Below are 121,896 nucleotides of genomic sequence, written 5' to 3'. Positions count from 1 at the left end.
TGTTTTCTCGAAAAGAGGCGCTTGATATTTGATAAAATCAAAATGGCAGATTGAAACATAATTTATTGGTATTCATTATGCCCCCCATGTGGCTCCATCCTGCGATAGCGGAAGGATCTACTCATAAAAAAATTGCCAACCATGCAATACCATATTATAAACCAATCACAGACCAGTTATCTAACAATAGCGATTAGGGAAGCCTTCAGCAGCTCCAATGTTCTAAACTTCTAGAACTCAGCTATACACACAACTTCTCACTAAATCCCTCCCCCCATCCTCCGCAGAGTGGCACTTCCTACAGGTCACCGCCCCCTGCCGTTACTCACGCCCACACCAATAAACACTTTTCTGCTCAGACATATCAAGCCACGCCCACCGCAGCCTAAAGCCCGTCCCACATCAGCTCCAGTCGCTAGAGTTGTAGCTCAGTTAGTCACTTGTAGGCTTATTGGGAAGCTGCTCGGCGCTCCGGCTCCGGTATTAGCACTGCCGGGTGGGACGGGAGCGGGTTCGGAGCGGTGCCGGACTGGGGCAGATGGAGAACTTTATATAGAGCGCAGATATTTGGCAGAACTTTTTCGGCAGAAACGCTGCCTGTTTGGTAGTTGTGAGACTCAGCGAGCAGGTACTGTAACTCTCTATGGAATATGTTTGCCTACTGTGTTTTGGGAATTTTCAACTTGGAGCCCTTCATCTGTAATTGAACTACAATTCCCAGCATTCCTTTCGGAACACTGAGTGTTATCGTTCAGACGCGTGAGAATTGGGCACCTCTAGCTGTCACTCGCAGTGTCACTTTAACTTGCAGTTGTGTCTGCCTTCCTGGCCAGTAAATAGGAGTTCAGCAATGATCTAGTATTGCCTGTCCTGCTTTATATCTGTGTAATGTAGATCATGACATTCTTAGTGGTTTTTGAACCTTTTTAGCATTTTGTCCAGCTGCTCTTCAGTTTGGAATGTCAGCAGATATCTGGTTGCTAGGGTGCTATTTACATTAGCAACCAGGCAGCAGTCTGAATGATAGACTGCACGATGAATAGGAGGGGTCTCACTAGTAATAAAAAGTAATTCAAGTGGAGCAATTGTTCCTCGGATGCTGAGGTCGGCAACCCCCAACTACCAGATGGTGTTGCACATTGCAATCTGGGATCTATAACATACTCAACTTTAAGGTGAACTATCCCTTTAAATGAATTGGTGTAGGTCTAATGTACAGGTTAAACTGTACAAGAGGGTTATGCAGTTATTCCAGTAACCCACAGTTCCAGGTGCATCAGTTCTTCCTTTTATCCCTCCAGGTGTGAATACAAATGCTTCTTCCCAGCAGGAAGTACATAGAGTCATAAATGTATGCAAATCCCTTCTGTACCTCACACAAGATGGGTAATGCCCATCCCGGCTGGCAATATGTGGCTTCTGGAAAGTTTTAAGATATAAACAGTAGACATAGACAGTCAGTATTTGGTGGGCTGGTTGGGGGCTGTATGGGACTCTTTGTACTTGAAATGCCAGGGTATTATGACTCCCAGTTTGGGCCTGGTAATGCCACCTGTAAATAAGTAATGCTAGCTGTAAATAAGCCCTTTTTATATGATGTCACTATCTCTTCATCCATCCAGTTCTCAGGCCTCCATACCTATAACTCCTAGCAGCACTTTAGCTTCTGTCCGGCAGCCTGATTTTAAAAGTTATAGTTGCGCAATATTTAAAAAGGCCACTGGTTTCACTATCTCTAGTATAAATAACTCTAAAGCAACTGGACTTTAAATAATCATTGATCAGGAAGCGTGACAACCGATACAACCGATGATGGTTTCCCTATCATGTTCCAATACATGGCACTTTGTGAAACGTAATATTGCAGAGTTGAACTCATCTTGTTTTGCACCAGAATCTTAAAAATGAAAGAAAACCAATGTATTACAACAGTGATCCCCAACCAGTGGTTCGTGAGCAACAAGTTGCTCTCCAATCCCTTGGATTTGGCTCCCAGTGGCCTTAAACAGGTGCTTATTTTTGAATTATGGGCTTGGAGGCAAGTTTTGGTTGCATAAAAACCAGATGTATTGCCAAACAGAATATCCTGTAGGCTGCCAGTCCATATCGGGGCTACTAAATGGCCAATAACAGCCCTTATTTGGCACCCCCAGGAACATGTATTATGCTCGTGCTGCTCCCCAAGTCTTTTTGAATGTGGCTTACGGGTAAAAATGGTTTGGGACCCCTATATTACAGAACAGGCCTTGAGCAAGCTGTATAAATGTATAATGTATAAATCTTTTGATGCCACAGGAAGGCATCTTGTGGAACCTACAGCTGTTGGAATTCAGTGACTTGGCCCTTGTTGGTATGTCCTTGATTACGGGAAATCAGGTCAGGATTAGGGAGTCACATGGTAATTTTGGAAAGAGAAAGTAAAAGAATGATGTGAAAATTGCTGTTGTGTAGGTGTGACGATAGCGTGTCACATGCAGCCATAACATGTTGTGGGGATTTATTTATATCCATAAGTGCAGCCACAATGTTTTTCCCCAAACAATGCACGGTATTTTCCCAGAATTCTGGCGTTATTGTGGATGCAAGTGGGTGATTCTTTTCATGCAATTGTGCAGCGTCTACCGCAAATGCATTTTGCCAAAACGGACACAACCTCATGGGCACTTTGTCACAAATTGGGTGCAGTTGCACAGAATATTTTCTAAGTCTGCCATATTTCATGTTTGCCCTATAAATTTTGCACAACCGAACTGCGCAGATTGACACAGGGCGCTGAGGGAACCCTGGAGCTACCTCCTGGTCCAGAGGTGGTGGTAGCTGCAGGGTTCCTCTGCATAAATAGGCGCAGCAGAGCCCAATTGGAATGGAAGACAGGAAGGACTGAGCGATGCTGAGCGCTACTATTGCGAGATGCAAAAAGTAAATTTTGACACAAATACCTTTAATGGAAGCGGTTTTAAAAGCAACGCACAACAGACTTCTGTCAATAGAATCACGTGCTAATGCTGTTTTAATGGCACTCCAGAGAAATTACGCAATCTAAACTCAATTTATGAAGGTGGCCATACATGGGCAAATGTAAGATGCTGATTCGGGTTAACTCAGCAGCTTATCTGCCTGTGTATGGGGCCTTTCAACAGCCCTCCTGACCAGTATCTGGCCAGTTTATGATGTTGATCGGACAGGCTTGATTTTTCGTTGAATTGGGGACCACATCGGCTCATTGATGCGGTCCTCCCTCTAAATTTTCCTATCCCCTTCATTGCAATTGCAATGCATTAGCACAATATTGTCCACCTTAACATAAATGTGCGCCCAATTTGTAAAACCACACAACACCGATTACATTTATTTTAATGCATTGGTTGCTGGAGCAAATACTAAGGAATTATGGGGGGGGGGGGAATTCATTGTGGCTAAAACCATTTGCAGCACAAATGGGGCATGTTGTCTGTTTTGTAAGGAATAAGTTATGTTATTTAAAACGCACAGCGGTAGTGGAATCCATTATGGACCACAGTGGTGACAGTCAGTGGAAAGGTTGGCAGATATATAGCATTCACTATGGGACATGGCAAGAGAGTGAATTAGAATCCAGGGGCAGCTTATTTCATTTATGGTTCTGTTTGATACTTTATCCCTCTAGAACATCAATATGCACCTTTCTAACCATTTTATTTAAAACAGAAGTAAAATCACTTAACAGGGGCCAGTCTCCTAAGGCCTGAACTGATATTCAAAATAGGGCCGGGCATTTCAGGTACACAGTTCCCCACCAGCCCACATGCCATAGACATAGTGGTCTATGGCATCTTACAGCAGCCCCTCTGGCATTTGCTAGAACCCACAGATTGCCAGTCCAGGCTGACTCCAGCTATAACTACACCTGCTATAGATGGCTTCTCTATGTTGCCGTGCCTTCTCATACTGTGACTAGGCAGTGCTCCTGCTCTGTCTATCGAGCATTTCATCAGATTTCATTACATTCCCTGGTACGGGCTTAATCCATAAAGCAGGTGCACTGTAAAAGTGATTATAGCCCTAGCTGTTTTATTTGTCTTTCTGCCAGCAATTCTTTGTCAGTCTGCTTTTCAAATGCTATTAAATCATAGTATTATGTTTCATGGTAATCATTTTGCCATTGGTGAAACAGTGTTAAAATCCCAGTTGTAAAACATCAAAGCCGTATGAGTACTGATTTGAGGATGTGGTTTATTTTTTTGTTTTTGAAGTAACCACAGTGTCTGTCAGTGTATAAAGGAATGACCAAAGAGGGGGTTATTTATTATATTAGATAATACAATAATCAGAAATGAGGGGTTGTTTATGAAAACTTACACAATTCAGGTATGACAGGGGAGAGTTACTCACTTACTTTCATGCCTAGTGCTGCACTGCCATCTTTTCAGTAATTTGACGTCAAAAATGTTACCATTAGGCACTTGCACAAGTCTGGGAATTTGTAGCTGCAAGGCAGCCTTGGGAAATAAAGGAAAGATGGCAGAGCTAGGTAAGAAAGAGGCCGTGACTAGGGCAGTTTTTCTGAACCAGGGGGGTAAAACATTGATTGAGTACATGTGCCTAACCTATGGGCACCCCAGTGCATTACCCTTTCCTTGTTCTTTAAGACCTTAGATGGGTTAAACTTGGTGGGGTTTCTCCAATCCCTGTATTCCATGCGATCTTAACCCATTTGAAAAGTCAGATGACATCTTGGGAAAAAAAAACCTGAAATATTTGAATTTTTGAGAGTAGAAAAATGAAATATCCAAATCTCCAAACCAGAATATGCAACTTGAATTTTTAGAATATAATTAGCATATTATTCTTAAATCAAGGGGAATCTCCCTTTATCAAACACAAATCTCCAACCTTGACCTTTGACAAATCTGCCCATTAGGCTAATGCCACAAGGGGCTGATTTTTAGCCAGCATTTAAACACAGGGCCTGTGGTTGCCTAATCCTGTGACTGTACCTGGAGCCACTGCCTCAGGCTGGGTGATGGCACATGGAGCGAATTTCAGAACCAAAAGTATGCATTTTGGAACCAAAATGTGCTCTGTGTGCCTGCACCTAGGCTGATGCAGTGGCTCCAGATAAATGCAGGATGAAAACCAGCCATGTGTGGCATTTACCTTAGTCTAATAGCACAACGAGCGGTTTGAGAGACACATTTTTAAGTTGCCAAAGTGTCAGAATCTGCCTCCTGCTTGACTTTCATTGAAATCACCTTAAGAGCATGTGCCTGCCACTGTAGGGGGTACCATGTTTTGATGCCATGTTTTTTTGGCTGCCTATAACTGTGCTGCTTAATTCATCCCAAAGAGATACTGAGTTCCAGGATCCTTAATATGTGGGTGCAGAAGTAATGATACATAGGTATTTGACACTGTGTATGCCACATAGTTTTGGTTTACTCATTCATTTGTTAAATATTTTGAATTAGCACACAAGCTTTCAACTTTATGGACTATTGTCTTTTTTTCCAACCCAAATTAACACTGTGACTATGTATAGTGTCTCATTGTAAATAAGTGTACGAATTGTGACCTTTAATGACTTTGCATAGGCAAAACTGCAGTTATAGTGAACAAGTTTTTAGCTTTAGTAGTTACAACCTCAAACATTAATGTCAGCTGGCTTCTTGTTTCTTTCCTCCCAGCAGAATGGCGGCCATAAAAGCTCTCCAGCAGTGGTGCAAGCAGCAATGTGATGGCTATCGAGATGTCAGCATCACTAATATGACCACCTCGTTCCGTGATGGATTAGCATTTTGTGCCATATTACATAAGCACCGTCCAGATCTCATGTAAGGAACTCTCAGAGGCCCTCATTTCCTCTGGTTTCACTTTGTCTTCATGTTACTTGTTGTTTAATCCCTTATGCAATGCACCTTACCCATGTATGTAACAATAGTTTTCAACATTTTACTATTGGCTGCCTGACTAAAGTACATTGTTTTCTAACACATACATGCTTTTTTGCCTTCTCTTCTTGACCAGGGTGTCCTTATGGCACACATTACGTTTGTATGTTGCATCTGAAGATAAAGGTGATTTACCCCTTTAATAACCTTCTCAGCACAACTAATGTTACCTGATTCTGTGGGCAACTGCAAACAGAAAGCATTTTGTAACTGGGGCAATTTTTAGGTCTTTGGACAGGGAACAAAATGCTTATAATCCCTGCCACCCTCCCCTGTCGACTTGAAAGACAGTTGCCTCTGTGGGTGGGTGAACTTGCCTGTAAGGTGATTGTTGGTCAGGAAATGCTGAATGGTGTATTTTTTGAACGAGTGCCCCCTTGGCAGATGATTGCCATACAAATCAGTGAGTGGAGATTTTGAGCATTTTGTTCACTACCAATAGAGCTTCTGACAGCCAGAGCAACAAATTGTTTGATACTGATCTGTGTGCCAAATGCCTGTGTGTCCGGTACATAAAGATACATTATCATTTTTTTTCTATTGTTTTTTAATGAATCATATGTTGGAGAGTGCTAACAAGCTTTAACAACCAGTGAATAAAGGCAGCATTTCTTTTCCTACCCCCCACAATGGTCCCCTGTACAGTATGCAGAGAGAAAACAGACTGTCATTGAGTTGTTGGGATGAGTGGCCGCCCTGATTCATAGTTGGACAGCAGGGCCTGGTGGGTGGGTGGCAGATCATTAGGGTGTGTTCCTTAGGTTGTAACCTTAGATTTTTTGTATTAGGTCCTTTCATGTATTTTCATGTAATTTTTTCCACAAATTTAAGACAAGGCGCTGGTATTTCGAAATTCAAAATTCCCCTGATATTAAAGCTAAAACTATATGTGGGTGCACGCTCTAGGTAAATGAATACGTGTTTGAGCAATAATTTGTACAAAGAAAGCACATCTTGCTAGGGTTTACACTAGATTAACAAAGAATAGTTGTAGAATGAGACAGGAGGATTGTATGGACCTGCACACAAGAACTTACATTTTTAAAGGTCACCTATTCGAGTAGATGAGTGGGGAGAGGATAAGCTGTCCGTTCTACTAGTTTGGTAATGTCCCCCCCCCCCAATGCCAGGGATGGTAGTCTAGATGGCTGCTTTGCACTGGCTCTCTCTATCCAGGCAGCTCACACACACAGTCTGTAAGTTGTGAAACAAAGGCAAACTGAGCTGTTTATTTAGTAGGTGTACTGTTCAGAGAAGTAATTGCTCTGACCTGTTAAATCTGATTAATAACCTGGTTCTGCTCCACCCTTCCACAGACATTTATATACTGGTGTGTGTTAGTCATCATATGCATGTATTCATGCTTTATGTCAGCCTATCATTATTGGGCCCAATAAGTGCGGATCTTTCTGCATGTCTGTTTCCTGGACTATGTTAAAGGGGTTATTAACCTTTAATTAACTTTTAGTATTCTATTGAATTAGCGATTCTTAGCAGCTTTTCATTTAGTCTTAATTTTTTATAGTTTCTAGATTATTTGCCCTTTTTTCTTCTGACTTCTTCCTTCCTCCAGCTTTCAAATAGGAGTCAATGGCACTGCTCCCCCCCCCCCAAAGCCAAATAACTACTGCTCTGCAAACTATTTTATTATGCAGATTCCTATTCAGGCCCTCTCCTATTGAGGTTCCAGTCTTTTATTCACACCACTGTTTGGTTGCTAGGGATATTTGGACCATAGCAACCACAACACTGCTGAAATTTCAAACAGGAGAGCTGATGAACAAAAAGCATATAATAATTAATTTGGACCAATTTCAGATTGTTTTAGAAAACCGCTCTCCACATCATAGTAGAAGTTGATTTAAAGGTGAACAACTTTAAGAGGCAAAGGAAGAAGGATGTTCCTACCCAACAGAGCAATAGCTATCCAGCAGAGCAATAACAGTGCATAAATAAGATGGCTGCACATTGGCGTATGTACGGGACCTTTATGACAATCCTGCCCAACCAATTTTGTCCTAAAAATTGGGCAGGTATTTATCAGGCTTGTTAGTCATCCCCAGACCAATCTCATAGATCCACAGTATGATTTGATCATGGACCTTGGGCCAAACAGCCAGGTTGGCCTGATATGGCCCAGTGCAGCGGTTGTCAACTCGACAAAGAACCACCTATTTGGCAACCCCACCAAATAAGCATATTTTGACGAATAGGCATGTGTTGCCAAAGTTGTTGGACTTCGGCTTGTAAGTACAGCAGATATATATTTGGATATAGATTGAGTGTCAACTGAACTAGAGGACACATTTATGGAGAATTGTAACTTTGTATGCCTGTTTATTGTGTAGTTCTTTGTAGTTCAATTGCTGTGTATGCCAGTGCTTTTGTGTTAGTGTTTTGCTAGAAGGGCTAGGAACAAGGACGCTGCAGGAAGTCGGATGAACTCTTAATGAGTTCTATTTTGGATGGCAAGACTGAGAAGACTGAGAAGACTGAGAAGGCTTTTTCCTCCCACTTGGTATTTTTTCCTGTGTTTCTGACACAAAGCAAATCTGTTCTAGTTCCAGACTAAAGCAGAAATGATAAAGCTGTGTATGCTCTAGTAGATAAAGCAGTCAGATTAGGAGACATTCCCAGCTGCAAAGTGGCAGTAATTCCGCTTTCAGTGACTCATTTGGGCTTTAGTGGTTTAAGCACAGATTTTCTATTCTTAGATTTCTTGCCTAAAAATATTGACATTTTGAACAAAAAAATTTAGTTTTTGCTTTGCTTAAAGCAGGTATAGGGAAAACAGTGGCGTAATTAGAGGAAGCAAAAAAAAATTATTAAATGTACAAGCGGGTAGTGGGTCGGCGTGATGCCGGGTAACAGTGGCCTGGCACTAACTTGTTAAGCTGCTGAGGGAAATATATCCTTTAAATAAAAAAGTTAACTTATGTTTAAATAGAATTTTCAATCATCCAGTAAGTCATTGTCCTTGTTTGCTATCCGTTTAATTCTCACTGGCTTAAACCAGCGACGTGTATGAGCTTATGGACTCTTTTGGTAATAACCAAAAGAAAGCAAAAATACGATTTTGGAATGATATGGGGGCACATCCTGGCCAATCTGGAGAGAACTGCATTCACAGCTATGCTTGTAGTAGACTAATCAAAACTAACTTTTGATTGGTTACTTTTGGCACTTGTGCAATGTAATACGTTATTAGTCAGTCAGTACAGGTATGGGATCCCTTATCCGGAAACCCGTTATCCAGAAAGCTCCGAATTACGGAATGCCCATCTCCCATAGACTCCATTTTAATCAAATAATTCAGAATTTTAAAACTGATTTCCCTTTTCTCTGTAGTAATAAAACAGTACCTTGTAATTGATCCCAACTAAGATATAAATAATCCTTTTTGGATGCAAAACAATCCTATTGGATTTAATTGCAGTTTTATTGATTCTTTGGTAGACTTAAGGTATGGAGATCCAAATTACGGAAAGACCCCTTATCGGAATACCCTTGGTCCAGAGCATTCTGGATAACGGGTCCTATACCTGTACTATGTGCTACTTAAAATGAACTACTATGAATTGGATTACTTTTATAAAACCAGCATACTGTTCCCAGGCCTGGACTGGGATTCAAAATAGGCCCTGGCATTTTTTGCACACAGAGGCCCAAACAGCCTCCCCCCCCCCCCCATAGTGACTGTCTATGCGATTACAGCAGCACCTCTGGCAGTTGCCAGAATCTACAGATTGCCAGTCTGGGCCTGTGAGAGGAGCAGGTCATCCAGTTTGCCAGTCCTGACTGAATTAGCTGACCATCTGCATGGGTGTGTGTGTGACTGTGATCAAATGCTTTTGAAATGCCAAAACAGAAAAACAAACCATGAGTAAACCAAGTACTCATCATCATGAGATACAGTGACTTGCCAAATGTCATAAATAGTTTCCACTTGGGATTTGAACCTTGCTTCGTTGTTAGTGGCAGGTCACTTTTAAGCTATTCTTCTCCTTATACATGGACTCTTCTCTTTAAATGTTCTTTTTGGTGACATTTCCTTGCCTTCTTTTTTTGCTGTTAATTGTTCTGGGGAAACAAGTGAATATAAGGCTTATGGTATTATGGAAGCTGTTGTGCTGTTGGTACTGAACACTTTCAGGGTGAAAAGCACCAGAACTGTTTCTTGAGGTTTTTATGCTTCTGTGGAAGTCAACCACAAATTACCCTGTATGCAGGTCTGGACTGGGTCAAATAGGCCCAGGCATTTCAAGTACACAGAGGCCCAAACAGCCCCCCACCAGCCCAATAAATAATGACTGTCTATGGCATCTTACAGCAGCTGCTTTGGCATTTGCCAGAATCCACAGATTGCCAGGCTGGGCCTGACTGTGCAGCATCTCCCTAATGGATTAAACAAATATCCCAGGTTCCGTGGGTGACTATTAACTTGCTTTTATTTATTCAGGGCATTGTAATAACATCTTTTGATGTTGAATAACTTCTTTTGAAAGTGTGTTAGACAGCCCAAGGGATCTCATAACTGCCTTATTCTTCCAGTACTATGTACATAGACATGTAGCACGTTTTTTGTACCCTGGGGGAAGCCAGAATTATCCCATGTGATACAATTTACTGGATCTCTGAAGATGATTATCCACATCTGCTGAACAAAAAATCTTTGGCATGGTGGTCTTGTTCCTTTCATTTAACATTCAATAGACCTGGATGCGTTCCATACAAGTGACTGGTCGGGCCGCTCTGCTCGCTGGTGTGCTGCACTCTAAGGAAGTGGCTTCGTGGATGTTGGCTTGAGATGTGCCGGCTGTGTGCTGCTTCCAGGAGGGATGTGGCAACGATGAGCCTAAAAATAAAAAGGAGTGGAAAAAATTGGAGCTCTGGTTGCTTTGCCCCCAGCAAAGAAAGAAGTAAATCTTTATGGCAGAACAGAAAATAAAGGTTCTGTTGCATTTCGTTTTGCTTAATTCCCGATACTTCCTTTTCTCTATGGGGGCCGCACACAGGCAAACAAATTCATTTGAGGTGTGTTTTTTTCTGCTTTTTGAATATAAGTAAATTAAGCAGTATTACGAGTGTATTTATAGCTTTTGGAGGGACCTATAAGAAAGGGAACTTCAGAGTCTTCTGCATAAACATTTGAAACATACAAATTACTGTAGACTAATTTAAATGTAACACTATTTGTACAGTGCCCGTACGCTATACAAAGAATACTTTTATATTAGCTTGTTTCTGCCCTCACCATAGTCGTGTGACTGCCAGCTTTTGCCCTTGCTGGAATATTGGCGGAAGGGTAGTTATAGTTACACTATAACTCGAGGGTAGAATAAACTTATTTGGGTCCCAATGATTTTTAAGCAGTTACTAACTAAATACTGAGCAGAATAGAGTTATTCTTTAAAGTTCTTGTGCAGTTGATATGGAAATATAGGGGTGGGATACCCTGGGTGCTGTTCAATTTCTGGGGAATACTAACTCTACTACTTCTCCCAAGTTGGGGCACTGATCTGCCTGTCTCCCTTGTATTATGACAGGGTCTGTCAATAACTAATACTTGTTCATCCAGAAAATGAAGCCTACTTTTGCCTCTGGGCCCTCAGAATCCCCCCCTGCCTCTTAGGTGGAGCACCAAGGCAATCCCATCCCTAAACCACTGGGAGTATAAAAAATTGCAGCCGTGTTTTTCCTATATTGCCAGCTGCCCATTGCAAATTCTACACCAGTGCGAATGACAAAATGTTGGAAAATACCTTTGTATAATATTTTATATAAGTCTTTGTGAATCTTCAACACTAAAACACTTGAATCATGTTAAATGTTAAAATGTATGCTCCCGTTATTATGTGATTCACATTGATTTCTATACAACCATATTTTCTGACATTTCCTTGACTGTGCTATAGGAAATTTAGCGTGGGTGCCAAAATGTACTATCCCCCTACCTCCTCATGCCGATTCAGCCCTGAACGTAGATTTTGCTCAAAATCTTTTAACCTGGCCAATCGACGAGCCGATTGCGATATCGGTCGCCTTGTCGAACCGCCATACACGCACCGAATATTGTACGAAACAGAAGAGGGATTTTAACACCACCTTAGAGCTCAAAAAACGTGTAATGTAAATACAGTGTGTTACCTAGAGGTAAAAATACAATTTGCTCTATTTAAAATTTTCCACTATTGCTATTCCACTAGGGATCTTTAAAAGTGCAGCTTTTCAGGAAACTCCCCACCCGTGAGTACTAAATCCTAGATGAGTCACAGTAGATCCAGTTGTGCTAATGACATTCCCCAGTGCCAGATACATCAGACTCACAGCACGTGACTCTGGGTGTTGTAGTTCACAACAGCAGGAGGCAGTTTGACATCCATGACATCTGTTTGTATAGGGATCAAAGAGCCTATTGTCATGTGTGCACTGTGGTTGAATTCCCATACCTCAGCGTATCTTGACATTTGGTGCTGCTGACTGGGGCAGGACTTTCCCTATTCTGCATTTGTATGTGAAGTGAGAGTGTAAAATGTTTGGTGTAGTAGTTGAATAACCACATATCTATATATATATATATATATATATATATATATATATATATATATATATATATATAAACTATATAAACTATATATATATATATATATATATATATATATATATATATAGTATATATATATAAACTATATAAACTATATATATATATATATATATATATATATATATATATAGTATATATATATAAACTATATAAACTATATATATATATATATATATATATATATATATATATATATGTGTATATATATGTATGTGAGTGTATAGATTGGTAGGTGTGGGTTGTGTGTGCTGGGTTTACTTGGATGGGTTGAACTTGATGGACTCTGGTCTTTTTTTCAACCCTATGTAACTATATCATCTACTGAGATACAGTTTTGTCATACATTGTTAATATTTGTTTTAACATTTATGTCCCTTTACATTTTATCCATTAAAAAAATAAAAAAAATAATATAAAACTTATTTCTTTGGTTCTATGAAAGCAAACGTGAAGTTATCAGGGGCAGCACTGAGCAGCTCCTGGGGTCCAAACTTAATTGGGGTCGTGAAAGGCTGATTAGCATAGGTGCTAAACTGAACCAGTAAAGTTACACTTAGTAGCTATTCTACAATTAGTTTTATTAGCCTTATACAGGTATGGGATCCCTTATCCGGAAACCCGTTATCCAGAAAGCTCCGAATTACGGAATGCCCGTCTCCCATAGACTCCATTTTAATCAAATAATTCAGAATTTTAAAACTGATTTCCCTTTTCTCTGTAGTAATAAAACAGTACCTTGTAATTGATCCCAACTAAGATACAAATAATCCTTATTGGATGCAAAACAATCCTATTGGATTTAATTGCAGTTTTATTGATTCTTTGGTAGACTTAAGGTATGGAGATCCAAATTACGGAAAGACCCCTTATCCGGAATACCCTTGGTCCCGAGCATTCTGGATAACGGGTCCTATACCTGTACTATTAGTTTTAATCAGCCTAAAACTGGCCATACACAGACTGATTAAAGATACTGACTCTAGACCATCATCAGCTTATTGGCCTGTGTATGAGGCTCGTAGGAGGCCCTGCCTGATATCAATTGGACAGGTTTAAAAATTCCATCAGATGAAAACTGCATCGGGGGTGGGGCCATCTTCTCCCAACCAGTCTCCATAGGCCTCCAATATGGTCGTTTGTTGGCCTAGATCATCCTGATTTGGCCAACCACATTGTTTCAAATTGGGAAGGATCAGCTTGTTTGCAGACCTTACCAAACAAGCAGACCTCACTGTGTATTCCCATCTTTAATATTGGTTGCTACGGGTAACTGGATCTTATTGTGTATCCCTTGCTTTATTATTGTTTTTGTTGGTTGCTGTGGGTAACTGGACTAGTGCAGGGTATTACCTACACTAGTAAATGAGAACCATCAATTTTTAAATTTAACATTAAATACTGATTTATCAAATGTTGAACTTGGGAATTCCCACCTGCTTTATATTTTCCCCATTTATCAGCATTTTCCTGAACAAATTAACTAATGAATACATTATTTGTATTAATTAATACATTTATTCAAACTGTAACTTATGCCAGTTTGTCTTAATATGTTTGAGTGTTTAAACAGTCAGAAATCTAATTTCCCTTCTATAAGGTAGACGTTCTTATTACTGCTGAACACTGTTGCTTGTCGGATCCTTATCTGGAATGATTCATTCCACAACAGAAAATACATTCTTACTCACTAATACGGAAAGTGATAACCTCTTGATAAATCTACCCCTAAATGTGTTTTGTTTATGATTTGCAGTTCAGGAGCCCTAAGTGCACTGCATAATGTAGGCTGCATCAAATTGTCAGAAGCGGAGCAGCCTATGTATGGAGACGTAGGATTTATTAATGCAGTCGGCGCCATTGTAATGTGCTCCTTGCTAACTGTTTGTCGCAGATACTTAGGCATTGTCCATCTGGATATTGTTTGCCTGTCCTGTCTCATTAATGTTATGATCCTTATCAGTCTGGCCTACACATCACATAGCCTGTGTTGTCCCTCCAGCATTGTGACAATGGGATTGTCAACTGTCTAGCAGGAAACACCTGAATAGATGGAAATCAAGGAAAGTAAATTAAACACAGGATGTGACATTTATTCTCTGCCCCCCCCACCCCCAGTAGTTTGCAGATCCCAGCAGGACTGGAGAGATCTATTTATGGGGGAATTCAGTTTTCAGTGTATTTTTATATACAATGTATTCATACGCTTAATAAAATGTATTATAACTGTATAACTGGACAACTAAACACTTTAAAAAATACTAATTATGTTATAAACCAGAACACAAGTGCATTTCACTTTAATGGACAAGGCTAAGGGGCAGATCTATAAAAATGTGAGTTTAGAGCTTATTAGATAACAACTCACCTAAGGTTTATTCATTCCTATGGGATTTTAAGAAGCCTATTTATCAAATGTTCTAACTTCACCCATTGATAAACACCCTTCTAAAAATCCTATAGGAATGAATAGAGTGTGGGTCAGTTTTTATGTATTACGCTTTAAAGGGGTTGTTTACCTTTGAGTTAACTTTAAGTATGATGTAGAGAGTAATATTTTGAGACAATTTGCAATTGGTCATCATTTTTTATTATGTGTAGTTTTTAAATTATTTCTGTTTTTGTTCAGTGGCTTTGCTGTTTGGAGTTTCTGCAACTATCTGGTTGCTAGGGTCCAAGTTACCTTAGCAACCAGCGAGTGGTTTGAATAAGAGACTGGAATATATAAATAGGAGAGACCTGAAAGATAAGTTATATACAGTAACAATAACAATAAAACTGTAGCCTCACAGAGCAAAAGTTTGTTGGCTGCTGGGGTCAGTGACCCTCATTTGAAAGCTGCAAAGAGTAAGAAGAGGAAGGCAAATCATTCAGAAACTATAAAAAAGAAATGAAGACCAGTTGAAAAGTTGCTAAGAATTGGCCCTTTTAGGGTTCTGGCACACGGGGGAGATTAGTCGCCCGCGACAAAACTCCCTGTTCGCGGGCGACTAATCTCCCCGAGTTGCCATGACCCGCCATCCCGCCGGCGAACATGTAAGTCGCCGGCGGGATGGCACATGCGACAGCGCGATTTCCCGAAATCACCGAAAAAGACTCGCAAGTCTTTTTCGGCGGGTCATGGCAACTCGGAGAGATTAGTCGCCCGCGACAAAACTCCCTGTTCGCGGGCGACTAATCTCCCCCGTGTGCCAGAGCCCTTATAACATACTAAAAGTTAACCTAAAGGTGAACCATCCCTTAAGGGCTCTGGTACACGGGGAGATTAGTCGCCCGCGGCAAAACTCCCTGCTCGCGGGCGACTAATCTCCCCGAGTTGCCTTCCCTCTGCCATCCCACCGGCGAACATGTAAGTCGCCGGCGGGATGGCAGACGCGGCGGGGCGATTTCGGGAAATCGCCGAAAAAGCCTCACGAGTCTTTTTCGGCGATTTGCGCGAAATCGCGCCGCCGCGTCTGCCATCCCGCCGGCGACTTACATGTTCGCTGGTGGGATGGCAGAGGGAAGGCAACTCGGGGAGATTAGTCGCCCGCGAGCAGGGAGTTTTGCCGCGGGCGACTAATCTCCTCGTGTACCAGAGCCCTTAAACTCACATTTTGATAAGTCTGCACCTTAAAGTCCCCTATTTTCTTTATGTGGCTTGAAACTAATTCCATTTAATATTCATATTTTTCAGAAACTTTGATTTACTCAGCAAGGAGAATGTATACGACAATAACCACATGGTAAGTGTGATAATATTCTGCTAATGGGTGTGAGAGGTTTACATGCAAAACGTAGCCTAATGATACCATTCAATCTGATTGGGGGGTGGGGGGTATTGCTGTATGTTTAAGGCCGTTTGTGACTGCTACATCCTTACGTACTTACATTTGAATTGCATAAAAATATTGTATTAAAACACATGCATACAGGTTTTGCTGAAAAATAATCTTTATTGTACCTAATAAAATTTTCAGCTGTCAAGGCATTAAAAGCACATTTTTTCTTACCAACCCCAATACCAGAAATTGTATAAAACCATATCGGTTTTGCTTTGCAATGCCTTTCCTTGCTTACTAGCGGAATATACTGGCATATATATTTATTTAGCTGCATATTAATGACATTCCATTTAACCCAGTGAAAAACTTTTTCCAGTTAATATATCCCAGAGAGACTCTTATAGTTGCAAAGTTTGCATGTCTAAATGTCTTAAATACTCTATTATAGAGCCACTATTCCTTAAATGCTCACCCTTGAAAATGCTAAAGATTAATTTGGTATTAGTTATTACCAGATCCAAAAGTTTCTCTACTCTTGGAAGTATTTTATAATCCATTGTCAGCCCTTTTGCTTTTATTTAATGCCTATAGTGAAAACCCCTTCTAGACAAACCCTTTCAAAATAAACTGCTTGTGGCTGTGCCATGCTGGTTGTTGGAGTGGACTAATTGCTTCCTTATGTTCATGCAGCTGTTAAGTCATATTTAAACTAATAAAGTATGTTTATGAGCTAGAAACTGGTTACTTCAGTTTTTCCTATCTTGTGTTCTTGGTATTAGGGAAAGGTAATTTGTATATGGTAAATAAACACACTTCTGTGTGTTCTATAAGGAAGATTAGTAGTTGCTTATTATAATGGACTATAATTGCTTTCATTTTGTCTACTATGGTACTTTATTGCTATAAGAAAGTGGTGGTTGCCACCAGTGACACTAGCTGAAAAACTTTGCTGGCAGCTGAACAGTACTCACTAAACAACAGTGCCAAACAATGGCTACGCCCATGGCGGAACATGATTTTAATGGAGAAGGAAAGGCTAAATCACAACTGTGTGCCAAATGTTAGGCACCCCCCAATGATTGTAATCGCTTACTCGAAACCCTGGGCCGGTGCAGTTTAATCCTAACAGGAGCACTGGCCCGGGGTAAATGCAGGTGGGCAATCCTCTTCCTTCCTTCTCATTCCACAGCGATCCTGGGGCCCTCAAATAAACAGCTGAGCAAAAAAGCTTGCTTTTTTGTTAAAATTCAGCTTGTCACTCTATTACTCTATATCCCTGAACTGCCATTTAACAGCAGTGGCATAACAGGGACCATCTCTGTTGCCTGCCTTCCTTCAGTCCCCCAGCCTTAGTTCTTTTTATAGGACATTACAGAACAGACTCTCTCAATGAACAAATGGTGTTCATCTCCCAGTATATGCTGTACAGCTAGCATCAGAAAAACTCCATGGACCTTACCCCTGAAATAATTTTTTATATTGCCTTTATTTAGAATCTTATGGCATGATGCTCGACAAAATGACATTCAGATCAAACCTGAACCTAAAGTTGGCTGAAAAAACTGCTGACAGCAGTTTATTTGCCTTTGTATGGGGAACTCTGATGCGCCTACCCAACCAATATGTAGCTGAAAATCCACCAGAATTTGATTGGGCAGGTTTAAAAATTAGATGAGGAGCACGTTGGCATGTTGATGGGGACCTCATCCTGGTAGCCTGTATCCTGTAAAACATCAGATCAACCCTATATCTCCCACCTCAAGGCAGGCATCTCGCCAAACGAGCGGATGTTCACATTAAGCTTGAGACTGGGGATTCAAATACTAACAACTTTATTCCAGAATACTTTGGGTAAAATAACTCTGCCATAGGGACAGAAATACAGTCTCTTTTAGATAGATGGGGGAAAAATAGTCAGAATATATATTTACAGCAAAGCTTATGTTATATATGATATTACTTAGTATTTGTATAGCAGATTTATCTGGTGTTCCAAGCCAGGCTATTGTGTGCTTAAGTCAATATGCCCCTTCAGTCTTTTGTTTTTCCTTCTTGCTGCAGGCTTTCAGCGTTGCTGAGGAGAAGCTTGGAATTCCAGCCCTGCTGGATGCTGAAGATATGGTGAAACTGCGGGTCCCTGACAGGCTCAGCATCCTTACTTATGTATCGCAGTACTACAATTACTTTCACGGACGCTCTCCCAGTGAGTTTATGTTCCATGGTGTTTCTGGTGCCTGGTTCCTCTAAACGTAAATGAATATTTTGCTGCACTTGGACAGAGGTTTTATTTATTTTATAGAAAATGATTTTGCCTCTTCTTCTGCGATTAGGAAACATTTATAATTGTTTTGCTCTTATCACGTCCTTGATCACTTTGCTGATCTTAGAGCCTTGCCCAGCAATGCCAAACTCCCTGCCCTCCAGTTCCCAGCAAGCTGGCTCTGTGCCCTGGGAATTATAGTTTACAGCAAGTTGGGGTTTTGCTTGTGAATCAGAAGGTTTGAACATTAAGGGACTGTGTTTAGTGGAAAACGCTGCCTTTATATTGGTAAAACTGTTATGGTTATTAAAGAAGTCATATCATCCCATAAACTGTTACTCATAAGGAGACTTGTATACTCTGTTTTAACATATCTAGCAACCTTGCATTCTGTATCCTTTTGTTATATCCTTCTTGGTGATTGACAGTTATTCTTGTGGAGACACATTATTTGATGATTTTTGTTAGCATTTAAGATCCTAAACAATGTTTTTCTTGCCTTAAACTGCCCATATCCCTAAAGATCTGCTCATCTGGCGAAGTTGCCCAATGAGTGGATCTTTCCCCAATATAGCTACCTTAAGTGGGGTAATTGGACTGATCCAGTCGTTTGACCCTTGGCCCAACAATTAGATGATAACAAAGGTAAATGCAGGCTAAAATCAAACCTGCCCAGTTTGGCCTATTTCTGGACAGATGTTGCCGTTGGTGGGCTCCATACATGGGCCAACAAGCTGCTGACTAATTTAGTCCTCAGTTTATTTGACCCAAACCATAATATGATGTTAATTTGTACTAGGTTTAAGGGTGAAGACACACAGAGCTACTTGTCACGGCTACTAAACAACAGAAAATACCCTGCCATATACAATACTGAGAAATGCCTCTGCTAAAACACACGTAAAGACAATTTATCAGTAAATGGTTAGTATTGTCTACTTTAGTAGTCGTGAAAAGTAGCTGCTACTAGTAGTTCTGTTTGTTTTCACCCTTAGGGTGAAAACTGCTAATAAACTCCAGAAAATACACTTCCATAGAGAATACTGAGAATTGCCTCTGCAAAAACCCACATGGAGACAATTATCTGTAATTTATCAGCATTGTCTATTTTAGCAGCTGTGGCAAGTAGCTGCTACTAGTAGCTCTGTGTGTCTTCACCCTAAGGGTGAAGAGACACGGAGCAACTACTACCAGTAGGGCTCGTGGAACAAGGGCGGACATTCTACCAGGCTGTTGAGCCCAGGGACTCCGTTCATTTAAAATACGGGTTTTTGAAAAAGGAACTAAATTATAGATGTGTTGATTGAAGAGGAAATTGATTGGTGTATTTCGTGTCACTTTATCTTTTGACTAAATTTATTTGCTTTTGGGTACTACTTTTGTTTGATTGAGGAAACCGATAGTGCTTGGTGGCAGTGCCATAAAACCTATATGTAAAACACAGTGCTGCATTCCCTATCAGTTCTGAGAAATATTCCTCACTGCATGTCTGAATCTGCCTTCACTTGCTGGCACTGCTTGTTTTTTCCATAATATCAAATACTGCAAAACCTAGAAACATTCTTTCATTTTACTACTTGTAATTAGATTGACAGGCGCTCACAGACACACAAAGATAGACATTAAAATAGTATACCAAAAAATTAGTTTTAGTTGAAGACAGCTTGTAATGAACATACATGTTGCCTGTTTTTTTTTTTTTATTAAGAAATATCTTTTTTTATAGTTTTATGCACTAAACAGGGAAAAACTGAAAATAAGGTCACATTTTATTTCCCGATCTTATGAACAAACCATCCCACTGTGTAAACAAACCCCATCCCTTTTCCATAGCTGCAGCCTTTATTAGGCTTTGAGATAAGAACCAGTTTATTATACTGAGGGCTTATAGGTCTATAGTTTTAACCTGTTTTAATTATGTTCAGCTCATACCATTTTGATGTTGTAATGTTGACAATGGGGTGCTACTCTCTTTATCTTAATATGCAAGGCAAAGGGTGAAGTATTTGGGAGCAAACTGGTGTGGATTGGAAGTAGGAGGGGTGAAAGGCTGTTCATAGATATTACATTTTTATCTTAAGGTCCCCATACACAGGCCGATTCTAGCTGCCGATATGGGTCCCTTAGACCGATTCGGCAGCTAATCGGCCTGTGTATGGGCACTACCGACGGGCCTGCCCGACTGGCAGGTTAAAAAATCTAGTCGGATCGGGGACCGCATCAGTTCGTTGATGCGGTCCCCGGACCGACTTTGCCTATACCCGTCGTTATTATTCGATCGTTTGCCCCCAGAGCCTGGATTCTCCCGATATCTCCCACCCGTAAGTGAGCGGATCTGAAGGTGTATGGACCTTTAGTCTTTTATTCTTCTTTAATGCCTGCCCTAAGCAGTTGGTAAGTACAGTGTTCCTTAACAACTCCACCACCCCCATCATCCTGAACAACATACAAGCTAGTACCACCAATTCCCTGCAGATTTGCACAGGGAGCCACCTAACTCTTGTGCTGCATTCATAGCACAGACATTTGAGCCTGTGGGTGCTGTAAGCAAACTCTAGGGTGGGGGTGGGTGGGTTAAAGCTTTAACTGTTTTGGTTCAACACTTATACAAATATCAGCCCAGCAATCATTTAGCATTTCCACCATCTCTACCCATTTAACTGATGTTGGAAATTTCAAAGGTTTTACATCCCTTGCCCTGAAGTGAATATTTCATCAAAATTATAACCCACTGCTGGAAATGTTTGCTTTCTTGATTTCTGAGACTATCCATGTGCATGCCATATATCCTCCTGGCTTTGCTGTTGAAGCTGGACTTCTCCCTCCTCCTCTGTGGGAAATCCCTCTCAGCTGCAAGTGTATGAAAAGAATCCTCCACGGAGCCTTGTTCTCAGTGCTTTCAAACTGTAGTCATTAGACTGGGGGGTAACGCTTTCTCCGAAACCACAGTGCATAGAAGAATGTGACCTTTGCTGACAAGCGACCTTTCTCATTATGACCTCTTGTTCAGTTTCTGGTTAGAGAAGGATACCAAAAATCTTTTTTGCAGAAAAGAGATTATTCAGACTTGAAAAATGCTAATTTAACGGCTTTTAACTATACAAGTGCTGTACGTCTGAGTGTAGCTGACATACTAACATACTAACAAATACATACAACAAATACATGCTGTTTGTACTGCACCCTGTGTACTTTGCATGTGTTAGTAAGCCCCTTGGCTTCCCATAAGCCTCCTGTTTGTATAAGAACATGTGAAGGCTAGACTTCTCTAACTGTTCCTTAGCTACTATTCCATAGTTATGGTTTTCTTAAAAAACAAAAAAACCCCCAGTGCTTTCCAAGGTTTCAAACTGCCTTTCATGGCGCTCAGTATTCACAAGTTTTGCACGCCTAAATTAAAATACAATGTATACCATAATAAACCCAACCCGTGGCTGTTACACAGACTGATATTCCCCAGTAGTTTCCACACCTGCTCTTTTTGTAGGTGCACCCGCAAGGTTTCTTGGTTATTCCCATCCTTTTTTTGGTTCTGATCTCATTTATATGTTGCTGGGATTAGGGTGTGTGATGCACTTTCTCAGTCAGTCCTGTTTAAACATTTACTTTTTACACTGGCTGGACTTTTGGCAGGAGCCTTTGGCGGAGTTGGTTGTAACTTGTATAAGCCAAGCACAAACTGTAAATTAATTGGTATTTATATTCTTTAATGAGTGACTTATTATGGAGAGTATAAATAGTCAAGTTATATCCCAAGTCATAAAGAGGTGAAAAGTGAAATAAAGCGTGGCTGTACAGTTCATAGTACACAATGATAGTTGTTGCTATTTGATGAAAGGTGGTTTAACAGCACAATTATAAACAGTATATTATCCAGTAATTCACTATTATTATGGCTGACTAATTGCAGGTTACTTCTGTATTAAAGGGAGAGCATACAGAAACTCTTAACAGATGCACATTGCAGCTTTAAATTATCCAGTTTTAGGGCGAAGACGCACAGAGCTACATTAGTAGCAGCTACTTGTCATGGCTACTAAACAGCAGAAAATCCTCTGCCATAGACAGCACTGAGAATTGCCTCTGCTAAAACAAGTAGAGACAATTATTAGTAAATGATCTGCATTGTCTATTTTAATAGCCATGATAAGTAGCTGCTACTAGTAGCTCTGTGTGTCTTCACCCTTTTGGGTTTCTGTTATATTGAACTTACAAAGCTGCACACATCAGAGTATATCGGAGTATATCTGATATATCCTGTATGTAAGCTCACTTTTCTGTGGTCAAACTCTGGGTGTTTGACTTAACTTTTAATATGATGTAAATATTGTTAGTCAAAAACTATTTGCATTTGGTCTTCATTGTATAATTTATGGTTTTCAGTCTTCATTTTATATTTTATGGTTTTCAGTTATTTAGATTTTTGTTTAGCAGCTATCTGGTTGCTAGGGTCTTAGTTACCCTTACAGAGCAATAGTTTTTGGCTACTGGGATCAGTGACCCCCATTTGAAAGCTGGAAAGAGGCAGAAAGAAAGTAATTCAAAAACAATGAAAAAAATATAATGAAAACCAGTTGCAAAATTGCTAGGAATCGTACATTCTATAACATACTAAAAGGAAACGTAAAGGTGAACTACCCCTTTAATCAGCCTTTGTGAGCCTTTGTATTTTATGCAATGAGGGGTGAAGGTCTTCTCTTTGATGCCATCTCCAAGCACCTGTGTAGCTATCTACTAACTGACCCCAGTGTTAAAACTGGGTTTCCTCTCTGCTATAGAAATGTCAACTTCTGTAGAACCCATCATCACATTGCTTGAGCTAGTTACACAGGCTGCTCTGACTTCAACACTTGGCTTTTGTTCAGCTTGTTTCCTCCTATTGAACTCAAGTGCACCTGAACCTAGAGGTTCTTTGCATCATTTTGATGACTGTGGTCTGATCCTTTTGTGGATTTTGCTTGATTGAAATGACTTTCCATTTTGTTCTCCTAGTTGGAGGCTTGGCAGGTGTGAAGCGTCCTCCTCCAGATACGGTGGAAGAGCCAGCAGGGAAGAAGGTCACTAATGATGTCCTGCCAACACCTCAGGCCACGTCAAGAGCTCCTCAGCCAGTGCCAAGAACCAATATGCCTGTGCTAAAGTCAAACACTGTGATAGAAAACCCACCAGTGAGAGCTGTAAGTATTTATTGATATACTGTACTATAGTGTAATCCAGCATTTGGCCTTATAAACAATATTATAGATATATGAATAGTCACCCAACTATAGGAGTATTTATGATTGCAAATCAGCATGAACCCTTAGGCAGAGCCCCCATCCACTGCCTTGAGCCACCCTATAGGCTCCAGCCGCACAGTATGGAAACATACCGAAAGGAAAACTCCAGCTTCCTAACCAAAATTTGTTAAAGAGCCCCACAAAACACAGCAACCCCTAATATACTTATTTGTGAACTGTTTCTTCAACGTATGAACATATACCATTTCTATATGCTAAAATTCCAGCTGCAAAACAGTTCTTCTTCTGCATCATTTAAAGTCCAGGCAGAGGAGAAGGGACTAAAAAATTGATGTTACAAATTGTAACAGCTTCTCCACAGCTTACCAACAGCATGCAGGAACTACATAACCCACAATGCATTGCACTGTGATGTTCCTTTCCTTATTGACATCATATGTGCAGGGAATTGTGGGTTTTGAAGGATGCAGCCTAAAGGCTGACTGAGAACAGCTGACTACTGTCTCAAAGTAGTCAGCCAGAGCAGCAGGAGAACAGGGGCCAGGCATAGGGAACTGTTCCAAACCATATTACATTTAAAATCATAAAAAAGGCTGCATATTTTTTAATTGATTTATATAGCAAAGTTGCTTAAAATTACATTTTCTTGGAGTTCCCCCATAATGCCTCTCTTTTACCTTAGCCCATTTCTTTGCATATTGTGATTAGAGACAACTGAGCAAATGCAATTTTTCTATGGCTGTTTTTATTTAAACTCATTTGAATCTGTTTTCAGGGCATACGGGAAATAGACAGCAACAGTTCTGTAAGCAGCAATTGTATGATCTGTGGGAAGCATGTCCATTTGGTCCAGAGACACATGGCCGATGGGAAGCTCTATCACAGGAATTGCTTCAAGTGAGTGCTTTTGAAGTCTTCAGATGGGAACATTATGTGGCTGGCTCGGGAGGCCGACAGCTATTAATTCCATTTCAAATTGTCAGAACTGAGGAAGCACAGAAGATTATACTACTCCTTGTAAACTTTTAGCTATCATTTGCAGATTGATTATTCTGCTTTATGATGAAATATCTTTTAATCAAAACATAAATCAACCTTTTTTTTTCATTCTGTAATACACGGATGGCATCTGTTACATTGAAATCTTGGCACCTTTAAGGGTTATGGCACAGGGGGGCACTTTCCAGTGGCGTGTTTGCTTTTAAGTAGCCCAAAAAAACGCACAAAAAAGTCTGGCAAGCATTTGTTCCAGCAATTGTCAGGTAGTACTTGTCCGCCACATAAAGTTGCCCTAGTTTAATAGGACACTATGGGTAATCGTATTGCTGTATCCCGGAGCTTTTTGGATAAAAAGATTCTCAATAACAGATCCTACACCTGTATATTTGTGATGTTCAAGTGCATGAGGGGGGCAGATTATGGGTGCTCATATCAGTGCAGCGATAAGGGACTGTGACTTCACCAGAGAGTTGGCCAGTAGGAAAAGTTAGACCCACCACCCACTCATGGCTTTGTGGGCAAGAACCTGCCTGAACCTGAATTTTTTTTAAATTCATACCTGCCCAGTGTTATGTATTTCAATATATGCATACAGAAAGTCATATGAATTTGAAATTATTGCCCATGTTTAAATGCAGTTTCCTTATCATTTAAGAATTGCCATTGATTTTTAGTTTACAGACTCCTTTTGTGGCATAGTTTATCCCTACATTCTACTGTGGTTTTATGTACTCACCCCTTTTTTCAAGTAGCAGTTTATCTTTAAAACTATATTAGTCTTTTATTAACTACTGGTATGCTCCAGGCATGGGTATTCTATGGCAGCTTACAAGGTTTATACTTCTTATGTTTTTTTGGTCTTGAATTATTGAAATGTTTAAGTTTTTGCATATCTCCATTTTGGCATATAAACTGATAAATTGCTGCTATGTCCAATATTCTTAACAATTAAGTAGGTAACCAAAAAAAAAGTTTAGACTTTAGACAATCAGCTGACTGGATACTCTAACCTATTTGCTTTTGTAACCTCTGCAGGTGTAAGCAGTGTAGCCGAACATTACAACCAGGGCAGTATAAAGCTGGAGATGGACTTGGTAGTTTTATATGCACAAACCATCATATAGCTGTGCCAACCTCACCTGTGATGCGCACAATTATGCCTGCTGCCCCACATGGCGCCACAGTGGATGAGAAGAAGAGTAGTTGGGTGACCCCAAGGTCTGCAGTGCTGGATCAGAATAATAAAACTCCGGGCAACAGGTTTGACCATAGTGGACTAGGCACAGGTGCAGTGCAGGATCCAACCAACAGAACCGCTGTGGGCTTTGTCAGTAATAACCAGAAACTCCAGCATTCTACAGGTGCACCTGCTCAGGAAGACAAACCTTCACGCAACATTCTCAACTCTCCTTATAGTTCGAGTAGCACAAGCACAGCAGTGGGATTTGGAAATAGCATTAAAGACAACTCCAGTACCATTACCATTGGGTCTAACCAACAAAACAAAGTTGACAATAACTATTTAAACACCAGTCGTAGTGTTGCTCATGAGCAGCCTAAAAAGCCATCATCAGATTTACTTACCCACAAAGGAAAATCTGAGCCCCAAAAAGATCCTTTACCAAGCAACCAGCAAATAAAATCTCCAAACTTTACCATCAATTCCATCTCTGCTGGAAGGATGACTACCCTCATAACTAAGGATGAACCCAAGGAAACTTCTCCAAAACCTTGGGAATTGTCTGCTGCAAAAAACAAGGCTGCTCGGGAGAGGTTTTTCCAGACAAGTCCTGCAGTTGTGGAGCCAGCAAATAAAGTATCCTCAAGGGATGTAGTTTCTCCAAAAAGCTCTGATGGACCTGGAAAGTCTACTGCTTCCAGCTTGTCGCCTGGTATTACTGATTCAAGCACAGAAAAGGACAACGCTCGGAACTATCTCTTAAAAACCCTTGGCGGACCTACATCTCCTAAACCATCTGGGGAAGCAGAGAACCCTAGTCCAGTATACAGACCGCACAGGTAGGTGCAGTTCTGTGTTTATTCTTTTCATATTGAGTTTGCATGAATTAAATCATATGGGTCAGGAAACCCTTGTCAAACAGCATATTCCTTTAAATCTCTAAGCAAACAGAGCTTGATTATCTTCGGTTCTTTTCATTTTACAAGTTAAACACACTATGGTACTGGACAACTCTCTGCATACTTCAACATCTTATCTAGGGTTCAAAGGGTGCTGTAATTTGTTGTCCAAAAAAGCCATTTAGATTATAAAATAGGCATGTAAAGTCAATTAGAAAAGGAAAGTAAACTTGTACAGTGTTGTCTTCTGAGCACTTTTACACTTTAGTTATCTAGCACTGCTCGATAACACTTTCCCAAGCTCTGCAGGACCTGCAGCCCAGTAAATTCATGATGATCCTGCCATGGGAATTCTGCCTGCTCTGTGTAACCCGGTCCATCAGTGATAGGATCTGGAATTTAAATGTACTGTTACTACTGTTATTACTATTATTAATATGAATTATAGGTGCCTGGCACTTATGAACTTATAATTAATTGACAAACCACTGCAAATTACAACACTTATTGTCTGCCTGTGTCTGTAATTTATCTTCCAACTTTTAATGTAAGCTCTGTGGGACAGGGACCTCATCCCCTTGTCTCAACTCCTAGCACATAATATTTAGTGTAAATGTATTTCATTGTTGTATAAATATAAGCTATGCACTCTGTAATTTTTTCAACTAGTTAACATAGTACAAAAAACTTTAAAGACAGACTCTACAGCTAAATATAATAAATATAAAGCTTGCTGAGTAAATATGTGAAGAAAAGATATATGCTTAAGTCTATTAAATTTGCAAGTAGGGATTTTTAATGTTAGGGTACAGTTCCATTAAACCCATACCCACCTGTGGGCTTGGATAAGGCATACAACTCTTGAACAGCTATTGCAATGCCCAGGCCTAGAGAAATCACTGTGTTCTAGACAGTGCTGGTTTGGGCATTACCATGGATATGCTCAGAGTCAACTGGGGTATGCAAGGCCCACCGGGGCTGCTACCCCAGGGGTCCCCACACCCTTTCTAGGGCTCCTGCCTCCCACTTGTTCACCCACCGCCAACCCCTTTTTTTTCTGTGTGCGCCTTATTCTTACTTTTGTTGCGATCAGGGAGAAGGTAAATTTGGGGAGCGACAGGGGAGGGCAGAGGGGGATGGGGGCCCACCCACTGGATATGCTTTCAATTAATCATGTTATTGTTTGCAGATATGTAAAAAAGTGAGTGATTGTTATGGCCATATTTCTTGTTACACCGACATGGCTAAAATATGGGGATAAACATTATTTGTCCCTTGTTATAATACCAGAGATATCTGCCGATTAGTGTATTTAATGTCACAATCACAGGATAAATGTGCCAGTCAGTTGTGTCATATGTGTTACTACCAAAGATTTATTTACCCAGTAATCACAAACAGTATTGATATTTTGGTATATATCTTATGGCTTGTATAATTCCAACAGCAGCCACTTGTAACGGGCTTAGTCAGACCGGAGGGTTTATAGCAGTTTGTATAAGCCTAAAGGGGTTCTTTTTCCACTTTCAGAAGCTATAAAAGTATACAAGTACAGTTTAAGTGCCAAGTTACCAGTTGTTTATTCTATAACTGGGACAGACGTTCCCAGTTTTGGAGCAGGTTTTATGCAGTTTTTATATGTCTGATTTCAAACAAGGTCTGTTAAAGGCACAGATATATATCTTTGAAAGTTATCAGCAAACTCTTCATGTAAATTAATTACCATTTCTGTTTTATGGGTTCTTTGATTTATGAGGACACCTTTCATTTTTATGAGCACCATTTATATAAGAGAAGAGAATAGCAAAAGGTTAATGATTATATGTTAACCTTTTGGTTTTATAAAGACAAAGAAAGGGAAAATAAATGTAGGTGTATTTGCCATTTAAATCCGTCAGTGTATAAACTACTAAACATTTTTGGACTTCCTGTTTAGTTTACACGATCCATGCTCTTATTTAGTTTTGGTATATTTTATGTGTATTTTTCAATTATGTTCTTTTCTTCAGGCTATTGAATGAAAAAACTGCTGATCCCTCGAATTCCAGTACCAAAGTAGAACCTGCAAGACCGGTACCTAAGGAAAGAAAGAATAAAAATGACACTGCAAAGGCTGTTTTAAATCCTGAGCCCCTTCTTACCACCCCAACATACTCCAGTAAGGGAATCACTACACCAAGCACAGGAAATAGTTCCAGTACCACAAAAGGAATCACTACACCAAGCTCAGGAAATAGTTCCAGTACTACAAAAGGAATCAGTACACCAATCACAGGAAGTAGTTCCAGTACTACAAAAGGAATCACTACACCAAGCTCAGGAAATAGTTCCAGTACTACAAAAGGAATCAGTACACCAATCACAGGAAATGGTTCCAGTACCACAAAGTCTTATCTTTCTAAAAGTGGTCCTGGGCAGAGGGCTGAGGAAATATCCTCTAAAGGTGAGTGTTTTCTGTGCATTTATTTTACTAGGTGATAATAGAAAGTGTGGGCACAAGAAAAGATACAGGAGCTTTGTGTAGTGCATGCTTCAACCTGGGACTCATGGAATTTTGGGACTAAGTTGCCCTTTAAAATACATTTATTTCTTAATGAGCTCAACATGTCATTTCAGGGCCAGTTCCAAACTCTAATGTATCGAAACAAGAAACCCCTGAAAACTGGAGGCAGAACTTAAAACCAATAGCAAAAACTCCACAGACACCTGGGTTTGTATAAAATATAACTATCATAATTATGTATGTATGTATGTATGTACTGAAAGGTTTATCTGTACTGATGAACTGATCACCAACTTGTAGCTCCTAATGCATTGTCAATTAGTTTCTAGCTATATGGTTGTAATATGTTAGATAAATTGCCTATACACATTAAATGGGTTGTTCACTTGTAAATTAACTTTTAGTAGTATGTAGAGAGTGCTATTCTGAGACAATTTGTAGTTGGTCTTCATTTTTCATTATTTGTGGTTTTTGAATTATTTACCTTTTTGTTCAGAAGTTCTCCAGTTTCCAATTTCAGCCGCTGTCTGGTTGCTAGGGTCCAATTTAACGTAGCGACCAGGCAGTGGTTTGAATGAGAGACTAGAATATGAACAGAAGAGGACTTAAACAGAAAGATATGTAATAAAAAAGTAACAATAACAATCAAACTGTAGACGTAAAGAGTAATAGTTTTTTTGGTGCTGGGGTCAGTGACCTCCATTTAAAGGCTGGGAGGAAGGCAGAAGAGGAAGGCAAATAATTGAAAAACTATGAAAAATGAAGGCTGGTATAAAACTTGCTAAGAGGCCATTCTGTAACATACTAACAGTTAACCTGAAGGTGACCCACCCCTGTAAGGTTTAAATATACTAAAAGAGAGACACAATCCTAGCAGTGAAGATGTTAAGCTGTATCTTCCCTTCCTCTAGTTTCTCAGCTTCTGCCTCTAATTAACTCCACACTACCCCATTCCTACCAGTGCAGACTGAGGGAATTCAGTGTGAGTTAAGACAGATGTGTTTACAAAGTATGTCTGTGAAAGTCCTAAGATGTTGAAATTCTGACCCCCTCGGGCGCTAAATAGCTGTAAATATTCTGGGGCTGAGCAGATGCAGCTTGTCCTCTGTCATAGAGAATTACTAGTGTCTGACTAACAGCACTAAAATACTAGCCTGAAAGGCCAGATATGTATTTCTAATTCTCCCATTGGTTACTGATGATCATAGCTATTAATGGGAGCAGGGCCTAGGATGGCAGTTTTAGGGGTGTGGCCCTCGGGTGCCTATATAATCAATAAAATGTATTTAAAAAAAATAAATAAAATAAAATAAACTTTCTCAGCTGCCAGATTATACTTACGCAAATCCAGTGGTGGAGCTTGGGGGGCAGAGGGTGTAGAGGGGTGATGGGGGCGGAAGTGACATCACTTCCTCAACCTGGGGTGCATTTAGGTCACTAATACAGCCCTGAAAAGAAATGCAAACTTTAGTATAACTTTAGTAAGCATGCTTATAATGCAGTTTTTAAATATTCCATTAATCGTAGTGTCATAAGTGCATATGGTAATTTAATATGCCAGAGACTTGTCAGTTTAGAAGACTCTCCCCGTAGCCTATGTTTTCAGTTCCTGCCATATGTTTTTCTGAGTTGAATTTTGGACAAGCAGCCTCCCTGCAGCATAGCTACCTATACCAGCATGATCTGCTTTGGATCAGGTCATTATGGAGAACTGATACTGACTTGATATTTACAGTGAGGTGAAAGTGGTGATACAAAGGCTAATAAAAGCTGGCCCTCCAGACAGAGTTGGCATCTTATTGTGAGCCTCCACACAGCCAGATATCTGTCGACAGGTTCAGAAATCTAGTCGAGTGAGTGCCACATTGGAGTGCTGATGTGGGCCATAATAGGATTGGTCCTGGGGCCAAATGGTTGGATTAGCCTGATTGGCCAAGCAAGTGAATTCCTAAGTCAGGAACAGATCTGCTTGTTTGAAGACCTTCCACAAAGAAATGAAAAGTGGGGTACAAGTGGATAGTTTCGTACCTTCCTCCCAGTATCCAATGAACAACAATATACTATTTAATTCACTTGTAAGCAAAAAGTGAGTATTTATTCCATGAGTTTTAGCATGACACAATTCACAGTGATTGTTTCAGGCATAAATACTCACTTTTTGCTTACAAGTGGAATAAATAGTATGTTTTTGTTTGAAGACCTTGCCAAACGAGCATTACACTATAGACCAGTCTTCCATGAGTTTTAGCATGACACAATTCACAGTGATTGTGTCAGGCATAAATACTCACTTTTTGCTTACAAGTGGAATAAATAGTATGTTTTTTGTTTGAAGACCTTGCCAAACGAGCATTACACTATAGGCCAGTCTTACTCAGTATGTAATTGCTGTGAGCATTGGTTCAGTGGTGGGTCTAGGTAACTGGGCTACCTCCACAACCTGGCAAAGTTGATTATAAGCAGGGACTTTTAAAATATAAAGAAAAGTTAATTATCAATGAATCTTCCACCTATGAAATGAATCTATCATTTTGTTGCATTTATAGATTATAGGGCTCTATAGTATCAGAGACTAAGGGGGGCTGGATTACACACACTGCACACAATTGTACCAGTGCAGTTGCCCATAGCAACTAATCAGACATTTGCTTTCATTTTCCTGCTGTAATAGACTGATAAAAACTGATTATGAGAATCTGCACTGGTGCAGTTTAGCATCTATATTGGTAAATTGAACATTAAGATCTTCTCTGCAAAATGTAAATAGGGAAGCTGGACCTAGTAAGTGTGGGAAATTAGATTTCTATTCTCCACTGATTATACACTCTGCAGAGTTATTAATCAATATTTTCCCTTTTTTGTGTGTGTCCTCGTGCAGTTTAAGGGCAACTAAAGCCTGACAATCAGTTTGGTAAGAATGAGGATTGAAAAGTTGTTTGGTTTTAAAGGGACGAGGTTGTCGGATTATCCTACACCAATAAAACCTATGAAATCCGGTTACAGCGGGGCTGGTAATAATTAGTTTAATCTGCTTTATGCATCAGAGCTAATTTAATGAGCCACTGATGAAGCACACAGTCTTTATTTAGTTTTGGTAGATTATGTACAAACCAATAAAATTCTTCTTTTTAAACAACCTTCATGTATATTAGGAAATGTTTAATGAACAGTGCGTTCTAAGTTTGTCTGCCAAAAACTAGACAGATGCGGCTTCTCTTTACGTTCACTCCCTAAACCCGTATCCACGAATAGCAGCTCTGAGTCGCTGAGACTGTGTGTTCTCTGTGGTCATACAATAAGCACTGTTTATAAGGTCTGTTTTTATTAGCCCAGTCCTTTGCCAAGCTTTAGGCCTAGCCTAATATTAATGTTATTGTCTTAAAGGGGAACTCCACCCAAACACAACTTAAGCTTTTTGAAATGCAAACATAATTTTAAGTAACTTTGTAATAGCCATGAGTTTAAAAAATATGCAGCCTATTCATGATCTTTAATATAATAATATAATATGGATTGGAACAGTTCCTTAAGCCTGTCCCCCTGTTCTCCTGCTGATCTGGCTGACTACTTTGAGGCTCAAACAAAAAAATAACAGTAGTTGACTTTATTCAGCCCACAAATCCCACAATTCCCACGTAACTTCAGTAAGGAATGGAACATCACAGTGCAATGCATCGTGGATTATGTAGTTCCCACATGCTGTCTGTAAGCTGCGGAGAAGCTGTTACAATTTGTAACATCAATATTTTAGTCCCTCCTCCCCACCAGGATTTTAAATGATGCAGAAAGAAAAGAACTGCTTTGCAGCTGGACTTGTTGCCAAGCGAGCGGATCTTCTCCCGATAGGGTGGGTGGGTGATATCGGGAGAATCCAGGGTAATTCGATTGAATTATAATGACTGGCATAGGTAAAGTCGGTCCGGGGACCGCATCAACGTGGCGATGCGGTCCCCGATTCGACTAGATTTTCTAACCTTCCTGATTGAGATCTGGCCGATTTTAGGCCAGATATTGGTCGGGCAGGCCCGTCGGAAGTGTTAGCTGCCAAATCGGTCCAAGGGACCGATATCGACAGCTATCGGCCCGTGTATGGGGACCTTAAGTAAGGCTTTTGTTCTAGGATACCAGGAATAACAACCCAGAGCAAAGCTTAATATAGCTATCTCTTGTTACTGGATTATTGGTATCATTATAAATTTGGAGCACATATTGGTTTAATTTACAGATTAACTGTATTCTTGATTAGAAGAGGTTGTCTTTTTTGTCAGTTCTCTTATATAAGTCACTCTCTGCAGTGTGGTGCAACCCAAAGTCTATCCTCTTCCGAAAGATGTGGAAAATGCAGCCAAAACGACACCCTCTCCTCAGAAGACACCTACTATAATTAACTCCGTGAAGACCACTTTGAATTTCCCTGGAAAAGAGAACAAGCCATCTGAATGCCTCACCCCACCAGCGGCAAAGAGCAAGGAGGACAAAGGTAATGTAAGCTGAAAAGCTCAGTTCGATAACTGTGTATTTATTATTAGATGGGACCTGCCTTTTAAAAAAGAGTTTCAGAGTAGCAGAAACAAAAGTGATAACAAACAATATGTACTTAGTTAGCTTTACATTTTGATGCACTTTGAACATGCCTTTTCTTTATATGATGGATGGGGTTCAGGTGTGCAGGAAATGTAGAAGACCTACTGGAGCTCATTTATAAACACTGGGCAAATTTGCACTAGGGCAGTATCCTATAAGCAATTAGCTTTCCCCAGCCAGCTGCAGTAGGAACAGCCAAAGCAAATATCTGATTGCTGGTCATGAGTTAGTGCCCAGCTGCAAATTTGCTCCGTGGTTAGAAATGACCCCAACTGTATTTATGGAGAACACATTTGAAAAAAATGTCTGTGTCACAATGCATAAGGTGTGTGCTCAGTACTTTTAATGTGTCTCTCATGTATCTAACCTCGGTGGCCACCCCACAGCTCTCCTTCATGGTATACTTGCCTGCCTTGCATCTTGAACACAAATTAAAAGCACCGTGTATGCTATAAAGAGAATGGTCAGCCATAGTCTCTGTTTTTAGGATCCAAGACCAAACATACAGTATTAAAATAGTAAATATATTTGTTATTGTCTATAATATACAATCATCCTGTAAAATATATCCCCATAAACAGTGCTCAGTGATGTCATCGGTTATAAATGGGCCTTAGTGATGCTACTTATGCGAATTGGAACTTATTTCTTATATAAAACAATGTACACCCCATCTTTAAAATAAAAGGGTGTTAGGGGTCACCTTGGACTTCCACGACCTGTATAAAAGCAGTCGGCCTGTTGCTGTATGCTTATATACGGCCATGGAACTGGGTGTTTGCTAATATCTTTATATTTTACAACTGGGGTACAAGATGCGCTGTATAATACTGTAGGTTATTTATGAAGTGCCTGCGTGCTTGATTATAGGCAAACTGTTATCATTATATACTTTTATATGACTGAATAACCTCTTCCTTTCTCTATAATTATGGGATGACTATTTTATTATTGTCTTTTTTAAACCCTCATATTCCCACAATTGGTTCCTAAATACGATACAGAAAATGTGTAGTTATCTGTGATACAGCAGCCCTCCAGGTGATTGTGGTGAGCCTCCCATGTTGTTTTTATTCCCTTGGAGTTATTGTAGGTGTCCTGTGGCTGCAGTGTATGCAGTGTAGATGCATGGTTTGTCCCAGAATCTTTTCAGCCTGCACTGACATTTCATGGCAATGCTACATATATCAGGCACATTTTACTATTTTTCAAAATGTCTCTTCTCTGGGAGAAGGTGGGGCACACATTGAAAATGCGCTATATGTGTTTTTTCAGTTCACTTGAAAGCACTTTCATTTTCAAGTCAGTGCATGCTTTCCCACACTTCTGTTTATTCCATTATGTTTATCATACACAGGCGATGAGAGATTTATTGGTTGACTTGACTTTACCAAAGGGGAAGAGAAATCATTTCTGTCAAAGCACTCCAGTATCTGCATGCCTCTTGATTTTTGTTTGGAAGAATAAGTGTTTGCTACCCTTCTCTTTCCCCCAAGTGACTATTAAATTCTCATGTATTATATTCTGTGAATGCGAGTTTATTTTACACTTACAACAATGGTATGGCCTGGTTTCTGTATTGGGAGTGTATGCATGCCTAACATGCTCTCTGTTTTACTAAATAAAAACCCTCCCGTCTTGTATGAATTTTCAGCATCATCCTCACCAACGCCTCCAAGGAAAAAACTTCTGCCGGTCAACTTGGATTTGATCAACGATTGGCCAAAACCGGTGCAGAAGTGGCAAGATGTGTCACTAAAGGATGATACCAAGAGACCAGCTGGTGAGGAAATTATTTTTATTTAGCGTTTTATTGTTATGAGTGCACTCAGTACACATAGCCAGAGTTTTTCTGTGTGTTGATATATATTATTGATTTACTATCTACAAAACTCTGTTTAAAATCTGTTAAAAGTATAATTCAATGCAATTTATTGGTACAGTTAGTTTCCAGATATAGGAGGTGCAAAAATCTGTGCATGTTAATTAAATGTGCTAAATGAACTGAAAGGAGAACCATACCCTAAATATGAATATGGCTAGAAATGCCATATTTTATATACAGAACTTATGGAACCAGCCTAAAGTTTCAGCATTTCTAATAATTCAGTACTTTAAAGCTTTCACAGGGGGTGACCATACTGGAATCTGTTAAAAGTGTCAGTGACACTCGCATGCTCAGGCTCTGGGCAGCTGTTGAGAAGCTAAGCTTAGGGGGTCGTTGCAAATTATCATCTACTGGGCTGAGTATTAAATTCTGATGCTATTTGCACTGACTTCTGAGCTGCCATGTACTAATATCTATTATTTACTAATCAGCCTTATATTGTGACATTTATATTCTATGTATACAGTATGTTGTAAGTCAGACCCTAAGCTCAGGTAAGTGACAGTGACAGCAGCACAGAGCATGTGCAGGGAATCGGCAGAAAAGAAGATGGGTAAATACTGGAGGCAAATACTTTGGAGGCACAGATCTTCCCTGCTAAAGGACTTTAGTTGCTTTGGGCTGGTACAGAAGCCTAATGCATAATGTACAACTTTTTCTAGCTTACTTCTTTAAGTTTTAGTTCTCCTTTCGTGCTTGACCAAGGCAAGTGTTGGGTACAGGGCACTTTTATTCCTGGGCATATGCTGTAAGATCTGCTAGGGATGATCTGATCATTTGGCCCTCAAGCCAATGACAGGATTATAATTGGGGCCTGTCTGGAGAAAAGTTAGTGTGCTGATGTGATCCTTTTTCTAGTGAGATTTTCCAACTTGCCAAATAGATATCTCCCTGATTTTCAGCCTGATATTGGTTAATCAGAAAAGCCCTTTAAGCTGCTGACTTGGCCCTGGAACTGTCGATTCATCAACATTTATGAGCCTGGGTATGGCCTTGTTTAGAGTGCTTCAGCTAGTTTCATATTCTCAGAACAAGGTGCAACAGGCACTAATACAGCAAACACATCACATATTGTAGCTTAATTCTGAGCCCATTTTAGCACCTAAAATTGGACTTAAGTATATATTTTCCCTTAAAAACTTGATTAATGTACAAATAAATATCTGAAATAAAAAGTGTTGTCTTTTGATAACCATATGTCTTTAAGAAACTGGAATTCCTGTCCATGGTAATTATAGTTCTTTTTGTCTGTGCACGTACTGTTAGCCATTTACCCTGCATTATACAGTATATAAATAAGCTTAGTTGTGCGAGTGAAGCCGAGAGCTGTACAACACCTCCAGCCAGTGCGGAACAGCACCACAAACAGCCTCTCCCATCTGAATCATGAGCTAGTGAACTGGAAACTTCTTTCACATATTCACTGCAAATCCCTGCCCTGTTTCCAAGTTCAGGCTAAATATAGATACAAATAATGATTTACGGGCTGTTCTTAATATGTCATGATTGTTGCGCAGAGAAAAGTAATCATCTGTAAGTAGGCTGAAAGAATGATTATATGATTAATAAGCCAGGGTTCCATTTCTCTGATTTCAAGGGGTTCTGGGAAGGCAGTAATAAACAGCGAGAGTAATTCATTTGCACAATTAACAAATCTCTATGCAGAAGTTTTGTTTCACTAACAGAGTTTAGGTGATTACATTGGCTCGTTCTGTTTCCCAGTCTGGGAAATTTGCAGCATTTGCCTACCGCATTATTCCCATGGTTTAAACGTGGTGTCAGAATGCCACATACTGCTTGCCATATCTCCCATTCATATCAGTAGGAATCAGTGGGGTGATTTTATAGTGTTATACATGTATGGGACCCCTTATTCAGAAACCCTTTATTAATTATTTATTATTATTATTTTAAAAATGGTTTACTTTGTAATAATAAAACAGTACCTTATACTTGATCCCAACCAAGAGATAATGAATCCTTATTGGAGGCAAAGCAAAAATATTGGGTTTATTTAATGTTAAAATTATTTTTTAGTGAACTTAAGGTATGGAGATCCAAATTACGGAAAGACCCCTTATCTGGACAGGCGAAGGTGCTAAGCATTCATGATAACAGGTCCCTTACCTGTAAGTGGAAATGCCTTGAATTCAGGGATTATCAGTTGAAAAGTTGATAAGAATAAGACATCTATAAAATACAAGGATGAAGTTCCCCTTAAAATGTTCAGCTTTTGCTAATGGCAATAGTTTGACTTCATTATTCAAAGAAAAGAGTTGGTCAGTTATTATAATGTTTTAATATGCCAGGAATCTGATGTTTTTATATTGCATTAACTGGATCCCCCTGCCGTTATCTTACAGCTCATTCCAGTGTGAATGAAAGAAGTAAAAACTATGCATCGCGTAACAAGGTCAGTACATGTGTGTGCAAGCAGGGCCTGAACTTCTCATTGCTGTTGTAAGTGGAGTGCAACCCCCGGCATTTTAAACACCACTGCCAGGTCTGGACTGGGATTTGAACTAGGCTCTGGCTTTTCAAGTACACAGAGGCCTAAACCACCCCCATTCAGGCCAATAACTAATGTCTGTATATGGCATGTTACAGCAGCCAAAATCCACAGATTGGCAGTCCGGGCCTGACCACTGCTAGCCAAAAAGAATGGTTTCATTGTTTTCTGCTGAGAAAGGGGTCTAACAGGCTGCCACACAAAATACTGAAATCTATTTTTCTTCAGGGGCTAATAGTAGATATTAATCTCCTTGTGTGATATAAGCCTGGACTTATCTTATCAATAAACTGCCTCTAGTTTGTTCTAACAACCCTGGATTTATATAATACGTCTCGAGGTCTGATGGGAAGTGTGTGCTATGGGTAGTAGGGTTGTACCTTTTGATTTGCATTGCACTAATGAACAGCCTTGAATTAAACAGTAAGGAAATCCCTTACTTTCTGGGTATATATTTTAGAGGGGAATTGCTATTATGAAATAAAATGTCATTCTAATCAGCTTTCCCATATACATTGAAAGCACTCAATGCCTGTCCCTCTGCTTCTCTCTGTGCTCCTTGCCTGACTTCAGAAACCTTGTATTAGAAATCAACTTCCCACACACCCAAGACTACCATTTTCCATAATGCTCTGAGCACTTCTGTGATTCCTCTTCTCATGTCTGTTAACTACAGAACAACTCTGCCCCACCCTCTATTTCTGAATGTATTTCCAATTATTCACTGCTGTAAGGCTCTTCTAATAATCTGTTTCTTAACACCTCAATCATTACATCTTAAAGGAGTGGTTTAACTTTATGTTAACTTTTAGTTTGTTATAGAATATCCTATTCTTAGAAACTTTGCAACTGGTCTTTATTATTTTTTTTTTGCATTATTTGCCTTTCTCTACTACATTTTTCCAGCTTTTCAGCGGGGAGTCACTGACCCCGGCAGCCAAGAAAAAAAAAACTATTGCTCTGTGAGCTTACAATGTTGTTATTACTCTTACTTTGTATTACGTATCTTTCTACTCAGTCCCTCTTATTCATATTTCTGTCTCTTATTCAAACCTCCGCCTAGTTGCTAAGGTAAACAAGACCCTAGCAACCAGGCAACTGCTGATGTTCCAAACTGAAGGGCATCTGAAAAACCACAAAAAAAAGACCAATTGCAGATTATCACAGAATATCACTGTCTATATCATACTAAAAGTTATATATATAAATGTATGTATGTAACTGTGGTTGTTGCACTCAATTTTGGCACACACACTGCAAAAGTACTTGTTGTCTATGGAACAAAATCTTCTTCTCCAACAAATTGACTTACTGTTGTCTTTTTTTCAGGCCCGGCCTGAATATATCCCCGAGGAGGAGATCCAGAGGCAGCTGCAGATTATCGAGCAGGAGCTGGATGCCTTGGAACAGCAGGGAGTGGAAATGGAGAAGCAGCTGCGCAGCTGTGACGGAGGTGAGACCGCACACAAGCTGTTGCCTCCAGTGATGCTCGTAGGGCTGAAGTGTGTAATTATGGCAACCTTAATTTGAAAGGGCAAAAATTAATAACTCTACAGCGCCCAACCTTTTGTACTTTTTGTTGCTGTTTTTGTCAAATTCCAGCTTCCCCTGCTATTGCTAACTTACAGCTCCCAGCATCAAGAGCACTTCTTTATTATAGCAAGCTATTGTTATTTCCTAGTGAGTATTAACCTTTGATCCCTAAAACAGCAGATGGGAAGCTGAAGCTGCACACAGCACAAATGATAAGCCCTGGTCATTGTCCCTGTACACAGTGTTATTTGTTACTGGTGAATGCTGGGACTTGTAGTTCAATCAGAGCAACCACAGGATGATCATTATATATACACAGACTATTAAGATTAAACATGATTTTACTTTAGAGCAAAGGGATAACGATCTTATTGTGGCTTGTCCTCTGCATATTTGCTGCTGAATCATGGAAGAGACTAAATGGGCACAGGTAACAATATTCCATAGCAGGTAACGAGATTGTAGGTCAACCTTAAGGGGGCAGTGTACACCTAAAACACCTTTGCTAAAAATGTGCACAATGAATAGGACTTGTGTTGAAATTACATTTTGCCTATTGTTTTGATTAAGAAAAATACTCATTTTGCTTTTCTTTTTGCCATTATAGCCCACTGGTTATTTTTACTGAACATACCTCCCTTTCTTTATAAACAGGGCAATTTGTTCAGAGCCTTCTATGAACCTTTGAATAAACAAAACCCTCCCTTCTCTCCTTCTTTAAGGAGCATCATCTGAGCAGCACATTATCAGGGGCTTTTCAGTGGACAAATTAACAGTCCACAGAAGCCTTCTGTATAATGGGCTGCTCCTTATCTCACAGCCTAACAAAGACTGCAGCTTAGGGTTTGTTTATACAGAGCTCATATCTACAACCCATCATGTATTGAATTTACTCTTTCCTATAATATGCAAACTAACTCTGGAAATTCTCTGGTCATGTGCAGATGAGTCAGAAGACACACTCATGGTGGATTGGTTCAAGCTTATTCATGAAAAGCAGCTCCTCCTGAGACAAGAATCTGAACTGAACTACATGTGAGTCTTGGGCCACAGCTTATAGCCAGGCCGACATGAAGGCTCCACACGTAGATAGAATGACTTTGTCTGGTTAGAAATGGAAAGGCACAGTTTTTCCAAAGAAATCGGTTTAACCTTTTGTGTACTGTTGGGGAACTAAACTTTTTGCAACTGAAAAAAAAAAAACAGTGGCCTCGACACTTAAGAAGTAGTGCCTCTAGTGGCAAAATATTTCTGAAACATTACAGACTCTTAAGTTACTTTTAAAAAGTGATAACGTTATAGGGAAATAACTCCATGCACAGGGTTAAAAATTCCATTCACTACATTCCTCAGAAAACATGGTGTGTGGGAGTAAATTACATCCACCCCGTTAGGCAAACACACACCTTTTTGGAGTCACATAGCTGATTTTGGTGCCAGTCTAATTTTCAACCCCTTATTTTTTGTCTTGGTATTTACAGTTCTAAACAACAAGCTTTGGAGGACAAACAGTCTAATGTTGATACTGAACTTCGGAACTTAATGAACAAGCCCGGTGAGTGGAGTTATCTCGTCATATACCGCATCTGCTTAAGGGCAGGGAGGAAGGTCTGGGCACTTGCATAGATAACCTGTATTAAGGAAGAAGAAGGCAGGCCCTGGGGCCAAAGCAAGTGTCGGGAGTGCCTCAGATTAAGAGAAAAATGCAGAACCTGCCATTCAGGTTATTGTTACAGCGTAACACCTAGACTCCCTGGAAACGTAATCAAGCAATGGCTACCCCATATCTTTAGGCCGTTGAAAAGGGAAGCTATAGCTAGAAAACAAACTGCTCCTATGTGAAAGTAAATATATCTTCATTTATATATATATACCTGCATGTTGTTTGGTAGAAGAAAGCACTGCACCTAGGGCAGTGCTGTCCAACTGGCGGCCCGCGGGCCACATGCGGCCCGCGACCCCCCTCTGTGTGGCCCCCCACCTGTCTGGCTGCTTTGATGGCTTACTCTTGTGTAAGCTTTAAATGGTATCCGTACTGTGATTAACTGCCCCCCCTGCATGGTTCACACCTCAGATTAAGACTGTAATCAGCCTGTATTGTTTAAATATGTAATTCCCTGTGTTGTTCACACCTTGTAATCTCTGCATTGTTCACCCCCTGCAGTGTTCACACCTCAGGCTCAGACTGTAATCACCCATATTGTTCCCCTGTTCACACCTCAGGAGCAGTAGAAACCCACAAATAATCCCTGCACACTACAAAAAGAACATATACTGAGGTGGTACTGCAATTAAAAAGATTTTTAATATATTGTTATTGTGCAGACTGTAGGAGCAGTGCCAGCATTGTGTCACTGTAGGCTGCCTGTGTGTGCCATACACACAGGCATCATAGGGCAAGCAGAGTATGGCACACACAGGCAGGGTAGGGAAGGCAGAGTATGGCACACACAGGCAGAGTATGGTACACACAGGCCAAGTATGGCACAAACCAGCCAAGAATGACAAACACAGTGAGAGTATGGCACACGCAGGCAGGGTAGGGAAGGCAGAGTATGGCACACACAGGCCAAGTATGGCACAAACCAGCCAAGAATGGCACACACAGTGAAAGTATGGCACACACAGGCAGGGTAGGGAAGGCAGAGTATGGCACACACAGGCAGGGTAGGGAAGGCAGGGTATGGCACACACAGGCAGGGTAGGGAAGGCAGAGTATGGCACACACAGGCAGGGTAGGGAAGGCAGAGTATGGCACACACAGGCAGGGTAGGGAAGGCAGAGTATGGCACACAGACAGGGTAGGGCAGGCAGAGTATGGCAGGTTTTTTCTGTACTACAACCATTAATATGGGTATGGTCATGTGATAACATGGGTGTGGTTTCAAGTGGGTGCGGTTTCAAAAAGGGGAGTGGTCAAAACTGCCTTCCATTATCGGCCCTCCACCACGTAGGTCGGAAAAATTCCGGCCCTCGGAACAACAGAAGTTGGACAGGACTGACCTAGGGTAACAACACTATTTGTTATCATCTGATTCTGCTTCCCCACAGGCTTGTATACTAGTCTGCTGCAAAGCCTGTAGATACTTTTTACCTATGAGCCTTGCACCACCAGCATTTAAGTGTTTAGGGGGGAATGCACTTTATACTGAGGGAAAGCAAAATAGGGCCAATACAACTGCATTTGGACAGTTTCTGACCCTGTCCTTCTGCAGGGAACAGATAAATACCTTCCAGGGCACTGCATTTGCTATTCCAGATTTACTGCAAATTCTGTTCGACCCATTTGTGAATGTCACAATACTGAATGATAACACAATGTGTTTTAGATGATCTAAAAACCCCAGCCGATAGAGAAAGAGAGAAGCAATTACTGGACCAATTACTGGTAATTGTCAATGACAGAAGTGGAATTGTAGAATGCTTGGACGAAGACCGAATCCGGTAAGTTGATTATTTGCTTGACACACTATGCACTTGAAGGTTAAGGGCATTGGCAGATTATTTTTTTTGACGCTCCCAATCTCTGAACCAATAAATAGTTCAGGGGTACCAGTTAGGGTTGCCGTGCTGCCATACACGTACCAAAACTGTTTCATATGATTTTATCAGTGTCCCTATGACCAGTTTAGGCTATGGCCACACTGGGCTGTCTTTCAACCTGCTCTGCTGCCCTCACTAACAGGCACTGTGTTGGCCTGGTTGCAGATAAATAAAGCAAATTCGGTGTGAGAACGTGCAAGTATGCATTTTCACAGGCTTACTTTGCCCCAACATACAGCAGCCATTTGTTTTCCCGCTTTTATATGGAAAAGATCATTTTAAAGGAACCCCAGCACCCACAGACCGTTTTGCAGCATCTCCATTGTTGCTTCCTTGCATCACTCATTAGAGCTCTAATCAATAAAAGGAAAAAACATTGTGCGTAGGAGTTTATTAATTGTAAGTGACATTCTTTATTGCCCTATAATTAAAGTGATTTTTTCCTCCTTTCCTTAGTAAGCTGCTATGACATTTTAACTGCTAAAATTTTGGTTGTTGGCTCTGTTTAGCCTAAAGCCTTGACAGCAGTTCATGTTGTAGGATAATACACCTAGCTCTATTAATTCCATATTAATGCAAGGAGATCCAATTGATATATATTGGGATTATTTAGAATTTATACTACCCTTTTCCTTGAACGATTTTGCTCTGAATTTTTTTGCACAGATCATGTTTCTTGAACTAAATTTCTCCTCCCCTTAGAATGTTGATTAAAAAACCTAAGCTCTTTTTTTTCTTTCTTTCTTTTTTTCCAACAGAGAAAAGGAAGAGGATGAAATAATGGAAGCCATGATCCAAAGGCACTCAGGTAAGAAACAGGTAGAGGGCGGAGTTTATGTTTCAGGTCAGCTGTGTTGTTCTTGTATGTATGTATGTATGTATATGTATGTATAACTTTATTTATAAAGCGCCACAAGGGTACGCAGCGCTGTACAGTCTTACAGAATACAAAATTACACACAGGGAGGACGAGTGATATAATAAATAAATACAATAAATACATATATATATATATATATATATATACATATAAGTGCCATGTGGTATGAGATACAGTAGGAAGGAGGTCCCTGCCCCATAGAGCTTACAATCTGAGTGGTTGGGTAACATACAGGCACAAACTGGAAGGTAAGAGTGCACCATGTATGGGCATTTGTCCTTAAGCGCAGGACTGGGCAAAATAATGTCTTAGTGCTCCAATACACCACACTAAGTTAACAGGCAGTGCAGAAATGTGACAATTCCTATATAAAGCATATTATATATAAATGGAGCTATTTTTTTTACCTGTGTAAAGCCACATATAAATAACTGTGTATGGAGGGAGGCATAAATAGTATTAGCTCCTACATTATATGTGCTGTGTTTTTGCTGTGCGCAGGGGCATAAATAGACATTACTGGGCCCACAGCCCAAAGTTCAAGCACCCTAAACCCTTGGAATAAGATATTTCTCATTATAGATACATTTATTTTTCTTTGCATCTAGGGTTTCCGGGTAAATAAACCATTTTTGTCTAAACAGTAACAGCACAGTAACAGTGCTACGCTGGATCCCCTATACCTCCTGGGCAGCACAGAAGCCACAGGGTTTTCTTCCTCCTGGTGTCATGAGATATCAGTGCATTGTGCCCCAAGAAGTAACTTGTGTTGGCCCTGTGTCTTTTTGACCCACATAAAAGTGCTTAAGGGGCTTATAAAAAAAGTTTGCCCTTGTCTATAGTAACCAGTAAACCCTCAGCTTTCACTACTCAAGAGAAGAAGAAGACTGAAAGCAATATGCTGACCGGATGCCCTTGTTATTATATAACATTGCACAACTGGCTTGTTTAGCTTGAGGACTGATATGAGTAATATAAAACACACAATATAGATACTTTGCACTTCATGTTTTTTTGTTCTGTCTGTTCTAGAGAATCATCAAAAGGAGGCCAGTCCAGAGCCGAACCTCAAGAGACGATCCAGGTTTAGCTTTTCGGGCCTTTTTAAGCCAAAAGATAAAAGTAAAACTTAACATGTGGATGCCTTTAGCCTGATGAGCGATGAAAGACAATCAGCAAATATAATCTGGCATGCTGCTCCTTGCAGAATACTGGAATTCCCATGAGTTCCTATGTATAGAAACTCCAGAATGCCAAATGCTTGCAGCAGCCTTTGTATAATGTCTTTATGGGGAAGAGAGATTGTGTGTCTGGCAACACACTGGTTAACTCAATGCCTCAGGGCAAAAGATGCCCGCCTTTGCCTCCTGGCGTCATCTATCGGGCATGTACCTAATTCCACTTGTATACAACTTCGCATCCTGTAATATTGTAGTGCGTAAAATGCTTTCGATTTGGAGAGAGACTTCTGTTGCTTATACCCTTTCAAACACAAAAGAAGTCATTTTGCAGTTGGAGAGCGTCACTCTGAAGCTCAATTTCTATGAAGATGGCTCATAAGCTCAGGCTGATGATATGCTAAGCATAACTTGTTACAGAGACTCAAAGGAAAAGCCATACCAGGGACGCTACTTATTGATTCTGATCCATGCTTATGGCGTTCCTGGGGTCAGAGTGCCTGCGTGTATGGAAGTAAGCTGTTAAACAGCCATCAATAAAAAGCACTTTTTCTAGGTCCCTGCTTAGGACTGGATCCCACACAGTGTCAGGTTTGAGAGCATTAAGAAAATTACCCTTTATTTTTACTTTAGGTAGCTGCTTTTAATAAAGGTGTTATTGTCACAATGGTGTGGATGTTTATTGCATTAAATGTTAAATTGATACGCATGACCCAAATCCATGACTCTGTATCATTAGTTTGTATCATAAGCGTAACTAGGAAAAATGTTCTGCGGCCGCTGCTGGGATGTTTTCAGGCAATCTGGATCATGTCCCAATGTCTGTCAATGTGTAGACACAGAATGACTCAGTATGATGATCATATGTGACCACGTTAGCAGAGCAGATGCTGAAATATTTAGTTATTGCCTCTAATGGTCAGTTTGATCATCCACATGTGGCCAAACTGGCTACGAATCAGGCCATAAGATTGGGTCAGACTGGCCGTGTGTTGCTTGTATAACATGGTCTGTAAAGTTTGGGATTGAATATGTGCATATTGCTCCAGATACAGCAGTAATAGAATGCATTGCTTTTGAGCTGAGCATTAACATGGTGCCGAGAAGTTGGTGCATATTAACCCCCATAGCCCTTTATTGTAATGCAGAAAGCCAGAAAATCTAAACCCAGACTGACCATTAATGCAGAGCTAAGAAGCCTGTACATAATACTCCCAGATTCATCATTAAAACGGTAAAGTGGTCACTGTAACCCTAAAACAGGTATAGCTATAAATTCATTTTAGGCCCACACTGTGCTGCCTGCACTAATTGCACTAAGTTTGCCCAGGTGCAGTAACCATAGCAACCAATAAGATGTTTGTTTTAAAACAACAGTTAATGCTACCTGCTGATTGGCTGCTATGGGATCCTGCACCCGTAGAGAGTTTTATTATATAAACCCATTAGCCTTTTATGTAAACCTTGTTGCAGATTTGGGAATCCAGAATATCGGCTATGTCCTCCTGTAGTGGAATGGAATCTGGCCGTATATATGAAAGGCCAAGTAATAAATACTTTATCTTGATGGCAAAGTAATGTGATTCTAAAGCACAAAAGCCTTGATAGTACAAATACGTCTTAATGAATAATCCAGAATTCATAATACAGCAAGATGGAGCTTCCTTCAAGTGAGTCCATGAACCCGAATTACATGTGTACAGTTTTGTTTGCTTTGGCAAATTATAATCTTCGAAAGGGATGAACCATAAAGGGCAGTAGTGGTAGCCTGTGATATAGGCATTCAGCCAGCAGATGGCAGTATAATACTCTTCAATGCAGCACCTTGCGAGTCTTCTAAAGCAAAACCAGAGATGTTTTAAAACTTTGTCCTAGAAAATAGAGTTGGAATAATGTCTCCTAACGTAAACTTTTCCATTTATCATGCAGTAAGAATTTTATTTTTGTTATGCTCATTTTTATTTTTAAGTGCATCTTTTGCTATAACATGTGATTTATTGCACAGACTGCTGTCTCTACATAAGGTCCATCAAAGTGGAGGTTTTTAAAATGAAAAAGGCTTTTTTATAGTTAGGAAGCTGATGAAAGCACAATGTGCCCAAGTAGTGGCTGCACAATTCAGAATCTAGCCAGAATTTAGCCAGTTATAGAGCCATATTTATGGGCTGTGGTGCCCTCTACTGTTCATGTATGGAAAAACAGTGACATTGAAAACTGAGAAGCGCAGCTTTATCTTGAGGAAATATCCCATAAACTGGAATTCTTTCTGAAAACCTTACTGGATAAATAACCTTATACATATGGAACAGGGATGATATCCATGCCGGCATTAATAGCTCTTAGTCTCCAATGTACTGTACATACTTTATCTCAAATCCTCATGTAGACTGTAAGCTCTTCAGTAAAAGCTGTTAAAAAATAAATGGCTAGTTTTTCCGGGATAGGTACTAGTGTCTTTTACCTTTTAAACCTGATTCTTTTGCATGTTATTTTGCAAGAACCAAATAAAATCAATGTGTGAAGGCAAAACTTTAGAAAGTGAGCCATAATCAGGGTGCTTTGTGCTCTGCCCAAACCAGATTAAGAGATGGAGCTACAGCTCTAGTCTTTGCCAAATGGGCCCATTAGAGCTGGAGCCTTGTTTAACCCATTAGTGCCAGGCACACACAGCACAGGACTGAACCAGAACTTCCTTTCTACAGCTATGTTAACTTTACTGTTCTGTCGTCTGTATTTGTATGTGTATAAATACAAAATGTGTGAATGTAAATGCAGATTTATTATGCTTCCCTTAACTTGTGAGCTTGTTCTCTTGGCCAATTATTCTTAAAATACAGGGACACTGAGGGCCAACATTTTACCATTTTAATAATGGTGGTGGGGGCGGCAAGATACAGTGCGTTTTCTTTGCAGACCTCGGAATCTATTGACTTTGCCACTTTTTAAAAACTCCTCCAATTTATAGAGCTCCTACACTGGTTTTAGGTTGGTTTTAGAGTATTTATACAGTATATGCACAGAAGGGACCCCCTACATATTCAAAAGCACCTCACTGACCCCCATCATTTATAGATATAACATGAACACCCCCACACACAATTGATATACAGGCCGCAGCACTGCTATAAGCACAGCTTGGGCCATTTTTTTGTTTGTACAGACCCTGCAGGGATTCGGAATATATATATATAATCCTTTAAAAGTTAGCTTTTATTGAACTATATAAAACTTAATACATGGAGAAATAGGACCTATTTCTCCATGTATTAAGTTTTATATAGTTCAATAAAAGCGAACTTTTAAAGGATTCCCAGTGTGCACCGCTATACCTGTGGACTCTATTGAAATTGCTTGAATCGGTAGCACCTGGGTCAATTAGCCACTTGCTAAGGAGTGCTGAACCCTCTTGGTTTGTATATATATATATATATATATATATATATATATAAAAAATATATATATATATATATATAACAAAAAAATAAAATATATACATATATATATATATAGTCTTGCAAAGATTGATGACGATCCTGTGGTGATCGAAACGCATAGATGGTATGCTGAAATAAATCACTGACCTGATTGATGCTGTAGCTGTGAGTGCTTTCTACTGTTGAGTTTCATATATATATATATATATATATATATATATATATATATATATATATATATAGGTATCACAGTAACCCCCAGTAGTTATATAGACGTATTTATATAATCGCACCAAGGCCCCTAAACATATATACACAACAGTGCCCCATGATATTTTTTTATAAACATAATAGAGCTCACCAGATTTGCAGGGTAGTTATCATCACTATAATTTATATAGGTACAGCAGCCCACACCCCCAGTTTTGTTATCTCACAAAAGGGACTGATATTTTAAAGTTACAGCAGTACTTCCACTCCCCTAGGGCATGAATATAAATATATTCTAGATAACAAACCCCATTATGATTTCCAGCTTTATGCCTATGTAGCCCCACACTTTGTTGCATATTGGAATTTCCAAATTATAGTCCTATGGCTGCTGCTGACAGGTTCCCCTGTCCCCCCAACCAGTCCGATGTGGAAATGATAGTTCGGAAACTGATATCCAAATATCTTTTCAAGAAAACAAAAATTTTCATTTATGTTCCCTGAACCTAGAAAAAAATAAATAAACTGTGATTTAAATTCATCTGCACTAAATGGGATTATTTATGAGCGAGAGGCTAAATGTGGTGGAATGGAGAAGAGCAGGGAGCGCTGGCACGGCTGCAATAGCCGGCACATTGGCAGTCGCTGCACAAAGCCAGGTGTAATAGATCTGTTCAGCTTTCAGTCTATTTGATTCTCAGCTTTTCTAACCCAGCTCTAAGTGCCCGTATCAATGTGATGTTGTTAGTTTTAAATCACTGGATAAAAGCTACTTCCCAAGCAGCATACTTCCATTTCACAGAGGATGAACATATGATGAGGTCACTGATCGCTCAGGTCAATGGGATTGGAATCTCTCTCTTTGGTACACCAATAAGACAGAAGGCCAGCTGTACTATTAAAGGGCAATATTGTACATGATAATACCCAGAGCAATCTCACTTACTGCAAAGCTGAGGATTTCCGCTAAGCAATAGAAAGATTCTCTGCACCTTAAACACTGAATTCCTAAAAAATAATTGCACTCGGCCAAATATATCCGATGGGTCAGTGTCAAATAATGAATCCATTACTTCAGCGGTGAGAAAGCAGACGAAGAAAAGAAAACAGTATAAAATGGGCATAAGGCAATTCATATACGGGATACTTCTGTTATAACTTGGTATGAGTGGGGGGTGCAGGTGCTTGAGCCCTAAAATATGGTCCTAAACAATGTTTAAAATTGGAACTGATTTTGGCTCGAGTCTATGGGAGCAGGTGAATATATAAATTGTGGATTTTCTTCTGGTCTATAGGCCAGTTGTGCAAGTCAGGCCCAGAATGGCTGTGAATTCTGCAAATGCCAGAGGAGCTGCTGTAAGATGCCATAGACAGTCACTATTTATTGGGATGCTGGCAGGGGGCTGTTTGGGTCTCTGTGTACTTAAAATCCCAGAGCCTTTTTTAAATGTCAGTCCAGACCTGGCCAAAGTGCACTGAGCCAGGTAATAAGTGCTCTGCTTACACTCCCATACATAATGCTCAATTGGATCACAAGTTTCCAGTATGGTAGATAACTCCATAGAGGTAATTGTGGGGCTCATTAACCAAACGGATATCCTGTATGTGAGTGCACTCCGGATACAAAATTTTAAATGGCATTTTCTGGGGGTCCACACTGGGTGAAACAGTTTAGTCAGAAATGTGATGCCATCTTGAAGCCGAGATATAGGTGCAAATCTGCCTATTTGATCCAATGGCCAGGGCCAAACTGGCCCACTGGAATACCAAGAAAAAATCTCGGTGGGCCCTGACCCTAAAGGCCCTGCCATGTGCCTGCATGCCAGCCACCCCTAGCCACTACCGCTGCCCGTTCTGCTGTACTACTTACTTTGTGTTAAAAATGTAAGATGCCTGTGTGTTCCACAGTGGAACGCACAACCATGTTTAATTCTTAACAGTAAAGTAACTAGTGCAGCCAAGTGGGAACAACAGTGTATGGGGAGGTGGAGCAGGAGCAGGGAGTGGGAGTGGCTGGGTGTTGGGCCCCAGTCCGACTTTAATAATGACTCAACACACAACTCACTGGCCAGGTTGACTACTAACCATGTTGATGGGCCCCTATTTATTCAGGAAATATCATAAATATGTGCTGATAAGGATCATTGGCTACAGGAATTACCAACATCTCAGAAGCTATACAATTCTAAAAGCGGCTGGCAAAGTCTTCTCTGTTATATTGATATTGGTAGCTACTGGATGCTGGTATTGGCATGTTATATGCAGTGGATTAAACGGCTAGTTGAAATTGGTTACCGTTGGTGTCAGTGAGGGTCATATACCAAAGATGGTGGATGGTTCAGTTCTGGTACTTTGATGTAGTGGCCCATGTTTTTTTATGTGGCATGGTACCTTTATGGCATCTCAGTTGCACCTACCCTTTCATTAGTAGTTTGGGGCATTTGGGGCCTGACTGAAAGAGGCATTAACTGCAAGTAAAGAAGCAACGGAATGCGCATTCGGTCATGTGACCACTGATAGCCCACTTTCATCAGGAAGTTATACTGCAAAATAGTGCCAACTCTGCTCACCCATCCTTAGATAATGAGCCCTAGTATACAATCTCTGTGCCAATAGACACATGCATGTTATTGTTTATGTCTTCATGATTCTGTTATATCTGATGTTGGAATCTGAACACATGAAAGAAATCAGATTTTATTGTTTGATGGACTGCCCAGTGCTTTAGCAGCTACAGAACCCGGAGAGAATTCTCCATGTGTGACATAAACTTTCCATGAAAATGTTGTAGGTCCTGTTGCCGTGCCATGCTGCCGCGCTGTTGTCAGTGTATATTATTTAATGCCATGTTGTGATGACAACAGCGCGGGATGTGTAACATTTGCAATGATAGGTGTTAACTGGTGCAGTGGAGTAAAGATTCTCCGTGAAGCCAAATATAGATGGAGTCTGTCATTAATATTACATTTTAATTTGGGGAAATCGTTTCTTGGAAGGAATGTACAATACATACATTTATTGGGAGAGCTGTTCTGTAAATCCTAACTAAAAAGATATACTATACAGGCATGGAACCTGTTATCCAGAATGCTTTGGACGTAGGGTTTTCTGGATAAAGGGTCTTTCGGTAATTTGGATCTCCATACTTTAAGTCTGCCCTCTTCACCTCTTGTATCGGTTATTGATTGCTTTATATGTTACTCTGTATGTCCAATGTATGAAACCCACTTATTGTACAGCGCTGCGGAATATGTTTATAAATAAATGTTAATAATAAAATAATAATAATACTTAAAAATGATGCAAGCATTAAATAAACCCAATAGGATAGTTTTGCCTTCAATAAGGATTAATGATATCTTTGTTGGGATCAAGTACAAGGTACTGTTTTATTATTACAGAGAAAAAGGAAATCATTTTTTAAAAAGTGAATTATTTAAATAAAATGGACTCTATGGGAGATGGTCATCTCGTAATTCATAGCTTTCTGGTTAATGGGTTTCTGGATAGTGTATACCTGCATAACCAGATATGTACATGTACCTAACAACTTATTCTCAAACACCTGTGCTGCTCTGAAAGCCTCTACTCTCCTGGGAAGGCTTTGCACTAGATGATGGGACATTGTTGGGGGATTTGCTTCCACTCAGGTAAAAGATCACTTGATCACTGGTGTGTCTGCTCACCTATTGCTGAGCCAAAACATTTTTGTACCATATTCTTGGAGTTGTATTCTGTACAAGTTTACAAAGGACACTACTCTGGACCATAGAGTAGGTACTGAGTGGACTGAATACCAGGAGGACAGGGATACTCATGTATCTGCCTGGATTTACAGAACTTATTAAGCCTTGGTCTACCTTTCTACTGCCCAAACCCTTGACAGTTTAATATATGCAATATAAGGGTTATCCCAGAACTGAAATTAAGTTTTAGCTTGAAACACAATAGACTCTAGGACCCAATGACATATGATCTTGGTAAATAATCTGTAGTAACACATAGGGGCACATTCATCAAAGTACGACAGGTTAGAATACAAAAAATTAGTATTTTTTCTAAAGTTTACAACTTTTGCGTATTTTCTGCGATATTTTCGTATGTTTGCTCCACTTTTTCTTACTTTGCGCCAAAAAGCGCAACAATTTGTGCAACAAAATCGTATGTGTCGCGCTGAGTATGAAAGTTTTGGATTCATCCAAGCTTCGGTATCGTGACTTTCCTTGGGCCAGGTTGGAGCTGCAGAGTGCCATTGAGCCCTATGGGAGACTTTCCTTGGGCCGGGTTGGAGCTGCAGAGTGCCATTGAGCCCTATGGGAGACTTTCCTTGGGCCAGGTTGGAGCTGCAGAGTGCCATTGAGCCCTATGGGAGACTTTCCTTGGGCCGGGTTGGAGCTGCAGAGTGCCATTGAGCCCTATGGGAGACTTTCCTTGGGCCGGGTTGGAGCTGCAGAGTGCCATTGAGCCCTATGGGAGACTTTCCTTGGGCCGGGTTGGAGCTGCAGAGTGCCATTGAGCCCTATGGGAGACTTTCCTTGGGCCGGGTTGGAGCTGCAGAGTGCCATTGAGCCCTATGGGAGACTTTCCTTGGGCCGGGTTGGAGCTGCAGAGTGCCATTGAGCCCTATGGGAGACTTTCCTTGGGCCGGGTTGGAGCTGCAGCGTGCCATTGAGCCCTATGGGAGACTTTCCTTGGGCCGGGTTGGAGCTGCAGAGTGCCATTGAGCCCTATGGGAGACTTTCCTTGGGCCAGGTTGGAGCTGCAGAGTGCCATTGAGCCCTATGGGAGACTTTCCTTGGGCCAGGTTGGAGCTGCAGAGTGCCATTGAGCCCTATGGGAGACTTTCCTTGGGCCGGGTTGGAGCTGCAGAGTGCCATTGAGCCCTATGGGAGACTTTCCTTGGGCCAGGTTGGAGCTGCAGAGTGCCATTGAGCCCTATGGGAGACTTTCCTTGGGCCAGGTTGGAGCTGCAGAGTGCCATTGAGCCCTATGGGAGACTTTCCTTGGGCCAGGTTGGAGCTGCAGAGTGCCATTGAGCCCTATGGGAGACTTTCCTTGGGCCAGGTTGGAGCTGCAGAGTGCCATTGAGCCCTATGGGAGACTTTCCTTGGGCCGGGTTGGAGCTGCAGAGTGCCATTGAGTCCTATGGGAGACTTTCCTTGGGCCAGGTTGGAGCTGCAGAGTGCCATTGAGCCCTATGGGAGACTTTCCTTGGGCCGGGTTGGAGCTGCAGAGTGCCATTGAGCCCTATGGGAGACTTTCCTTGGGCCGGGTTGGAGCTGCAGAGTGCCATTGAGTCCTATGGGAGACTTTCCTTGGGCCAGGTTGGAGCTGCAGAGTGCCATTGAACCCTATGGGAGACTTCCCTTGGGCCAGGTTGGAGCTGCAGAGTGCCATTGAGCCCTATGGGAGACTTTCCTTGGGCCAGGTTGGAGCTGCAGAGTGCCATTGAGTCCTATGGGAGGCTTCCAGAATCCTGCACGGAAGGATCAAAGTCAGAAATCTTTTCCTGCCGTTTACGATCGTCAGATACAAATATTTCGTACTAGCATATACGATTTTTTCGTACTTTAAAAAGCACAATACAAAAATATCGTAGTTAAAGGTACGAAAATCATACTTTCAAAAGTATTTTGATACTATCAAAATCTGCCCCATAGGCTATGTTCAAAACTAATGCTGGCCATCACTATAAGATCTTTCCTCTGACATGCCCACCTAAGGAGGCCAATGTTTGGCTAATCCAAGCCCCATACAAGGGCAGACAAAAAGCAGAGTCAGTCTGAAGTGCCCAAATCAGCAGCTTAAATCTGACCGTCTATGGCCACCATTATACATATTGTAGAGTAGAGAGACGTGGTCTAATTTCTGATTTTTTCTGACCTTATTTGGGTCTTTGGTATGGGGTAAGTGAGAGATGAAATGAGAGGGCTTCCACAGCCTCACCTTGGACCCCTGGAACTTTGGATTGGACCATTAATTGTTCAGAAACCTAAAGGTCTTTATCTTTTGTTACAACATCAAATAAATGAATGCCTATCTGCACTGTATTAACTCCCAGTACATTTTCCAAAATCTCAATTGGTGGTTAAATGATTTCAAGTTTTTTAATCTCATTAATAATAATCATGTGTTTCTGTTTGAATGAATAATAACCCACAGATTATATGGCTTTAACCTATGTGAAAAATCCATGGCAGTAAGTCAATGTGACCAATGGCTCCTTATGGCGTCGACCATATTTTCAGCATCATTGTCCTTCCCCTGGCTCTTTAATTCATAGCTAAACTCTGATACAGAAGAAGTTGTATCATGTTATCTAGAAATCCCCATAGTGGTAAAATGTATTTTATATATATATATATATATACACACATACATACAAAAGACAACAGTGTGAAATCACAAACCCCTATTAGCATTTCTGAGGCTTTGCTTAACAGAAGAGTATATTTCCTTAAAAATGTCAGTCTAATTTTGCTTTAAACAAAGACTCATTAATACTGGTTGAGTATCGCCGTGCAGAAGTCAGACGTGTTAACGCTCTTCAGCCTGACGGGAAGACATAATGTCAGTAACAATTACTGCAGCTCTGTGAGTTTCCCAGACTCCTCCTCTCTGCCATCTACTCAAAAGTTCCTTAATTACATTCCCAATGGTAATTTCTGAAGGATCATTAAAGGTGCAAAATAAACAAGGGCCACGCTTCAAGCAATGTGCCATAGGCTTGGAGTAATTCTGGATGATGAAAGGTGTTTTTCCTTACAAGAGGCAACAGCTTGTGGAATGTCTTGTGATGCAATGTACAGCTCTAGCTCATTCCCTATCGGACCTTAAATCCTTTATAATAAATGTGCATTGTATATAAATATATAATAAAGCATGTTATAATATACTTATGAGAGCTTTTATGGGTAACGCTTGGCACCTTAGGTTTTCCAGATAATTATGTAATTTGAATCACAATACCACCAAGCAAGTCTACTGAGCTTTCAAGTTCCAGATACCTGTACTAATAAATATTAGGCCTTGCCAAGAAGGCCAGTAGAATGAATATGGAGTTTTATATCAATGTCTGCATCATAATAAAGTTAATTTTATAGAGAACAACCTATTTATTTTTCAGAGAAATCTGATGTGATACAGCCCCAGTAAGCCTAAGAGAATAATGGTGCTTTTGGGACCCAAGCTTGATTTGCCAAAGAGGCCCTTGAGTATCTAATTATTTTATATAACAAGGTAGCTGGTGGACCTGTAGGCTTGCCATCTAACTTACAACACAGAGCATCCCTAAACTGTTCCTGGAATACATCTCCAAGCAGCCTTCTGTATATAAAGTAGGGCCACCTGTTTTCCAAATTAGAACTCTATTAGATTAATGTGGTGATTGGTAAATCGCAAGTCTAACCCCACCCATGATGTCACATGCTCTACACCAACATTGCGCCCCCGCCCCTATCCAGAGTTGCTGAATCCAGAATGTGGCAACCCTAATATAAAGGGTTAAAAAAAGCTGCAATCAGGGCTCAATTCTTATAGAAAGTATACATCTGGATTGGGAAAAAGTATGGTTCATTTCTAAGAGTAATAATTTGTATCCTCACTTGAGCCCTACTTGAAGGTCTAACCTGCCAGGGCCTCCATCGAAGGTCTAATGTTTAGCCAGGGCCCCCCGCAGATCATTAAATGATTACAGATGCAGGAAAATAACAGTGTATCAGTTGTTCGGTCATAGTTTCAAGAATAGCTAGGACAGCATATACATATTCACCCCCAAATCCCACCCTAATTGGTCATTCAAGTGCATCTCGGAACACAAATGGTCATTCTCCATGAGCCCCGACATAAGCTTTCACCAAGCCCCCACTGGGGTCCAGCCCTACAGTTCTTGAACTGCTGTGTGCCCTCTTGTCAATAATCAGGTGAGCCTGCATAAAGTCTTCAAATTGATTAAGGTGTGCTACACAATGGACAAACCAGCTAATTGTAGCCCCAGGTGCAAGCTGAACCCTCAGCCAGGGTAAAACAATATCCAGGATAAAATGAAAAAACAGCAGCACTCCGGAAATGTTGTAGAAAAAAGTGACTTTACTCAAGTGCACACAGCAACGTTTCGGGCATAAACCAGCCCTTTATCAAGCCTCAGGCTTGATAAAGGGCTGGTTTATGCCCGAAACGTTGCTGTGTGCACTTGAGTAAAGTCACTTTTTTCTACAACATTTCCGGAGTGCTGCTGTTTTTTCATTTTATCCTGCATAAAGTCTTCCCACTATGACCTACATTTTTTGGTGATTTTAATGGGAATCGTTGTTCACATCATCCAGCAGTTTCTTATGATCAGTCCCTTTTACTGAGGCTCATTCACTAAATTTGGGACGTTATAAGTTCAATGCAGCAGGAATTCCATGTACCTAAAATCCTCCATATCTACTGGATTATAAAAGTAGCTCTCAGGGAGCATAACAATATTTTTATATATTCCAGGAATTATTAAACAACATTACTTACGTTAGCATGTCCCCTCCTATCTATATCACTATCCTAAATATCAGTAACTACAAGCTAGGCAACGCAATTACTACATATGAACTACTTTTAGGCAACATTTTGTTTTTCTCTGGTGTAGGCATAGAGGTAGATTTTTAATTAAATGAATTCAAATTAGGGATGCACCAAATGCATTATTTTAGGATCTGGCTAAACCCCAAATGCTTTGTAAAAGATTCGGCAAAATACAGCATCAAATCCTAATTTGGCTAATAGGCTCCTAGCAGAGAAGTTAGAAGATCTAAAATAAGAATGATTGAGATAAAATATAAAGCAGAAAGTAGATAAGTCTTTGAATCATGCTCAGCTGGTGTATGTGAATTGTGTATGATTGTACATGTTGTAGTTCATATACAGTACCCCCTACGGTAATATATAAGGATATTATATTAGAAGGCAATAAGGAAATTATGAGGTCATATAAATGCCAAAGCTATAAATAGCCATATAAATTATAGTTGATACATAATCTATGATACAGAAGTTACCAGTTTGGAAAATGCCAAATTGCAATATAAAGTGCAAACACACATCTGTCCATGTAATTGTGCTACTTTTTAAATGCCATTTATTTGATTGACATAGCATCGTTGTGCTACTGCATTGCCCCATGAAATAGCTGTGTTACATGATTGAAGTCTTCCGGCACATGCAAAAAAATCTGCCATTGCCATAACTGAGGATGAGCTCTTTGCCAACATAAGAGCCATTTTGCTTTTGGCATTTTGATATGCCCAAACTGCAATTTACAGGGGATGTATAGTCAAAAATCATAATCCTTATGTTTGTAATTTAGATCAAATAAAATAAATTTGCAATATAAACCCATTAAAAATTCTCAACTGTTTTTAATTGAGGCTTTTGTATTTCGCATTTTATGCTATTCCCCGAAAATGAGCTCTGATCACAGCTCTTGGAAACCTTCAGGACCAGTGGCAGAGGACTGCTCTGTACAAGACTTGAAAAAACAAAACAGGGACTGGCCCATACCTATAGGCTATATATATAAACATTGAGTTAAGATTTTGACTTTACACCACCTTTAAAGGAGATTTGAACCCTAAAATTGAATATGGCTAGAAATGTTTTATATACTGAACTTTTTGCACCTGCCTAAAGGTTCAGCATCTCTATACAAGTAATGATCCAGGCCTTCATCATTGTGCACAGGAGCTCCCCATCTTGGATTTTGTTAAAAGTGCTTAGATCGCTCTGGGCAGCTGTTTGAGAAGCTAAGCTAAGGATGATGGCAGACGAGGCGTAGGGCGGATATTTTCGGCAAGCAGAAAAGCGTAAAAGAGACTTTCCCTCCCGTTTTTACGCGTATTTCGGCTACATGTGCCTGCACCTGAGCGTATGTCGTTCATTTGGGTGCAGGCACATGTAGGAGGCGTAGGGCGGTATTTTCAGCAAGCGCTTTTCCGCTTGCTGAAAATATCCGCCCTACGCCTCGTCTGCCATCAGCCTTAGGGTTGTTGCAAATTATCAATCAGAAAATAAGTTTGGTCCGTCACTGAATGTGATCCTACAGGGCTGCTTATTAAATTTGCATGCTAATTGCACTGCTTTCTAAACTGCTATGTAATGAGAATCTGGATTAATTACTAATCAGCCTTGTATGGTGACATTTATATTTTATATATACAGTATGCTGTGTGTCAGTCCCTAAGCTCAGTAAGTGACAGCAGCACAGAGTACATGCAGGGAATCAGCAGAAAAGAAGATGGGGGGCTACTGGGGCATCTTTGGGGGCACAGATCTTCCTGCTAAAGGGTTGTGGGTGCCTTGGGCTGATTACTTAAATTCAAATTACTCAAAGTGACTTTTTGAGTACTTTTGCAGTTTACATTAATTCCTTTTTTCTTTTTGATTTCAAGATATCTGTAGTTCTGCCGACCAGCCCGACAGTCATAGAGAAGAAGAGATGAGTGTAATGTAGAGCTCTGCTTAGAACTAACCAGAAAAATGCCAAATGACCCTTTTCTACATCAGCAGACTTTCCTTTCCTTCTATTATTGGATTATGCTCAGATCCTGTTTAATGTTTAAAAATCTGGTAAATGTCTGAACATGTGATTTGCTTTAAAAAAAATCCAACAAAATACCTGATGCACGGGTAGAAACTGATCCCAGGGTTTAGCGAAACTTGCTGCAGGTTAAAAAAAACCCAGAAACTAATTGTTCTACGAACACAACAGATTGGTGTATCATAGCACAGCATCATAGATTGCTAATGAGGCACAATTAATTTCCAGTTCAAGAAAAGGTTTGCACGTCTCCGTGGCACAGGCCCCAGGGCATTGCCGTACGTCGGAGGCAACAGAGCAGCCAGGGTAACACACAGGGATGATGAAACTTTACAGTGAGGTTGCAGGCTGAGAGATGTTGGGAGATATTATGATGAGATTGCAAGCCTCTAGGGGTAACATTTCCCCATTAGTGTTGTTTTTGTGAAATGTATACGCTGATTTGAGCTTTATTTACCTGAAGTTTATATTACTTTGTTATCCATTATTCCGGCTGATTGCTTTTTTTTAAATGCAGTATTTACCTTCCATTTCCTGCAGCGGGGCTAGTTCAGCTAGCCGCTATAGAGCAGATAGGGAAGGCAGTGTATAAATGCTACAGAGAAATAAATCTAACAGAACAGGAAAACAAAGTGCACTCTGAGGAACGTGGAACACCTTGAAGATTAATAATTAATCTCTCATTAACATCTTTATGCAAATCTCAGCATTCAGTAATACTAGGCACATGGCTCGGGCTGTCTATTACCCCAAAGGCAGAGGGGTGTGGGCATGTAAGGCTAATGATTCTGAAGTTATGCTGATCCATTATCCCTGGCCATACAGGACATTGGTCCCTTTTGGCAGGAAGTGCCCACCCTAAGTTTACTACCAGCTTGGGCATTGGCACCCAGCTGCATAGGAAAATCAAAGTGAAATTTGTATTACACTATTAGTGGGAGATATTTTTAGTATTTTAGAAGAGCTGGAAGGGCTACAGGCCCTAAAAAGAGTCAAACTCCACCTTTCACACCTAGCTTTGTGCCGCTAAAGGCTATGACGCCAGCCCTGCGGGCTACCTGATAGAATGTTGCACTGATGCATTAAACCAATCCTATTTTCATATGGAAAAAACTGTGACTTCTTCAATGTATTCCAACTTGATGATTCTATTCCACTCCAGTGCCCAGGCCCCATCTGCATGTCTCTGCCCGATGACTGTGCTGTGTTCCATGCTTTAGTCAAATGCGTTGTACCCCCACACACACCACTCCATCTTCTCATTTCTCCACGCAGTTCTCATTTATTTGGGATGTTTTGATTTGTCAAGGGATACAGCTAATGCTATTATATGCTTTGTAATACAGGATCTCGCTGTAGAGAAGAAGGGAATAAAGGGCTTACAAGAGACTAGTTAACCCCTTAGGCCATGCTTTGAAGTTCACTACTGACAGAGTGGACTCATGGAGTTGTCTTGCAGTGGGAGTGGTAGAGGCAAATATAAATACATGGAATATTATAGGTCAATGCTATAATGCTAATAAAACTGATTTGGTATTGTACCAAGACAGGTTCCCAAACTGTGGGACTGACCCCCCGTGTGGGGGGCTTGGAGCAGCCGTGAAGGGGGTTAACGTGAAGAGCAGGTAAGGGTATGATAAGGGAAAATGTCTATTTTCTGTCCTATATACCTGAAAGCTCTTCTATGGGGACACTGGGGTTCAAGCTTAGAGCCATAACACCATAGGACATTTATTGGATCAATATGTGCACCGAGGGTTTCTAGATTAGTAGGTTTCTAGAGCACCTTGGTTAGGAGGGAAACATGAACCATCCTACACACTTGCAGCACCGAGCTTGGGTCTGTGTTGGGGGAACAGTTACGGCTGGGCTAGTGGCAGAGCTAATAGTTAAACGTGATTGGGAGGTTAGTTCCCCTTTAATTTACTGCTAGTTTACCTTATGCTGATGCTTAGAGTTTGTACTGGGAAGTGGGAAGGATTGGGTTACAGTGATGTGGAGAAATCAATCCAGAAGGTATAAATGAATTAGCATGTAAATGAGGACACTTGCCATACATCGTTTAATATAGCCTGCAGCTGTAAATAATTCCAGGGACGGGAGCAGAATAAATGCAAACAACGTTGTTTTTGTACACTACACTCATTTCCCTATGCTAGCGTTTGTTTCCTTGGGATGGAAAGTCCTCTGTGGAGTGAAAGCTTACAGAGCAACTCTGGGCTCCACTCTACTTAGTAATGCCTAACTATAAACAGATATGAGATCTATTATCTAGAAACATGATATTTAGAAAGATCCAAGTGAATTCGTAGAAACCGGCGTTCACTGTCACCAGATTTTATACATTTTTTTAACATGGTGAATTCTGTTGGAATATACTGGTACTTATTATCTGAATATTTCCCATTGACTTTAATGGTTTACATGAGGTCTGAGGTGGTGTAAAATAATAGGAATAAATTACAGATAAATAATAAATAAGCAGCTTTCTAAATACCCCCATTAATTTCTGGTGCAAAGCATATTTTGCACAGCTTGATAAATAGGCTCCCAGGAATGTGCTGGCTCAATACAGAAAGAAATGATAATGCTTATTAAAAGTCTGCAGCTTTCATGGGGGGAACAATCTGAAAGATCCCACAAGGGCAGCTTGAGGTGGAACCACTGTATAAGGAGCATGGTGAGTGGTTTCTTCTGCCTCGTAGCATTGGGTTCATTTCTGACATGGGCACAGCTTCCTAGAAAGATGCAAAAGGGCACATTCAAAATAGCAAGTAAGGGGTCACTGATCAGCCCAGAAGCACACGGACCACCAGTGGTCGACCACCTAGAAACAGATCAGCTCTATGTATGTGACCAAATTGTACACTATCTGGCCAATTAAACTGCTTAGGTAGCTCGTAAGCTGCCAACGTTATACACCAAACTGAGAACCCTTGACTCTCAAGCTCTACCTAAACTACAACTCCCAGTATCCTCAGTCAGGCAACATCTGTTAATTTGTAATTAGGCAAGAACTGAAGAGTCTCAGATCTACTGAGCCTACTTTATCACCATAGCATTTCCCTTGGGCATAACTAATGAGCATTATGAGAACACATCATAGCAGCTGTCAACAAATAGTAGAACTCTAATAGGCAACACCCCCGGGCATTAACAGAAGCAGGATTTTTAAATCTCTACTTTACCTCAGTGTATTTACACCGTCAGACATGTGAACGTAGTCAGGTATCTACCAATAACTGAAAGGCAAACTAGGAAAGTCTGTCCAAATATCGTATGACCCATCGTCAGATGGGTGTCTCTGACCAATAGAGTCGATCTGAGCAAAATAAATCATTTAGTTCCTCTTAATTGTCTGACAAAGCAATAAGAGCCAGTAGATTTTTCTTCCGGATCAAGCTTTTCTTTTTCTAAATAAATGTTTTTGTCCATTCAATTGATTCTTCATAGATCATTTGGATTCTTGGTACCACTTTTATCTTTAAGATGTATGTATTTGTAATTACTATCAGGGAATAGTTTATTTTACTGGACATTGAGTTTTATAGATATATGTAGGGTGGTCTGCAGGCAAATTCTCCCCCTCTTAGGTAGTATGGCCTGTGTAGTTAATGTGATTGTGCAGTCATTGCTGCTTCCATTTTTGGTCAGTTGTAGCAGTTCATGGTTTCCAAGTATCATTCATCTAAAAGTAGGAGTAGGAGTGTTCTACAAAATCACACACCTTAAGGCAGGCCTACCTACCAACACTGACATTCTGTAGTGTGATAATATAGTGAATACAGCAAGAGACTTCTATCTATTTCCCCCCTTTGAATTCTAGCATTTGCTTAGGTTCCCTTTAGTTCATAACATTTACATAAAGGGGGCCCTGGGGGCAAGCACAGACTGGCAATTTGTAGATTCTGGCAAATGCCAGGGGATGCTGTAAGATGCCATAGACAGTCACTATTTAAAGGGTTGGTGGGGGTAGTCTGGTCTTCTATGCAGGGCTGTAGTTAGGTCCGGTGCCACCCTAGACTCCCTGCCACCCTGGCTCTTCCTCTTTGTATTCCACATCAGGAGAGGTTGGATGTGCTGGGGAGCCTGGAGTATAAGGCCCCAGTTAGTAGCTTTGTGCCCTAAAGGAAAGAAGACTTTTAGTGGGAAAGGGACCCTTTGAATGAGGTGTAGATGGGGGATGGTATATCCTGTTATTGCACCCTGTCAGGAGCAGTAAGATTGACAGGTTAGCTAGAAAAAGGAGTCTTGTACTCCACCAAGGAGAAGACTGTAAGAGATGACTTAGTAAATACTGAATAGTTTAAGACTTACACGTAGATGGGGGTCCTAAACCCCAACTAAAGCATGCACGCCCCGATAATATTGTACAACGAGGCGACCAATATCACAAAAGGCTGCAGATATCAGTCGACTTGTCGACCGGCCAGGTCAAAAGATTTTAATGAGAAAAATCTACGTTCAGAGCTGAATCGGCAGAAGAAGGTAGAATTTCAATGGTTTTTTTACCTCCATATATGATGATTCAGCCCTGAACGTCAGTGGAGGGTGGGAACGATCTTTCGTGCGACCAATGGTTCACAAAAGATCAGAATTGCTACGTGTATGGCCACCTTAAGGGCTTTGCTGAGACAAATGTCCTGCCAGTATTTCAGGTAATAGTTCAAGAACTGGTTGAGGAATACAGTGAACTGTCCCTTTTGTACCTAAGTAAAGAGATTATACATGTTATATTAAAAACCATATACATAAGTAACAAATACTTATACCCATCCCATCTATGGCTAATATCACCTAGGCAAAGCAAAGCCAAATTTTAGATTTTATTATTCCAAACAAGGCAAAATGAAGCCTGGTTTGTAATGTGAAGTCCTTTAGAAGGCTAAGGGCAATGTTACAATTTTTCAAAAGTTTTTTTTTAGGTTGATCCGATTGTACCTGTTGTTTTAGATTAAAATTATTCTCTATTCAATTGAACACTGTTTGGCTAAAAGAACAGGGATATCCCTTCTAATGACTGGAATTGGCTAATTAAGTCACTCCATTTTTGGTGGCATAAGTGTCATGGCGCTTCCTACTTTGTGGCAGTAGTTTATGGAAAGCCCTTTCCTGTTTCTGCCCAACAATAATCCCCAACAAAGTACGGTCCATAAAGAAATAGTTTACAAAGATGGGAGTGGACGTTACTAAAGTGCCGCAACCTCAACCCAAATGAACACCTGTGGGAAAAATTGGAACTCCGAAGAGAACCAGACTTGATCCCCCAACATCATGAATTAAAGGAAATCTCACCAACAATGTTCCAATATCTAGTAGAAAGCCTTTTAAAAGAGTTGAGGCTGAAACTTCATTCGGGAATGAGATCCGAATTCTTCCGGCTATGGACTATATTATCAATCAGGGGCGGGCCAAGCCAACCGGGCGCCCTAGGCAACCCGGTCGGCCAACTCCGCCCACCTCCCCACCCCCCCCCCCACCCCGAATGGCGCCAAAGCACAGGAGGAGGTGCAGGGGGGCGGTGCGATTCGATCGGTCATTGCCTCCACCGCTAATGATAAGCGGCGGAGGCAATGACAAAGTAGCACTAGGGGTAGGCAGGAGAGGCTGCCTGGAGCCCCTCAATCGTTGCGCCCTAGGCAGCTGCCTCTTCTGCCTACCCCTATTTCCGGCCCTGTTATCAATGCCTAAAAACAGTGCGACTGCTCTTAAACAATTGTGGGTAGAATGAGGCAGAATGACATGGAATCAGACAACTAAACCTGCCTTTCGGATGCTCATTAAACAAAAGCCCTAACATAATGCTTCTACGGCATCAGTGTAAAGTGCAGAAGGATAGAAATCTTGTTCATTTAACTCATATTTGCAACTGATAAATCTCCTTCATTCTCCCATCAGGTCCATGTTTCAGGTGCTGCATTAACTTAATCTCCCAGGTGGCCGGGATTATTGATGAAGACAGATAGACTGAACACGAGTCCATTAAACTGTTAATAAAGAAAATTACACATATACCTTAATCTGCGGCGAGCCTGACACTTTATAAAGTACATTAGAACCTAATCCAATTGCATCCGCACAATCAGGAACATCTTATCTCTACCACAAATTGAAATTATATCATATTCCTCATTTCTTAAATTAAAAAGCTAAAACCTTTTAGTTTGCTCTCATATGCTTGCGTAGAACTTAATCAGCTGCTGTAACAACATTATTTTTCAATATGGGCCATTTCTCCCTTCATTTATTTACCAGAGAGAACTTCCTGGTAGCTGCTATGATTCAATTTGCAGGAGGATACATCAAGCACTTAAGGATTTTGCCAGGATTGATTGATTATTTATCGTGTTAGATTGCCTGAAGTGGTTTGATGTAGTCGCATGTACTTTTTTAGTTGGGATTCTGTCTCCATTTCCTTACTGAAAGGCTGATTCAATAAGGATGTGAAAAACAGCATCGTTTGATGGGAACATTTGTGTTTAAGAAATTAGATGCTGTTGTTTTTACCTTCTCCCTCTCTGACATTCCTGGATGCTTGTAGCTTTAAAGTAGAAATCAATATAATCATCTAATGATTTACTCAAGGAGAAGGCTAATTGCAGTGGTGAAAGTGCCCTGCACTGCCTGTCAGACTAATGTGAGGATAGGCCAAAGAGTCGTGGGAGTATTCAGCTACAAGATACATTCACTTAAAGAGGTCTTTCACCTTGGCATTAGCTTTCACTATTCTATAGGCAGTAGCAATCGGAGTGTATTGCAGTTGGTCTTTGGTTTCATTTTTTCATTTTGCTTCACAATTCTTTTACATGGTATTTAAATGCTAAAATGAAAAAAAAAAAAAAAATAATAATTTTGAAACCTGTCTCTTTCAGGCGGTTGGATAGAGGAAAAGATACCCTAAAGTCAATGTTTTCCTATATGTGGGGTTGGCCCCCCTGATGAGGCTTGAAGCAATGACAGATGGGCTCAACCTTAATACCAGTTAGGGCAGTGACACACGGGGAGATTAGAATGCGACTTTGGCAAATCGCAGCGCCGCGTATGCCATGCCACTGGCGATTTACATTCTAGCAGGTAGGATGGCATTGCGGGGCGATTAGTCGCCCACGACAACGGGGATTTGTCACAGCGCGATTAATCTCCCCATGTACCCCTGCCCTTAGGATAAGATTTCTTATTTGTTTTTTAAGATAAACCTGAAAACCCAGTTTGAGGTTCAGTTAGGGAAGGATTTGGTGTGAAGGTTTATTTGCTGTCCTAGATAATCTTGTAAATGTTTAAATGGTTGATACAGGTTATTTTTAGTTACTTCAAAATGTTGTGCAACGTCTAGAAATAAATGTGGCACTAACCGTACAACCAGAGTAGGGTAACCAGGGCCACTGGGTAACCAAGTCAAGGGCCCACCACCCAGCCACCATCACCCCCCTGCTCCATTCTCCAGATCCTCTATTTACTTTGCTGTCCATCAGGCCGCAATGCCAGGGGAAAAAAAATTAAATAAGGCTGTGCGATCCACTATGAAACACACGTCCATTGTCCGGCAGGTGGAGGGGCCCAACAGTATCGGTGCCCACCGGGATTTTTCCCAGTATAACTTGTCTTCCTCAATGTTTCATGCTGAAATATTCCTACAGGAAATCCGGATACTGTTGGGACTGGGTGCACCAGCAAAAATATATGGAAGTTTAGTACACTAAAAGGTGAGCCTATTCTGAGTTTCTACTGATGAATGATCGATGCACCATTCTTTTTCTATATCTCTTGCTAAGAACTAACCAAAGCCAACACCTGCTTAACACTACAGCACACAGAAAGGTTTCTGGGGCTTCCCTCCTTGGCCAAAACAATGTGCCAAAGATCCACAGACCCCACCCCATTTTATCTGGTCAGAAATAATACTTCAAAAATGTTCAAAACCTCTGCATATGACTGAGGCCTTATAGTAACTCCCTTCTATTATAGAAACTCATCCCTTTTTTTAACCAGAGTACATAACTGTACATAATTCTGCTATACTTATTAACATGTAATTTAGATGCATACAGCACAGTGTCCACAAAAGGCAGTAAAAATACTAACAAATTACATGTATATCTCTCTTGTATTCAATCTATGTTATATATACTACAGAAAAGAATACTGATCTGGCTAAAGTACATTAAAAGCAGTTTAAACAAAGAAGACTAAACTTTACCCATGCTGATAAAGCATCACTGGGTTTATTTATAATACAATATCTGTTTAAGGTTGATAGTCTTGAATGATGGCCCCCAACCAGAAAGGGCTTAGCAGGAGGGGTAGGGGTTTAAGTAAATTGTGGCGTCTCTAAACTTGTGAATGGGTTGGATTAGGATCATGCCCTTAACAAAAATATGATATGGTATGGTATGAAGCGTGTATATTTCATCAAAGCTATCAGCACCTATTTATAGTGCTTACAAACAGTTTTGGCGAAGTTGGAAGGACACAGCAACAGTAGCAGAAATTCCATCAAAAATAGTAAAATGTTAATGATATATATATTATTGACAGTGACCCCCAACCGGATTTATGCAAAGTAATTCATTACAGTTACATAATACACAAGAGCCATGAGTATCTTGTGAATTATATCCTTATAAACAGTGCTTAATGATGTCATCAGTAATAAATGGCGCTTAGTAATACATGTAATTTCTGTAATTCATGTAATGTAATTCATGTAATTTCTGTATAATAATAAATAATGTACCCACTGTAGTAAAATATGAGGATATGAGAAGTCACCTTTGAGTTCCATGACCTGTATGGAAGCACTCGGCCTTCAGTCTTGTCCCTCTATATAATCATGGAACTCCTCAGTGACTAACAATGTTTATCCTTATATTTTACATTAGAGGGTTACATTATTCCTTATATAATCTATAAATAGAAGAATATAGAGATAAAAGTCTTATAGGGAATATTGTACCCAGGATATAAGACATCCCCAAGAAGTCACCAAGACCGTGAATTGTAATATCCTCATATTTATACTTAAATACATAAGTTTCAGGTTAAGACAAATGACATCACTAAACACTAATTATAATAGATGACATCATAAAGTGCCAGTTTCAATATTATGATACAGGTATTGGACCCATTATCCAGAATGCTCGGGACCTGGGGTTTTCCGGATAAGCGGTCTTTCTGTAATTCGGATCTCCTACCTTAAGTCTGCTAATAAAATTATTTAAACAGTAATTTAACTCAATAGGATCATTTTGCCTCCAATAAGGAGTAATTATATCTTAGTTGGGATTACGTACAAGGTACTGTTTTATTATTACAGAGAAAAAGGAAATCATTTTTAAAAATGTGAATTATTTGATTAAAATGGAGTCTATGGGAGATGGGCTTTCCGTAATTCAGAACTTTCTGGATAATGGGTTTCCGGATAAGAGGTCTGATACCTATATCAACCAACTAGTAACAACTAGGCAGAGAAATGCTATTTAGAGTTAAGGAGCCATATTTTTGCTGTAGTTTTACTGCATTTCTTTTGGACGCCATTGGTTTTCCTGTCACTACATAAGGTTTGTTTCTAGTAGGAGGGTCATGTTGTACCTCACTTATTTAAAGGCGATGACTCAAGAGTTTACAATTAGCAACAGAATGCTTTTTTAAATGCTGTGCTAAACATCAAATAAGGGTTCCTGGGTGATTTCTCCAATTATATATATATAATATATGTAGTTACTGCATATTGTGTTACTTTGGCATAATTCCAGGCAATCTCAGGTAGAGTGGTTGGATTGGAAACCCAAGCCCATGGCTCACTTGCACAGTGCCGTACGCCTTGAGACTCCGCCGTCATGTGACCTGTCACCTGACAAAACAGGATGACTCAGCCAGCAGCTGTCGGCCTTCTAAAATAATGACAAAAACAATTAGCAATCCAAGCAGTAGCCTCTTCTTAATTATCTCCTCCGAGTTTAATTAACTAGCTAAATTATCAGCAGTAATGTAGGCATTAATTATGTCAAATTACAGTGTAAAAATCACAGAGTGTGGAAAATGTCAGTTCAGCTGTGTTCACCTGCCGGGCTGAAATGCCAGCGAGTGTGTACGCTGGTGCCTATATGACAGACACGGCTCTGCAATGGAGTTGCTGGTGGATAATAGAAAATGCTTTGCTTGCCACCGTACCAGTGACAGAGATAGAGAGGGGAAACAGATACTCAATCACAACAGTTGGGATCAGGCCCACATCATATTTCTGAGTTAAAGTCGCAAGGGAGAGGCTTCATCTGAGCAGAAATAGAGAGGGCTGATTTTTTTTTTCTTTTTTTTTGGCTTGGAGAATGCAACAGAAAGGTACGGTGATCCCTAAACCAGATGGCGCGAATGCTGAATTATTAAATTATGAATATTAATACAAATTGTACACGGAAGAGGTAATAATTTTGCTGCCCTGCAGAAATAATTAGCATAATTTTGATAAATTACGTGATAACAGGATCTCAAAATTAAGGTAGATTTATCTTAATTAATATCTTGGACTAAACTCATAAGGTTAGCTGTTGCATTCGCGGATTGGCAAACGGTTACATTTTTGGAGTCAGCAATGGCCAGTCAGATTTAGACTGAATTCATGCTCATTAAGCATTGTACAAATAAATCCAACACTGGAAAAACACAGATTCACATAAGATAATAACAATTGCCAAGGCAAGGAAAATACCAATAAACACTGACAAACTGAATATAATGATGTATAATAAAAGGCTCAAGCTTTTGTGTGTGTATTTTTAGATATATACAGTGGTGTGAAAAACTATTTGCCCCCTTCCTGATTTCTTATTCTTTTGCATGTTTGTCACACTTAAATGTTTCTGCTCATCAAAAACCGTTAACTATTAGTCAAAGATAACATAATTGAACACAAAATGCAGTTTTTAAATGAAGGTTTACGTTATTAAGGGAGAAAAAAAACTCCAAATCTACATGGCCCTGTGTGAAAAAGTGATTGCCCCCCTTGTTAAAAAATAACTTAACCGTGGTTTATCAATATCAATTTTCAATTTCAATATCAATTTCTGTAGTCACCCCCAGGCCTGATTACTGCCACACCTGTTTCAATCAAGAAATCACTTAAATAGGAGCTACCTGACACAGAGAAGTAGACCAAAAGCACCTCAAAAGCTAGACATCATGCCAAGATCCAAAGAAATTGAGGAACAAATGAGAACAAAAGTAATTGAGATCTATCAGTCTGGTAAAGGTTATAAAGCCATTTCTAAAGCTTTGGGACTCCAGCGAACCACAGTGAGAGCCATTATCCACAAATGGCAAAAACATGGAACAGTGGTGAACCTTCCCAGGAGTGGCCGGCCGACCAAGAGCGCAGAGACAACTCATCCGAGAGGCCACAAAAGACCCCAGGACAACATCTAAAGAACTGCAGGCCTCACTTGCCTCAATTAAGGTCAGTGTTCACGACTCCACCATAAGAAAGAGACTGGGCAAAAACGGCCTGCATGGCAGATTTCCAAGGCGCAAACCACTTTTAAGCAAAAAGAACATTATGGCTCGTCTCAATTTTGCTAAAAAACATCTCAATGATTGCCAAGACGTTTGGGAAAATATCTTGTGGACCGACGAGACAAAAGTTGAACTTTTTGGAAGGTGCGTGTCCCGTTACATCTGGCGTAAAAGTAACACAGCATTTCAGAAAAAGAACATCATACCAACAGTAAAATATGGTGGCGGTAGTGTGATGGTTTGGGGTTGTTTTGCTGCTTCAGGACCTGGAAGGCTTGCTGTGATAGATGGAACCATGAAGTCTACTGTCTACCAAAAAATCCTGAAGGAGAATGTCCGGCCATCTGTTCGTCAACTCAAGCTGAAGCGATCTTGGGTGCTGCAGCAGGACAATGACCCAAAACACACCAGCAAATCCACCTCTGAATGGCTGAAGAAAAACAAAATGAAGACTTTGGAGTGGCCTAGTCAAAGTCCTGACCTGAATCCTATTGAGATGTTGTGGCATGACCTTAAAAAGGCGGTTCATGCTAGAAAACCCTCAAATAAAGCTGAATTACAACAATTCTGCAAAGATGAGTGGGCCAAAATTCCTCCAGAGCGCTGTAAAAGACTCGTTGCAAGTTAACGCAAACGCTTGATTGCAGTTATTGCTGCTAAGGGTGGCCCAACCAGTTATTAGGTTCAGGGGGCAATTACTTTTTCACACAGGGCCATGTAGGTTTGGATTTTTTTTCTCCCTAAATAATAAAAACCCTCATTTAAAAACTGCATTTTGTGTTTACTTGTGTTATCTTTGACTAATAGTTAAATGTGTTTGATGATCAGAAACATTTTGTGTGACAAACATGCAAAAGAATAAGAAATCAGGAAGGGGGCAAATAGTTTTTCACACTACTGTATATATACATACAGTATATAGTTTTGAAGCAAGCACACACCACGAGATTTACTGGGTGCTAGTAAATACAGCATACACTATTTTCAATATTCTGTTGAGTGCTGTACTATTTTCGTCATTATACTGTATATATATATATCAGTAATTTGGTCAAACGTAACATATATCCAAAAAAGGCTAATATAATATGTTAATTTGATAAAGGTCCTAATGAGGGCCGAAACGTTTTTTGTACAATGTGTTAATAAAAGAAATATAACATACTCCCGCGGCTGACTAATATCCCTGAAATGCCATCCCACAGGCTAGAATGTAAATCGCCGGTGGGATGGCATACACGGCGCCGAAACTTGCCAAAGTCGCGGAAGTTGACTCGAGAGGAAACTTCCGCGACTTTGGCAAATCGAGCCGCCGCGTATGCCATCCCACCGGCGATTTACATTCTAGCCGGTGGGATGGCATTTCGGGGAGATTAGTCGCCCGCGAACAGGGAGATTGGTCGTGCGCCCAGGAATCTCCCCGTCTGTCACAGCCCTTAGGGAGTGCTGGTCCTCATCACTTTTTGGATATACAGGTATAGGACCTGTTATCCAGAATGCTTGTGACAAGGGGTTTTACAGATAAGAAGTCTTTCCGTAAAGAGCCTATTGGAGATGGCCTTTCCTTTATTTGGACCCTTCTGGATAATTGGTTTCCAGATAATGGATCCCATACCTGTACACACACACACACACATATATATATACTGTATACATACAGTTTAGCAAGAACAGAAAATAATGTGGCACATCTATGGGCTCATTATTTGCCCCTGAAGGTCTCTTTCAGAATTTTCAGGTGGGAGTCAACCTATTATTGGTAATGTTCAACCAGCAGAGTTTGATTTGTGTATTCTCTCTCTTAAAGTGGACATGTCACCCAGACATAAAAAGCTGAATAATAAAAGTCCTTTTCAAATTAAACATGAAACCCAAATTCATTTTCATATTAACACATCCATACCCATTATAAGGGCATTTAAAAATCCCAGCTGTCAATCATATATTGCCTGCCCCGCCTCTATGCCTTAGGCATAGAGGCGGGGCAGACAATTACTTTCACTTTCCATTCAGCACTCACTTTCCCCCTTCCTCCTCACCATCTAATTGTGTAGCCAGTGCATGGGTATGGGCATCAGGCCCCCCATTCTGGTGCATACACAAGATTTTGGAGTGATACAAACTTTCCTTAATAACAGCGCTCACAAAATGGCACCAGCCTGCTGGCTGTGACTGTGTGATTCCAAGACTGAAGGAAACAAGATTTATTATTTCTACAGTGTAATTGAAGTTTATTTTGCTTAACAAACACAATAGAAAATAATTTGTAATTATTTCTTAGGGTGACAGGTCCCCTTTAAACCCTATTGCTAGACTAAGAGCTCCGCAACAAGCAGCAGCTAAGATGTGAGGGGCCTTGTCTGCTAGACTATACCATCATTTCCAGTTCAGTAGCTGGTTGAAAGCACAGCTCTCAACTGATTCTAACTGGAGAGAATTGGACTAAAGCAAGAAGTGCTCAGTGGACAGTGATGTAAAAAAATATGGATGTGCAGTTTTTATAGAAGTGCAAATTATTTTATTCTTTTTTAAGAATAACAGAATTCCTACAATGTTAAAGCAGTATTAAAAGCTGACTAAAATGCAGTGAAACTGTGTTGGGGGTTCAGCACCCAATCCAATTCATTGTAGCTAAACTGTGAAGTTCAGAAGTACAGTGACACAGGGGGTGCAGATATTCACTGTGCATCATTGTTCCCAACCCCTTGGTTGTTGCTCCCAGTGGCCTGAAATCAGATGCTTAGTTTTAAATCTCTGGCTTTGAAGCAAGTTCTATAAAGGGGCTACCAAATAGCCAATTATAGCCCTTATTTGATTTTCATGCTTGTGTTATTCCCCAACTCTTTTTAATCTTGAATGCAGTGACCGCCGTTCTACATTTAACTACCAACATTATATGTCATATATTCCATATTGCTAATATTATTACAGGTATGGGGCCTTTTATCCAGAATGCTTGGGGCCTGGGGTTTTCCGGATAAGGGATCTTTCCATAATTTGGATCACCATACCTTACATCTGCTAAAAAATAATTTAAATAATGAATACACCCAATAGGATTGTTTTGCCTCCAATAAGGATTCATTATATCATAGTTGGGATCAAGTACAGGTACTGTTTTATTATAACAGAGAAAAAGGGAATCATTTTCAAAAATTAGAATGATTTGCTTATAATGGAGTCTATGGGAGACAGCCATTCCATAATTCAGAACTTTCTGGATAACGGGTTTCCGGATAACGGATCCTATACCTGTACTATACTTTACTATTTCTATAATATTGTGGAATATTCAGGGACTAAATTACCCTATGAAGAACTAGTTCTTGCTTAGGGTTTAGGTACTGTATATATTGGATAGACTTATTGTTCTGTATATTTTCTCAGTGTTTAAAGGCAATTTTGTATTGATCCATGGTCCCATGAGCTTCATACCAGTGCTCCTCAAGGCTGATACTGGCATTCTATTCTGTATCTACTTCTACACTGCAAGTTTCATATTAAAACATTGTCAAAGTCACACAAACAATCTCTGAAGCAAGGACTACTTCTATATAATTCTCATGTTACTACTATATGTTTTTTTTCTGAAATTGCACTTTATAGTAGCATAAGGCCCTTCTCTAGATAACCAGTGACTAATGCAACAAACCCGGGATTAATATGCTAACTTCTCACAGATGCACTAAATCACCCATATATTGGAAATGTAAATAAAATCAGGTTGATACATTCTGGTATGCACTGCTTGGGACATCTGGCCATATTAAATCTGATGAGAATACACTATTTCTATATTTAATTCCAGATATCCCAATAGCTTGCAATCCTAAAAGCTAATTTAATATGTTATCTATAAGGTCTGGTCCTAACCCAGTTTAACCTTCTTCATCTGGGGGACTCTGCACTCACTAGGGTTGTATTTGCCTACTTTGCAAAATAAAGAAGACCCTACCAAAAGGGTAGGGGTGGTGAAGAGCACAAACAGGAATAATTAGAACTAGAAAGGGAAGTTTGAGAACAAACTTCATGTTGGGTTGAAAAACATGAAGTCACTGAATGAGATCTGCCCACTTTCTCTAACCTTGCACCACAGTTATATAGTAAAAACCACTGTGCAAAGTTTGGGTCCCTGGTTTTAATAGTGTCTGAATGGCAGCAACTTAAATTTCCCCACTGAAAGTCAACAAGTGACATCTGATTGGTGGTTGGTGGCTCCACCCCCTTTTTCTAACCTGGAACTGCAGTTACCCAGTGACTAACTCTGCGAAGTTTAGGGACCACGGCAGCAATTAAAATTTAAACCAATAAAAGTCAATAGGTGAATTGTGATTGGTGGTTGATGGCTCCACCCACTTTTTCTAACCTTGAGTCGAAGTCACCCAGTGACAAACAGTGGGCATCCGGCATAAATAGTTTGAGAATGACAACATTTTAAATTTAAACCAATAAAATTCAATGGATGAAATCTGATTGAATGTTAGTGACCCAACTCACTTTTCCTATTTTTGAACTGCAGTCCCCCAGTGACCAACTTTGCAAATTTTGGGGACTCAGGCATAAAAATTGTGAGGCTGACAGCATTTTACACTTCACCATTGAAAGTAAATAGGTGAAATGTTATTGGCTGTTGGTGGCGCCGCCCACTTTTTTCTATCTTTGAATGGCAAATACCCAGTGACTAACTCTGGAAACTTTAACAACCCTGGAATTAATATTTAAATAATGGCATCAGTTTAAATATAAACCAATGAAATCTAACGGGTGGAAATGGATTGGCTGTTGGTGGCTCCTCCCACTTGTTTGGGAACCCTGTCATAAATAGTGTGAGCAAAGCAACATTTTAAATATAAACCAAAAAAATTCAATAGGTGAAGTCTGATCAGCTGTTTGTGGCTCCACCCACTTTTTAAAACCTAAAAATGCAGTTCCCTAGTGACCCTGGTGTTAATACTGTGAGAATGGCAGCAGGTTGGATTTCCCATTGAAAATCAATAGGTAAAATCTGATTGCCTGTTGTTGGCTCCGCCCACTTTTTCTAACTCTGAACCGCAGTTACCAGGTGACTAACTCTGCAAAGTTTGAAGACCTTAGTATTTATATTTAAAGAATGGCCACAGTTTCAATTTAAACATATGAAGTCTATAGGTGAAATCTAATTGGTTGCTGTTGGCCCCACCCACTTTTCTAAACTTTGAACATAGTCACCTAGTGACAAACTGTGCAAAGTTTGGGGACCCTGACATTAAACATGTGAGAATAGCAGCAGTTAAAATTTTCCCACTGAAAACAATGAAAGAAATGTGATTGGCTTTTGGTGGCCCCGCCCACTTTTTCTAACCTTTAGTACAAAGTCACGCAGTGACTGACTGGGCAAACTTTGCGAACTCTGGCATCAAACCAATAAAATTCAATAGGTGAAATCTGATTGGCTGTTGGTGGCGCGCCCACTTTTTCAAAACTAGTGACCAACTGTGAAAAGCTTGGGGACCCTGGTGTTAATACTGTGAGAATAGCAGCAGGTTGAATTTCCTCATTTAGAGTCAATAGGTAAAATCTGATTGGCTGTTGGTGGCTCCTCCCACTTACAAAAATACAAAAAAACTTAAATGCGTAGTCACCCAGTGTCTGACTATGCAAAGTTTGCGAACCCAGGCAACAAACCAATAAAAATCAATAGGTGAAATCTGATTGGTTGTTGGTGGCTCTGCCCACTTTTCAAAACTAAAATTGCAGTCCCCTAGTGACCAACTGTGAAAAGTTTAGGGACCCTGGTATTAATACTGTGAGAATGGCAGCAGGTTGGATTTCCCCATTGAAAGTCATAAGGTAAACTCTGATTGGTTGTTGGTGGCTCCGCCCACTTTTTCTTACCTTGAACCACAATTACCTGGTGCCTAACTGGCGCCACAAAAAGACGGGTGGCGGGATCACTTAGAAAAGCCAAAGCAACCTGCTCCGCTATAGAAGTGAGTTTGGGTGTTGTACCCCTAAAACTGTAGGAGGAGTAGCGTTTAGAAAATGGGGGGCGCTAAGAAGAAGAAGAAGAAAAAGCAGAAGAATTAGCCAAAGTTGAAGAACAGTCTGTGGGGTTTTCAACCCAACATAATAATTGGGTGTATATATTAAACATACAAGAATACATGCGGCACAAGAACACCCAATACAAAAGGTAAAGAGGGCCCTGCCCACAAGAGCTTAGTTATGCTTTATTATCTATGAATGTTATAGAAAGCAATCTGTCAGTTTCTTACAATTATGTGCCTCTATCTGCCCTGAGATTTAACTATTCCTCTGATTTCTGCTGTCAGTGATTATAAGCCTAGATTGTTGCTAATGGTACATGCTTCTGCTGCTGGTTGCATGTCTCACTGCTGGTAGTCACATGCTCCTCCGTGGGTATCTGTTGGTCGTAACCTGACACCCCTGCCTTAACTGTTGCCTACATGCTCAGCCCAACTGCCATTTGGTGATAGTGAAGAGGAGATAGAGAGTGCCAGAGTGTTCAACGGTTGATGCGAAAAAAAAGACAAAAGAAGACATTTGGATACAATAAAAGGAGAAGAAGGAAGGTGAAGATGGAGGTGAGAAAAAAGAAGAGGAAAAAAAGGAGCCAGACTCCAGAAGAAAAGGAACCTCTACAGGATAAAGGCTTCATGGAGAAGATGGCTAAGAATCAAGATGGGGAAGTCTTTCCAACTGACAAACCCAACCTAAAAGAGAAGACCAGCCCTGATGAAAATGTGAAGATGAGAAAAAGCCTCTCAGGTGAGACCAGCAAACCTGAGAGCAAGAAGAGGAAGAAGGATAAGGAAGAAAAAAATGAAAAGAAAACCAGCTCAGAAGATCTTCAAAGCAGCAGTTATGGAAGGAGTAAGGAGCAGGAAGACAACAAGGAGAAGAAAAGACCAAGGAGCCCAGATCTGTTAGAAGGCAAGGGGAATATGTTATTCATTTTCTCTTATACATTTAACTGCCAAAAATGGTCAGATGCTTGTTCTGTTGGGGGGGGGACAAAAAATCCATCCCTCTGCTTTGTGAAATTCTTCTATAGAAGAGTTTAAAAGTTTGCCCAAGAGCAGTAACCCATAGAAATCAATCAGCATGTATATTTTGTATAATCCTAAATACCTTGTAGGAAGGTCCCAGTTCTGTGTTGTCACTCACTCAATATTCTGCTTGGATAAAGATTCTTACTCTGAATGTGGGTGCTTGCCTTAGCTAAGACTAAAGGTTATTGGGGTACATAAATGGAAATATTTATGGAAATGTGCTATGTATAACATATTTTGAAATGAGCTTTTGACTGAATGTGTTTGATCCCACAAGATGAAAGTGCAAAGAAGAAATCCCGTGTGGAAGTGAGAAGGCCACCCCCCCTCGACATACGGAGTTACAAATTCCATCGAAAGCTGGGAGAAGGCAGCGGTGGAAAGGTGAGTGAGTGGCCTCCCAATATGGAAATCTCTTCTGTAATCTGGTATTAAACTGTGCAGAAATACGAGGGAAATCAAGCACTTGGCAATGTCATTAAATATTCCCATTGGGCAAGTCTAAGAACATTAACTTAAAGTTGATATAATTAATTATTTCAGGTCATTGTCTCCAAATGACCTTTCCTTAAGCAACTAACATTGCTCCTTCTGGGCACTATTCTTACAGCCATTCAAGACACTGTAATATTTAACCTCTTTTGTCTGTTCTTAGGTGATGTTGGCATCATTTTCACCAAACAAACAGCTCGTGGCAATTAAGATAGTGCCGAAGAAACCAAACAGGTGCAACTATCCGTGGATCAGTATGGAGGCCTGGCTCTTGAAGATCGCCAGAGAATGCCCCTTTCTGTGCCACTCACATGCCACATTCCAGTCCAAGGTAGGGAACACTGTTTGTATTGCCACATAATCTGTTTTATTAATTCTCCTTGCTTTGTTGGTCAGTTCTGGCTTATGCCTTTGCCATTTGCTCATTTGTTTTAGGCCCAAGCCTTCTTTGTGCTGGAGTATGCCGGTGGGGGGACGCTGTACAGGATGATTTCCCGTCAAAAAAAATTACCGACGAAGAGCATCCAGTAAGTGATAAGATTCTTCTTGTATAGGAACATACAGACAAAAGTGTATGACACTCATTTATCAACAGTGGGTAAATATGCACATGGCTTGTAACCCATAGCAACCAATCTGTGATTGGCTTCTTTTTGGCCCACTGAATGTAGAACATTAAATGCAACAATATGATTGGTTGCCACAGGTTACTGTCTGAGGGCAAATTTGCTCAGTGTTGACCTCAACTGAGATGTAAGTGTCCAGGTCGTGCCAATGCACCCCCAGGGCTGAGCAATAAGCACTAAAAAAATAAAGACCAATTGCAGACTCTCTTGGAATATCACTTTCTACATCATACTAAAGGTTAATTTTAATGTAAAGAAAAACTTAAATATTTAGATTAAATGTGTATGATACAGAGATTGTTTTTTGCAGGTTCTACACTGCAGAGATGGTGGTTGCCCTACAGTTTCTGCACTCCAATGGCATCATCCATCGGTCAGTACAATCTCAGTTCTCTCCTCTAGAATATTATGTATTTGTTCTTTTCTTTTTAATACTTAGCTTCATTGTTTCTAGGTTATCTTAAACCAAAAATATCTATTTTAGTTGTCTTTTAGGGCTCTGGCACAGGGGGAGATTAGTTGCCCGCGACAAATCTCCCGTGTCTCGGGCGACTAATCTCCCCGAAATGCCATCCCACCAGTGAAAATGTAAATCGCCGGTGGGATGGCATACGCGTTTCCTCTTGAGGCAACTTGTCCGATTTCACTGAAATCGTGCCGCCGCGTGTGCCATCCCACCGGCGATTTACATTTTCGCCGGTGGGATGGCATTTTGGGGAGATTAGTTGCCCGCAAACAGGGAGTTTTGTCGCGGGCGACTAATCAGAGCCTTTAATTTACTTCTTCCAACACCCCTGACCATCATTCTCAGAACTTTACTCAGTTACAGTATATTGTACATTCATTGTCCCCCATGCGTATGTTGCAGTGATCTCAAGCCTGACAACATCTTGGTGGATAACGATGGACACATCAAGATCTGCGACTTCGGCATCGCTGCTGCAGGAATGTTCGCCGGATGGAAGATCAGGGGATTGGCAGGAACACCTGGATACCGTGCCCCAGAGGTCAGAATTTTTCTTTATAACAAAATGTATACACAGTGGCATTAATATCTCTTTCCACCATATATAATTAAAGGCACTAAGTTTGCCCAGGACCAGTAACCAATAGCAACCAATAAGATTTTTGCTTTAATACAGGTGACCAGTAAATTTTACCTTTAGACTGGTTGCTATGGGTTACTGCTCCTGGGCAAACTTAAATTTTAACCCTACAATAGAGCATTTTGATGATATAAACAAGAAAGGGAAAAAAATGCCCCAATCAGTCAGAATATACAAAGGGGTCCAAACCTTCACCTTTTATATATTCCCTAGGTTATTGGCCCTCATTTAGAAAAGTGTGTTTTTTCCCTTATACGCTAGATTTAAGATCCAATTACACATGCAATTTCACTGTATTTAATGTAACTGTGTTTCTATTACCCTAAAATAATTAGTTCTTTTTTTCTAAAGATGTTGTCATTGGAGGCGTACGACGCTGGAGCGGACTGGTGGTCGCTTGGTGTCATCATGTACGAAATGGCCACTGGAAGGAAGCCATTTGCCCCATCACTTGATCCTGCTAAGGAGTTTTTGGATATGAAGCTGACAAAGGTTGATTATCCAAGTCACATGAGCCAGGAAATGCTGGACCTTCTGCCAAAGGTCAGTAGGAACGATTACACACTGGGAAGTGAATTCATTGACTAGTTGCACTGCTTGCTGCTTTTGCACATTTAATATCTGGGGTCAGGTACATTGGGGCAGTACGTCTTTCAAGCAGAATGAATATATTCCATGGCCTCCCCTCCTCTACTGAGTTATATTTGGTTTCATTCCATACCACATGGCACTTATTCCCTGTGCATTTATATATATTTATTGTATTTATTCATTATAACACTTGTCCTCCCTGTGTGTAATTTTGCATATTGTAAGATTGTACAGCACTGCGTACCCTTGTGGCACTTTATAAATGAAGTTATACATACATACCGATGTACACAGTGCTCTTATTTCAATTTAGAGGGATAAATGTAGATACATTTTGTGGCCACTAAAATTTCTTGAAGAGCTGGAGTTCAACCACAGCCCTTGCATTGAACAGCCCTCTATGGTTGAATGGTGCCTGACTAAACATCTATTTTATTCAGATAAATGTTCATGTTTTTTTTAAGCTTCTGGAGATGGACAATAACAACCGTTTAGGAGTAAATGGGACCATCAGGGAACACCAATTCTTTGCCGGAATCAACTGGAGTGAGCTTGAAAAGAGAACAACGCAGACACCTTTCAAGCCCAAAATTGTAAGTATATGGCTACCGCAAGCAAAGGCACGCGTCTCCCCATGTTGGTTACCACCCACTTTGATGTTGCTCACAGTGTCCTCACAGTAGGTGCCCATTTTTAAATCTTTGGGTTGGAGACAGGTTTTACTCCAAGAGGAGCCTCCTTTAGGCCAGCAGTCCACATGGGGCTACCAAATAGCCAATCACAACCCTTATTTTGCATCCTCAATTAACTTTTCATTAATATATGGTTCACTAACACTTTTTAGATCTGAGTGTGACTCATAAGTAAAAATGGTGGGGGATCCCTGGCTTAACTTTTGCCATATCTCTACAATATCTACATGTAAGCGTATTGCACCACTGACAGCAGGGAAGGCTAAGTTTTTATTTGGGGAGGCCAATAGGCTGTTTGCTTTATTGGAGCTTTTTGTAGAATTTCATAGGCGGCAGTTGTTTTTTTTGCAGAGACTGAGCCTCCATATACCTTTTTATGTCATTTTTTTTCTTCTGTGCATTTAGCTCATGCTATTTGAAGGACATAAATACATGAACCTTCTAAACATTTTCAGGGATATTCCCTTAATTGACAATAAGCAGGTTGGCAATTGACAGCTGAATTGAGAATTTTAAAGTCATACATACAAAACATAAACATCATACAAAAATATGTGCCCATATTGTAGAATATGTCATGTTCATGCTTAAAAATTAAATACTATAATGCAACTAAGTGTTTGCATTCTTTGTATAGCCAACAGCAGATAAATTAAAAGAAATTAAACCAGGATTCTGTGCTGAGACCTCCGAGGAAAATAAGCTAGAAGACTTCACCTATGTGGATTACAACTGGAATTGGCAGGAGTAAAGCATTTTCTGTGCTCATGGGGACTAACATCAAACTCCCTGTGCAACAAGTGATCGGGCAACATACCAACAAACCAAATTCCATCTATGGCATCAGATCTGCCATCAACTGCAAGTGTTTGCCTGTATAGCCAACTACATCAGCCCCACATGGGATCCTAGACAGAAAGAAGAGGCAACTTGAAGAAGAAGACATCGTGGGAGGCCAGAAGAGCTGCGAGCTGGATTTTCTAAATGGATTTTGGGCAAAGTCCCACAGACCCTTGGATAAGGGTAAACATCTCTACTGAACATACAGTGCACTTATGGTAAGGCAGTGCACTGTTAATTAACATCGTTCAGTATATTTCAATTTCTATTTATATAAGGTAAGGTAAATAAGCTTTCTTTCTTTTCTGTCTTCTCTTCTTTCCCATTCTGCTACCATTTTCTTCTTCCATGTATTTCTTCGTATGGTAAGTCAATAGATAGCATAAGTTTAATGTTAGGATTATTTCTTATCTTCTCTTCTTCTCTTTTTTTCTCTAACCCTTTTCACCTTTAATATAAGTTAAGCAAAAAAAAAAAACAAAAAAACAAAAAAAAAACATAGATAGGATAAGTTATATAGGAATAGGAATGTTGGACTTTTTTCTTTCTGATCTTTTATGCTCTCCTGTCTTTTCCATGTGTAGTTTGGGTGAATTTGGGATAGGGGTACTATAAAGTTTATAGGAATAGAAAGTATGAATGGAAGTGAATGTGTGTGAATGCAAATAGGGACCCACTGCACCAATTTAGAAGGTGAACATAGTTGACCTTTTGATTGGCTGCAAGTTAAATTTAGATTACTATTAAAATGTAGAAACATCTATATGAGGCGGTCTGTACCTTGTGCCTCTTTAACCCAGTAGGAGGGAGAAATAATGTAGCAGATGGAGCTGCAGCTGTAGGCCCCTTTTTTTCAAAAAATAAAATTAAGCCCATCAGAGTTATGAATGTGATTGGTGTACAGTTTAGGGATACTTAGGGTTTAGGATCAAAGGAATCTGAACAGACTAGGCAGAGCTGTAAGTCCCTAAATGCTGCCTAGCCTCCGCTCCCTCCTTCCCCTCCCGGCCATGAACCATATATTAGGCAAGATAAATAGGCCCACCATAATCTTCATTTCCCATATCCAGGCCTATAATAAAAGGCTATGGTATTAATAGTCAGCACACTGTTGATCCAGGGATTTGTCCGATTGCCATTTTGGAGTCAGGAAGGAATTTTTGCCCCATCTGAAGCCAACTGGAGATGGCTTTCGATGGGGTTTTTTGCCTTCCTCTGGATTATCTAGATGTTAGGTAAATTTAAACTGATGGACACGCTCACCCTCAATTATTATTTAACAGTGTCCTTAATCCAATCATAGGGCCCCATCCACGTGTTTCATTTTAACTCCTTACTAGGTAAGGAACTAGGGAGGGGGGTGGTAATTATATAGTTAGTAAGTGGGGAGTGGAATCCCAGTCCCAACTACAATGACCATGGGATTTGCCACAGAAATAAGAAGATAGAGAAGATAGTGAATGAATCAGTGAGAGAATGTGGATGTAAAGAGTGTGTGTATTATTGTAGGTATCCAAATGGGGAACGTCTGTTCCTGACACCTCCCAGTCTGAACTGAGGAGGAAGGGTTTCATGATGGCTTATATGAGCCTGGGTAGATAGGGAACTATTGCAGCAAATGATAGGGTGAGCCATTTGCTGCAATAGGTGTGTGAATGGACAGTAACATGGTTGAAGCCTTGACGTGGCGTTACTGCTCACATGTATACCATGTGCCAATTCAACCAATTAGGAGAGAAAAAATTTCAAACTTGAATCCTATCTGCTTTAGATACAGTAAGTACTAACCAACATTTTACTAGCTGAAAAAAACAAAAGTTAGCTCATAATATACCAGGTGTGCCATGAGCGTGAATACCTTTATAGCACTACATACACCCCTCTGAGAAGTTTGTGTCAGTGTAATATAGGGAGCAGAAATTGCACAGTGTGTAAGATAACAGTAAGGTGACTGTGCAGATCTACAGGGTGCAAAAGTGTCACTTTTTAATAAAGTTTTGTCTTTGATGAAGAACTAAGAGCTCCAAAATCCGTAGGGTTCTGAAATATTTATCCATTATTTGAGTATTTTTTTTGCCAACAAAGTCAGTAAATGTTTGATAAATAGAATAAAGTACAGTCACCATTGATCCCCCTGGGCCCCAGTGCTCATGGTGCTTCCCATTTATGTTAACTTTTAGAATGTCCTGTCCCTAGTAACTTTTCGTTATTTATTTGCATATATATATTTTAATTCCTCTTCTTCCTCCTCTAGTTTTCATTAGGGGTCACTGACGCCAGAAGCCAAAAACCTATTGATCTCTGGGTCCTCAATTTTATTGTTATTTTATTACTTATCTCCCTATTTAGACCGTATTTTTTTTCTCTTCAGTCAACGCCAACCTAGACCCGATCCCCGTCAGTGCTCCTCCACTGAGCTCCCTCCCCTGATAGCGCCTACGATAAGTATAATACACACAAGCTCGGGGGGGTTGCACAGTTGGCAGGGGCTCCTGAGGGTTATGGGGGCCACAGCTGGGGCCCATGGTGTGGTGTCAGGGCCCCTAGGCGGCAGCCTGCACCTCCCAGTCCAACCTTGTGAGTGGGTGAGTTTATACTTGCCAAAGGAACAATTCCACATGCACAAGCCAGAAAAAAAAATATTAAACCCTTTAGTTGCAATAGAATACAGTCTGTCTGGGCCAGTGGGTCAAATTAATTTATAATATCCCCCAATACAAATCCTACCTGTACAGTACAGGATGAGGACATAATGTTTACAAGTACATTAGAGGGGATTATAGAGAGATGGGGGGTTCACATAGAAAAAAAAAAACAAAGAACAAGAGGTCACCCCTCAGAGAACTGAATTTTCATTTGAAGCAGCATAGGTGGTTGGGGAATGCCCTGTCGGGTGATGTTGTGATGGCAGATTCTGTTAATGCCTATAAGAGGGGCCTGGATGATTTCTTGAACAAGCATAGTATCCAAGGTTATAGTATTCGTATTGGTAGCTATATCTGTATGTGTGTGTATGTGTGTATGTATATATACTGGGGATAATTTGCGGGGGTTAAATGTGATGCAATTGACCTATCATGTTTTTTGAATCCAAATGAACTCTGTAATATTAAAGGAAAGTAATTTGATTAATCCAGTTCCGAAAACTCTTTTGCAGATCCTTTGTCTGTGTTATGAAGACAGAGTTGGTGGTATAGGTATGGGACCTGTTATCCAGAATGTTCAGGACCTGGGGTTTTCTGGATAAGGGATCTTTCTGTAATTTGGATCTCCATTCCTAAATTCTTAAGTCTGCTAAAAAATCATTTAAACATTAAATAAACCAATAGGATTGTTTTGCCTCCAATAAGGATTACCTTAATTCAATCAAGTACAAGGTACTGTTTTATTACTACAGAGAAAAGGAAATTATGTCCTTAAAATGGAGTCTATGGGAGATGGTCTTTCCATAATTTGGAACTTTCTGGATAATGGGTTTCTTGAAAGCTTTTCCCATCTCATACAGTTGCTTTGGGCAGAGTAATGGAATAATGTTTTCTAGCGCTCTGTTCTGTACTTGCGCATTCTCAGGCTGAGCCAGTGCAAATCTAATGCTGGGGCTTCGAGACTTTCACTTTGCAAGTGGCATATGGGTGGGAAAATTGCTTCTTGCCACATTAGATATTACTTAAGCAAAAAGGCCCTTTACCACCACTGCAACACTATAAGGGCCTCTCCTTTTCCCACCCGGCCAAACACTCTTAAATATAAAAAGATTAAGTGAAAACTGGCAGCCAGTACTGCTGTGCAATTAAAAATCTTCGGCATCAGTCAATAATTTCAAAAAGGGGAGGGTGCAAAGATTTAACATTCCATGTTTTTTAGCACAATTCCTGTGCTTGTAATTAGCAGCACCTTATTAAATAATTTTATTTATGTTTTTATAACTGATGCTTCAATTATCTTTTTGGATGCTCTCTATAGGTAAGTGGGTTAGATCCGAGGCCCCCATACACCAAAGGTCTCCAAACTGCAGGACAGGCCCTCTTAGAGGCAAAACTTGGGGTCAATTAGGGTGAGAATTTGAGCTGAATGATTATTTGACATCATAAATACTGTTATGTCTATAGCAGGGTGACTTTTACATATTTTAAGGTATTTGTCAACGTTGTTTGAGCTTGGGCAGGTCTCACTGGGAGCTTAAACCAAACCATTTCTGGGCAAGCAGAGACATACAAAAACAGTGCAAAAATGCCCCTCATACAGAGGGAATGTGGGCACCTCCTGGGTAACACAAGGTGCTAAAGAGTGCTGTATTTACTACTTATGTATGGCCTATTACATACCGGGCTCCCATGTGCCTGACAGTTCTACGCTTTACAGATTGCACTGGCCAAACCCTCGGTCCGACCCTAGTCCTAATGGCTGATATTCATGTATGTCTCTTTTTGCTAGAAGAAGGACTATATGGCGTCTTAAATTGAATTTACTGCACAAAATTTTTAGGGCCCCAACGTAAAGGTAAAGTCAATGGCACTGGTAGTCTGTAAATTATGATCAAATACTGCCGATTTTATGATCTATTCTACACAGTTTAGGCCTGGGGAACCCTGGGCCCCCTGAAGAACATGATCTGAAGGGCCCTTGCTGACCGCCAATATTACCCCCCCTTACACACACACATACACACACACACATACACACACACACACACATACACGCACACACATACACACACACACATACACACACACACACATACACACACACATACACACACACACACACATACACACACACACACACATCACACACACACATACACACACACACACACACATACACGCACACACATACACACACACACATACACACACACACATACACACACACACACACACATACACACACACACACACACACACATACACACACACACACACACACACACACATACACACACACACACATACACACACACACACGCACATACACATACACGCACACACATACACACACACACATACACACACACATACACACACACACACACGAACACACATACACGCACACACACACACACACACATACACACACACATACACACACATACACACACATACACACACACATACACACACACATACACACACACACACATACACACACACACATACACGCACACACATACACACACACATACACACACACATACACACACACATACACACACACATACACACACACACACATACACACACATACACACACACACACATCAGGCAACCTATTTGAATGAAGCTGGTCATCTGTGTGTGTCAAGTGTCTTTGTCAGCTGGTTATCAACATACATACACACATTTACCTATAAATAGTTGATAAAATATACATATTTATTATTATATAGGATACATCTTGTAATTCTGAAGGTCAAGTTCACCTTGAAATGTATTATTAGCAAGTATTTAAAAAGCGCCAACATATTCCACAGCACTGGACAACTAGAAAGGGAAGTTTGAGAACATGAAGTCACTGAATGGGCTCTGCCCACTTTCTCTAACCTTGCACCACAGTTTTATAGCAAAAACCACTGTGCAGAGTTTGGGGACCCTGGTTTTAATAGTGTCTGAATGGCAGCAACTTAAATTTCCCCACCGAGAGTAAACAAGTGACATCTGATTGGTGGTTGGTGGCTCTGTCCACTTTTTCTAACCTTGAGTCGAAGTCACCCAGTGACAAACAGTGGCACCCGGCATAAATAGTTTGAGAATGACAACATTTTAAATTTAAATCAATAAAATTCGATGGATGAAATCTGATTGGCTGTTAGTGGCCCAACCCTCTTTTCCTATTTTTGAACTGCAGTCCCCCAGTGACCAACTTTGCAAATTTTGGGGACTCGGGCATAAAAATTGTGAGGCTGACAGCATTTTACACTTCACTATTGAAAGTAAATAGGTGAAATGTTATTGGCTGTTGTTGGCGCCGCCCACTTTTTTCTAACTTTGAACGGCAAATACCCAGTGACTAACTCTGGAAACTTTAACAACCCTGGAATTAATATTTAAATAATGGCATCAGTTTAAATATAAACCAATGAAATCTAATGGGTGGAAATGGATTGGCTGTTGGTGGCTCCTCCCACTTGTTTGGGAACCCTGTCATAAATAGTGTGAGCAAAACAACATTTTAAATATAAACCAAAAAAATTCAATAGGTGAAGTCTGATTGGCTGTTTGTGGCTCCACCCACTTTTTGAAACCTAAAAATGCAGTTCCCTAGTGACCCTGGTGTTAATACTGTGAGAATGGCAGCAGGTTGGATTTCCCATTAAAAATCAATAGGTAAAATCTGATTGGCTGTTGTTGGCTCCACCCACTTTTAAAAAACTTAAACTGTAGTCCTCTAGTGACCAACTGTGAAAAGTTGGGACCCTGGTGTTAATACTGTGAGAATGGCAGCAGGTTGGATTTCCCCATTTAGAGTCAATAGGTAAAATCTGATTGGCTGTTGGTGGCTCCTCCCACTTTTTCTAACTCTCAACCGCAGTTACCAGGTGACTAGCTCTGCAAAGTTTGGAGACCTTAGTATTTATATTTAAAGAATGGCCGCAGTTTCAGTTTAAACATATGAAGTCTATAGGTGAAATCTAATTGGTTGTTGTTGGCCCCACCCACTTTTCTAAACTTGGAACATAGTCACCTAGTGACAAACTGTGCAAAGTTTGGGGACCCTGACATTAAACATGTGAGAATGGCAGCAGTTAAAATTTTCCCACTGAAAACAATGAAAGAAATGTGATTGGCTTTTGGCGGCCCCGCCCACTTTTTCTAACCTTTAGTACGAAGTCACGCAGTGACTGACTGGGCAAACTTTGCGAACTCTGGCATCAAACCAATAAAATTCAATAGGTGAAATCTGATTGGCTGTTGGTGGCCCCGCCCACTTTTTCAAAACTTAAACTGTAGTCCTCTAGTGACCAACTGTGAAAAGCTTGGGGACCCTGGTGTTAATACTGTTAGAATGGCAGCAGGTTGAATTTCCCCATTTAGAGTCAATAGGTAAAATCTGATTGGCTGTTGGTGGCTCCACCCACTTACAAAAATAGAAAAAAACTTAAATGCGTAGTCACCCAGTGTCTGACTAGTTTGCGAACCCAGGCAACAAACCAATAAAAATCAATAGGTGAAATCTGACTGGTTGTTGGTGACTCTGCCCACTTTTCAAAACTAAAATTGCAGTCCCCTAGTGACCAACTGTGAAAAGTTTGGGGACCCCGGTGTTATTACTGTGAGAATGGCGGCAGGTTGGATTTCCGCCAAGTCAATAGGTAAAATCTGATTGGCTGTTCCCAGCTCCGCCCACTTTTGAGCATCCAACAATCATCATATTTTCATTCAGGCTGAGCCCATGACTATGGGATTCAAGTTTGGGGAGTGTAGCCTCAAAGCTGTAAGTTTGGTAGCAGTTTCAATTTCCCCATTAAAGTCAAAGATTGAAATTTGATTGGCTGTTGTTGGCCCCTCCCACTTTGGGGTCATCCAACAAATGTCGCTGTTTAATTTGGGGTGACCCCATGATTATGTTAGTCAAGTTGTGGGTGCAGCTTCAAAGCTGTAAGTGTGGCAGCAGTTTGAAAATCTTCCCTGTCAAAGTCAATGGGAAAATTGGGGGGTTCGGAGCAGCGCCACAAAAAGACGGGGGGCGGGATCACTTAGAAAAGCACAAGCGACCTGCTCCGCTATAGGGCGAAGATGTGTGGGGAGGTTGGGTGTTGTACCCCTAAAACTGTAGGAGGAGTAGTGTTTAGAAAATGGGGGGCGCTAAGAAGAAGAAGAAGAAGCAGAAGAATAAGTGGAAGAACAGTCCGTGGGGGTTTCAGCCCAACATTGTTATGTAGCCAAAGCAGAATGCACAACAAATTTCAGGAGGCCCCAGTAAAATGGTCCAAATATTCCCCTGCAATAGCAATAACTGGCATAAGGATCAAAACTCTAAGAAACAGTAATTACCTTTAGAAAACATTAATAGTAAATAGTGACTAAAGAAACCATGTGAATTAACTGTATTCAGGGAAAGGAAACACATACTTGTAGCTGCACCCTAACGTTAGTAATGGTGGGTACTAAAGGATCAAGCACAAACCCGGCTGATCTTTGTAGACTTAGCCAGGGCAATCACAAGACCCGCGTTACTGGGTATATCTGGCTTCCAATTGGACTCACCGAGCTGGATAAATACCTATTAGTAGCCAGTCCCTCTGTACCCCATATCATTAGACCAAGGAAAACAATCACTAAAAGAGAATGTCAATTAAAAAAAAAAAGGAAAAATGTGGCCATTACATTTTATGCCAGAAAGTATTTTTTTAAACAGAACTGAGGTTGAAACCCCATTATAAAATTTTAAATCAACCTCGGTGCTATTCAACTCCATATCGTGCTAATCAAACACCTGACGTCAAGCCTTCTCACACCCTGTTCCCAACACACGGCAACAATTTACTGCCTTTGCTCAATTTCCATTTGAAGGATTTTCATTTGCACCTTATTAACCTGCATCCTCCATTCCTTCATGCATTGTATAACTATTTAGTTTCATTGGGAAAGGTTTGCCTTATGCCTCTATCTATCTATTTATCTATCATCTATCTATCTATCTATCTATCTATCTATCTATCTATCTATCTATCTATCTATCATCTATCTGTCATCTATCTATCTATCTATCTATCTATCTATCTATCTATCTATCATCTATCTATCTATCTATCTATCATCTATCTATCTATCTATCTATCTATCTATCTATCTATCTATCATCTATCTATCTATCATCTATCTATCTATCATCTATCTATCTATCTATCTATCTATCTATCAATCTATCTATCTATCATCTATCTATCTATCTATCTATCAATCTATCTATCTATCTATCTATCTATCATCTATCTATCTATCTATCTATCTATCTATCTATCTATCATCTATCTATCTATCATCTATCTATCTATCTATCTATCTATCTATCTATCATCTATCTATCTATCATCTATCTATCTATCTATCTATCTATCATCTATCTATCTATCTATCTATCTATCTATCTATCTATCTATCATCTATCTATCTATCTATCTATCTATCTATCTATCTATCTATCTATCTATCATCTATCCTCTTTCCAGTACACTTCGTTACATGTTATCCTAGCCCTGTTTCTGAATATAGTAAAAGTAGCTCTTTGTTATTTATCCCCATTATAACTTTATAAGGGACCACTGGAAAAATCTTTGGCTCACTTCAGCCCCCCCCCCCCAAAAAAAAGGGTTAATATGTTGAATTTTAAGAACTTGATACTTCTTTCTAAACATAACCACTGATTTACTAAATGGTTCGGATGACTTATCATAAATGCTCTAATTAGCACTCAGTTACCTGCACACTATAGAGCTAACAGATTAAAGGTTATTATTGTATGAAAGTGCTTTAAACAGCATCACATTAGATGGCAACACATTTAAGTGGGTTTTTGACTTCTTTTATGTGTAAATGACACACCTTTGTATAAAAGAGGCAATGTTTAGAAGCAAACAACACTTCTAAGATTAGCTCTGCTCTTTGCTCATTGTGTGTATGCAACACAACTTTTGTTAAAGCCACAGGCAGATTTGCAGCATAAGGCTAATGTTACACAGCACACAAGACACCACATTCAGTCTGTCAGGGCTTCCTGTACTAATCTATAAGAGACACAGGGTTCATTCACACATAGTAGTAACTGGGTATCTGCCCACTTGAGAATCTGTATGGAGGCCCGCCAGTAACCATTACGTCAGGGATCTCCAAACTTTTTTTTATCCGTGAGCACATTCAAATGAAAAAAAAAATAATGTTGGGGAGCAACACAAGCATGAAAAATGTATTTGGGGTACCAAATAAGGGCTATTTGGTAGCCCCATCTAGACTGGCAGTCTACATGAGGCTCTGTTTGGCAGTACACTTTGTTATTATTCAACCAAAACTTGCCACCAAGCCAGGAATCCAAAAATAAGCATCTGCTTTGAGGCCACTGGGAGCGACACCCAAGGGGTTGGGGAGCAACATGTTGCTCACGAGCCACTGGTTGGGGATCACTGCATTACGTGAACCTTCAAGCTAATGTTTTCTCTGCTGATGCCAATTCTGTCTGATACATACATTAACCTTTTTCCATCCCATTTGCAAGGTAACAGTAATGTCACTGCCTATAAATGGGGCAGTATTAGGTTAAAATCACCATTTTCCATTTTTCAAGTGTTACATAGTTAAGTTGGGTTGAAAAAAAAAATAAACTTCATGATCCAAAAGAACCCCAGTGCCCATATATATGCACTCTTACTGACCTATATACTGACATATATAAACTAAGTATACCAATATCTATACTAATATTACATTTTCAAGAAGTCATTCAAGCCACTCTAAAATGCATTAATAGAATCTGCCATCACAACATCACCTGGCAGGGCATTCCATGGCCTCACTACCATAAATAACTAAGAGAAGTGGTGAACTAATGCCACAGGGAATATTTTGTCAGGGATAACTTTGGTCCATCAAGGAAGACAACTGGTTCATCTGGCCTATGTAAGGGGAATGGCACACAGGACATTTTGTTGCCCATGGTAAATCTTTGCTAACGTGGGTGACAAAACATCCTTAGTTTACAATGGCAGTAATGTGAATCGCTGGTGGGAAGTGATGCAACTTTGGGCTACTTCAGAATGAGTATGCAATGCCTATCATTGGCCATTTACATTACTGCCCATGGGAAGGAAACTAGGGACATCTTGTCACCCATGATAGCACAGATTTACTGTGGGTGACAAAATTTCCTGTGTGCTTTTGCCCTAAAAGGTTGACTTTTTAGAGTCAATTAGAGCATTTTTTGTCTGCAATGTGGCACAATAGTTAGCGCTGGCTTATAGCGTTGAGGCCTTGGTTTGGTTCTAGCCAGGATACTATCTATAAACAGTATGTATGTCTTCCCCATTCTAGTGTGGGTTCCTCCAACAACCCAAAAACATACAGGCAGGTTAATTGGCATCTAATCAAATTGAACCTACTGTGTGAGAATGTGATAGGGTCCTTAGATTGTAAGCTCCACTGGACTGATGTATAGTCTCTGCAAAAGCATTGCGGAATATGGTGAGGCTTTATAAAAGGATAGCAATAGTAATCTAGGCTGATTTGGAGCGCTGTATGCTGGCTCATGCTACATTGTTTCAAAAGGCAGATCCAGCAGTAGGGACAGAAGGGGCAAACAAATACTGCCCTCATTTGCAATAAGATTTACAAATAACTTTGAACAAATTTCAATAAAAGTACAGTATGGTGGAATAATAATTAAAATTATGTTTTCTGTCATCATGTTAGATAAATACAAGAATCCATGGAAAAAGAGCAAGCAAGCTGGGGGATCGTTTTGCTGCTGTAAAAACCTTTTTTGTGCAATGTTGCTTTAAGAATTATGCTAACAGCCCAGCACTAGCAAGAAGGAGCAACACCTTTATGGAAGGTATATTTCCCCTTAAGTTAAGAATTTGAGCTATAAAATATGACTTACCTTCTGCCAAGTGAGAGACAATGAAACCATTTAATTCCAGTTATGCAATCATCAAAGTGCCCAAGGCAGGGTAAATTCAATTTTATTTAATAGTGCTCTTCTTTACAACAGTAAGCAATTAGCACAAATACAAACTTTAATCTTCATGATCAAATCCTTTTACAGTCAAGCAAGCCTTTAACTATTTTCAATGATAATTTGACCACTGGCCCCACAGCGGGTGGGTGAGATTATCTGATTAGAGCCCTCTCGGCTGATCCCACTCATATTAATAAACACAAATATGCAGGTAAATAAGGCTCCCTGGGTAGAATAACTCATGTCAATATACTTGTATTTTACTAAACCAATTTGTACTGTGCTTGTTAAGAATTATGTTTACACCAAAATGACAGTTTTAGCCAAAAGTTTTTCAAGTTTTGGTCAAACACTGTTTATTGCAGAGAAATTCAAAATCTTGACAAAATTAGAATTGTGTGATTATAATGGACTCCATTGGAGATGGAGCCTTCCCATAATTCTCAGGTTCACAGATACAAGACACCATATGAGTGAATCTGTCCTGAAAAATTCATGCAACTGCGGAAAAATTCCCAGCAAAAATTTGCAAAACACAGCTACCGCATAATTTTTTTTGACAAGTACGGCTTTTATTTTTTATGTGACCGTGTCTTTTTTGACGCAACCGTGACTTTTTTTGATGCGACCGCCATATCTGCAGCCATGGAAAGGTGGCAGCCTTAGAGGGGTTGATATCAATCCAACTTGCAGCGTTGCAGTAAAGAGTGACTGAAGTTTATCAGAGCACAGGTCACATGGCTGTGGTACCCTGGGAAATGAAGAATATGGCTAGTGAAATTTTAAAATTAAGTATAAAAAAATCTGAGTGCCCTTATAAAGAATGAATTTCCAACATGTTGGTCTTCAAATCCACTGAGCAGCACTATGTGTACGGGGCAAAGGGGCACATTTTTCTGGGCAGTAGGCTGCGGGCTGTAGTGGCTAAGAAAGTAGAAATGGAGAATGGTGAGAGGTTAGTTATCCTTTAATGAGTTCTTCAGTAAATGTCTAGCATAGAATCTAAACTCTATTTGTCATTATTGTGTTCGTTTTACATCAAGTAAGAATTCAGCAGCAATGTTTTCCATGATAATTTGACCACTGGCCCCACAGCGGGTAGGTGAGTTTGTCTGATTAGAGCAATCACGGCTGATCCCATTCATATTAATAAATACACATATGCAGAGAGACAAGGCTCCCTGGGTAGAATAACCAGTGTTAATATATGTTAATAAACAGCTAAAGACAATAGCTTGAATATGAACAGTACCAGGCTGCACTGTATCATTCATAAAGCTGCAATGTATCCTGGAAACTGGCAATGGTACTTCTGTATGGCCAGATAGACAAACAATATCTAATGTTATACAGATATTAATAACAGGAGATTTAAACAGGTTGTTCCTCTTAAAAATTTACTTTTATGACGCTAAAAACAAAGGCTCTCTAATGGGCATATTTAGAAAAATGTGAAGATAATTTTATACCAGAAATGGCAGAATATAATACTCCCATGGATTTTATTTTAATTAATTTTTTTACCAGACACAAAGGTGCGATTATTCAGGGTCAGACTGGGGGGTGCAGGGCCCACCGGGGCTTCTGGCTCATTGGCCCCTGCACCCCTCAATGGCCCCAGCTACCTTCACACCCCCTCAGGTGGGCTGAGGGGTCTGGGGGGGGTTTGGGGCCCACTAGGACTGGGGCTCACTGGGTTTTTTCCAGGTGCCCCGGCTGCCCAGTCCGACACTGCACTTATTTATTAAAAACCACAAAACTTAAAAACTCGTGTATAAATGTGAAGAAAGAACTCAAACTCAGTGAACTCACATTCTACCCATAATATTCAAGGAGACGTTTAATTAAAAATCAAATCAAAGTTGATGGTTTTTTTACACCAAAAAGCTCCCGAGGAAGCGTGCTGTGCAGCACACAAAACGCGTCAATCTTTTTTGGTCTTGTACACTTCTCCAAAATTGTGAGTAGCCTGCTCTATGCAGCTCTTGTTTTTAATAAACGTTATTACACTATCCCGTGTTTCTTTTTCTATTATATCCTATTGAGGATCCTGGCTCTACCTTCAATCAAAGTTCTACCTTATTTTGGTCCTCATCCATTGATATCTGGTGAGCATACGTATCATTAGCACTAGTGGGTGTGGATTTACCATGCATACGGTAAATCACACTATTGTCAAGTTTGCCTTTACTATCTGCACTATATGTGTTGTATTTTTGTATTTTCTATGCGCTTCCATTATTGCATCTGTATCCCAAAACCATGTGGGAGTTCCTAAACTTTTGTGTGTTTTTTTCATCCAAACAGGCCAATTTGTGCAAATTAGGATTTGATTACTGATCAGCGAATCTGTCCTGTTTCACTTTGGCGAAAATTTGTATTGCGTTTTTTTTTGTCACATGCGTCTTTTTATGCCATGGTCATCTTTTTTTGTCGCGCCTGTCTTTTTTTGCTGCGACTGTGCCTATTTTGACATGACTGCACCCAATGTGATGCAACCACAACTTTTTTTTTTGACGCGCAATGAAGTTTTCAGCAGAACAAAAGTTTTCAGCAAAACAATTCGCCAATGGCAAAATGCGGACATTCGGTGCGAATCCATGCCTGCCAAAAAAATTCACTCATCACTAGTTTTGATTTTCACAGACCAAAATTAAAAAGCTCAGCAGGTTTTAGGTGTCAATCTTTTTATTTTTTGGTCAGGGAAAAGAAAAACCCGATTCGCACAAATTGGGCTATTCGGATGAAGACACCATGCAAGAGTTTTGGGATGGGTATGGTCGAGCGTTTATGAAGTTTTTTGAAACCGCAATTAAACTAATTTCCACAAAAGCCACAACTGTCTAGTAGTGATGAGCAAATCTGTCCCATTTGTCCTTGCCATACAATTCGTGAAACGGCGAAAAATTCACGAAACGCATTTGTTGAACGATTTTTTTTGCCGCCAGAGTCTATTTTTTGTCGCCCACATCTTTTTTGTCACCTGTAGTCATTTATTAAAAGATCTGAATTGAAAAAGCACATATGAAAAAAAGGTGCAGGCAAAATGTGACTTTTTCGTATTGTCGCACAAATGCAAGTGTCAAAAAACCCTGAACTGACTTCCAGTTGTAAAAAGCAAACCTGCCATTGACTTCTACATGATCTCAACAGATTTTAGATGGCGTATTTTTCTTTCAGATTAGTTGTAGTTTTGTCACATAATAAATGAAGAAAGAAAAATCACATTTTTTTCAGCAACAAAATCGAATTTTTGCTAAAAAACTGTGATTAGTGCTGTAAAATTATTTGTCTGGGCCACTTTTAAAAATATGTTTTATAATTTCTATTATCTAATTTTATTATGTTTTATTTAGTTTTTGAATGATCATTTACATCTGTGTCTCTCCTCTTTTGAAATGACCCCAGTAACCCACCATTGTTTTAAATGACAGACTGGAAGATGAATGGGAGAGGGTCTGAATAGAACAGCAAGGAGCCAAAAATTAAATAACAATACAAATCTGACCTTTGTTGAAGAATCAACCAATCAATATAAATGTTAAATTAAAAAACACAGAAACAGACAAAGACCCTGACATAGAGCGAGTGAGATCTATCCTTTAATATGCGATGTGTATCTGATATATAGAGTAATCACTGTCAATTGTGCACAAACCTGTGCTTGAACCAAACCCAACAAATACCCTTAGTTTGCTGTATGTGCGGGCTCTTCAGCATATGGCATGGGGATCTGTACTGAAAGCATTTCCAGCCTATTTCAGTGATTGTCAGGTAGGCAGTTAAAACAGAATAGTTAAGCAAGTGTGAGAATTGATATTAGCACTGTGGGTTCCGACTGTGGATTGATTAATATGGCAACGTTCCAACCCGAGATCTGTTACGGCATGTCTTAACTCACACCATCTCGAAATAGCCAGACAAAAGAATGTAACGAGATATTCTGTTTGAGCTGCCGTAGTTCCTTGGTTTTGATTTAACTGGAAGATATATTTATCACAGTAAGATATGTGTAAGCCTCAGTGCATTGAGAACAGGTATGAAGTTGTAGGGATATGTAAAAATTTGGATTAAATATGATCATTTCTGATGATCGCGAAAATGCTTACGAAAAAATTGTATTAGTCACAATAATATCGTATTGGCGATCCGAAAGTCACTAAATTTTTGTATCCAAACAATCGTAAACGGCGGGAAACCTTTCTGACTTTGATCCTTCTTTGTATGATTTTAGAAGCCTCCCATAGGGCTCAATGGCACTCTGCAGCTCCAACCCAGCCCAAGGAAAGTCTCCCATAGGGCTCAATGGCACTCTGCAGCTCCAACCCGGCCCAAGGAAAGTCTCCCATAGGGCTCAATGGCACTCTGCAGCTCCAACCTGGCCCAAGGAAAGCCTCCCATAGGGCTCAATGGCACCCTGCAGCTCCAACCTGGCCCAAGGGAAGTCTCCCATAGGGCTCAATGGCACTCTGCAGCTCCAACCCGGCCCAAGGAAAGTCTCCCATAGGGCTCAATGGCACTCTGCAGCTCCAACCTGGCCCAAGGAAAGTCTCCCATAGGGCTCAATGGCACTCTGCAGCTCCAACCTGGCCCAAGGAAAGTCTCCCATTGGGCTCAATGGCACTCTGCGGCTCCAACCCGGCCCAAGGAAAGTCTCCCATAGGACTCAATGGCACTCTGCAGCTCCAACCCGGCCCAAGGAAAGTCTCCCATAGGACTCAATGGCACTCTGCAGCTCCAACCTGGCCCAAGGAAAGTCACGATACTGAAGCTTGAATGAATTTGAAACTTTCAGACTCGGCACAACAACATGATTTTGTTGCACAAATTTTGTCGCAAAGTACAAATAAGTTGCGCAAATGTACGGAAAAAGTCACAGCAAATACCCGCGTTACGAACAAATACAATTTTTTTGTATTTCGTATCTGTTGTACTTTAATAAATCAGCCCTGTAGTCTCTGGTTCTGCACAACACAAACATGTCTGAGTTAATTTTACTAGCAATAGTGAGCTCTGCATAAACAACCCACTCTTTTTGCCCATTGTTGTGACTGTTTTGACTTGCAGAAGTCTATTATGCCCTGAGATTATCTGTGGATTGGGAATCTAATCATCTACATATGATTTAAACAATAGATAAAAAGTATGTTCAGCACTAGCGCTATTATTTGAATTTATGTGGCACTGCCCATTTAGGGGCCCAGGTTGATTTATGGCCTTTGTAATGGAGACTTATAGTTAAAAAGCGACAACAAAAAAAGTTGATTTGGCACTTGATTCTAGTGAGTCCAAATTTATAGGGTTTGCTGTAAAAATTAGAGAAAATGAAGGAAATTATGTCTTCTGTATCAGGGATGTCTTTTGGTATATATATAGAGATATCCATGGTTTTTGCTCTCCTTAAAGTACAAGGAAAGTCATATCAGCAGTCGCATTACTGCAGCGTAAAGTTTGGAAAAAAAACTTGTAAGATGCCCCACCAAGGCAAAATGACACAAACCTACAAGTGCATTCTTCCATCACACATTGAAACAAGCTTCTAATGCTGTTTGTGGATAGCTAACCCAAATTGGCCCTGATCATACAGTATATTATGGGAGCTGCATAGTGCCAGGATTTGCCAAATGTGGAAGAGTAAATGCTCTAAACCAATGGAAATGTTGGGTTTGCCATGAGCCATAACTGCAGGGAATTAAAGAAGTGAGAGAAAGGGGTGTAACAGGGCTACCCGTGGCTGGCAGACACCCATTACAGTGGGTGGGAAGCCTTTACTGTAAGCAGGCATTTTCACAATGTGGCGATGAACAAAGGCATACCTTATTAACAGCTTCTTGCAGGGAAACTGGGCACTGGTTAAGGATATAGTTACACAGTGCACAATAATTCTGCAGATTCTCTTTATCTGCATTCCTCACGCGTACACGGTGCTCCTCTTTTCTGAAGCCTCCAGGACCCCTGTCATGTAGGGATACACAGGCAGGGAGCTGGTAGCTGTACAGGGGGTCTCCACTTGTTATAAACTTCCCACCCCGTTTCTCTGCAGTGACCTCATTTACAGTGCCTAAGCTTCACTCATAGGTTCTCCTCTAACCTACACCTGAACGCTCAGATTTACTATCTGGCACACAGTCGCCTCTGGGGCTCTACCCCAAAATACTCACTCCTTGTCAGGACAACAGACTGTTGTAGTGCACCTATCTTTCACTCCTAGAGTCAAATTACACCCCACTGCTATCCACTCACTAGCCCTAAAGGCCTTATGGTCTGGCCATGTCAGTCTTTCTAGGCCAAACGAGGAAGGGCACAGCTATTGCACTCCCTTTTATTGGCTTCTACAGACCAAGCAAAGAGTTGGCACCAGCTGCTGGCTGAACCTATACAAAACCCAACTATCTACATAGTCATATAAGATGAATTCTTTATTTTACCTCTTTACAAGGGCATTTGATAAAAGCATATATATACAATAAAATTGCACCTGTTTCCTGGGGAAACCCATTTCAGCTTTAGTTCCCAGCATCCCCAGCATCCCCAGCATCCAAAGCCCTGCCAGAGATGCAGTATTACAAAGAATAATCATCCCCAACAATTAATCCTTTTTAACTCATGACAGTAAAAATCTAGACCCCCATGCCTCTCAGCTGTAACTCATTAATAACTCCTAGCATCCCCATAAGCCTCAAAATATTAGAATTGCTGGGGGTAATTGACTAATTAATGGCAGGAAACCCTGCAGCAAAGTCCTTCCCTTAAACATTGCCCCCTAGGAGAAGAAATACAGCAAACATGATGGAAAAGAGTTCATCCACCTATGAGCTTGCAGTTTAATATAATAAACCTGTTGACAGAGACAATTAAAAATAAAATAGCAAATAGAATATTGCTGCAAGTGCCTTAGGTAATAAAGAGCGGGGAAGTTCATGGCCCCTCCCTCTCTGATATGGGGCTTGTTATTCTGGAATGCGTTAAACTCGGCTCGGCACAAAGAGTAACACTTTTCTCCCTGTCAGTTGTTGGTCTGCCAGTCTTGTTCCGTGTGTTATTTCCAATTTGTTTCAAGTTTTCCCTCTGTTGGGATCCTGGACCCTCTGCTTCCTCAGTAATTATATAATTACTTCGCAACACGCTGCAGAAATATTCCGGCAGACAGCTAAACCGCCACAACAATAACGACAACTCAAACATTAATTTCTAGAGTTCTTTTAATTAATTCATCAGGAGCCGTGCTGTGCAAAATGATTACGTTAAAGTGTTTAATTACAAATTTATATGTAATGATGCACTTTAATTACTTTGGACGGGTACAATATTATCGGGCCTTTTTCCCAAGATTCCTTGGCACCGCGTCGAGGCTTCGCAGAGCTGGGCCATGAACGCTTCTGCTTCTCAATTATTTACATGGCGTGTGAGAAATCTGGCTCTGATTTACGAGGAGGGGAAAGAAACCAATCTCATAAACGAAGTGGTAACTTATATCAGCCCCAGGAAAAGCCAGTCAAAGAACGCCGGGTCAGGCAGAAGAGTGGCTTTGCAGGAGCGGCCGCTAATCCAACCAAATGAGATTACAGGGAGGACTGGAACCAAACAGTGTTTATTGGAAGGTTACATGACAAGTTTCTGGACCAGATCAGATACGCTGATGGAGTGTAATCCGTCTCCGTATCTAATTATAAACTTTCGCTGCTGAAATGCCTCGGAATGGTTTTCTCAATGAGCAACCACTTGCGTGCAGCAGTCGGAGGTTGCCGCACATTCAGTTTTGAAATATGTTATTATTTTTTTGGTCCATTGCAAACACAGTGATGACAGAAGGCAACTTTTCTCACGAACTCCAGAAGGCCACCCTCGCTAATGGGGAATAATGGGAGTTTTAAAGGGGAACTCTACCCAAACACAACTTTACCTTTTTGAGAATAAAACTTAATTTCAAGCAACTTTGAAATATATATCAGTTAGAAAATATGCAGCCTTTTCATGATTTTTAAATGTAAAATTATGGTTTGCAACAGTTCCCTAAGCCCGGACCCCTGTTCCCCTGCTGATCTGGCTGACTACTTTGAGACTCAAATAAAATGTAAAAGTAGTTGACTGTCTTCAGCCGGCATCTTCCAAACCCCACAATTCCTTGCACACATGATGTCAATAAAGAAAGAAACTTCACAGTGCAGTGCATTGTGGGTTATGTAGTTCCTGCATGCTGCCTGTAAGCTGTTGAGACGTTGTTACAATTTGTAATATCAATGTTTTAGCCCCTTCTCCCCTGCCAGGATTTCAAATGATGCAGAAAGCAGCTGGATTTCAGCAAATGAAATGGTATTTATTCATACTTTTTGAAGGAACAGATTACAGTGATGGGTATATTAGGGGTTTTTCTGTGTTGTGTGGGGCTCTTTAACAAATTTTGGTTCGGAAGCCGGAGTTCCCCTTTAATTCTGCAGCAACAGCAGTCCTTGGTTCCCAAACTGTAGGCTTAGCCCCTATTCCTATTTGCTTACATAAATACCCTAGAAAGTCGAGGTTGAAGGTCAATAATGGTCACACACTTATGTGCTATCATAGATAATGTTGGACCTATGGCTGAAGGGCTGATACACCACTGTTTTCCAAGAACTCAAGATTTGGTATAATGTTTAAGGTAGCAATACAGTGAATCTAGGATTTGACCAATTATTAGATGAATCTTAAGTTTCAGCCATAAGAAATCCAAACCGTTACCCATGTTATATGACAACTGAAGGTGACAAATGACTTTGCTGCCCATTTACTGAGATTTATATGTGAAAATTAGGTTTAGATTTAGTATTTGGGCAGATCTTTTGTAAAGAGATTCATATTTTGGCCATATCCATATATTATGGATTCAGGGCAGCCTTTAAAGGAACAGTAACATTACAAAGTCATTAAATTATAATGTACTGTTGTCCTGCAACAATAAAAGCTTTATTCTTGCTTCACAACTACTACTGAAGTAGATGCTGTGTAGCCATGGGTGCAGCCTTTGGAGTTGAAATAGGGATAACAGCTCTGTAGAATACAAGGGTTTAGTTCATCTTATTTTTCAGACTGAATGGCTGCCCCCGGGGCTACACAGCAGCTTATTTATATAAAGTAGGGTTTCTGAAGCAAACTCAGTGTAGGTCAACAGTACATTAGTGTTTCTTTAACATATAAACTGATATAAGGTGCAAGACCAGATTACAGTTGAGGTCTTTGCAGGTATGTTACAAACCTTCAAACCTAAGGGCTCATTTACAAAAACAAGTGCAGTGTGCAAGTTTGGTTGCATGCTGCCATGTTTTTTACCCACAATGCAACTTTTTGCCCACAATTCCAGCCTACACAACTGCACCTTATCCACTTGCACCCAGTGTGTACAGTTAATCGAATCAGACACAATAGCACTGAAAATCTTCATGTTGGAATGTCTTCATGTTGGTGCTCTGTGGCCAAATAACATAGCTGAACCGCACAACACATAGCAGTGGATTGGGGCTTTAACGTATGACTTTAGCCTAGAAGGTATTCCCATGCCTCATGTTGCAAGCTTAGGGGCTGATTTACAAAGAGCTGATTTATTTTGTTATGTCCTACCAAATATTTTTCCCAGTCAAAATTCAGAAAAAATAATTTCATTTTTTTTTTCAGAGCATTGGTTTTTGGGAAAGTATACAGTTCTCTCCCTGCTCTTGATTCTTAACCAAAGGGTTAAAGGACAAGGAAAGATTAATATAAATTAAAAGTAAGTCTAAAGGCATTCTTTTTAAGTACTTACTACATATCTAAATTCCCAGATCCCTGCTTGCTTCTCTGAGATATGGTGCTGGCAGCCTACAGCAGTGTGAAGCCTACAGTGACATCACTGAAATCTCTCCCCCCTTCCTGTAGGTGCCAGCGGCAGCCTTCCTATTCTCTGAGCATGTGTGTAACTTGATCCTGTCTCCTGTTCTGAGCTACACATGCCCACCAGCCAATCAGAAGCGGATCTGGCAGAGGGGAGGGGGGAGGGAATGAAACACATGGGCAGTATGAAGCAAGGAGGGAAAGGAAGGGAGAATACCTTTTTAGAGATGGCTGCCTGTTCTAGAAAATGTGAAGTAAGTGTGAGTGAGTAAATATTTGATTAGGTGAGCCAAAAGTGTGGTGTTTTTACTAAACAATAGGAGGATTATTGGGCAGTAGGCTTTTTTGACTTGCATTCTCCTTTAAGAAATTTTTCTGAATGTAATACATTTGCCATAGCATTGACTAAATTTAAAGTATTTGACGATGTTTTAGGAATTTATGACTTTGTGGCCATCTATGTATCTAGAGAAGCTGGTTTCATAGAACCCATTTAGCCTTCAGTATAGGTTCCCTTACGATTTAAATAGGGCCACTTATCAATGTAATAGTATGTGCGAGAAGGGAGAGGTGAGGGGGGTTGATGGAGGGCAGTTAAAGGGACTTTTGTATCTGGGGGGGCTATTCTCCTTTAATTTGGTTAGATCTCACCGGTGTAAGGCATTGGAATGCAGCTATAGGCAGCTCAGGGTGGGTTTTGGGCAGACCATGAGTGAATTAGGGGTGGATACAGGAGTTTTTTATTGGGGCCCCTTATTATTGGGGCCATGTTGTGAGCTGTAGTTTAGCCAAATTAGGGCTGGGCTAAGGATGCTCTTTATTTGCCTCAGTGGATTTTCTGCATCCATTGGGCATCACCGTTTTCTCTCGCGCAGCATTATCATTTTTCAGGGACCCACAGGGGTACAGCTGGTACAGATGTAGAGGGCCCACAGGGGCTCCTGGATATTTCTCTTGTATAGGGCTGAGTGGAAAAAGTGGGTTTCTGATGGCAGCCGGCTCTTAGTGTAACATTTTCAAAAAAGCTAAGTAAATGTAAAATACCCCTAAATCCACTTCTGCTGATATTTATATAAGAATATCATGGAGTTCTTAATGGCATTCCCCCTTCCCACACAGCCTGTTTCTGCTGCGCATTCAGAGCTTTCAGTACCAATCTCCATCAAAGGAAATGAATTGCAGATTGCTGCAGAAGGCTGTGAATGCCCAGTGGGAAATCTGTGACCCCCTTCACCTGCTTTGGGGAACCAGGGAACCCCCATAACAGTCATGAAAAGATAAATAACAGTTGGCACAAATCATTTGCTTGATTGATCAATTTATATGCCAGAACTACACGATCTGTAGATGAAAGAGGCAATATGGCCAGAAATAAATATCAAATATTAGGAAACTGCTGCCTTGTTCCTCAATAACTGCTAATTTTATTTGTGTAAATACCCTATTATGCTCTTATAAACCTCCTGTTCAAGCATGTGTTGCCACCATCATGCCAGCCTTACAAAGTCACATGGTTATACTTTATATGGGCTAATTAAAGGGGACATATACCGTTCCTAAACCTAATTCTTCTGCACACCTTATTCTCCAGGCATCTTAACTACAGGTGCATGTTGTTCCTCCAATGAGAATCATACCTACTAGCACTATGTTAGGCATCTCATTATTATCTAACATATTAAGATTACTATGCAATAATTGCCAAGATCACAGTTACATAAAAAATCAGAAGGGCAGATATAGTGCTGATTTGGTGTCCAGATGTTTAGCCTTGGTGATCTTCTGAAACCCATAAAAGCCAAGTGTTAACATGGGGGAGGCAGGGTTTACACTGGACGATTTTTTTGAATCAACTGTTTCATGGAGCCCTTGTATAAAATGTTATTTTGCAGTGTTTCCATTTAAAGTAGCTACCCCTCTCTCTTGTGGTTTTAGAACCGCCTGCCTCCACCACATCACCATTCCATTCATGCTTCTGTTTGGCAATTGCCACTATGGAGCCTGGTAATGGAAATGTCGAGGCCAAACGTGTTGGCTCCCAACACTACTGCACGGTTCTATATTTGGAGACCAGGTAAGCAAGTCTGGACTGGGATTCAAACTAGGCCCCTGGCATTCCAAGTACACAGAGACCCAAACAGCCCCCCACCAGCCCAATAAATAGTGACTGTCTGTGGCATCTTACAGCAGCCCCTCTGGCATTTGGCAGAATCCACAGATTGCCAGGCTGGGCCTGCAGGTAAGGGGTGAACTCCACTTTTGGTCTGTTGAGCTGATGCAGTTGGGTTGATGCAGGTGATGGTCTTTACAGGGGTGCCATTGGTTTTAAATCCATGGAGATAGGGTAATTCCTTCTTAAAGGAACATTATTCAATAACACCAGTTAAATATCCACACAGGAACTGATTCAGGTGTTAATTTGCCCTAGAGCAAATATTAATAGCATCTAATCTGATTTTTTCTTTTATTTTCCATACACAGACAGAGGGGGGATGAGGGGCCACGTATGGCTAATTTCCTATTGTTCCAAGTGTTCAGCAGAAACAAATGGCACAGCAGGAATTAATGCGGCTCATTTTAAAGGAATACTGCCATGGGAAAACATGTTTTTTTTCAAAACTTTTGATCAGTTAATAGAGCTTCTCCAGCAGAATCCTGCATTGATATCTATTTTTCAAAAGCACAAACAGATTTGTTTATATTTAATTTTGAAATTTCACATGGGGCTAGCCATATTCTTCATTTCCCAGGGTGCCACAGCCATGTGACCTGTGCTCTGATAAACTTCAGTCACACTTTACTGCTGCGCTGCACGTTGGAGTGATATCACCCCCCTCCCAGCAGCCGATCAGTAGAACAATGGGAAGGGAGCAAGATAGCAGCTCCCAATAGATATCAGAATAGCACTCAAACAAAAAATATATTTTTTGAACCTCTGACTACCTAAACAGCACTTTATTTGCCGTACTAATGTCTAACTAAATTAAATGACGTTACTAAATTAAAGAATTGCAATGTTCTTAGCATGTTAGATAACAAAGAGAAAACTGGCAAATCCCCAGTAGGGACTTATCACCCAAATAGTTCATGGGTGGAGTTTGAAATGTCTACTTTAAAAAGCTAGGGGGCACTAAAGAACCTGTATTAGGGAAAGATTATTACCGCTTCAAACACGGGGTTCCCTTGTGCCTTAGGGTGCCATGTTCTGCACCTTATGTGCTAATTTTAATGTAACAGAGACAAAACTTAAACATGCAACAGGATTAATTTTGGTGCATCACGTGCATTTGGTGTTGGCACAAGTCCACAATTATGCTACAATTCTCAAAAAGTATACTGCATTATGGGAAAAAATGGCAGTTAGTGTAAAGAAATTGCACTTTGCATGCTGCTCTGTGGCTACACATAAGCCTAATGGTGCTTCCAACTTGTTTTAACACCCTATACTTACATTGTAAACAAACCCTCATGTCTTCTAAATATTGTCATTATAGTTTTAAAAAACTTAAGAGGGGGTAATTCACAAAGGTGCAGGCAGGGTGCAAAATATTTCAAGTATACAAAACCCCAAAAGCTGCACCTTCCTTGGAATCCATTGCTGCTTCTATCTGGCTGTGCTGTATTCTCCATGGGGTGGGTAATGGCAGCATGTGGATATTCCCTGGTTTGTTATTAAGACACTCAGGCTGGGGATAGGCAGAGGTTGCAATAGCTGGGAGGCCTTGTACTTCATAACTGCCTATGAATGTTCTGAACAAATGCTTCAGTCATATATAATATCAGTGTTGGACTGGGACCTCATGGGCCCACCAGAAAACCTTAGACCATAGGCCCACTCTCCACTCTCCTTTCCTTACCCAACCTCTTTATTCTCCTAGTCTCTTTTATTTACATGCTAGCATCTATTCTTCCATCTATTTCTCCTCTTTGTTCTCATTTAGGAATAGGGAATGACCATGAAACAGACCAAATGATCAGGAGCAGGAGGGCCCACTGACCCCTGGGCCCACCGGGAGTTTTCCTGGTATCCTGGTGGGCCAGTCCGACGCTGCATTACATTACAACTTACACACCATAGTACAGGTATCGGACCAGAAACCCATTATCCAGAAAGTTCCAAATTACGGAAAGGCCATCTCCCATAGACTCCATTTTAATCAAATAATTCAGAATTTTAAAACTGATTCCCCTTTTTCTGTAATAATAAAAAAGTACCTTGTACTTGATCGCAACTAAGATAAATTTAATCCTTATTGGAGCACAAACAATCCTAGTAGGTTTTCAGTACTGTTGAAATTATTATTTTAGCAAACTTAAGGTAGGAGCTCCTAATTACGGAAAGACCCCTTATCTGGAAAACCCCAGGTTCCAAGCATTCTGGATAAAGTGTCCCATACCTGTTCTTCTACACTTGGAGCATTAGATCTTATTGGCACACAGGGAGCGCAGACACTTTCTCATCCTAAAATTTCTGTTTAGTAGTACAGAGATATTCAAAAATGCAAACCTTGCATATCTGAATCAGCAATTCCATTTAATGGATATTTACCTGCAACTTCCACATCATTATTATTTTGCAGCTGTTCTACCCTTGGTGTATATTGGCAAACACCAGCACCTCCAAATCGAAGGCTTTAAACTCTCAAGCGCTGCACATGCTCCACTTTCTGCCTTTGTTCTATTTTTGTTTTCAGTAGATGTGTATTTGTTTGGCATGTCAGCCCTGTGTGATCCTAAAGACATACCACTGATAGCCCTGACTTTATCTCATAGAGGACTGTGAGCTGCTTCTTTGTGCTTATTATTCCATAGTCTGCTGAGTCCAGCTCGCTGTCGGGTCTGTCATTTCTTATTAATCATTGTAGAATGATCATTGGTTGCATCCGCTTACTCCCTGAAATAGGTATTAGCATTGCAGAGCACCAACAAATAGGCAAGAAACAGAGAAAACCAGGGGGTTATGTTTTCAAAAATGCTTGAAAGAAAAAAAAAATATATATATATACACAGACTTAAGATGTGCCTGCAGGAGCTGACATCATATTGAGGGGTCAGAGTTATAGTATGATCTGAATTAATAAAGCAATCATCTAAAATGTATATATATATATTGAAGAAATGTGATAAAAATAACAATAAAAATGTACTACATTCCACTAGGTTTTTTTCAGTTTCCTTAGTCAGCCTCCCCTGACAACCAGATAACATTTTCGGCTGAATGCAAGAAATAGAATATGAATGCCAATAAATCGAAAACAGTACAAAATAAAAAATGAAGACTGACTGGGTAGTAGTTCTGTTAATGTTCACCTATAGTATAGTATAGTCCGTGTATAGTTGCACTAAGTGCCTGTCCATTAGAGATGTGCAGATTGACCTGAAACCTGAGGGACCCCACGGGATGGGCAGGTTCAGGTTAAATTTGGGCTACCATAGCCATTTGGTTGGGTGTAGGTCAGACATAGGAAATATACTCCCGAAGTGCAAGAAGTGGAAAGATGCAAGTATGGGTCCTACAATGGCAACATTTTGCGGGATAGGGTTGGGTGCAAGTAAAGGTTTTGCGGTTAGAGTAGGGTGCAGGTTAAGTGTTTCCTGACCCGCACATTAGTACCACCCATCCTCCTCTAATGAGTAATGTTTGTGTGCTTATTGATGCTAGGGAGCTATAGCCACCCTAAACATAGCCATAATTCCAGGGTTCCCAAAGAGGGTTGCAACAACAGGGACAACAAACTTGTGCGTAAAGAATTCCACCCTAATTTCAGTGCTGGGAACTACGTAAATGCCACTCTATTTTGACCACAACTTTCACCTGATTCACAAAAAACGCTAATGCACAATTGCATTCATTTTAACCCATTGGCAGGTGATGCAAATGTGCACACGACTGCACTGGAATTCTGCGAAAATGCTACATTGTGCATAAAAATATGGAGATTTGGTAATCGGTGTCCAACAATTGCACCCCGGTTACTGAATAAGAAGAAGGAGGGATGAAAGCCTGGGATGGACAACCAAAGATTGTGGTAGGGGCTTATAATGTAGGAGAAGTACATGGCTAGCCTGCACATTATTTATATGGTCAGTTGAACACTTTGGGAATGAGTAAACCAGATGGTCTGCAGGCCCACATTTTCCTGTATCTGTAAGCTTCTACACAGAGATTATATTACAAGATGGTCTTCTTTAGAAACATATCTTATCCTAAAAGGTGCTGCACGCAGGCTTCGTGTGCTTCATACAGCTAATGAGCAAAGAGGAGTGTCTGCCCATTCACATAATGGCTTCACTGGTGCTGGGCCTGCCAATGCCAGATGGTGTTTGTGAGCAGTGCCAGGTCCCAGTTGAGCATTACCCTGGGAGACTCTAACAGAAGCTGCCTCTGCAGAAAGCCCTGCCAAGCTCAGTGGCATATGCTCCACTCTGCCCTACACCTGTCAATGGGTAGCATTCACACACAGCTCTTGTGGCACTGCCTTTAAGGAAGGAGAAAGATCTCGTTTCCATCTGGAATGCACTTAAATGATAAACAACCAAGAGAGGAAACAAAGGCAAAGCAACGTGATTTCTAATGATCTATCAGCAAATACAAACAGCCACTTGATGGAAAGTGTGTGGCGCCTAATTGCATGTTACACTGCCATACAACTGGCACAACTGAACTAAACCGCACTTTAATGACATAATATAGCTAATATTATATACATTAGCTGCTGGAAAAGAAATACTAAATGTTTTCTGTAAACACAGCTAATCGTTTAATATTCTGTAAACACAGTTAAAGGGAAACTATACCCCCAGAATGAATACTTAACAAACAAATAGTTTATATTATGTCAAGGGACCTATTAAAGGATCTCCCTCAGAAATCACATGACAGGAAATAATGCAGCTCTAACTGTAACAGGAAGTAGAAGCAAAAGACAAAACTCTGTCCATTCATTGGCTGATGGGGCCTAGCATGTATGTGTGCCTTGGCTTGTTTGTGTGCACTGTGAATCCTATGATCCTTAATTCTTAAAATGGCAATTTTCTATTTAGGATTACCCAATAGCACATACTACTAAAAAGTATATTTTTATGAAAATGGTTTATTTAGATGAAGCAGGGTTTTACATATAAGCTTGTTTATGCAATATTTTTTTTTCATACTATTTTCCTTTCTGATCTGACTTACCCCAAAGAGAAAAAATGTTATATGTTGCTAGAGTAATTGATCTTAGTAACAAGAAATCAAATATATAGCGACACCAGATTGGATGCCACTATTCAGGATCTCTTTTTAATAGTATCTGCCTGGGTGCTAAAGGCAGTTGGAGTCACTAAAATGTAACTTCATAAGGGACAAACCTGTACGCTTTTAATTGTTCTTTTTCTTGTTGTTAATTCTATGGGCATTAATTGTTCTTCAAGCAACATATAAATGTATCATTAGTGGATCTATTGATGATAAGTAATAAAAATACTTAGTTTGATATAGTTCAGTTGGCCATTTTTATATTTGAAAATACATTTATGTACTGATAATAATTACTTTAGGAGTACAATTTATTGATAATTCAATTAGACTATTCAATAGTGGCATTTTTACCAATGGCTCTAAACAAATCTACAAGATCTATGTGACCCCTCAGGTGACAAGGTTCATCTTTGTATTCATAGCAGTGGCATGGTGCAGTTGGAATGCATGTCAAGTAGGAATTAGCTGCTATGATTCTGGTAAATTCAGTTTGGTAATCCCTGAAATGAGGCAGTGCTGGGCTAACACATACAGGCACCCAAGGCAAAGCCCCCAATGTCAGTGGCTTCCACCCTCCACTCAGCAACCAAATTTCCTTGCTCTTCCCCTTCCCCTGTCCCCTCTTCCCCTGTCCTTGCTCGTACCTCTGCTGCCACCTTTCCTATTTCTTCCACTGCTGTCACCTCCCAATCAAAGAGACAGAAGGGGCACCTGCCTTAGGGTCCTAGTGACCCCCCTTCATAGCTCCATCCCTGCCTAGAGGAATTAAAGGTGGCCATACACAGGCCAACCCATATGTTACTCTGACCAGGTACTATATAAGGGGCCATACATGGACCATCATTGTATTGTTACATTCATGCCTGAACAATTCAATTAGCAGAAAGTAACAGGAAACCACAGAACTGTGGCTCCTCTTCACTTCCATTTAGCAAATTTATTGAAATTTTCTAAACAGCCCCCAACTAGTAATACATGCCATTTGGAATTGCATTTAAATCTATTGATTATAAAGTTCATTGTTATACAGTTCATTTATTGCATAAATAAAGCCTATCATATGGCCTATAATATCTATCCTGGACCCTCTGGCTAGTTTGCCTTGGACAACCCCAGGATATAGGAAAGGAAGGAAGACCATATGCCTTGATGCTGCCCTGGCCATTTACATTGACAAATGGCACACTGTGGAACAAGATCAAAGAGCCCTGTATAGTGTAATTCAAACTTTTCAGCAAGGTGAACCCGGAACAGCTATTTATGTTAGGATTAAAAGCAGAAGGTGCAATATCAGCACCGTGCAGTAGGAGATTAAGAAGTTTTTGTATATAAAATAATAATAATGTGTTGATTTTTATGCAAGGACCTTTAAAATACAATTATATGATAATGTTATTAAGAAGAAACACTCAACTGGAAAGTAAAATAAAAAGTGAATCCAAAGCTTATTCCATGAAAAGGCTTTTAGAAACAATGGGGTCTGTATTCTAGCATCTGAATATGCGTTTCTTGAAATAATATAACCCATTTGAACCATTTTTTATGCAGAAATCTTTAAATAAAACATCATATGTAATGTTATTTTGTGCGCTGTATCAGTAATCATTTCTAGATGGTGCTATGTCCTTGGTCAGATGGTTTTTGGGGCTGAATTACACTTTATGCTACATTCTCTGATATAATGTTTCTGCAAAGCAATGTGAGATATTGGGGGTTCTGTGTAAGAATGGGCAATCTATACTCCTGTGACAGGTTCAGTTGCCATTTTGGCATTTTTTGGCCAGATCAATTAGAAGCTAACTAATTATATGAGTAAGGCTTGGCAATGTTAAGAATATGTACATCTGTCTATTTGCATCCATTCTAGATAAAATGACTTCCAATAATTTCCTCTTTCTATGTGCTAATCTCTCCTCTTTCCAAATTCAAATCTCACCCCCCCATGTAGTGTAAGCCTCTAATATTAGGTGATAATGGGACTATGGGCAAAAATATAAGCCTGTATACAGAGGGATCTATTTGAATAGTCAAGTAATAGTTAGTAAGATGGTCCTTTTTGGTGTAAGCAGCATAATTTTTTAACGGAGTCGCACACACAGATATATGCAGTCGGGGAGCTTACCCCATTTATTGTGACCATCTTGATCAACGTTTCGGGGGGGGGGGGGGTAAATCCTCCCTTCATCAGGAAACAATTCCAAGTGTACACCACACCATATAACAAAGAAAAACCCCGCCTCCCTTCACACAGAGTGTCCAATCAGTCCAAATGAAAATACAAAGTCCAATAGAATACCTAGAAAGAAAGCATTTCATAGTACACATTTCCTTAACCATGAATTTCAATTCTATATTCAAAAAGCGTAGAGCTGTAGATAATAATAATAATGTTGACACAGTTTTACAAGATATTTTGCTTAAATTGCATACATGTCTAAGGGAAACTACACAATTTTTGCAGGTGCTTGAAAGTATTAAGGTACCAATTAAATCTCCCACACTATACACTATTGATGTAAAGGACCTATACACCTCTATTCATCATAATGAGGGTATAGAATGCATCAGAGAGTATTTAACAAATGATAATCTACCATCACATGATGTTAATTTTTTATGTGACTGTCTGGAATTTATACTGAGACGTAATTACTTTAGACTTGGGGCAGAATATTATCTACAGCTCCAGGGCACAAGTATGGAGGCTAACATGCGTATGTCAACATTTATATGCATCAGTTTGAGCATAAGCATATCTTACATCACTCAAGGTTCAAATAATATATTACAGTTTGGCGGCGTTATGTCGATGATATGTTTTGGATGATATGTTTACATCACCCGACTCCTTATATGTGAATCAGGCTGATGACTTGATTTAAAAATTCTGTGAAAGGGGATATGAAAAATTACAGTTGCAATCAATCAAAAATGAAGTTTTCAAACTTAATAGGGAAGGGTTGCTTAAGGAAAAAAATCTCCAGTCTAAAAGCAAGGGATACCATGTGCAGCAACTCATGGCCCCCACTCAGCCTTCTTGAAAAGGGTAATTAATAATCACTGGCCCATTCTACAGGTTGATAAAACTTTTGGGAAACTTTTTAAAGAAAATCCATTGTTTTGATATAAAAAGGGCAAAAGCCTAGGGGAGAATATCACAAGGGCTAATATTGCAGAAAAAAAGCCCAAGAAAGTATTGTATACTAAAGTTGGCACATTTCCTTGCTATAAATGTGGCCATTGCAATGGTATCATAAAAGGAAATACATGTACCCATCCTAGTAAAGGCTTTAAAATCAAGCTGAGAGATTTTGCAACCTGTAATACAGAAGGAGTCATCTATTTACACAAATGCCTTTGTGGCCTTATGTATGTTGGACAGACTGCCCGAACCCTCAAAGTCAGACTTAATGAACGTAAAAGTGTAATAAGAAATTTTAAACCTGAGGTAGAAGAGGAGGGTACAAAAGATACTAAGAAAAAAGAGAAAGTCAAAAAAGAGACACTTTTGGTTAAACATTTCTTTAGTATCTTCCAACTCAGGTGGCAGATTGTTGAAGTTGTGAATGGCAATGCAGGTACCGATTTTAAATCATCTTTGTTAAGACGTAAAGCCTATTGGATATGGCAGCTAGATACATTACATCCCTCAGGCTTGAATGAAAACTATAGCTTGGCTTGGTTTCTGTAAGTACTTTGTCACTAACTTAGTTCTTTTTTTTCACAGATAAGAACATGCTGGTGGGGAGTAGAGAATGTACTAAAGTTAAAGGTAATATTCCTGCTGGTAGTGAGTATAAATTGTGTTTATAAGTATATCTAGATATCAAACACAAACCCCACCCGTGATACAGCATAGGATTGTGTAATACATCATGAAATGCTTTCTTTCTAGGTATTCTATTGGACTTTGTTTTTTCATTTGGACTGATTGGACATTAAGTAACTCTGCGTGAAGGGAAGTTTTTCTTTTTTATAAGGTGTGGTGTACACTTGGAATTGTATCCTGAGGAAGGGAGGGTTTACCCCCCACCCCGAAACATTGATTGAGGTGGTCACAATAAATGGGGTAAGCTCCCCGACTGCATATTTCAGTTTGTGTGTGCGGCTCCATTACAAAATTTTGCTGGAGTCAGGGACTTGCCGGTCCTACGGAAGGCTTGCACCACCAGAGCAATAGATGAGATATTTCCATAGGTGTGTGGCATAAACAGGTGTGCCTTTTCGGTGTAAGGCCATAATGTTAGGTGATATTGGTATAATGAGCAAAAATATGAGCCTATATACAAAAAGGATCCTTTTTAATAGTCAAGTTATAGTTTACAGTGGGATTCCAGCCCAACAGCCTCTGGAATGTTCTGGCTTCTCCCTAAGCCCTGATGTTCTGGCTTCTCCCTAAGCCCTGATGTTCTGGCTTCTCCCTAAGCCCTGATGTTCTGGCTTCTCCCTAAGCCCTGATGTTCTGGCTTCTCCCTAAGCCCTGATGTTCTGGCTTCTCCCTAAGCCCTGATGTTCTGGCTTCTCCCTAAGCCCTGATGTTCTGGCTTCTCCCTAAGCCCTGATGTTCTGGCTTCTCACTAAGTCTTGCTGCCTCTCCCCTTCAGGGACACCAGCTGGCCAAACTCTGGCCAGGCTTACCTACTGGCAGCACCACACATCCCTCCAACACAAGGTGGTGTCCGGAGAGCAATGATGTGTAATCCCACACCTTATTTAATCAGGCAGCTCTCTACAGCTGGGCAGCTGGAAACACTAAATGGCATTCGGAATGGAAGGCCCATTCTGCTCTACTTCCACTCCAGGGACTCATTTATTTGGCTTTTCCTTAGCCGACAGCAAGAAAGCAGCCTTGCCTGCTGCAAGGCCAGACATTTTCCCTTGTTCTAATTGTACACCACCTTTAACACTTATGGAAAATACACCAAACAATGATCTTGTCCAGGGCATCTCTTACAAGTAAGAAGGCTCTATGAGGTGTAAGGCCCTAATATTAGGTAATATTTGGACTATGGACAACAATATGAGCCTATATACAAAGGGATCCTTCTGAATAGTCCCATTATTGATAGCAAGATGGCCCCATGTGATGTAAGGCCCTGATATTAATTGAAATGTGCTCATGTACATGGTAGGATATCATAATGAATATATAGGTAACTTGTGTGACTTCATATTTATACATGTGTGAGTAAAGGTATTGGCATCCACCCACTAATAGTATTTTACTGTACTTTATTGTTATTTACTTTGTAAGCATATGGGCCCAGTCAATGAGAGAAGCCCTTCATAGTGGTTTGTCATATTTTGTAGTTGTACAATAAACAAAAGCTGACGTTTCTCTAGGTGTCTTTTTTGTATTTTCATTATTGTTCTATTACACATTGCACCTCCCCCTCATCACAGTCTATTAGTAAAAGGCTGAAGATGATGAAGGGGATATGACCATTGTTATATTGGTGTGCAATATCTAGTAAAAATATTCTCATTGGAGTTTCTTTTAGCATTAATTACATTTTGGTCACCTCGCTTGGAGACCTTAGCAATGTAATGTAAAAGCTTTATCTAAAAAACACCCCAAAATAGGAAATTAAGTTTAAACCTGCACAGATGTGAGAGATGTGCCCTTTAATAAATCAGCCCAATTGTGTTAAATTTGTTGTCAAAAATGTATTAAAAATGATGTATGTATATATTTATTTTTCCCTTTTCCTTCCATCTGTTTAATTGTATGTCTTCATTTGCTGCAATTATTTGCTACCGTTGCAGAAATGTGAAATGCGTTGACACTTTTACTTTCAGGATGTTAATAAATACACGAAGGAAGGATCTTTTAGCCTAGTTTCAAGGTCTGTCCATTTGATTTGTTGTTGCTCTCATGGAAACTCTCAATCAATGTTTATTTATGATACTAAATTCCGATTTCTTATATGTGTACATCAGGGGAATGGAGTGTTTTGTGCTGGCGAATGCCAGCTGACTAGTTTGCCATAGCCAGAATGCCAATTCTGATACAGGCACAATCCTTCCTTATGTTCACAGTGGGCCAAGCCAAAAATAAACGAAACAGAACACACTATAATAACTTTTGCCAATCCTTATCTTTGGTACTGTTAAAATAAACTCCTATTCATTGTCTTTAGAATCCCAGAGTATTAATTATCAAAGCTCTTATTTTACATTATCTCCTAATAATTAGTCCTCTTTGCATTATAAATGCAGGAGAATTTGAATTTAGGCACATTACATTAAAACCCTGCTTTAAGCTTTGAATAATATAAGAAATTTGTTAATTATGTTTCCTTCACTGCCTTGAACACTGTGTTTTTTTCAGATATGTTAAGAAGAAAGATTAACGCTTTTCGAGTCATTTAATAAATGCAGCCTTTGTGCAAATAATGTGATTGTAGAACCTCTTGCTTAAGGAATTGCTACATGTTATGGGTTTTTTGGACCTGTAGTGCTGTACACAGATTCCTATGGACAGTAAGTGGCATATTTATTATTGTGTGCGCATAGCAACCAATCAGATCTTTGCCTTTGTTTTCTAAGGGCTCTGGCACACGGAGAGATTAGTCGCCCGCGACAAATCTCCCTTGTCACAGGCGACTAATCTCCCCGAACTACCATCCCACCGGCGAAAATGTAAGTCACCGGTGGGATGGCAAACACTGCGCAGGCGATTTCGGCAAATCGCCGATGTTGCCTCGCGAGGCATTTTCGATGATTTGCTGAAATCTCCTGCGCAGCGTGTGCCATCCCACCGGCGACTTACATTTTCGCCGGTGGGATGGCAATCTGGGAAGATTAGTCGCCCACGAACAGGGAGATTTGACGCAGGCAACTAATCTCCCTGTGTGCCAGAGCCCTTACTTGCAGGTGACCGTTCGTATCTAATTGCTGATTGGCTGCTATGGGCAACATCACCAGTGATGTTGGCTTACACACTATAATATATATGCCCCTAAGTGTAACACATTCAGTAAGACCCACACTAAGGGGCAGATTTATTATGCTGTGAAAAAAATGGCAACAAAATTTGCCACACATCGCCAGGCTTTGACATGTAAAAAAACGCATGGAACTTACGTAAAATAATGGCTTAAATCTGTCGTTTGGATGGCAAACGTCTACATTTATTTTACACAGCATTTTACAGCAAATTTAATTTTACACAGCATAATAAATAGGCCCCTAAATTCTTGTGCTTTTCACCTTATGCCTGGTTATGTGTGAGATGTATAACAGAAGGTAAGTAGAAAGCAGGAGGTAAGTACAGGGTTCCTTTGAGTAAGTGCTGGGCCTACAAGTGAGGGTGCCCAAGTCTATCCCTCTCAGCCTCCACCCACATTTAACCACCCCAATAACCCTCTTCGGTGATTTGCACACCCAATACCCAAGCAATGAGACGGCAGCAAAGGGGAGATTTGGTATGCCTTAAAAAAGGTCGAACCTAGGAGAATGCATGCAGAAGAGGTACATGCCTGGCGCCCACCTACAGTTGCTCCCTAGGCGCTCTGTGCTCTGCTGAGGCAGAGGGAAGCCACCCATCCTTCCTGAATACAGTGTCTTTAAAAGCCCTGTGTTTATATGTAACCAAGGTCATTGTTCTCCATTCCCCATAACCTGTGGCAAGAGTTTCTGATTCGTGTATGTATATGAAAAAGTTTTTCACACGTTGCACCCTTCCTCATTACAGTAAATGAGCCCTCAGAAATTGTTCAGACTTTTTATAGGTTCAGTCATCCATTTGTGATTAAAACTTTGGTTTGGCCCAATTCTTTACCCCATGCAAGGTTATGGATATTGTAATATTAGTCATCCCACCTTAAATGACCTGTAGTCTATTTCTTCAGTAATAATAGGTTAAAGTCAAGCATTCTTCCTAAATCTCTTTCTGGATCAACTGGATACTTCATTGACTGCTTTGAAGCCCCACTGTTTGGCAATGTCTGGTCTACAATTTTCTCACCTTCCACCCCCCTCACCATAGCGCATTGATTGTAAGGAGCGATCTGTGTGCAAAATTGTATTCAAAAGTTATTCAAATTCAAGCATCAGTTGTTTTTTTAAAGGGTGGCATTAAAACGTCATATGGAAAATCTATTATGCAACATCTTGCAAAAATATCTATCCCATTTAACTGAACCAAAATTAGTCCTATGTAGAGATAATCGAAGCGAGTCCCGTTGTGCTTCAGCAAAAAATTGATGTGGGTCAATTTTTCGACGTGTGTGACAATTTTTTTTTACGCTGGTGACAATTTTTCCATGCCCAATTTTATCGCCCGTTTCGCGAAAATAATCCACCAATGGCGAAATGCTGAAATTCACTGCAAATCCATGTCTGACAAATTATTTTGCCCAACACTACTCATATACAGTTCAAGAAAATTAGAATTAGCTTTTTTCAAATAAGCAGATGCTTCCTATCTAGATCTAGCTCATTGGGCTCTATCTCTTTTGTACTGTTTGATGTTCTCCATCACAGTCTGAGTGGCACCACCCAGGCAGGATGGATACATATTAATAAAGACAAATGTATTTGAGTACATTAAACCACAGACATTTTCCAATATTTGTGCCAGAGAAAAGAACCAGCAGTACAATCTATTCAAAACTGGCAAGAGTGTTCCCAGGGGAGGCCATGTATTCTGTATGTAAATAGACTCAAATGAACAAGTTAACTTCATGTCATTGTATTGGGTAACAGATAATTCATAAGGTTTTTATCTCCTACTCTTCTTCCCTGGTTTTTGAACAAGTTAAATATGTGAGGCGTACCAGTTATATCTGCAAGATGGGCCTCCATATAAAAAGTCCTTGAAACAACATCAAAACAACAACAGATATATGACTGATCACAGGTTGGTACCTAATATGGCTTTTCATCTGCACATGATGCCACTCTGTATTGGCCTTAATTAGTTTATTATGATGTCTTGGTGGCAAAAAGTGAAGCTTGCACCAAGCAACTGAAGAACAAAATGTGCTGTATATGGTTAGTACTACTGGCTTGCAGCCTCGAGGTCCTATACCTAGGCACTTACATGATCTCCATATGTTTGCATGGGTTTCCTTCAACACTCCAAATACATACAGGAAGGTTAATAGCCCATAATGTGTGTGAAATGGACAGGAACCTTAAGGTGGCCATACATGGACCGATTCTAGCTGCCGATAAAAGTCCTTTAGACCTATTCGCCAGCTTATTGGCCTGTGTATGGGCACCAATGCACACATGACGGGCCTTCCTGACCAACATCTTGTCTGAAATCAGCCATAGCTCAATCGAGATTATGCATAGGTGGAAGCTGCCATGTTCTTTGATTTTCCTTGAGGCACTAGCACAGACTGGAAACAACTAGTGAATTCAAATCTATGGGGGATGGCAACTGGGGAGGGAATGTTCTGTGCACACAATAAGCTACATACTGAGACTTTATTGACCCTTTAAGGGAAAATAATTGGAAGGGGAATCCTTAACAGGGTGTTTATTTATGCTTTAAGAAGATGTGGGACATACTGTAGATTAGGTCATTTATATTTTAACATACAGTTTGTTCACCCAGGTCCTATTGACTCTTTTATTGTCTTCATTCTTTCCTGTCTTGCCTTTGTCCTCCTTTATCATGTGTCTTTCATTTATGGTTGCCCGTCCCCACACTGACCACATTTTTCCCAAGAGGTTGCTCCCAATTCTCCCCTTTTATCCCTTTCTTTGTTCAATTAGACTGTGAACAGAAGCTACACTTACCTCTCCCCCTCACCACAACCCACCCTTGAAGGCCCCTAGAGTCACTTTATGGGCTTATCCTGTCAGCAGTACACACGTTGTTTTTATCATTATTCCTTTATGAGTCCCTGGGATGACAGTTGCTAAGGGAGTTACCTTGCAGTTACTGTGTAACACATGGATCAATTAACTCAGTTGCTAGGTTTCACTTTGGAATCAATTAACTGGAACTTAAATTAACTAAAAATATCCTATGCTTATTAGCAGTCCAACTAATTGCAATACAAATGAAAAGGGGGGAAAAAGGAGATGAGATGCTCTTGCCAAGATATTTATACATTCAGAAGGCCTTTGTCTTTAGATTTAGGGCTTTCTTTCTCCCTGGTGAGGATTTGCTCACCTGTATTGTACTAAAGCAGTGCTGTCCAACTGGCGGCCCGTGACCCCCCTCTGTGTGGCCCCCCACCTGTCTGGCTGCTTTGATGGCTTACCTTTGTGTGAGCTTTAAATGGTATCAGTACTGTGGTTAACTGGTCCCCTGCATGGTTTACACCTCAGATTCAGTAATCCCCCTGTATTGTTTAAAAATGTAATCCCCTGTGTTGTTCACACCTTTTAATCCCTACATTGTTCCCCCCTGCAGTGTTCACACCTCAGGCTCAGGCTGTAATCACCCACATTGTTCAACTGTTCACACCTCAGACTTGTAGGAGCAGTAGAAACTCTGCACACTATAAAAAGAACATATACTGATGTGGTACTGCAATTAGAAAGTTTTTTAATACATAGTTATTGTGCAGAC

At 40.3% G+C, this 121,896-nt stretch overlaps 2 protein-coding genes across 3 annotated transcripts; both read left to right on the top strand.

Moving 5' to 3' along the window:
* Positions 1 to 406: 406 nt before the first annotated feature.
* Positions 407 to 46,206, top strand: micall2 (MICAL-like 2). Of its 2 annotated transcripts, none has more exons than XM_012970552.3 (18): positions 407 to 628; positions 5,664 to 5,810; positions 16,205 to 16,253; positions 18,354 to 18,495; positions 23,545 to 23,729; positions 24,568 to 24,689; positions 25,827 to 26,810; positions 28,880 to 29,313; positions 29,487 to 29,580; positions 33,669 to 33,853; positions 35,612 to 35,740; positions 38,209 to 38,258; positions 39,684 to 39,807; positions 40,832 to 40,922; positions 41,369 to 41,442; positions 43,217 to 43,331; positions 44,189 to 44,238; positions 45,343 to 46,206. In XM_012970552.3, the coding sequence occupies exons 2-18, from the start codon at positions 5,668 to 5,670 to the stop codon at positions 45,441 to 45,443; spliced, it is 3,072 nt and encodes a 1,023-aa protein (XP_012826006.2). In that variant the 5' UTR covers positions 407 to 628; positions 5,664 to 5,667; the 3' UTR covers positions 45,444 to 46,206.
* A 31,585-nt stretch (positions 46,207 to 77,791) lies between these two features.
* On the top strand, positions 77,792 to 82,523 carry LOC100490294 (cAMP-dependent protein kinase type 1). Its single transcript, XM_031893850.1, has 10 exons — positions 77,792 to 78,146; positions 78,543 to 78,649; positions 78,921 to 79,088; positions 79,193 to 79,284; positions 79,694 to 79,756; positions 80,252 to 80,390; positions 80,841 to 81,032; positions 81,545 to 81,673; positions 82,178 to 82,255; positions 82,410 to 82,523. The coding sequence occupies exons 1-10, from the start codon at positions 77,792 to 77,794 to the stop codon at positions 82,521 to 82,523; spliced, it is 1,437 nt and encodes a 478-aa protein (XP_031749710.1).
* Positions 82,524 to 121,896: the final 39,373 nt, after the last annotated feature.

The sequence above is a fragment of the Xenopus tropicalis genome, chromosome 9 (genome assembly GCF_000004195.4).
Source record: "Xenopus tropicalis strain Nigerian chromosome 9, UCB_Xtro_10.0, whole genome shotgun sequence".
NCBI lineage: Eukaryota > Metazoa > Chordata > Amphibia > Anura > Pipidae > Xenopus > Xenopus tropicalis.
Note: the sequence above shows the minus strand (reverse complement) of the source record. Positions and strands in the feature narration are given on the sequence as shown.

Coding starts and splice junctions, on each gene's coding strand:
- micall2 (XM_012970552.3), top strand. CDS start 5,668: ATGGCGGCCATAAAAGCTCTCCAGCAGTGGTGCAAGCAGCAATGTGAT. Junction 16,254..18,353: donor TATACGACAATAACCACATG/GTAAGTGTGATA, acceptor TTCTTGCTGCAG/GCTTTCAGCGTTGCTGAGGA. Junction 26,811..28,879: donor CCAGTATACAGACCGCACAG/GTAGGTGCAGTT, acceptor TCTTTTCTTCAG/GCTATTGAATGAAAAAACTG.
- LOC100490294 (XM_031893850.1), top strand. CDS start 77,792: ATGGAGGTGAGAAAAAAGAAGAGGAAAAAAAGGAGCCAGACTCCAGAA. Junction 79,757..80,251: donor TCCAATGGCATCATCCATCG/GTCAGTACAATC, acceptor CGTATGTTGCAG/TGATCTCAAGCCTGACAACA. Junction 82,256..82,409: donor CCTTAATTGACAATAAGCAG/GTTGGCAATTGA, acceptor TTCTTTGTATAG/CCAACAGCAGATAAATTAAA.